We start from the raw sequence: 109,043 nt of genomic DNA on the forward strand, positions 1-109,043 counted from the left end.
CATCACTGGTGTCAGTATGAAGTGATGGGAAATAATTATTCTTCTTTTAAGTCATGGAACTGCAGTACAAGCGAGTCAGTGCTGCCCGACTCATTATTCTGGCGCTGATACACCAGAATCAGTGACTCGCTGAAACTGTTGCCCAGGTTTAACTTATCTGCAGCGGTAGCTGGCCCTCAAGGACACTACATGCATTCCACTGTGTGCTCATGGCAGGCTTACTAAATATTAATATTAACATTAATGTGACGATGCAATGATTTGTTATTTTTATTTTATTTATTTAGTTTTGAGTATGTTATTATTTGTTGACTTTGACACTGACAATGTTGAGTTCTGAGACACTGAAACTGTCAATAATTTAGTTTAGTTAGTTTTTCCGGGAAACAATAAATAAACCTTTTGAAACACAAAGGATGAAGACTCAGGAACTGTATCAAATCATTGGCCGGTAGCATTTAACCTTTTTAAGGTAGTGTGTTGGTAGCAAATGATGCAAAAGTTGAAAAAAATTATGTGTCAGTATCAAAGAAAATGTGATGACAAATAACAATAAACTATGTACTTCAACTGTTGGTTTGAGGGACTCATTAGTTTGAGTTCTTTAGTGGTCGCTGATCTTACTGTTACCAGACTGCATCCAAGCTGCTAGCTTTCTCTAAATGAGCTTCGCAATTGAGGGATTTAAGCGTTTTACTTACAGCTTGGCTTTGAGGTAGTGTTTTGCGTTGTGTGTGTGTGCATCTGTGTGTGTGTGTCAGTTGGTGGGCATTGATTGGGAGGCGAGAGTCTATCTGTACTTGTTCTTTTATCTTTGGTTGCATGTAAATGAACTTTACCAAACTCGCAATGGGGAAAGTTTCAGTTACTGTGTCATCAGATCAGGCTCGACTCCACCGTTTGGCTGGGGAATGGCCTGATGTTGACAGGTGGCTACTTTCACTTGTTTCCATGTTAACTAGGAAACATTTGGCTTCATCACAGCACCACATGACCAAGTTTAATAAACATGTACCAAGAACCAAGTACACAAGTACCAAGAATAGCATACATTCTTGCTATTCTTGCTAAGTGAACCATGATATGCAATATCTAAGCCAGCAGTTTACATTCATGAATATATTCACAAAGACACTGAATTAACGTGAATCAATTGAACCTACTAATGTGATTTTTTTTTGTCTTTATCAATCTGTATTGTTTATTGTTTTTATTTAAAATGTATGCAAATGTGTTCATGATTTGGATGAGGAGCTTGTGCGAGGATATTGTTTTTTATGAGCATAATTGAACTGTGACTTAGACATAGATAGATAGATAGATAGATAGACAGACAGACAGCTAGATAGATGATAGACGGACGGACGGACGGACAGACAGACAGACAGACAGACAGACAGACAGACAGACAGACAGGCAGATAGATAGATAGATAGATAGATAGATAGACAGACAGACAGACAGACAGACAGATAGATAGATAGATAGATAGATAGATAGATAGATAGATAGATAGATAGATAGATAGATAGATAGACAGACAGACAGCTAGATAGATGATAGACGGACGGACGGACGGACAGACAGACAGACAGACAGACAGACAGACAGACAGACAGACAGACAGACAGACAGACAGATAGATAGATAGATAGATAGATAGATAGATAGAAAAATAGATAGATAGACAGACAGACAGACAGATAGATAGATAGATAGATAGATAGATAGATAGATAGATAGATAGACAGACAGACAGACAGACAGGCAGATAGATGATAGATAGACAGACAGACAGCTAGATAGATGATAGACAGACAGACAGATAGATAGATAGATAGATAGATAGATAGATAGATAGACAGACAGACAGACAGACAGACAGACAGATAGACAGATAGATAGATAGATAGATAGATAGATAGATAGATAGATAGATAGATAGATAGATAGATAGATAGATAGATAGATAGATAGATAGATAGATAGATAGATAGATAGATAGATAGACAGCTGACATTCACGGTCCATGGACGCTTCAAGACAGATCTTTACCGTCATCTTGTGGCAGGAAATGTCACTGCCCTGGATTTTGTTCGTCATTTCATCATTGGGGTAAGCTTTGTCCCCAAACTTCTCTTCTCTAAAGTCCCATGAAGCGTTCCTTTTTCTCTTACCATCAGTTGTTCCCATGTTATGCTCCGTAAATGTCATCAATTTCATTCGTTCTGAAAATATTACTAAAATATTTGAGAAATTAAAAAAGATGTTGTTGAAGCTGGTACTACCGCTACTGCTACTACTAAGAAGATCAAAAATAACTATAATCGAGAAGACACAAGGTCAGACTTTTAAGAGTAATCACGTTTTTAATGTCATTTCTTTTTAGCTCAACCTTTCTAACCGAGAGCCGCGTATTCTGCGCGGGGCTGTGCGCTTTGAAAAGGCCCGCAGGTGGCAGCAGCGACAAACCCTGCTCGTTCATTCTTACGCGGGTCAGAGGGTCTGAACGAGTTGTGGACGACTTTGTTTCCCACAGATGTCACTGACTTGTCAGTATTAGCACGGTGCTGCCCGGAATCCTTTTGGTTGCAGCTCGTACGCTACAGCCGAAGTGAGCGGATGACCTTCTGCCTGAGACATGCGACAGGCTGATGCGAAGCCCGACCTGCCCTGACAAGCCCGTCATCGCTCTCAAGTTCATTGTCTTCCTTGTGTGCCTTTATCATAGCCTGAGGTGCAGGAATTCCACTCCCCGCTCCGCCTGCACTTGCTCCATGGGTGCGGTTCCTGCTGCGCAAGCACGAGCGTCAGACTGTGCATAATGAACGCGGGGTGTAAACACAAAGCTCTCGGCCTCAGTTTGATATTCAATGAAATGCACTAGCTGCAAATACTGCATGAACTCGTTAGCAGAGTAGCTCAGTACTTTAATGCATGCAGCTGCAAGCACGAACGCCCGACCCAGATCACTCCAGGAATATGATCACAGCGTCAGGCCGATCCATAATTCATGGGCAAGTGCTGTCTGCTTATTCAAATACAAGAAATGTAAAGTGCATCTGGAGCTAAGTTATGTTTTGTCTTTTTACCAAGTTGAGAAGGGGAAAACTCGGGGTGCCGTTTCAGAACAGACAAGATGTAGCGTCCTGGTGACGGCTGACATGAAACGCAGTTGAAGTCATTCTGATGTTTTTGAACACAGGTTCGTGGGTCAGGTCGAGGGTCAGGTCGCCAACCCATGAGCAGATGTCACAGGATGTCATGAGGCAAATTCATACGCTGATGGTGCATTAAAGTGTGAGATGACATTTCAGACACTGCTGTCATGGGTGTGTATCATGGGCCTTTCTGAGAAGTCTACGATCAGAAGAAGCCTAACACACTTGAAACGTGTTAATTTAATCCCATCCATTCTTGGTTATCATCACTCACTTGGGAGCAACACTGACAATGTCATAGCCCAGTGAGATGCTAGGTCCTGGAGGCTTCATGATCCAAGTGTCTGTCACATTCCTGACTCGTCCCAACTGGACAAGTAAGAGGGGTAGGTCATGTTCTTACAAAATATTTTGGCTTCTGAAATTACCTTTTTCTTTTGGAGACAACGGGTGTCCCAGCAGAGTGTGGTCCAGAGACCTAGCCTGGTTTTGCTCTGAGATATTGGTCCAGTTGTTGTCATATTGTCATATTGGCCCTGACTCTGGGGTAGACACATGTGCCACATTTTAATCACATGACACAGATGTGGCAAACTGGGTGTCCAGGCTAGTGTGGATGAATCGATGGTTCAATTCCATATTAAAGCAGCAGTCCTCCCTGTGCTTTCCAGGGTTTCCTCTTTGCCCTTTCTCAAAACAAAGGTTAATCGTCTGCAGGTGTGAATGGTCACCAGTTAAGGGTGTCCCTCACCTGTCACCCTGGGTAGCTGGGAGAGACTCTACCAACATGATCCTAAAAGGGGATCAAATGAAGCACGTAAGATGCGTTCTGTCAATCAGTCGGTCAAAATAAGCCTTATGAGGAGTGACGTTTATTACTGTTTTCTGAAGACAAATCTTCCTCCCTCTCTCGTGTGGGGGCCAGGACGCCCCTTTCCTGGGCCATTCCAGCCAGCTCTGCGGTGTGTGAAGACAAAAAGAGTCAAGTGATACAACAGCCGCCAAGTAAAATAATATTTATTTAGCTTGTTAAACAAAATGTAACCAGGCAGAGGAATCGTACTTGAGACGTGGGAAACTTTGCAGGATGTACTAACTAACACTGTCAGATAGGTAAATAACATAAATTTTACGGTAGGGATGTTGAGGCCAATGAATAACTTTGGAATTAAAACTTTTCTGGCCAAAATTGGACCCAATACGTTGATTTAGGAGATGATAAAAAAGCTGCAGAAAGAAAGGGAAAATGATACATAGGACCCTTGTGGTCACTGGCAGGATGAATGTGTAGACACACAACTCAGAGATGAAGATATTAAGCTTGTTTGAGTGTGTCATTGGGTTACAACAGAAAGGAGTACATCAGAGTCATGTGGGGAAGTTTGGAGACAGACTTTGGGAGGACTGATGTTTTGGAAATGTAGTGGTTAGAATGCTGCAAGTTGATTTGGTTCACGGATGTGGTGATGAGGACGTAAAGAGGTTCGTTGTGAGGTTGAAGTGTAGAAGGCAACACTGGATTCTAGTGCTCATCTGTTCTCTAATTCATGATGCCACCCTGAGCAACTCCTCTCATTCAGTAATGGAAGTGAACAGTCACACTGTGTTGTAAGGTTTTCTTCTTCTACGTCACATTCTGTCGTAATCTGTCAGGACGCGTGGTTTATTGAGATTGGTTTGAGATTATGTTGAGAAAATTCAGCGTGTGGCGGATAAAAGGACTATGAATTAGTTGGAGGTTCTGATTTATTTTAAGTGGTCGACTTGAACTGAAACACGCCCATGCTCTTGTTGACAGATCTGCGTTTCTAATTCCTGCCGCTGGGAGTCGCTGTTGCACCGAAGCGCGGCTCAGTGTAGTGAGAGTGCCTTCCAGCTCAGTAACGTACGTGGTGAACCCAGAGAAAAGCAACCAGCAACGGACCGAGACGCCTATTTCCACCGCACCAATGTTTGTGTGTCGTAGATCTCCCGCTCCCACACTCACGGAACCATCTTACGGACCCGACCGTTTTTCGGAAATGTGGGAATAATCGCAGAAGACACACGGCGAGGCTCGTCGGTAGCTAACGTTTTGTTGAAGTGGGGAGCACAGCTGCCGAAACGAAAATGTCGGGCAAAATAGAGAGCAAGCAAGGTAAGCCCCGAACCGCTATTCACGGCAAACACAACCCCGTTAAATATCACAAGCCTCCCCGTTTCTTGATCCGTCTCATGTACCGACTGAAAACGCTCGAAGGCGGTGATTCTATTCGCCGTTTACGCTGCTCTCATTGGGCCTCCTGGCTGCTCTTTTCTCGGCTCCAGTCAAAATAAAGCGACACCGTTAGCCGTGTGGAGCTAATGCTAGTCTGTGATTTAAAAGATGGAAAGTTGACACCGTTGGAGGAATTCTGCGAGACAGATGTCGGCGGCTAGCTAGCGGTGGCAGATCCGTTTACACCAAGTCTGAGGCTTTTACATTCGCCGGCGTTTCGCTGGAGTAAAACGTCACGGTTTTGGGTGTGTGGAGTCGTCAACGTATTAAGTATGTTTTTTTCTTGAATCAGTCTCCATGTGTCAGCGTCGGGGAGACTTCGAGACCTCGCGTCTTGCTCAGATGGAGCATATGTTTGTGTCATGGCATTTTATAAAGCATCACACATGAAGTCTGAGGGGAGACAGGGTGGTCCCCCATACTGCTTTTTGACTGGAAACTCAACACCCCGCAGCTACTTTTGCATCCCACTCCCCCAGCTGTCCCTGTAGTTTATACCCCTACACACACACACACACACACCTGTCTACTGGGGCGTTCACGATAAAAACACAGCAGAAGATGCTTTCATACATTGAAACACACACATAGTAACAGACTCGACACAAAATCAGTGATCCCTTCTTTTAAAGTTTCATTACAGCATAGTTTAGTAGTAGTAGTTTTTGGAGTCAGATATATTTTGATTGTCAAATGTAATGCATCCAAAATATTTTTTCACTCGGACCTTGAACACCGCCCAGATGTGATCTTGGATGCGCCTGATGTGAAAAGACTCACCTATGTAGCCTGTGAAAGCTGACAGTAAAATAAAGCAGTGATGAAAAAATTCAGGTATTTAGGTTGATTATTAAACTTTGTTCAACATATTTTTATACAAGAAATGGTCTTGGTTTTATGAGTCAGTGGTCCAGGTGAATGTTCAGAATTGTTGTCAAACTTTATTCCATGCAGCAGCAAACTCATGATAGATAGCTGGAGGGATCGATGGTCCAGTCTTTCGCGTCATTCTTATCTGAACTAGTGTCATATATTTTGTGTATTACATTAATTATCTGTCGCTCCAAGTCATTGATTCACCAGCACACACACTCGCCACCAAATATGTACACTTTCACTCTGAGTCAATGAAATGTTACTAATATAACTACTGTGCACAGGTCGAGAACGTCTGTTTCCATCATCCTAGTACTTAAACACAAACACATGCTCTCTTTAATTTAAATCAGAAGTTATGGAGTATTAGCCCACTCAAAACTGTGACCTCATACAAATGTGAACTTGGTGTGGTCACTGAAGACACACGTCTAAATAGTTGTGGTCCTCGAATATTGAAGAAAGAGTATTAATGTGACCATGTCTTAAGGGGACTTTAGTTTTCACTCAAACACGCACACACACACAGAAGTGATATGAATTGATGCTTTCATGGCACACGCTCACAGTGCTGTACCCATAGGTGCTCCATGAAATGCATGAACCAACAGGAACAGTCACACAGCGGACTTGTGTAGAAAAACGTTCCCTGATGAGTGATGCAGAAACACACTGGCTAGTGGCGTGTTCATGCATGCCCGCTCACCAAGATACCTTACTCTGACTGTGTGTGGACACAATCCAGTCCGGTGATGCCTTCCCTCCTGCACAAAATACAAATATACCTTCACATTCTTTCATGCACACATCATCGGACGCAAGCACTTGTTCATTCAGTTGAACCAAACCGACACTAGAGAGATAGATGCTCCACAGAGACGAAAAGGCACGCCAATAAAAAGCAATACACACAGTAACCAGACAGTCAGGGTGGGAGTGTCGACCACCACAGGCTTCAGTCCTTCTTTAGTGGCGCAGAAGTTTCCGATTCATTTGATGTCATGCAGACAGATGACTACATATGGTATTGCGGCTCAATAAAAACACGCAGTGTGCTTTTGTGTAGGATGCAGGTCCAAACACTGACACTTACTAATAAGTTGTTTTGTCATAGACTGTAGTGAGCTAACATTTTTAAATGTGATCAGGGCAGCTCTGGCTGAAGCCTCTGCTAGTTTGATAATTGGAGTCCACCAGTTGGTAAACAGGGTCGTTACAGAGAGTGAGTTGTTATGCGTTCCATCAATCAACTCCCTCTTGCATCATTTCTCACATGCGGCCCGGCTGCCCCAGGCAACCTTGTTGTGTTTATTGGGTCACTTGTTGGCCTGTGGTCTCGGTTCTCTCCCAGTGTGCCCATCGATCCCAAATATGTTCCCCAGAGGATGCCATGCGGGACAAAGTGATCTGGAAAAAGTGGACTGAGTGGGGATGTTCAATGGTATCACACTTTGTGTTCTTGGCTACGTGAAGTTTTGAAGAAAAGTAAGATGTGTGTCACAAGCTAGTCTACCTACTTTGTGACCCTTCTATGTGGAGGTCAAAAGTCACTGTTTTGTCATCAGTTCCTGTTCCGACATCCAGTCACAATCTTCTGCATGCACACCCTCTTGACTTCATCACTCAAAACTGTAATCTGCGAACAAATTGCATGCCATTGGGGATGCTGGACTGGACTTATTTGGCGAATAACTTGAATTGGGCGGAGGTGTTTCATATTTTTCATAGTGTTGTATTCACAGAGGTTAATGGACAGATTAAAAGTGAAGGATGGAACTATTATGTATGTGAGATTTGATTTTGTGTCCAGTGTTTTTGAGCTGATGCTCAAATAGTTTTTCCAAACACCTATACTGTATGACAGTAAGTAGATGTACCTTTACTGAAGATTAATGTGTACATCAGTACTAACAATTTTATTTTCATATCCCAATATCTTGACTACTACAATATATTTGTGGTACACTGTACATTATTTAATTTTTTTTTCATGGTAGTCTATATTTGTAGGGAAAAAAAAATAAAAATAAATTCTTCTAGTCAAGCATAGTAGTTTAGTAACAGTATGTTGCTTAAATATTGAAGTCCAAAATGAAGAACCACATGAGTCAGTTTGTATTTTAAACTTTGTTACTAGTCCTCCCAAGTACAGCTTTTTCAAAATCCCAACTGAATATATAACTCTGTCCTAACTGTCCCGGAATTACACTGTAGGAGAGCCTGGAAGAAAATACATAAAAATGAGGGTACAAGCAGTGAGGAAAGCTGTCCTCTGACTGCTTTAATTCTTATTTCTAACTGTTTTTGTGTTTCATTTCTATCACAAGAATCAAAATTATGAACTTGAGTGGACTGCTGATATGGTTCAACATGTATTGTACTATTAACCCCACATTATTCCTAATGGGAAAATGGTTTGAGTCTTGAGCTCTTATTTGAACGACTTCTGCAACAAATTAAATTACTGTTTCAAGGCTCTGCTGTAACTCATTCATTGTCGAAGGAATTGCTAACTTATGGTGAGCAATCCCTCCGACAATCTCCATATGATGATGGGAACCTACACCATGTACTGTTTCCAATGTTCCTCCCACAGGTATAATATAAGTGATTTAAATTGTGGTCTCTTTATAAGTATTCAGCTTTTATTTCACTGTAAAATGTCTGGCTTTCTCAGCACTACCCTGGCGTGTCCTCTGCTCCGTGCATAGGTGTGGTTTGTGACACAATAGGTTGTCACGTCAGTTTTATAATTATCCTGGTCTCTGACTGGGCAGTCAACAGAATTAAGCAACGTACGTGGGATGACTCTTTTTTTAGACTCAGCACCTACATGCTGTGGAAATCTGTGTCTGTTTGTTTTTGGAACGCATTTGCTCTGGAGCATTCCTGGTCTTAACACTGAAGTGTAAGTCATTCTGATGGCCATCTGTTTGCTGAGAACATCCCTCCAGACTCAACCAACTGCGCTTCAGCTAGTGTGAAAGAGTTTTCAAGAGAAGTTGGACGTGCTTAAATTGCATTTTCACAGAAGACAAAAGAGGCATTTGGAAATACTGGTCCTTTGTACCCGCTGGACTGACCAGTTGTCTAATTCCAGGCGGAAGTGATGCAGATTTGATGGTGCATCGGTTCAAACCAGAAGGGCTGATGATAGAGATTGGTTACAGATGTCCAGTTCAAACCATCACTGGCCTTATAAGCTCACTGATATCATGCGAGGACACTTGTGTTAGCTGTCACAGTGGGGCTGTAGCATGAGCGAACTATTATGCTGCAGTCTTGAGGTTTCATGCTGCCAGCGTTTCACCCTCTTGGTCCGGCAGAATGAGAGGCCTGCTGTTCTCATGCAGCTTTTTTGCAGCGTTGTAATTATTTTTGTGCGTGGACGGAGCGCTGAGAGGGAGGGAACAAGGCTTAGAGGGAAAGAGGGCGGATAAAGGTAGTGCATCGATGGGAACCCAGTGGCTGCACAGAATGAGAATCAGTTGGAGAAGTGGATGGATTACATGTGGGGTAATGACTGCAGCGGACGCATCGATGAGATGGCAATTAAGCCCTTGCAACATTTCCAAGCCGACCCGCGTCTTCAAAAGAGAGAGGATCACATGGGGCTGGGGGAGATTTGAGGTGGTGGGCCTCAGTCTACAGGTCCTGTCAGGTACTGCTGGTTTTGGTTTCAGGAATCATTCAGATTCCAACCCTGTGATCTTGGCCTGATTTCCTGTGAGGGATTACTACTCTTCCACTGAGGCTTCTGAGAGGAATTATTTGATAAACAATCGGCTTGGCTCCAGCACTCCCTGCCACAATGCCTCCTCTCAGTGTTGCTATTTGTGGACATAAACGTGTCTGAGTCAAGTGAGAACGGTCATGAGGAGAAGTTAGCCTGTGACTAACACTCAGCTGGGCTGCCAACATCACCCGCCTGACCACCAAACCACCGGGGCACAAAAGCTCAGACCATCACCTGGATTTTTTGTCCTGAAAAGATCGTTGAATGGGGAATATCAGTTGGAGGAGCCAACATGGCTCCTCTGAGGACACAGACTCTTCTCTTCCAGGCGATCTTGATGAGGACTCAGGTGAATATTGGGATTGATATTTGGGAATGCTTCTCTAAACATGGTGCATGAAAGGAAAAGTAATGACTTAGTATTCATATATCCCTTTTTGCTTTGGCAGTTCTGTGTTGAAGTTGCTCCAGAACTTTTCTGCATCCCATTTGTTCATGTTAAATCTATAAATGTTTTCTCTGACCGTGTGCTTTCTTTGTTCGTGATTGCTGCTTCCAGTTTTGGAGCTTTCATGTAAATTCAGCACGCTGGCAGAATGAAACGCATGGGGACATTCCTTGTTGGGATTTTTGAGTCGTGTGGCTTTATGGAAGGTGGTCATTTGCACAGAGGAAGTCTTGGGTGGACCCAGGCTCGAGAGGCGATCTGCTGCATCGCCAATAAAATGTAGGGGCAGAATGCGGGTATGACAGTGTGAGGATGTGTTGACTGCCTGAACTGCAGCTCAGTGTCACAATAGCGCCATGGTTAACCTGTTAATCCCACCGGTCCCCTTCCCTACAGTGTAAATGAAGATAAAAAATGCAGTTATCTACATTATCGTTAGATTCAGTGTCATGTTTTTGTGCACACAGATTCATCTTATGGACCGACAGGCCCATAGTTGAGTCTATCTTTGGGCAGTTACACAGAAGGACGGTTATGATGGTATGATGGTTTATTGTGATTGTGTTGTGGTGAACCTGATAAATCTTGGCGTTTGACCCAGCAAACCATGAAAATCTGTTTTCTCTCTCTCTCACTCGCATAGTCAGCATTCAAAGTAAGCAAGGCACATCGTGGTGGTTATGCTGGTTTTACGCTTGACATTTGCCTCATTGTTGATGTTTCAATTGAAACACAAGTAGTGCATTTAGTTCATTTGTATGTAGCACAGACTTGTCTGTAGGCCACATTGATATTAAATGATTCAATAAAAGCAATTAATGAAAAGGTGAAAGTTATCCTTCACGGTGCTCCACTCCATGACGGAGGTCTGAAGGTTTGAGTTGTTGGTTGTGCAAGAAACACCTGGTGCTGCTGTACTTAGTCCAAAATTGTAGGGCATGAAGGTATTTTGAATGAGATGGAACATCAGTCAGTAAATGTCCTGCCATTGTCGCAATTAGAATTAGAAGCCTATGCCCATTTTCTAAATTGACAAATGGAATACTGTAAATAACATGTAAATAAGGGCTGATCGGTAGGGATGCACCGATCCTGGTATCGGGTATCGACCGGATAGTGACTCCACGAAATTTAATACCGGAGTCAAGCCCGCACCATCATGTGTCATTTCAAAGTAAAAGCCTTTTGAAAATCCTGCTTATTGAATATGGATGTGTACATATTTATAATGATATTTTGGATAATTCCTTAGGTTGACCAATAGTCCACTGGTCTAGACTCGAACCAGAGCATCTCTGGAAGCCTCCAAGGAAGTTTGAGGAAGAATTTATCAATGCATTTCAGTGAGCATTCGCTGTTGTAATGTCCAGATGTTTAGCTACTTGAGTTTTTGTTCAATGCAGGGAAATCTTAACTTAATTGTCAATTTTATTTTTTTGTTATCACATACGGAGCTTGACATTCTCAGGGTTGTTTGCACTATGGTTCTTTATTATCACTGTTTACAGCTTGTGTTGCACATACTTTCTCTGTTTTTTGCAAATGTTATATTATATTTTATATTCATTTTGAATAGTTTTCAAGGGTTGTTTGTTTTAACCAAAATTCTAGTAAATGTTTAAAAACTTCATTGTTGAAATAAATACCAATGTTGGAATTCTATGCATTGTCATTTTTGCATGACCAGTCCCATTGTATGGCACGAGGTCAATATTTGGTATCCGATCTTCATTGGTATCGGCGCATAGGTGCATCCGTACTGATTGATATGTACAGAAATTCATATCTCGATAGTTTATGCCAGATATTTCGATATTGGTACCAGACGACTTAAGTAAAAAACAAAATTGTTTCAGCAATTGACAGCCTGTCTGTATCAGAGACTTCAGAAGCAATAGACAATGTAGTTGAGTTGGATGACCAATATCCAACTAGTTTCTCTGCAGTTCTACACAACAATTAAAAGAGGAAATATAAATATATTAAACCTAAATTGAACCTTCAGTTTTGTTATCAATGAATTCCCAAATATCCATAAGAATATTAAAGACAGAGACAAAGTTGTTTATGTGCCATAACAAGTTGCAAGAACAACTTTTGACAGCAAATCCTTTTGGTTGAATTGCTAGGGGCATGATCAAGTTCTTGCAGTGAAAGTTTGGGTTTAAATTGTTTCAGTGATTGTGAGCCATGGAATAAAACGATCAGGATCTGGACATCTTGAATTTTGCGTTGTTATCTTGTATTCCCACATTTAAATTGTGCCGGTCACATTAGATAGACATCGAACCCTATTTGAGCTATCGTAGGGACAATGTGACTCACTTCAGACTGCAGCCTGAAGTGACCCAAATCAGATTCTATGCGACCTGTATTTTTTAATGGCTCACCCTTCTCTGTATAAACATTGTTGCCACTGCCCGGCAAACCGTCATGGCTGAAAACCTGGCTGTTTTCTATCTTACTCACTTTTATAGATTGCAGTTATATGATACCCTGCTACCATAATTCTCGCTCAATGAAGACCTAGCTATCCACCTTTGTGGCCGAGCAAGTACAGTACAAACATTCTGGCTGTAAAGCACTTTGTGAACAGTGTTCTAAAAAGTGCTATATAATCAATGTTTTATTATTATGACAACATTAATAATTCTTCGTCCAACACGCTCTCCTCTCCATGTCTCCAAACAGCCAGAATCTACTAATTCATAGTTAGATGATCAGCCCAAAGATGCTCACGCTGATGACATCACACTCTTTTTTGTGACTGTTTTATCTCTTTATCTCTGCTCGTCATATTGTACATTTTAGTACAGTTTCCAGTTTGACATGTTCCTTATATATGAATAAGTTAAATGAGTCCTTAAATAAAGCCAACTTCATTTCAGTCAATATAGTTTAGGGCAATTCTTGTTTCATTGATCAGATAATGTACACTTTGGTTTGAATAAAGTGGTTTAAACCAGTCCATTTCTTCTGCTTAAAGTGAGCAGCAAGGAAAGATGAGAAAGTGCAGAGTAACCTTGGAAACACAGACGGATAATAAAATCTGATCTGCGTTTTGTGTGAAGTCGTGCTGGTGTGTGTGTTCCTGTGCGAGAGTGTGGAATCTTTCACAGCCTGTGGTGGCATGTCTGGGTCACTGCACGCAATAAATGTGATGTCACATGGCTCCTGCCCGTTTCCGATGCCAGTCTAAATCAGGAACGGACAAAGAAATCAACTCGCGTTGTCATCATACTCGCCAGGATGGAAACGTGTTGGTTTGGTTGGTGTATGAATTGCTGGTGCCATTGACCGATCCCCAAGATTTACTCGAATTAGTCACAACGGGCTCCATTAAGAGACTTTTGAAGTGAAAGCGGGACTTATGGCCACTGCACACAATGGTCCTTACTTACTATTCTAGTTGTACGAGTGTCAAGCAAAATGAGTGAGATTGTGACGTCCTCAGGTTGTATTGAGGCAGCTGGTTAGTTCGGTGATTGATGCGGTGCACTGCCTAGCAGCACAAAGGTCTGCACAAAGACAGCACCAGAAACATTGTCCTTTGACACTCTCATCCTGGACACACTGTATTCCAGAACATTTAAGTTGAGGACATTTGTTTCCGAATGAAAAGAAATGCAGTTTTTGTTTTTGTAAGGCTTTTAATTTTGCACAAAAACAAACCACGTGTCAACTGTCGTCCAACATGATGGAGTCAAGTTAGGTGAGCTGGGGTCAAATTGAACGCCATTGATCTCTGCATTATGAACAGGATGATAATTCTTGATGTCTTGTGCCTGATGAAACAAAAGCTGCCTCTACATAGTTATTCTTATGGTCAAGAGAGGCAGAAGAGCTACATTTCTTTACCCAAATCTATCCTTCATTAAAATGTGAAACACAATTTAAAAACAAAAGTTAAACCAAATTTCTGTGTGAAACTTAAATGCTATTTGTGGCTGTATTTGGAATACTAATAATGAAGTGTGATGGGATTTTGATGATTTTATTGCTTTACTCCAGGCATTTACTTAATACGATCTATATTAAAATGTGAGAAAACACACGTACCAAGATGTCTTTTCGTATTCTTTTGCTGAATTACAGCAAATTACTTTGGCCTTACCTGATGCAGGCTTGGCCTTTCAAATCTTGTTTGTGATTTCAACAGCCAGGACTTTAAGGGAAGGTTGTGCAGGTTAGGTTTTGTAACAGCCGACTTGAGGTTTGTGATGTTTCATAAGGATGGTGACGGTGACGTGTGCTTAATTGGTGACCTTCACTCAGTGTCTTCTAGGTTGGATTGAAGCTTGCTATAAATTTGATGGCAAGAACCCCAGACTAATTTAATAGTGTGTGGTTGCATTGCTACATTTTAAAAGCTTTGCGATGTTTACCGTTTCCCTTGGGGCAGCGTTTGAGTTTGAATGTAGTTCCCTGACCCACTTCCTGTTTGTGTTTTAACCATCACTGAAAGGAGGAAGTCCGAAAAATAAAAAGGAGCTTCAAATATTATTCTAAGCAGAAGTAAACCTCTATCAGAGGAACGGGACTTGCCGATGACCAGCGTTTTCTCGGCATTCCGTAGATGGTTTGTGACCGAATCATCTCACTGCTTTGACTCTTCAATATTTTGATCTGTGGAGGCTGAATATTCGTGAATATAATATCAAACAATATCACACAAATGACACGTAAAATCTTCCAGTATTTCTGTTGAAGTGGCATGATATGTATCTTTGTTGACATGATGGATTGTGCGACCTGCTAATTCCCACGCTATCCAAAAGTGTTCACTACAACCGCTGGCGATGGAAAAGTGCTCTACTGTATGTCCATATGATGCGTCATGGCCTCTGACAGTAACCATAGTAACCCTATAAGTCCGCTGGTTTCCTTTATAAGTGGTCACGAACTCTTCTTGGCTAGAATTATGTCTGTCATCACTTTGTATTTTAGCACAATTCCCTACTTCCAATAGAATGCACTGTTGATTAGAACATCTGTCATTCTGCTGGGCCTTTTTTTAAGATCCGGAGAAACAGTCAGCTGCTGATTTGCATTTGAACTGCATGATGAGGTGTATAATTTAGCATCTGTCTTTCTTGTTTTAAGCACTGGCTGTCAGAAAGTGTCCCTGAATATAATAGAGGATCTTTGTGAGGCTCTCTTCACACGGGGAGAGTGGCACCGCTCCTCGCTGCTCCGGGCTTTTCACTCTCAAGAATGCTGCTGCCTCACTGTCTCCCCGTGTCTGTCTCCGTCGAAAGCATTCAAGTGATTGGTGCTCTTGTGTCTGCCTGGAATCAGTCTCTCTATCTGGAGTGTTTTATTGAGCCTGTTATCCTCCCGCCAAGTAGCTGTCGTTCACCGAGAATTTCAACAGATCACAAGGTTTTTTTTTTTGTTTTTTTTTTAGCTGTCGCTGTGTCTGTGTACTTGTGCTGCTTGATGTTAGAGACACTGAGAAGTTGTGTATTTTTAGACCGTTGTGGTTCTTCAGTATATTGGTTTCACCCAAGGCGAACCTGCTGTCTGCCCAGACTGTTTGTTCTCGCTCCGCTTAGATCGGAAAGCAGGCTCTATATCTAGTGTATTAGAGTTCATGAAACCTCAGCTGCTGAGAGGTCAGATGTTTCAGTGTTCGCCTCTGCTGCTGATCAGTCCAGTCTGAGTGGAGAGAGAGCGGTTCTGCTGAAGGAGACGAGGGACAGGAAGTAGTACCAATGGCCTTGGCGTCAGGGGGGAAGGAACAGGGAGGGGTACTGCTCGGTGCTTGTATGTGTGTTATTTCCCACATTTTCGTCACCACATCGCGCGGTCCCACCCTGCTTCGTGTCTCTTTTCGATTAATTTGTTCACTGTACTATTGATGGGTGACTTCGCAATGATAATATGATTATATTTACTTGATGGAGAAATGTAATTCCTTTTGCCACTTTCCTTTTTTTGGCCGCCTTTCCATTTATTGGTTTAAAATGGCAAAAATGATCGCATTACTTAGACCTGGATGATGTTTTGGGTCATTAAGTTCTCATTATATGGTATTACTTTGTGACTTATTTACGCCCAGTGATACCTACCTAGTATGACATACAACCAAATAGCAAAATAATGCGAAGGGCTGTGATGGTGGGAATGCTAATAAAATGATAGAAGCTGAATCCACAAGCTGTAACATAACAATTGTGTATCACTGTGTTAGTTGTAGTGGATGTTAAGGAGAGAGCCCGGGGTCCTCCCTGCTGGTTAGCATTACTTTGTGGTTGAGTGGTTCACAAGGGCTTTTTTGTGTGTCGTTTGTGTCTTTGGGGGAAGTGGACACACATGCTCTGTGTGTTTGCGTGAGCTCCCGTCAGGACAATTGAGTGACCCAGTCCCTAGGGGTCTCTTTTTGGCTTTCAGTGCATCCCCACTTAGCTGCTGTGTCAGGCCATTCCTTCGAGCTCACTCGATATGCAACAGCTTTCTGACAGTCGAACAGTATTGAAACAACTTAAAAATAGAAGGACAATTATCCATTCAGGCGAACAAAAGTCAATTTGCCAAAACAGCCAATGATCTTCCCGGCCCAGCCCTCACCAGCCATCACCTGTGATGGCTGCATCTCTGTATGGTCTCGAATTGTTAGAACATTGTTTTCTTGATGAACCATTAAACATAAGCTTCAAGTTCATTTGTCCGGCTTTTTGTTTATTTTTCTGTATTTATTTCATCATTTATTCCTTACTCATAACTCTTTACTTCTGAAAAAATAAGCCAACTTTCTTTAGTTGCAAGACAAAAGAATTCATACTTTTATTGGGGGAGCATTCCAGTTTCATAGTTTTTCTAGAGGTTAAGAAATCTCGGCAAACACAAAGTGGAATCAAGACATTTAATGAATACTTAAAATAAAACATTTTGACCAACCTGTATTTATTTCTTTTTTATAATGATGGACCATATATCTCTATGGCTGTTATTATTGTATACTTTATAGTATATATTGGAAGTTGTGTCTTACATAGTGGTGAGGAACTGACTGTTACAATAAGATGCAGCAAGTTCAGTCGTCTCTGGTTTCATACCATCAAAAGCCTTTGAGGGCCAGTGGTCTTGTTTGCGGTGAGAACTTAAAAACCTGATGGCTGCATGTTTCTCTTCCACTAAATTAAAGTTAAGTGATGCATGCTATACAGCTGCACATTTTGCATAAGCAATGCAGGCATCACCTTCATCACACACTAGTAAGTAGGAAATGAGTTGGCAATTCACTGACTATTGATGTCAGTAAGAGCAAATCGCATTCAAAAAGCCACATGAATTCAGGGGGCCAAAAAGGAGGTGTCAAGTCTGGCCCAGGGAGATTGGTTGGCCTACTAGTTAAACAGAAGAAGTATTGAGGCGCAGGCTAGGCTTGTAAATGTTTATGTCGGTGCACAATACACAGGCCTAATGGTCGCACCCTCTATCACAACACAACCTTACTGCCTTCCCTTGAGGACATAAACTACACTTGTTACTTGTTTACAATGTGGTGCTGGCCACTGGACTTACTCCATGAGATTCCCTAAAACTTCCTTTCATTGATTCAACCTCTCAGCTATTACAGTTTTGTTTTTTACTTGTAAAAACACACCCATTAGGTTACATGCATGCATGTGCAAAATCATGCCACACAATACCATTCATATTGTGATACATTGGTCAGGATGTGCACCTTTTGGGTTTGGATAGGAAATAGTATATAGGATAGTGAATACATGGGTCATATGATGAACCACACCCTAGACACGATAAGATAAACACTTTGCTACATTGTTTGTGTGACTCATTGTCATGATAAGATTTGCACCAGCGAGGAATAGCACACCATAATACAGAAGTAACGATAGGATACATTTCTTGATAGATGAGTCACTTACTGCTGCAGCATCAGATGTTGATTTTAAAAACGCAAAATCTTAAGTAATTCTTCAATCACTGGCATGAAGCAACATATCTCAGGGCACTCAGGCATGCTCTCGTTGTCACTGACATTTCACACTTACACAGTCAACCCCTAAACTAAAACGGACAGAACACAGTCACAGACTAAAAAACACAACAAGGTTCTGCACCCACCTCTTCTGTCGTCACACTCCTGGCTTTAATATTTCCGAAATCGTTGTTTGCCAATTTGTTAATGTGGGAGGATCCGGCTTTATCTTCTTTTGTGTTTTAGATTTTTTTTTTTGCCTGCTACCAGTAAGATTTGCATTCGTTTTAGAGCCTTGTGTGTCTGTAGCATGAGCATTTGACCTAAATTTGGTGATGAGAAACCATGTGGTTTTGAGCATTTTAAACTACTCAATATTTTAAAAACCACAAAAGAAAGCTTTTCTTCATTTTACCATTAGTTTTGTGTTTGTGTTGTTGTCTCCTTGTGGAATTGCTTTAGTAGAAATGATAATAATAATAATAGTAATAATAATAATAACAACAGAGTTTTTTGGTTACTATAAAACTGTGTTGCACCGCCATGGGAAATTAAAAGCCTTTTTCCTCAGATGTTACAAATGTAAATTGTACTGTATTGTTAATATAAATATGAAGTAACATAATATCTGTCCACAGTAAGAGCTTACAATTGTAGTTACCAAATGATATCGCTCTGCAAATATTTCAGTTTGAAAAATGTGCGCCGACTAAACAATGACTAAAATCCTGGTGAACCCCTCTGTAATGTCCAATAATAAAGATGACACCATTTGATACAAAAATGTGCTATAGTTTGACTACTTGCTTAGTAGAATTCAGGCATTAAGATTTTTTTGGATGATTGGCATTACATTGAATTTAAGCATAAACAGCTTTCTTGGGTTTAGTGATTGGAATTTTCCTGACAATCTGTAGAAATGAGAGCAGAGCTAATGTAACAGACAAGCTTAAGGTGAATTAAAGTTGTGTTTGGAAGACATAGGAAAGTTTCAGAACTTTGTCGCGCCAACTTTATTCATTCGCGGGCTGCCTAATGACACATTGAAATTGGTGTCAATCTCACCCAGCAGGATTTCCCCTCTACACGCACCATATTAATCAGCAGCCACTTTGTGTGAAGCCCCACTTCCGCTGCTGAAATGTCAAACTTGTTCTTCACTTCTCTCTGCCTTTCTTGTATTGTGACCACTGATGGACAAATGCTTTTGCTGTGAGCGGTTGTGGAGTTCATTAACTGTTTTCCGATCATGGATCGGGGTTATAGATCGCATGTGATGTGCAGCCACCCTCTGTTAGCCAGCAGGCACTTTGTTGCGTGGGAACAGAGCATTTCCATCAACGCATAGATGTTTGTCCCCGGTCACTGACCTGTGCCTGATGGAGCTGCTTCACTGGTCAATGGCAGGCTGGAGAACATGTTTGTGTAAATAATGCTCAACAAACCTGAGGATTAGGAGTTAAGATGAACTTTTTTTTCTCTTCATAAAAAATTATAATTGGACACTGATGGATATGCATATAATGTTTGTATTCATTGCACAATCACACAAAAACGATATATTTTTATAATTTTCCACCTTTGTGCAACTTTGAAATTCACTGTTGTTGCATCAAATAAAGCCTCGATATGTCACTTTTTGTGTACTCCGTTTGAGTGGTGACATTTCCAGGTCATCTCAGGTCTCTTTAGATTAGAATGTGTTTTCTGAAAAGCCATGCTCAGCATCAGACCTGAATGTTGTGTGCACATTTTAATTTCTTGATGTCCAATAAGTTGAACAGATGGTCAACACATTCACATTGCTATTGCTATTTCTGCTTAATGTGAGCACTGATGCCATTGTGTCAGAATTGAACGGCTCATCAAATTGTACTTTTGAAAGTGGTAACTTCTTAAGTCTTAAGCCATAGTTGGACTGTGCACTGTTATCTTTCTCCTGCTAACTATCTTCTGTTGAATTAAACATCATTTCAGCTGCCTAGGCGCTTGGCGTCTACCATATCTCATGCTTGGAGAGAGTTAGTGAGGACCCCCTCCTCTTTTTCCTGTGGCTTGCTCCTCGACAGTATATTTAAACAGCACAGCTGGAAAACAATAAAAGCCACCACTGGATGTCTTCCTCCATTACTTCTCAAATCAACCATTAACCAGGGCCACAGTTCACTGCAAAGCTCTCTCCCCTCCCTGCTCAGACTGTAGTTAGGCTTATTGATAACTGACTGAGGTCATAAAGAAGTTTGCTATTGAGCAAGGTAAGCAGGAAGGACCATACTACTATAATAGAGAGAATAAATAATTCACAGAGCACTTAACCACTTCCTGTTGAGTTTGTTTCTTTACTTTCCATGTTTCACTGTGCTGTTATCGCTCTGTATTCCTCTCGCTTTTTTGCCTGCAGGGTAGCGATACTCAATTCCTCTTCCCTTCTTTCTTCCGTTTTTGGTTTTCTGCCTTACAGACAATAACCCGCTGCTGTGTTGTCATTTTTGTCCAGCAAAACAAGCCAATATAACTGTCGCAAACAAGATGGCTTGTGTCCAGAATTCTGGCATATGCTGTTACAATTTTTTTTGTTTATTTTCTCGGTCAAAATTACTTGACAAAGAAGACAAGTGTCATCAAGCAACCATATTTGTGTTTACATACTATCTTTCTATCTGTTTTTGGATGTGTGCAGACGATGTGTGGGTGTAATGTTGTTGTAAGGCAATCTGCTTTCAGGAATATTGTAAGTGGTGTTTGGGTGTCTCATTTCTGAATTTATTCCTTTTGAAAGTAACACACACAATACAATTGTGTGTTAATATTATTCTACTTTTATTTATTTATAACTTATACAGTATTATTTATTAGTTTTCTGACTGAACAACCAGGAATTCCTTCAGTTTAATTCTGGACACAAGGAATTTGACTCCTGGTTAAATACACTATCTCAACAAATTCAATTGACACGACTGCAAATAGGACATTAGTGGACAGAGCAACTTTATCCACCAAAATAATTCCATGTGAATGTTTCAAACGGTAGACATTGAAAACCGGAACATTTGACAGAGCTCAAAGGAAACATGTGACTGTTTCTCCCGCACACATAATGGATCAAAGCTGAGACACATTAGACTCTCCAGCACTTAGACAAGGCTTTTTTTCTTCGTGCCCTGTCACCGTCTTTTCTAAACAGCTGGTCACTGTGACCCCTTTGACTTTTCTTCAAGTCTTGGCGTCTCCGTCGCACACACACTTTCACTGTGCAGCTTTTACTTTAGGAGTTCAGCAGGAGGTGACAGCTGTGTGCGTAACCTTAAGCAAGACCCCCACACTAGTATGCTACTATCATGTCCTCTTTCAAGGATGTGAGTTCAGTCGAGTGGACCACCAGCTGTCTGCCGGAGATCACACCTGTACTGAACAAGATCTGACTCAACAGCTTGTTGACCTTTCTGTCAGATTGAGCTCATATGTCACTGGTCAGAGGTCTCATTGTTTGCAGGCTCCCAAACTGATATAAAAAGAAGAAGTGGAATACGACCAGTGAGGTTATAGGTGCAGTAAATGTGGATGTGAAGAGGTGAGGGGTGACTGGAGAATATGGTAGTTGTCAGTGACAAGGCTATTGAAATATGCTATATGAAACATATATATCGTCCACAAAGTTGTTCTGTTGAATCACAGTGCAACAATGTAAAACCGAATTCATATTCAATGCAGTGTTGCACGAAAGAAACATGCCTGAATGATGTCACAACAGTAAGTTCCTCTTGACACATCCATTAGGTGCAGGTAAACAAACTCTTCTGCTTTAGTATCAGAGAACATATGCCACACCGTTGCATGGTGGTTGGATGTTCTAATCATGCCAGTGAACATGTAAGCCCCCAAGAGCTGGAAAGCATCATAAGAAATGGATGAAGCAGCCATTGGTGTCATCTGTACTCTCCAGTGATCAGTTCGCTGCTGTGCAGGATCAATTTGGCCTGAAACGGGTCTGAACCCACGGTTTCCAAACCTAACAAAAAGCAACATATCAGAGCAATGGAGAGAACCAGCCATGGCAAAATTCACTCCCATTGCCTCAAATAATGGAGCTCATATTATTTTCTCAAAAGATTTCAGTCTTGTTTCTAAAACCCCAAATACATGTGAATTTAGGCTTGTTGTGGATATGTGTTCCTCTGAAGTTCCATGTCGAGTGATCTCTCCTACAGGAGTCCCCCAAATCAAAAACCAAATCAAAGCAGCAGGTTGCGCTCCTCAAATGTGCCATTTAGCTCAATAAATCAGTCAAAATTGATAGAATTGACTGTGAGTATTGTTTGCTATTGGATTATTTAATGCAGCTCCTTCCATTTTGAAGGATCAAATATGGAGAAGTGAGCGTGTATGTGTGTGTGTAGGGTCTCAAAGTGGAAGGACTGCTGGACAGGTGTGGGTACAAGGAGCAGCTTAAATGCAGCATCACTGTGATAAATCAGTGAAATATATGTTGTTGAAACAACAAAAACGTTACCTCTGTTGATTAACATTCAAACAAACCAGCACGTCTTTAAGACAGTTACTCTTTAACGTCTTTTCATTAACAAATACGAACCTCGTGTGGTTTCCTGATGTTACACAGATCACAACAGATACTTTTCTAACATTCTGTAGTCGTGTTACATGCTGTTCTTTGTTGTAAACATTAGCATCATACTTGACTCAAATGCCCACCATATGTTTATATTCGATTGTGTTATTCTTAAATCTATATTCTATTTGCAAAACCATATATACCTTATTTATTTGGAAGCTAGGAAAGGGCTACTAGTGTGATTTATTTGATTGGTCTGCATTATTTGAGTTCAACTAAACACCTGCACATTATTTTCATTGAAAAAACATTTCATTCCGTTGCATCCCTAAAACAGTTTTTCTTCTTTATAATTATGTCTTTTGGGACTTATGTCATTGTTTTATTCTTTGAACGGTAAGAATTGTCTATTGATTTTGTTACACCTGTAATCCAATTCATGCTTACATTTGTCTTTAAAGGGTATAATGTGACCTACGATGCTTAATATCAAGACATAGTTTCCTTGAATAATGTTTTCACTGTAAGCATTGTGTCAAACCCACCTGAGAACGATTACTTGAAAACAAATTTATCTTGTGAATAAGCAGTTCTATTTCCTCTCAACAGTTTACTTACTCAGGCAGGTTTACTGCTGCACAATTCTGCAATTATTCACTTTCATAAAAGTGTTTTCCAACTCTTCTCCTTACTCTCAAACTGAACCTCACATTTGCAACTGTACTTTCACTTTCACTTTTAATGGTCTAAAATCTCATGCTTCATCTTGATTGCATCCCTGAGTGGACACCCAACTATTTTATTCAATGTTACTTAAATCCTTAAATAATGAGAATTTAATATATGATATAAATAGCTTGTGACTGTGGGCCACGTTTGCAGCGAAAAATCTGGCTGAACAAACTCACAGAGATAAGGAGAATATATATATAATGCACATTTAATGTAACTTTTTTTGCCGGTAGTCTCATGAATTGTTTATGAAGTGCTTTATGAAAGCAAGTTAAACTCTCAGGACCCTCTGGAACTACAGTGTGGTGTGAGATTTCTCAGACATCGTTGAAGCACTCTTCCAAATGCAGTGTTTTTCATTTTCCCCAAGGTTTTTTTTTAGCACCGCAGCATGAGCAACAATTAAATTACTTGTAGTGTTTTTCAGTCAGTTCATGGCTATGTATTTGTATGCGTATGCAATGATTTGATACTAAAGTATAGATGGCTGTATTTTGGCTGTTTTGTCATGACGTTTTACTGAAGTTATAGTTGCACAAACTGTGGGAGCATTTCAAGTTTAACTCTGGCAGGTGATGGTGAAATTAAAAAGTGAGAACACGCAGCTTGTCATCAAATGGTCTGCAGGTCAAGGTGCAGTGTCAATCGTTATCATAGAGTTGTTGAAGACTTAACTGTCAAACTCCTGTTATTTTGTTCTGCTGAGCTTCCTCTTTGTATTAATTTTTTAACTTCTCTTTTCTAAAATTGCCTTGAAGCCGTGACAGTTGTGTCTTCTGAGGTGTTTCAACAATTGAGCAAGTGTTTGGGCTGGATAAGAAGCGGTGGAAGTGTGACGAAATCTTGACCTTTCTTTTACTCTATCATTAATTTCAGGCACAAACTGTTGACATTCGCCTCAGTTATGGACTTTTATGAAATTTTATGACTTCATGATTTGCCCATACTTTATTGAATTCCTGTCAGTACATTTTTGGCATTTCTGTGGTTGAAGCTTTCATTTATGAACAGCTTCTTGGATTTCTCATGTGATTCAAGTTACATGACTTTCGTGAATTTCGTGGCAATAAATACAGTCATGGCTTACTTGGTGATTTCATCATTGCTCTTTGCTTTCCATCGAACTGGGCGGAGGGAACTTGTTTGTTTTTTGCCTACCCGGAATGGACTTGGCTTGGTGTCAATAAAACGTCTCTGATTTTTTAATCTAGCATTTTTGCCATGATTTGGTCGATTGATGCCCCATGGCTCTTCACCGTCAGTCACTTTCTCCCTTGTTTTGAATTAGCCCTCTGTAACGTGAATGAAATCATACTGTTTACCTCTCCCATGAAAAACGTTTCATTGTGTTACAACACTGTCCGTCTGTTTAAATCCAAATAAGAAATGGACTGTGTTTCTTTGGTCGCACCCAGCACTTAAAAACCGCTGTGGAACATCCACATGAATGTTTGGACCACTTCAAGCGTTCCAGATTGAAGTTTCTTTCACTTCTCAGGCATGCCCGATTTCATGTAAGAGACATTACGGCCAGTGACATCATCACCTCTTAACCCTGCGCAGCAGCTATGAAGCTTCTCTGGCGGGGAAGTAGTTGAAGAGTGAGAGGCCAGCGTGGCTCCAACAGAGCACTTCACTGTGCTCACAGGCTCACTCTCTTCTTCTGTGGCTAGCTTGCCCCTTTTCACCCTGTTAATGTCTTTCTGTTGATGATGTCATTTCCCTAGTGAGATGATCTCTTACTTGAGAAAAAGACGTGCAGAAGAGGCCAGATAAAGTAAACACAGGATCAGACAAGACAGGCTTGGACGCACTGATACTGATCACACGTTTATTTTTTAGTATAGTATTTAGTTTAGTTTTTTATATAGTATTGTCTCATGCTATTTTCTATTTGCTCAACAAAAGTTTTCTTATATCTGTCTTTTCCCCCCTCAAATTCTATATCTTCTCTTCCTGTGTGACAGGAGGGATGAAGGAAATCGAGTATATAAATAAGTTGAATGAAGAAAAATCAACATGTATAATGAGAGTGACACCTATCAATAGAGACTGTTGCAAAATATGATGTTTGATTTTGGAAACCCATGTTGTCATGCTGCCTCCACTCTCACTAGTTTATGATAAACAGCTGTGGCGATGAGTTCTGGGGACCACTGAATGGTGGGGGGTGAGTCATTGTACTGATGTCAAACTCAGCACCAGCTTTGGGTTTCGTGCATGGCCTTTGGTCTGGCGTATTTTATGTGGGCAACAGCCCTTGTGCTCTCGCCAGTAATACAGAGCCAGGGGGGATCAAACAGATGGGATTATCTTGGGCTAAATTCGTGTTGGGGGCTGCTGTGCAATCGAAAGCATATGCTCAGCTCCACACATTGCCTCGACATCTGCCCAGCAGTCAAACAAGCCAGCACAGGTATGCTCAGCCTCAGGGCACAAAAAATTCCTGAAATGTCAATCCTGGCAATGTAATTCCTTTTGCTCTGGAAGACAAACGGCACCGCCTGTAGCTAAGATCTTATTGTGTCAGAGTTGTTGACATGCTGTCTAGATAGACCCAAATTTATTTCTGAAGCCACTTTCTGAACTTCTTTTTATCTCTGCTCACTGCTGGTTTGAACACACATGCTGGTCTCTTCTCTGAAGAGAAATATTTAGGTCGAGTCTACATTATTGCATGTATTTTATTGTTCTTTAATTTTTTTTTTTTTATTATTATTCACAAAAACTACTACACCGTGACCACCCGTGGAGCCAATCTCATTGAATATTGGAAAATGCAATACAATCAGAAATATTAGAGATCATCAAATAATAAATATTATAATAATAATAAGCTAAACACCGGACTACAATTAATAGAAATGCATTTGGAAACATATAAAACAAAAATAACTATATAAATTGATGGGAGTGAATATGCATAGAGATGTTAGTACTCATGCTCCAATGTTGGAGGAAATTCCTTATATGCACATATTACCTGAAGTTATTCAGATATTTTGTGTGTTTCAGAGATAAAAATGGAGGGATGATTTATTTTGGTTTTGGATAGTATTCGTTTTGGTCAGATGCGGAAGAAGATGGACAGTGTGCAATTGTGTAGATCATCCTGGACCTTAGAAAGACCGTATACTTACATATGTTTTTCTATATGTGGTCGTCATTATGCATGAATATTATGTAGCACTAAGTTAACCATGTTTATCCGTAAATGTTTAATCACATTAGACCAATTTAAGTGTCAATAAAATTCATCTGATCGTATTCTACAAGCGGTCATGACTTGTTGAGACAAAACTCTTGTAACTTCTGAGAAGAGGAGAATGGTGTTAATCCCCCAGCAAGAGATCCCTAACTCATTGTCTGTCATCTCTTCCCCCTTTATCTTGTCGCCAGTCTGGATCAGGAGATAAACACAAATAAGTGCTGTGGCAGCCAACCGGAAGTGTGGGCCTTTATCAGCGACTGAATTACACCTCTATCTGCGGTAATCTCCCGCAATGACAGCACGATCTGGCATTCCGCTGCCATCAGCGCAAAAACATTGGATGCTGAATCGCAATCAGCGTCAGGAAACACGGTTTTCATCTGGCCCGTCAGTACACATGCCATGCACAGTTTCACCCTGGTGTGTTTGTGCCGCTCCTTTAATCCACATCATCCCCAATGTTGAGCCGAAGCCAGGGACGACTCTGGCTCTTGTTAAAAATGCTGTCGTAGACTTTGCTGCCGGTGCACTAGATGTGATGATGGTGACACATCTTATGACGCTCTGATTTACACTGTCGGTAAAAATATCCAACAGAGACAATAACGGCATTCTGTTGGGAACGTAGCAGATTTAGTACGCTGCTGTGTTGAAGGGCATCCCATGATCGTTGTGCCACCTTTAATCTGCGTGTGACCCAGTTAATGACATCCAAACAGGTCGAATATGACACGCCAAGCAGAAATTATTTTCCAATATGAAAGCTTTTGCAAAACATGATAATGCCCTGATATTTGAAGCCAGAGGAAACAAATATGGAGGTCTGTTTAAAAGCCAGGTTGCAGTGTTTTCTTCAAGTCGTAGATATTTTGCCACTAAAGAAGTCTATGTTTAAGCTTTAAAGGGACCAAGTGTAAGATCTTTTGATTGAGCCCGTCTTGTACATGAGTGAGGGACCGGTGGTGTGTGAGTTCAGATTGGCACAGTCATGACTGTCTGTCTGTCTGTCGTGGCAAAGTCCGAGCTGAGCCAAAAGAGACAGATTGATCTATATTCATACTCTCACCCTTTGTTCAACTGGGACAAGCTTGGGCAGGTCCTTGTCATGTTGGAGAGACTCGTGTGTTGGCTTGAGAACTGGAGAAGGGAAGTCAGGCCCCCGTTGCTGCAGCTGCTGCCCCCACAACCCAGGGCCAAGCGGTAGAAAGCATGATACATCTTTAACTTGGACCTCGGAAATGTGCTCAGCGTGTAATTTATTGTGTTTACTCAAATAGTTTAGATATACATTGTTACATATTTGGTAGACATGACTGTATGGAGACCTAACACTATATACATGCTGTGCATGTGAAAGACGGTATTTCTTTTGCAGAGGAGGATTCAATTTAGTCATACGTCCTTTAGACATTTTAACAAGTCATTAATTGACCATTGTCTTTCTTTTTCCAGACTCGCAGCGGTCACATCTGTCCTCGTTCACCAAACTGATGGACAAGTTCCATTCTCCCAAAATCAGACGAACTCCATCCAAGAAGGGCAAACAACTGCAGCCTGAGCCGGCAGCCAAGAACACAGAGAAACCTGCTAATAAGGTGTGTGTGTGTATATGTATTTATGTGTGTGTGTGTGGGAAATGAACCTCTCTCCCGCCTCTTCTGCACCTTTGCCTATTTGTGTACCGATTGTTTTCCAGTTGTATATCACACGTTTCTATAATCCATTGTGTCTGTGTAGTCGAGTTCCTCTGCTGGTTCCCACCGTTCCCTCACATACTCTGATACAGCAGGTGTGTGAGCTTTTAAGAGCTGAATAGAGAACTAAATGGTTTCCTGAATGAGCTGCTCAGGTCCCCTCAGGATTCTGGTGTAATAAACATATTCCCCCAGTGCAAACAAAAATAGCTGGATGCCGTTCAATGGCTCCGAGCCACATCAGTTGCTCCAGCATGCATTAGGAAGAATAAGCATTGTTGTCATGCTTGGATTACACAGAAGAATTATACTTAATGTAATAATGCAGAACATTAATGGTAGCGTTGGAATGATGAAGACTGTTATTGATTGATTATTAGATGACCGTACGAAATTATTGAAGTACAAGATTTCTGCCAGGATTTTTTTGAAATTGTGGCTTCTCTCTAGTTTATATGTGGTAGATATAATTTAAGTTTTAAAGCTGGCAAGTCCATAGTCTGGTTTGTGGGTCACTTGCATTGTTTATCTACTAACTGCAAGCGCTTCAACGCTGTGTTCAATACAGTGAGGTATCTGCAATCCGGGTTTTCATACAGACTTGCTTTGACTTACTGTGGTGGTCTATACATGTGTTTATTAAAAATACAAAATTAACAGCATTAAGCTCCTTTATTATTCAACTGCAAGTCATGGTTTTAAATGGGAAATGTTTGTGAAAAAGAGCCCTTTCACGATGAGTGTGCTTAGTTGACATGCGCAAACTCGCAACGGCAGCGTTTACACACCGACAATTCTGCCATTGTTTTAGAAATTCCCCATTTAGGACCCTGTTTTCAAAAGTTGTCAGACTGACGTGGGGACGTCGACTTTAAATAAACGCTTCATCTGACACACGAAGGTGGGGGATTTGGTTGTTTCTGTCTTTGCGTAAACATCAGAGAGCCACATCTGGCTCACCAGCCGTAGGTTCCCGACCCCTGCCCTGTAAGTAGGGATGGATGCTAAGTACAGACAAAGCTGTAAAGATTCCAACTTCTGAGCCAATAATAATGACGAGAATATTTGCACAAAATAGCCCAAGCATCAAAGTATCACATAGCATGACTTGCATTGCTTGCACCGGTTGGTGATCACATGTCTTTGCAAAGGAGTAAAAAAAGACCACAGTCATGATGGATTGTGGGTGTCAGTCAGACTGACACGAGTGACGAGAGATTTACTGAGATGTTGATCTTTCTCCTTCTAGAAGGTCAGCCGGCTGGAGGAGCACGAGAAGGAGGTGGTCAGTGCGCTGCGCTACTTCAAGACGATAGTAGACAAAATGGTGGTGGAGAAGAAAGTTCTGGAGATGCTACCAGGCTCTGCCAGCAAGGTCCTTGAAGCTATTCTCCCTCTGGTTCAGGTGGAGGCGCGGATACAGCACAGGTGCGGCCATCACTCTCATGCTATTCTAACACGTCTCAGTGGTTCTGTGTGTCAGGGAAGTGGTATCCTGGAGTCACCAGCTCTAATAATGTTTAATAAGGAGCCTCAGTGGGGCGACTCCTGCTCTGAGAACACATTTTGAAACGTACAACAGCGTCAATGACATTAAAAGCTTCTGCAAATAGCATCGATATCAGTGATGAAAATCCTCTGCCACCCTCACAAAAGGTCCCAGATTTAATGTGCTCATGTGGCTCGCTTCAACATCCTCTGGCAAGTAAAGGCTCTTAAGACTCAACCATTTATCTCATTTTTTGTCTTTCCTGACTCACCACGTCATCTTAGAAGGAGCAGGTATGCTTGCCAAACATGTCAGGACTGGACTGAGAGTCTTCCGGCAAAGTATTGTTGACATTCTTCACTACATCCTGGAAGCACTGAAACACCTCCTGTTTTCCAAATCACTGCCAGCCAGGCAGGTAATCACAGATAACCACCATTAAATAACGTCAAGATGACGCCACGCTCTGTCTGCCTTTCCTTTGGGTCGATGTTCTGTGAAACCCCCATCGGATTCAGTTCTGTTGACCACACCAGAGCATGTTAAAATGCTTTCCGACTCCCCATCCATCAGTGCAGATGATGGAAGAGGGGTCAGAGGTGAAGGATTTTGAGTCTCATGGCGGGCTGTTTAGAAGCGAGTGATGTATTGTCACTTCTCTGCCAAGAAGTCTCTGGGAATTCAACTCTAAATAGATGAGGGATTGGGGTGCAACACCAAAGTCATACTTTTCTGTCTCTACTCAATAGATGCCCCCAAACTGAACTGAATTTAAAATAAAATCAGAATAACTTCTGCAGTCATGACTGGTTGAAAAATAAAAAGATTGATGAAGCTCGAGACACAGAAGGGCATTCAAAAGCTGAATGTAGCGAGCAAAAAGTAACCTACAAAACTGTATTTATTAAGAAATGGTTTACTTATTTCATTATTAAGAAATGAATGAAATAACTGAAAAGAAAAAAAGTACGAGGCTGCAAGAAAAATGGATACAATCATTAGAGTCAGTGCTTGCAACTGTCGATTAAGTTAGTCACGTGAAAAGTTTGAATCATTTTGGTTCTCTGTGTGGAGAGGTCGAGGCCTTAAAATCAGTAAACCTAATATTTCCAGGAAATTCTGGGGATTATTTGATTGAATTTGTTTAAATGATGCTGGCGGACTTCCACTTTCTTATATTCTTTGTGGATGAGTTTTCAAACATCCAACCAATCCTCCCCACAGACCCATGTTCCAAATTCCCCTCTGTGTAATGGCGTTAGATGGATATTCTGCTGAGACACCACAGCGTGTTGGTGCAGGCCTCGGCTACTCTGTCACCGCTGAGAGCAACGCCACCCTGCTTCCTGCATTCTTCAGTCAAAATTGCAATTGTATAACTGAAATGTCTCACTTAACCATCTCATCAAATTGTTTTTGGCAAACATTCTTCCCCGCAGTTCGGCTCTCTCGTCCTGTCACAGCCGGGTCTACCAGAGTCTGGCGAACCTCATCCGCTGGGCAGATCAGGTGATGCTGGATGGCATCGATCTGGAGGACAAGGAGAATGTGGCTTTCGTCACCAGTGTCATCAAAGCTGTGCTTGATGGAGTGAAGGTGAGACCCTCACTGAAACAAGTATGAAACCAGTAGGCAGTATGTTCTTAGATGTAAGTGCGTTCCATTTGCCTTCGAGCAGGAATTGGTGAAGCTGACCATCGAGAAGCAGGAGCAGCCATCACCCACCACTCCTAGCAAACCAGCCCCACCAGTTACCACAACAGTGAGGTGAGTCACTGCCATAAACACACACCCTGTCTCAGGTTGTAGTTCTGTAGCCTCACTGCCAGGAGAATGAAGGGACTCAAATTGGTGCTTGTGTTGCAGCGTTTCTCCTGAGATTCCTCGAATAGACAGAGAGCCAGAGGTTCTGAGCAAGTCTCCTGCTTCAACTCCAGCTGAGGCTACATCTGAAACGACAGATGAGGAAGTGGCGCCTCCAAAACCACCCCTACCTGAAGCCAAAATGGCGGAACTCAGGTAGGGAAGCTACTTTGATGCATTTATATATACTCCTAATGATGTTTTTAATGCCTCTCACATGTACAAGGCAACCAGGAACACCACATTATATATCAATATAATGCCATAACCAAAACACACATGTTGAATATGTAAAATAAATATCATTGCAGATGGCATTCAGGAAGCATCCTCATTATTGGAATGATGAGCAAGGGAGACTTTGCCTGTAAATGATTGTAACTTAAAATGTGTAATAACAAGACTTTAACAGTGCTTTTGTCAATGGAATGCTGCGTATCGGGTTTTCATACTGTACAGACTTGCTCTGGTCTGTTGTAGTGTTTTATACTTGTATTTATTGAAACAAAAAAATCATAACCATTGTTCACTCTTTATTTAAATAAAAGTTGAAAAATAGATGTTCTAAAAACTTAGGAATGAAATGAATGACAAAAGTGCCCTTTCTAACAGAGGTTGGGAAAGATATGACAAAGACCCTGTTGCAGTACTTCAATACAGTTTTATTGCTTCCTGTTTGAGCGTTAAGATGAATGCTGCGCAGACATGGAGAATTAATGCCTAGTAGATATGAAGGAATTCAGTAGTGTAAATTATGGAATTATGGATAACTGCCGTTCAGTGTTGCGTTCTCTGTCCATTGCCCAAATGACGTTTAAAAAAGTGCCAGCATCATTGCAGGATAAGCGCTCTTCATGAAACTCGACGGACTCCTGTAGTGACTGAGTTCACATCAAAAGAAAGTTGAACTTGCCATTCAGAATCTCCATCTTGGCTTGCACGCCACCGTGACATACTACATACTACAGGAGGGGCAGAGGGTCATACAACATGTACACATGGAGAAGCAAAGGACAAACTGATGTGTAAACCGCACCCCACTTGCATTTCAATCTGCCGGGGAGGGGCACTGACCACTTTGGGTACCTCTTGAATAAATGATCTCTAATGTGGTGTTAGTTTTTCATGTTGCTTGTGGTAGGATTCTTCTGGATTATTTGGCGTATGGATTAGTATTGTCAAAGGCTTTAAATAGACGGAAGGATATCCTGAGAAGCTGTTTTGGCCCGATTTGAAACCTTGAGCTCAGTAGTGAACGGGACATGGTAATTTGAGTTTAAACATAAAAAGCCCTGTAAGTTCCTGAAACGCTTAATTTCCACAGCCCTGAATAATCACTGTGGTGCTGGTAAATTATACACCTCATGAATGGGTTTATATGTGAGGTGATCATTTGCCAGGGCAGTCTCGAAACACTTTGTTTTCGTTGGTTAGTCTTTCTGTGTGGATCACTTTTCTGTTCTTCTCTTACTTTTCTGCTGTTTCTCTTTATTTTTTTCCCATCTTTGGTGTTTCTTTGGACTCTGGGTCCAGAGCACAGTTGAGTGCTGACGCTGGCCAAAGGAGACCGGGTCTGAAGGAGAAGTATGTTCTTGGTCCGCAGGATCATCTGTGTCCATCATAACACCCTCTGTTAGAGTTTCTCTTAAGGCTTCTGGATTGGATGAGAGTGTTGTTGATGTGCATGGTTTCATTGTCTCATCTCGGGCTTACCCTGCAGTTATCATCCAATCAGAAGATTCTAGTGCATGAGAGTGTGCTACTGACCCGAGCCTCCATGTCATGGTCCGCCATGTTCTCCTTTATTGCATTTGACATCTTAATTTGAAAAAATGGACAAGTCCATGTCATAGCTGATGAAAGCTTACATGATCCTCCCTCACTGTCTTCTGGCTGTCCAGGAGGCCATAACGTCTGTTCATGGATTCATACATGGATTTATGTGTGTGCATTTGCTTGAGGAGTTTTGTCAGTTTTTTTCCTCCATCATTCATATCCAAATATTGACGTCTATTTCTCTGCATACAGTCCACCTCCAGCCCTTCCCCCGAAGAAGCGCCAATCTGCACCTTCGCCCACAAGGGTGGCCGTGGTTGCCCCCATGAGCCGAGGCTCCAGCCTGCCCTGTAGTGTCCACAGACAGGCAAGTGTGGATTCACTGGATGTTGACTGCTCTCTGTCTGACAAATCATCGAGTTGAGGATGAGCTATTCATATGTTTCCTCTGTGTGCAGCAGCAGGACTATGAGCAAGAGTTGCTGCAGAGGCGGTTCTCGGGGGGCAGCCAGTCGTACGGCGGCGACTCCCCACGACTGTCTCCCTGCAGCAGCATGGGCAAGTTGAGCAAGTCTGATGAGCAGCTGTCGTCCATGGAGCAGGACAGCGGTCAGTGTTCCCGAAACACCAGCTGTGAGACCCTTGGTATGACTTGAAAATTAAGGTGTATAAATCATAAAGCTTGCACATGAATCAAATGGATGATGTGGTTGTCTTTTCAGACAATACAGAAGCCTACGACCCCGATTATGACTTCCTTCATCAGGACCTGTCAGTCGGGGAAAACCTTCCTCCAATACCAGTGGGAGGATGCCTCAGCCCACTACCTGAGTCTCATAGCGAGTCTTCCTCTCCGATCCCTGGACAGCATCCTTCGCATCCCCGCTTCAGTGCCCCCCCACCCCAACAGCAGCCAGAATACTGGACGCCGCAGCCCGGTCATACCAACCCTCTGTCCCGCATCAGTGCCCCCCCTGCGCTACCTCAGAAAAAGCGACGCAGCACTCAGAACTCTGGCATCCTGGACTACGGGTCGAAGGTGCTGTACGAGCGCTACCCCTCCCAGTATGACAACCTGTCCGAAGAGGAGATGCACCCGACGCCACCATTCCCGCTCTTCACGCCAATCTCGCCCATGCCGCAGACGAACGGAGGCGTGTTTGTCTCGCAGTACATGGCATGTGAAAACGCAGACGTGCCCTCCAGTCCACCGCCGCTGCCAGAAAAGAAAAGCCGGCACAGTAAGTGGCACTTGCTCAGGATAGGTTTATTAATAGAGGCAGTTCATAGACTGTGAGAAGTCGTTTAATCAAGGTCTTAGTGGATGGAAATAATGTCCCCACAGGAAGTGAATAGGAGGAAGTGTTACAATGACTTCTGAAACTCACTGGGCAAGTTCTGTTCACTTCCTGACTTGCCTACCACATCACTTCCTGTTCTTCAGAGTTTGTTAAATATAGTTTTGTAGTGTGTCTCAGGAACAAGTGTGTAACAAACATGAGTCAATGCAGAGTTTATAAGACACAAATGAACAGGGGTGGGGTACAACACAAGTATATTAACCTGTTGTACTTGTGTACGTGACACAGCTTTGATCTCATTCACTGAATGCTAATGTTATTAAATAGCAAATTCCAGCATCTGTAAATTCATGAACTAAGCGACTTCTGTCATCATCCTCTTTTCCTTGCAGTCCTGCAGTACATGCAGTTTGTGGAAGACTACTCGGAGCCACAGCCGTCTGTCTTCTACCAGATGCCTCAGAGCGAGAGCATCTACGAGCAGAGGAACAAGCGCTTCCAGGAAGTCTACGGCTTCAACGACTCCTTCAGCAGCACAGATTCGGTCCACGAGCCTGTTCTGCCTCCTGCGTTACCCCCTAAACAAAGACAACTGGTTAGTATAGTATGATGTGGGGACTGTTTCGACTGGCTGCATTTTCTCATTAGAATCCCGAGCCTCACAGTCCTAAAAAAATGAGCAGTGAAGAATCTTTGGGACAAACGTGCGTTTCAGCGCTTATCTTGTAATCTTTAACCTCTCCAGCTCCTCCCTCTTCTTTATCTCTCCTCCCTACTATTTTTCTTAACCCAAAGATGTTTATTTCCAACCACCTTTTATCAGTGGCACATCAGATCCAGTCTCCTTATCTAAATCTGTGTCCGGGTTAATTGAGACGGCGCTAGGACAGTGAGAGTGTGCAGAGGGGACGGAGAGAGCTAATTGGATTGCTTTCGGAGGCACTGCAGGGAATTGGTAGAAACAATTAGTGGCTAGTACACAGAAAACTGATCCAGAGAGAAGCACAAATGCTTCCACATCAAAGTTGTTTGGCTCCTGTTTTCAAGATGCTGCCATCATAATACCATTAGTATAGTAAAATGAAGACACACATATTAGGATCAATTTGCTCAGAATAGAATAGAATCTACATTGTCAAAATAGAAACAAAAAAACGGTTGAGCGCCATTAAAATTTATTACAAGGTGTAGAAGGAAATGGTGGTGGATATAAGAATATATTCACTCTGCTAGCGTATTTATATTGTTGTCATGTATTCACTTTCTATTATATATTACTAACTGTAAGTATTATGAAAACATCAGCCTGTTGGCAGCCATTTTTACTAGCGGGAGGAGGAGAGCTAGTCAGTTCCCACCTCAGCTGCGAAGGAGCTCAGTCATTCCCGACATACTGAGTTGAGCTGCTACAATTTGTGAGGGTGCCACTTGAGCACATATTCAGACGTGTTCATATACTGTAGTAAAGGACATGGGAGTACAGCGCCATTCTGACAATGGAATCTCGCGTCGTTCTTGACTCTTGACCAAGGGGCCGATAGTTAACTCTAATATCCCACATTAGATATTTTATTTATGAAAGAACACATACATAAAAAATAATATTTACTTGAACAGGTCCAATAAATTACAGGAAAATGTGCAAAATGGAAATATACAAGAAATGGAAATATCATGGAATCACACATGCATCTTACTGATGGCTATATTTATCTCAATGAAATTCATATTTTAGCGAATGGTTCTGATAATGTACGTCAGATCTGTGGCTTTTTTTTTTAAGCAATGGCAGTGTTGGTGCTCAGCAGAGAAACAAGACAGTGGCTCAGATGCCACCTCAGAGAGCAATGGTATCTGTTCTCTTTATTCTCCGTCCCCTTTCTGCCACCACAGCCATGCGGTTTTAGCCGCTGACAGATTTTATTTTTATCATTCTTTTGTCTGAGCATGCAGTCAAATACTACGCTCATCTCTACTGCCTTAAATCCTAATCTGGCTTCGTGTATTTGGACCTGATGTGCCCGTGGCCCACTAGAATAAGCCTGTTTGCCCTCTTCCCTAAGCCCATGTTCCAAGCTTAACGCGCTTATGCGACTTTACGCAGATTAGTGAAAAAAAAGTAATTTCAGCTGCTATGTAGTGCGAATGAATGAGAAAAGGGTGCAGGTCATTTTGGCCTCGCCTGGAAAGTGTTATAGTTGGCCTGGTTTGAATAAAACCTAATAAGTAGAAGGAATTAGAAGAGTGCACATATATAACCTGTGGGTCTCGTGGTCCTCTGGATCCTCTGGACTGTTTTTTAGAGGGAACATCAAGATATGAATGTTTCAACCCAGAATTCATCAGGCTTCCCCGACTCAAACGTTATCACATCTGCTCTACTTCACCCTTGCTGACTAGTTTAATCAACTTTTCTTCTTTTCTCCCTCCTAACCAATCACCCACTCCTATTTTCTATCTTTTCCCCTTTTTTCTATTCAGGCCTCCCATTCCTCCTCTCCTTCTTCCTCCTCCTCTTCCTCTCTCTCCTGCCACCTCCAGCCGTCCGCGGCGGCTCTGGAGGAGGTGGGCACTGGGCTGGGCCTCAGTATGTCCATCTCTAACTCCTACCTGATTGGCCAAGCAGCCTTGACCACACCCACGGTGAGTCCCCCTGCTCACCCCCTGATCGCCACCTCCCCATCTTTCTCATACTCCACTGGCATGGGTGCTGTGTGGTTCCAGAGGTGTCTCGACCCGTGTGTGCGCTCCATATGTCATACAGTGTGCTCATAGTGCCCTTCCTGCTCCCCTGAGGTCACGACTGGCCTCTTTCTGGGTCAGCGACTTTACTGCTGTGTGGTCCTTATCGTCTCCCGCCGTCTCATCCGTGTGTGTTTTGGGTTTGACAATGATTTTGTTGTTGTGTTTTGAACGGAAGCATTCAATCGTGTGTGAGCTTTTGTGTTCATGAGTGAGTGCACTTCCTGATGTGTGTGTTTTGTGGAAGTGGTATGGCAGTTAAAAAGCAGAACAAAACTGTTCTGATCAGTCAGGACTGGCATCTTCATGCAGTGATGTTTCTATGTAATACACAATGTCTTGCTTGTCTAACTCGAGCTGTTCTAAAATCAATGAGCGATTCTCCTGATATCGCCCAGCTAGCAAGTATATCATTCAGTTTCAGTCTTTATCACATTTATTCACATTTGAACAAAACAAACAAAAGTTTTCACAGTTTCCCTAATATAATGTTATTCAGTGGCATGGCAAGGTTAAAAACAAACGACCATAAGTGCTTGAGATCTTGGCTCCTGCAAGTGAGTGATGTCATCTACATGTCACTTTAAGGGCTAATATCTTTGTCATACACAAACTGTAAGCTGAGCATAGTTTTATACGGGATATTATACTTGCATTTTTAAAAGCATGTGACTTTGTATTAAGGGCATAATTTAAAAAATGAAAATAGTTCAACAAACTACAATTTTGAATTCACATGTTGGGTGTTCGATGCAAGACTTTCCACACATGGCGAACTTATTCAAAAGTGACTGACGTGTGGGATTTATATTGAGAAATGCATGTAGCCTAAGTCGGTCTTCTGGATGGTTCATAGGACCTAAGCTCATAAAGAAATAGATAAAAGATATATATATATATATATATATATATATATATATATATATATATATATATATATATATATATATAGACAGAAAATATTCCAGTTGTAGAGCTGCTGTTTTTAAATTCCAGTCCAAAACACCAAAAAACAAAAACAATGAACCTTCAATGCTGGTAATGTATTGGATATGTATTTTTAAAAGCTAAACAAAAAAGATGAATTTTCAGTATAATGTTCGTTTCTAAATATTATTCTTGTGGTCGATCAATCTTCATCATTGACCCGTGGATGGTCAAGGTTTTTTCCGGGGTGCGGTTGACCCTTGGTGACCTGCCAGTGAGCAAGGCGTGCGAAACAGGGCCAGATCATGAGGGTGTATCAGCAGTGGAATGCTGCAGCAGATGGATGTGATGGAAAACACATTCCTCCTGCTCCTCTTCCTTCCTCCATTCTCTCCTTCGTCCTTGTCCCCGTCTGGTCCTCCTTGCGCTGTGGTGTCATCAACCTCCCCCAAAACTGTCATTGTGCTCCCGAATCTCCCGTTTGTCTGTTTCTGTGGAATTTGTACATTCCTCAGCTCCTTGGGGCATGATGGTCTTTTTTCACTCGGGTGAGTGAAGACGTGCCGGCAGCTTCTTGACGGAAGTGGAGGGAATTGGGTAGCTTGTGTGGGAGGCTTTCTGGGACAGACAGGATTTCCTAAATTCTACTGTCTGACAGATTAATATTAATTAGCATTAGTCCTGCTTGTGTGGACGTGTTTGTGTGTCAAGTGTGTGTTTGTAAATGACCGTCGTGTGAGAGGTGGTGTGTGGAAACAGAGCTGGTATTTGCAGCGTGTTTGGACAGGTTAGCAAGATCCTACACACTCACACACAAGCACAAATACGCACAGTTAGGCAATATCACAAAGTGACAGTCAATGAGACCCACACACACACACACACACACACACACACACACTACACTTGCAGACACCCTCTCATGCATGCAGGAATACATACAAAGATGCACAAATGGGCACATTGAACCCTGCATATGCAGAGACGCACAGAGACACAAATGCATTCATGTGGACTATCCCACATGAGAAGAGACAAATGGAATGACAGACACAGAGGGACACAAATGTGCACACATCGGCAGGCACTGATAGCACTATACCAAAGGACAGACAAACAGGAGAAAGACACAAAAGGAATGACAGTCTGACACAGCGGCCAAACAAATGCACAAAGAAAAGTAGCTACAAACCCACACACAGGAGCACAAGTAGACTTCCACACATTGCATTACATTCACTTTACAATCACACACACACACACTTGCGGCTCTATCTATGTGGGGACATTTCATCAGCTTCCCACCTGAAACCTAGCCATCCAAAACAAATGGCTAACCTAAACCACGACCGTGAACCAAACTTAAACCCAATTATAATGACAGTTATTTTCAAGTTTTAATCTGCAAATTGAGACTTCATCTTGTGGGGACCAGCAAAAAATGTCCCCACAAAGCAAAATGTTCTCACAAGTACTGCTAACCCAGGTACACACACTGAGGTGTGTACTGGAACAGACTCAAAGATGAGTGATTTTACACTTCAACATTTCACTTGTGTGTTTGAGATCTCTGCTTATTCCTGCATTTCTTCACCGTTTCGTGTTCAAACACATCTCCACTTCCATAGTTCGGGTGTTCGCGATTGCCCCCTCCACCTTGTCCTCATCTTCCTCAGCTGCTTCTTTTTACTGATCTTCATAGCTCTGTATCTCTTTTCTTTCTCTCTGTCTTGCTTTGTTTCCACCCTGCTGCTCCGATGGCAGAGTTTGGACCAGGTTCCACTGACCAATGCCACCATGCTGGATGGCAGTGTGGGCGGGTCCAACGGTTCCCCGGCTGGCTCGGGGGGCTCTTTGGCTGTTTGTCTTCCCTCTGAGTCGCTCAGTGAATCGCTCCACACCTCAGCGGTGAGCTTCCCGATGAAGGCAGAGTCCTACATTGTTGGTTTAGGTCATTTTCTTTCCACAGAAGCAGTGACTCAGGCTGTTCGTTGTCAATACTGATGCCGGCATACTTTTCTGCTAAGTAATTATTGGTCTATCTGTCTGTCCTGGTGAAGCTGGAGGTGGAATTTGCCAGCTCCAAATGGTCATGGTGATAATGACACTCTTCATTGACTGAATTGCAATTATTATGTACATTTTCTTCCCAGATGGAGAGATACTGCCAATTTTAACAAAGTGAAAAATAATTATATTGAAGTGTTTATTTGATAGTAAACTGTCTAAAATAACAATAATAATTATTCATTATTATTATTAAATAAAATAAATACATTTAAACTAAATGTATTAGTCAAATCTGAATGTATTGCATTTAAGAAAAGACAAATTTAAATGAAGGTAAAGTTACATTAATTTTCACATAAATGTATCAAAAACGACTCACGATCTAGATAATATTAAATGAATGCAGAAACTTCATCTATCAGAGTTGTCTTAATATCACATATTGTTTCAACCTGAAAGTGCACATTTGATGCATTTTGTCGTTGTTGCTTCTTGAATCCTCTCAAGTAATCTTGGTTGCTCTGTAACCTGTACGTACAGTTGAATGTTTTGACTCCCAGCCTGCTGCACTGCATGTTGTTTCCCTACGACTTCATGAAATGACACACCACAGCGCCACCTGCCGGTGACTTGCAGCTGTACAGTACCACACCTCTGCTACCTGCTCTCTGTCCACACTGGAGACTGACTCTGTGCCCCTCTCCGCTCCCTCACGCCTGGCTCTGTGTCCCCTCCTCTCTTCCTGTAGAGCGAGAGTGCAAATGACGAGGGCGGGGAGGGGGAGTACGTCAACTTGTACTCGTCCAGCCAGGCCAATGGGGAGCTGCCGCACTCCCTCAGAGTAAGTAGCTTGGAGTTCCATTGGCCGTCACTTCGGGATGTGAATCAATTTGCAAGGCGCTGATATTCCCAACGTAGTGGCACGACGAATGAGGCGGCTTTCGCTCGTCGCCCTATTGATTCATTTCTTAAAGTGACGGTGCCGAAATGGAGTGTGACTGCAGCCAAACCCGAATGACATCAGCTTCATCGGTTTGCCTGCGACGGTCTGGTGCTGAAACCTTGTCTGTGCGAATGTCTCTCTCTTTGGCTGCAACCAGCACGTAACCCTGCTCCAGTCTAACACCCCAGTCTCTGCGAAAACTTGCCTGTAGACGCTTTTCTGCTTCTGTGCATGTTAGAAAAGGTGTGTGAGGATTTTCTCATCGTGAGTGTGTAAGTGGGCTGATTATTGAAATGGTTCCTGTTCAGCACTCTTTTTGTGACGTAATAATCTACTTGTCTAACCCTGCAGTATCAGCGACGCTCACTCAAAGTGTAATGTTGCATAGTTCCGATTGACATACCAGATGCTGCTCAAGAACTCTCCGATATTTTGCTTTAGTAGTGCCATTTCTACGATAGAGTTACTGGCCGACGTTTTTTAATACACTCAAACTGGCTCAAAATCATTTCTCTATATCGCATGGTTTTGACCAACAATGAAAAGAAGCGAAAACATTGATGTGCGCTCCTTATTACGCAGAAGGGTAGTCATTTGTTTCATATACTGTTGGTGTATTGTCCGGGGTTATCAGTCATTTTCCGTGTCCCGACAAAGCTTATGATTAAATGAAGGGATTGTCAACATAAATCGAGAAACAGAAACAAGGGAATTTGATGGCGAATGTATTTGTTGCTTGCACTTCATGGACATAAACTTTTTTTTATCTTTTCGGTTAAGAAGCTCAAATGCTACCATGAATTTCTGGATTTTGATGCTCAGGAAAGTGGCACATTTATATGCCGCATATAGCCACCAAAAAGGCTGCTATGGTGTACACTCATAAAATATAATATACAAAAAATAAGTTAAAATAATGTAATTATCATGCAGTAGGATGCAGAAACTCATTTGTTCTTGTTATCCCTAAAATATGTGAGGTGTTTATGAATCTGCCTGAGCATTTTAAGATTTCAATCAAATCCAGTGCATGAGCTTTTCATTTGAAGCACCTTGGCCAGAATCACCAAAGTCACTTCAACTGGAAGCCAAAGATGAGACTGATTTGGTCATAATATTCTGGCTGACTATAATAATAATTATTATATTTGCATCACTAAAAATACGTGAACTTTAGTTTTCAACTGTGTTGAAGTCATTTATTTCCACTGAGCAGCCCTGAATGAAAGAGTGTGTATTGTTTTCTGTCTATGTGGTGGCTGTAAAATAAATGGGTGACGCAGGTGGTGTGAAAGTTTGGTACAGCTTGGTGTTCCATCTCAACCTGGCGGCTGTTTCCTTCCTCCATCTTGAGAAAAAAGCGACGTCATCAGCCCTGTGAAACAGTTGACACCCATCACAGTCATCTTCACCTAGTCCAAACATCCATCTGTCTCTGTGCATGGGGTCTCCTCCGGGCTCACCTGTTGCTAACCTTGTCTGGAATTTCTCCTCAAATGCCTCCCATTTTGACAGCTTCTCCTCTGTCAATCAGGAAACGATAGCAGCGGACGACGTTCTCCAGGACTCCGCCCCTCAGCTGCCCTCCTCCAACTGTAAAGAGAGCATGAATGCAGAGCGGTGAGTGTGTGCTAAGTGAGAGGATCCTCTTTGTCTGAAAGGGTCAGTTGTACCTCTGACAAATCGATTGCCTTTGGCATGATACCTTCCTGTTTCCAGGAAGGCAGCTGTAGAAAGTGAACCTTCCTGAGTATTCAACAAATCAAAAACTTGCGCTTCATTGTTGATTTTTAACTAGTACGATTCTTCAGACTTGTCAGTGTTGTTGTCAAAGCGCGTCAACTTGAAATGCTGATGAGGTGTGTGGTCTGATTCAGGAGGCAGAAGTCGACGGAGTCGGGCGGGAGCGACGAGGAGGACGTGGACGAGCTCTCGCTGGTCGACCACAAGGAGATCATGAACCGGATAACACTAAAACAAGAAGTATGTCTGCCCCCGGCTCTGCTGTTCTGTTTTTAGAAAGTTGCTGCTGTGACAGAGTCGTGCTGCAGCCGCATACCAAGCACATTTCATCTTATTAGTCTGGACCTCAGTAAAGGTCACTGCATGTCACTCTGATCCAAAATCAGATCATGAGAAGCAGCCTCTGAGGGTCAAGGCTGCCCTCTGGCGGTCACTGAAGGACACAACACGTCTTTTGTCCAGTGTGCTGCAGTGTAGATGGACAGATGAGTGACACTGCTCCTTTGATGCGTTTGACATGAAGGAACATTAACATGGAGCATGTGTGGAGAGAACTTTGTATAATGTTCTATATTTCGCCAGACGTTGGCATCAAGAGTTATTTTTACCTTTAAAGCCAGGAGTGCTCTGGTGCAGGAGAGAGAGGGGGCTGTGTTCAGCACACAAACTGGCAGATGGATGCAGGATACGTTTGGATCACACTGCAACACTGCTTACTCATCTCCTTATCACACACCCATTCAACATGCCTGTCGTCTTCCCTGCCTTCAGAATGACGATGGTCCTGACGTCCGTGCCGGATCGGGAGACATTTTACTAGTCCACGCCACAGAGACGGACCGCAAAGGTAAATGAAGGATCATGTTGAAACAATGTTCATCTGCGTGATGCCACTGCCGGTTTATTTGCATTGCAACCTGGGGTTTACACGTCTCGTGGATATGGATCGTGTGTTCTAGATGTTAACCCCCTCTTTCTTCTGCACAGATCTCGTTTTGTACTGTGAAGCTTTCCTGACCACATACAGGACTTTTATAACCCCGGAGGACCTCATTAAGAAGCTGCACTACAGATATCCTTTTCACACGACTGAGCCTCTCGCTCTGAGCTCCGCCGTTGAAAACTGAAGAAGGTGACCTCTGTTGTATTTCATAAGGATCCAGCTGCCATACAGTATAAAGAGGTGCGGACTTACTCCTGCACCGAGTATTGCATGTAATAATGCTAAAATCAATATGTGGAAATGAATTTCAGTGACTTGCTTTATGGCTTGCCAAAAATGTTATTTTTGAGTGCTAGGCTCAAAAATAACTTTTTTTTTATTACATTTTTTTTTTCATTTTTACTCATGTTCATTGGACTGACAGGATTTGGGGTGACCTCAATGGCTTAAAGCTTTCCGCAGCTTCTCACACTCAACAATCCAAAACAAATACATTTAACCAGGACTCTGAAACAAACTCAAATGTAAATTGTTATTATCTTGTTGTTTTGAAGTCTTCATTCTCAAATTGAGGCTTAACCTGTGGGGTGCAGCATGAAGGCCCAACAAGGAGGTGTTTTCCCCAAAATTGGTCCTCACGGGGATAGATAAGCTTAAGCACGCACGCATGTTTGTATCTCTATCTTTGTGAGGACCTCTCATTGACAAAACCCTTTCCCCAGTCTCTCACCCTAAACCTAACCATCCGTAACACATGGCTGACCTTAACCAAACTTGCGCAACATCACAGCAGCAGAATCCTGACACTGAATCCTGAGTCTGTCTCCGTTGTTGTTGTTGAGTCCCCTCTGGGGACCAAGCCTCGAGTGCTACTGTGCAGTTTTTGAAAAGAAGAAAATAAGCTTTCCGGTGATGGATGGTATTCAGTTGCATATTGACAGCTGCCGAGATGAGCTTTGTGAGAGGGAGCGAGGTGAGGAGAGTGCTGTTCGAAACCAAGTGGCAGCACCAGTTGAGTGTGATTTTATTTTAGCTATCAAGCTAGTCGTTTTACTTCTGAGTCTCTCTCAAAACCATGCAGACTGCAACATTTGTTTCTGTTTAAGAACTGTTTAAAAGTCAAACTAAGTGAGGGAAAAATATAGTTGAAATTTTTCGTCCCAATTTTGCTGACATCGTCATATATATTCCTTGACCACCCTGCACATACACCAGCTTCTGCCACAGTCCCGACACCTTCAAGAAGCGGGTCAGCAAGAACACCTTCTTTGTGTTGGTTCGGGTGGTGGATGAGCTTTGGTGAGACTCAAATTTTTTTTTTTTAACTGGCCATGAGACTGGTGAGTTTCTCACCTGTCATGGTGCACGTCTCCCTCCAGCCTGGTGGAGCTGACCGAGGACATCCTGAAGCAGCTGATGGACCTGGTCTTCACGCTGGTGTGCAACGGAGAGCTCAGCCTGGCCCGAGTCCTCCGCAAGAACATTCTGGACAAAGTGGAGCAGAAAAAGCTGCTGCGCTACACCAACTCGCTCAAGCCCCTGGCTGCCAGAGGGGTCTCTGCCAGGTAGAGTCCCTGTGGCTGGAGTGGTTCTGCGTCCCATATAGTCTCGCTGTGAGGAGGCCTGGACTAGGATGTAAATATACTGAATTATGGACTGCACTATTGAGGTGTTTTATTTACTTCCAGTGCAGACCAGTGGCTTTACTCTCACATGGGCCAATGAGATCAGACCTAAGGGTCACATGACTGCCTAACATAAATCAGAAATTACTCTCGCAAATATAATGTAGTGTAATGTATGTATGCCTTTGCATGACAGTTTCCCACGACTGCTCGAGACATTTCCTGAGTGCATGAGAAATCAAATCTATAATGTTGTGTATTTCCTTTTTGCTTTCTGTTAAATACATAGAATAATGTCTGGTGGTCTGTATTTTAATAGTGGCTTTTGATCATAGTCTAAAATCAATTGGTAAATGTTATTGTTCCGTCTGTTTTCATACCCCTTTTCTGTTGATTTAAATTGTATGTAAGTAATAATTGTAATATATTTTTTGCTGAAGATCATTTTTCCCATAAATGTATTTCTAACTGTTTATTATTTAGGTTTTCACATATAGTAGCTGTAATTCACATCACACAATAACCTTTTTTTAAATAGGTTAAAATATTTCAATGTGCTCTCCTGTATAATGCTTCATTGCTCCACACATTTTCTTGCACCTTTTCAAACTATAATCCAAAGTTTTCCATCATGCTTTGGCTCCCCTGTTACTCACTGTTACTTCTTTTTCCCAAATTTATTACAGCATTATAGATTTTGTTTTACTGTTTTTAATTTTCCCATATCATTGTTAATGGCTGGAAGTTAATCATTTTTTTGTATTTTCCCCCAAATATTTTTTGTAGAGCCAATGTATTAATGTTAAATTATGGTCTTACAGACCAGGGACGCTGCACGACTTCCGCAGTCACGAAGTCGCGGATCAGCTGACTCTACTTGACGCAGAACTCTTCTACAAAATTGAGGTTTGTCAAGAGATTCCTGACGTTACAACTGTTTCTTCACCTTACCTTGATGTCTCTCCTCAGATTCCGGAGGTCCTACTCTGGGCAAAGGAGCAGAACGAGGAGAAGAGTCCGAACCTGACTCAGTTCACAGAGCACTTTAATAACATGAGCTACTGGTGAGAGGCGTCATGTAAAAAAAAAACATTTTCCAACCGCTCACTGTGATACGTTTCCTCTTCATGTCCTGCAGGGTGCGCTCGCTGATAATCCAGCAGGAGAAAGCCCAGGACCGGGAGAAGCTGCTTCTCAAGTTCATCAAGATAATGAAGGTCGGTTTTTTTAAGTTTTTGAAGAACATTTGGATGTGCATTTTCCGTGAACGTCGACTTGATGGTTACAGCACTTACGGAAACTGAATAACTTCAACTCCTACTTGGCAATTTTGTCGGCACTGGACTCGGCTCCGATCCGGAGGCTGGAGTGGCAGAAACAGACCTCAGAGGTGAGCTGAAGAGTGGGGACCAGATCATTGTCTGTGCTCTGCTGTGTTGCCTGTCTGACCAGCTGACTCTCTGCACTCAGGGTTTGGAGGAATATTGCACATTAATTGACAGCTCGTCATCTTTCCGAGCGTACCGAGCTGCTCTGGCTGAAGTGGAACCTCCGTGCATCCCTTACCTGTGAGTGACGGGAAATCATAGATCCGAAAAGAAAGGAATAAAAACATGTATCATTCTTGCAGCAGAAATAAGAGAATAAATGTACTTCTTTTTTTGTCATTTCAGGGGTCTCATTCTCCAAGACTTGACCTTCGTTCACCTTGGCAACCCTGACCTTATTGAAGGGAAAGTCAACTTCTCCAAACGCTGGCAGCAGTTCAACATTCTGGACAGCATGCGGCGCTTCCAGCAAGTGTACGTTTTCAATTTCCTGTCACCAATTGTCACACTGCTCAGCTCACCTGCATCGTGTTATAGACCAGGGGTTCTTAACCTTTCTGATCTTGGGGCTCACATTTCCCAGAACCAATTGGCCCAGGGCCCATTCAAGTAATAGAACTGATTCATTACTGTTGATTTCATTTGTGATCAACAACCATATTTAATCTAGTTATATGTAAACAAACCAAAACCTTGTGAAATGACATGAAACCATGTGATCATCGCAAAGATATTTATTTGTCATCGAAAAGTCCAACCAGCAGCAGAACCAGGTGCAAGTCATATTCATCAAATGTACTAAAGAAAAGAGAAAATAATATACAGTGGTACCTCAGTTTTCGAACGTCCTGGAATTCGAACAAATCGGAGTTCGAACAAAAATGTCGAGACTTTTTTGCTTCGGATTTCGAACGGAAATCCAGAACTTGAAAGCCCCCGAAAAAAGCCGGAAAAAACATAACGTGCACGGACCGATCAGCTGACCCAAGACGCGCTTTGTTATTGTGTATAACGCAGCCTCTGTATGCAGACATGTCCCGCTAGCTACATTTACTGAGTGTTTTTTCTTCATATTGCGGTGTAAAACCTTTCCTGTCTCCACACTGGACCGTGGTGGAGTGTCACAGGGGAGGTGCTCGCTCTCCACACCTCCGAGGCTGGAGCACACACTCCAGGGTTTGATGTTCTGTTGTGGGCTGGAGCTGGGACAGGGATGAGGCGAGTCTGGGACAGAGCGTGACTTGGTTTATGACTTTGTCACAGCCAAACTGCACAGAAGCGCACATTCAGAGCTGGACACGCACCGGGCACCTCTTCACTTCTGGAGAGACGTCACTCACTCGGCAACCCCTCCCACATGCAGCGGCCACACACATAGAGGAACAGCGCACCTGCAGCAGACACTCTACATTCACTTCTACAAAAGAGTATTTTAAGGCTTGGAAAGCATTATTTCTTTTTCCATTAATTGTAATGGGAAAAGTTGATTCAGATTTCCAATCGCTTCTCGAGCGGCCGTCTGGTCGAGAACCGAGGTACCACTGTACTTGATGCCAACTGTTGAGAAAATTGGAAAAACTGAATAAAATTCTGAATAAAATTAATTTAATAAAACCTTGTCTAAATATCATAAAATAAAAATAATATGTTTTATTTAAACTCCAAATAAAATACAAGTAGATGAAAGTATTGCCTCACAAAGTTTTAATTAATTTTCAAAACTGCTTCAACAGGTGCTTTCATGAAATGTTTTTACTGTTGGGGGCGGCATCACTTTCTTTTCCATTTTTTTCTTTCCAAGAACTCCTCCATAGTTGTTAACTATCGCAGATTTGCCACTGTCAAGCCAATTCAGTGACACACTACTGCCACCATATGTGGCAAGTGTATTAAAACTGAGCATCTCACGGCTCAAAGGTGTTAAACAAAACCATGGGCCCTGGCCCTATGGTTAAGAATCACAGTTATAGATGATCAATCTCTTGTTTTTTTTTTTGTTCTTGAGACAGTAAGGTGTTATTTTCTCCAAAATTTGCCTCGCAACCACCCACTCAATTCTCCTATGTAATCATAAATAAAAACTTACTAACTGGTTAAGTTAGTAATGGAAGTAGACAGGAACAAAGAGCAAGAGGTAAACAGAGACACTAGAGAAACTGTGGTTCACTGTCTGTCAATAATGAGTAGGAGTCCTGCAGTACTGAAGATGGCAAGGAGATGAAATCGGAACCCACTAACTTCTGTGAGTGTATAAGGAAGAAAGTGAGAGGGGAGCTGTGTCAGACAAATGCTAACTGTGTACGCACCTCGAAACTGACATGGCGCCGTCACACAGTTGAACTGAGGAGGAAATCCACGAGAGCGTACGCCTGTGGTGGAAACCAGGTGCAAATGATACAAAGTCAGTGCTGGAGGCTGTTGTATTTGATAATGTGTCAATGGATGTTGTGCCCGACACAAATTTGGTTCAGACCAGAGTCGCATAAAGGACTAAAATAATAATAATCACATTTAGTGATTCGTGATCTACATGCATTGTCTCCAGATTTGCTCGTGAAATGCTAACATTTTAACACAAGCCTTGAAATGTTTCTGGGGTCAGAGAGTGGGATGGCTTTGTTTACTGATGGTTTTGTTACTGATGTTTTTCCTCCTCAGTCATTATGAGTTGAAGCGGAATGAAGACATAGTCTCCTTCTTCAACGACTTCAGCGACCACCTGGCGGAGGAGGCGCTGTGGGAGCTCTCGCTGAAGATCAAGCCCCGAAACATCACCAGACGCAAGACAGACCGCGAGGAGAAGACCTAGAGATGTGGCGGAGCCCCGAGGCTCTGAGACCGACCTCCAACTGTGCTTCACGACACTATCTCCACTTTACTACAGACTGAACTCACACAAGCAGAGCAGGACTAGAGGCCGGCCGGGAAGGTCCGGGTGCAGGCTCGGCTCCGCAAGCTGGGAAAATTCAATTTGGGATTGCCGCGGCTCCAGATGGGAGAGGAACTGAAATGGGACGGAGTCCGGTGCCGAGGCGTGGGGTGAGGACTCGCAAAGTCTCAGTCGTGGCGCTGCAGCGTGAAATCAAAACCATCCATCGAATCTTCGTGCCATTCGCCTGTCGCCTCCTCCGAGCTGCTGTGAACTGACACGCAGGCCAGAATCAGCCAAGGAGACCTGGTGATTTTTTTTTTGTTTTGTTTTTTTTTTTTGGAAAAGATTTTGTGTAAGAATCATGTGTGGTTATTATGTATTATATACACTGCTCCTTTTGTTCTTAAAAAGGATGTTTATGCTTCTGAGAAGAGCCGAGCTTCTCCCAAGTGCCGTACATATGTGCACTCAAAAAAGCAAAAACATGAAAAAGATAAAGATGCTGTGATCTATGTACGTCACCTTCATCATCCCACTCTTCATCAGCGTGTGCTGTGCTCAAGTGTACAAAGGAAAGCCCATCAGGTCATCACAATCATGTGTGCGAGTGCGCGTGTGTTTGTGACTGAAGTCCTCAGCGTGTTTGTCATTTCAAAATGTGCCGTAGTAAATCATTCACCCCCTTTTTTTTGGATACTGGTCAAAACCAACACATCACACTGTGCTCTCAAACTCCAATAAAACATACAGCTGTTTCTATATAGACTCCTTTCATCTTTGTCACCTAACTCTTTCGGAAGTCAGTGGAAATGGTTGGCCATAAAGACACTCTTGATGTGGACCTGTTGGCTTACATCTTCCATTCCTAAACTCTGATTAAGGGCAACAGTTTTAAACTCTCATCTGATCCTTTTTTTTTCAGGAAGTTCTGTTGAGCCCATGACCTTGTCCTGTTAGTGACAACCCAAATTCAGGAAGAGTAGAAAATGCTTTGGCTTCTTATCTGGCAGGTGTGTTCATCCCTGTTGGTTGACAGCAGTGAGATGACGTCACAATGGAGGCGGAGCCTTTGGAAGGAAGTCTTTCCTGGAAGTGCAGAGATGAGCAGATACAAGAGGACGCCATCCACTTCTGTGGCTTGGAGAACAAGAGGATGAACACAGCTGTGGAGGAGGTTCCCGAGACTCATGAAAAACTTGTGTCTGCATTAAAGGTCTACCATTTAGTTTGCCTCAGTTACTATTCGACTCCTGATGTGACTCTGTTTCAATCCAGGGAGAGCTGAAGGTTGGGTACTTGATACAAAAAAAAGGAATTTACAGAAGAAACTTCGAGATCCCATCTGTGACACCTAACTGTTAAGTTGCTGGCATTTGTCGGCTCAGAATGTGCCACACCTCGGAGCCAAACCCACATCCCCGTGACTCTTAAATGCAAACGCTGATACTTCATTTTAAAAAAGTTCAAATAAACATTTATTTAGTTGCAAAAACACAGAAGATTAATATCCAAATATATTAATTTAGAATGGAAAAACATAACATTCATTAAGTGACTAGTCTTACATTTATAAACGAGGAGAAAGACTCCCGATAACCTCTGCTGAGTTGTGTCGACTGAATTCAGGGATGACGGAGTCTGTGGAGGGGTGAGACCAGACGTGGTTGCCAGCAGGCTCATGTCCGGCACCCGCTCAGTGTGGTCGGCTGCTTGGTTCCAGCTGCACCCTTTTTCCAGGAGGGTTCAGGTTCTGCAAGTCGCACTGCTCGGTGATGACCCGCTTCATGCTCCGCCCCTGACCGTTGAGCGACCCCTGCTGCCACCTGCAGATGTCTCCGTTCAGAATGTCTTGGATGTGCTGCACGATGAGGTTGATGGCCACTAGAGGAACAGGGAGGGTTGACGTTTCTCAGTATTCAGTGGAGAATGAAAGAGTTATGTCTGGATATGTTCTTCTGCATGTGCAGTTTTTTGGTGTCATTGTGAAGAGGGAGCTGAGTCACAAGACGAAGCTCTGGACCAATCGATCTACGTTCCCACCCTCACCTATGGTCACGAGCTTTGGGTCATGACCGAAAGGATGAGATCGCAGATACAAGCGGCTGGGATGAGTTTCCTCTGCCGAGTGGCTGGGCGCACCCTTAGAGATAGGGTGAGGAGTTCGGTCATCCGGGAGGAGCTTGGGGTGGAGCCGCTGCTCCTCCACATCGAGAGGAACCATCTGATCCGGATGCCCCTGGACGCCTCCCTGGGGAGGTGTTCCGGGCATGTCCTACCGGGAGGAGACCCCGGGGAAGACCCAGGACTCGCTGGAGAGATTATGTCTCTGGTCTGGCCTGGGAACGCCTCGGGATCCCCCGGGAGGAGCTGGAGGAGGTTTGTGCGGACCGGGAAGTTTGGGCTTCCCTGCTCCGAATGCTGCCTCCGCTACCCGACCCCGGATAAGCGGCAGAAGAAGGTGAAGGTGAAGGTGACTTTGCTCCGGTCTGGTGGTCTTTTGGGCGCACTCTACATGTTTGTTAGCTTGGGGTGGGAGCCCATTTTGTGCCTCCACGCATATTAAACTCACACCGTTTCATGTATTCATTGTTTGCGTGTCACTGATGGATTTATATTTTGGCATAGAACTGACATTTAATCAAAGCTGACTTAAACTACAACGATAATGTCTATTTTTAACCATCAATTTTTTATATTTTAGCGTTGCTGGTGAGTAATCCTCCAGATATACAACATTTTTGTCACAATATAATTTCAATGACACTAAACTGAAACCTACCCATATTGTCAACTCCTCTAGGAATGATAACATCGGCATACTTCTTCGTCTGGAAGACAGAAAGCAGACCTTATGATCAATTCTTAAAACATATCAGAGAAATCAGTTCTCATATGAGTGAAAGCAGACTCAACCTTCGCTTGTTTTCAGTAACTGCAGGTGTCAGACTTACAGGCAAACAGAACTCCTCAAACGCTGGCTTGACAAACGTCGTGTACTGAGTGAGAATCTGCTCCAGGTCCCTCCCTCGGCTCATGTCTCGAAGCACTGGAGAAAACAGGCTGTTGAAATAGGACATCTGGCGCTGCAGGTGCGTTTCGTCACGTACCTCTGCGAGACAGTCGCACATCTGAATCCGTGTCCACGAACAGCTTCATTTGAAACATGTCGCGCACCTTCTGTGGGTAGAAGACAAGAATCCCCTCGAACAGGACCACGTCTGCCGGGTACACTGTGGCCGTCTCTTGAAGTCTGGACCCACAAACAATCTCATTAAAACAATCTCAGGGGTCGCACGGAGAAGGGAAGGGCGGGTTTTCCTACCTGGAATGGTTGACAAAGTCGTACATGGGCACCTCCACCGCCGCTCCTCCTGCAATGTCCTGCAAGGTCTTGTGCATGAAGTCGGTGTCAAAGGCCTCTGCACGACGGGCACAATAGATTGTCAATTTCTCAGGCTGTTTGACAGCGTCAAATAAGGCATATCAACTATTATATCAAAATATACCATGACACTCACATGAATGGCTTTTGACTTACTCTTGACCTTCACAGTTAAAGTTTAAGTTTAGTTTTGTCTGATCAATGCGATTCACCTGGATGGTCAAAGTTGTACTGCCCCTTCAGAGCCTTGGCCTTCTGCTCCGGAGTCAGGACTCTGTAGAAACTGTCCTGGCTCACGATGGCCACTTTCCTCTGGCGGTGATCCACTTTGTTTTGCCCCAACAGCTCCATGATCTTTGCGCAAACTGTTGACTAAAGGGCAAGCAAATACAATGGAGAATTTGAAAGTACTTTCCACAGATTTTGCAACGCATGCAAATGCAGCAAAAAACTAGATGACACTAAAGTTAGTCAATAAGAGACAGCTGAGGTCATAGTTAGCTGGTAACTATATAAAGTGATAGTTAATGTTGGAAAGATAGGGATGTAATGAGAAAACTCATAAAGATGATACCTAAAATGGTCTGGAATTGTGTTACACTTTGTTATGTGTGATGAAAAATAACAGCCAATAATCTCCAGTACCGTTTACATGAGTCAAGTCGAGGACTACAGAACTTGATCTGGAGAATGATCTGTAGTGTTTAGATGGCTGCATTGACTGAAGTCATTTATACAAGTGTATGAGTTCACAATACGGCGAACAAACCAGTCGTTTGTCTCGCTGATCGTACTCGGTAATGTTTATTAGCTGACTGGAGGCTCATTTGTATTCAGTTACCAATAATGTTTAGGAGGTGACATGGCTCGATGTTCGAACACGAGCGGACTCGACTTTTTGTTGATGGGAATGACACAGGACCTAAATCAGGAGGCGTGTCGACCGATTTGACAGGTCGCTGATCGCTAACGGAACTTAGCAAACAAAGCTAAAGTACGCAATTCGGCGATCTTCACGATCAGACACGAGACACCCACCTTGCCGCTAGCTGTTCCCCCACTCACGCCTATTAAGAACGGGCGATTTGTTGGCTTCTCTGCGCTGTCCGGGTCCGCCATCGCGTCCATGCTCGTCCAAATATTAGGGCGACAGATGTCGATAGCTTATCGGGATGCTGTTAGCAATGCTATCGCTGAAGCGGCTAGTCGGACAAGTTCTCGCGAGAACTGGTACTTAGTTCGCCTATGAACCGACGTCCTGAATCCATGTCAGTTGTGACGTACGGTCCTGAACCTTTCAGGACCACTTTGATGTCTGAGAATAGAATAGAATAAATTACAACAAAAAGAGAATTCTGTTTTTTTTTTTTTTTTACATTTTAACAATGCGTAACACTAAATTAAACGTATCATGTAGTCAACCAAACATTGACTCTAAATGTACATTAGACTAAAACATAAAATTCAGACCAGTTGAGCCTTGTATTTGACATAAAAGAAAAGACGGAAGAAGAATTAAGAGGCAGAGGGAGACGGAACCAGGTCAGAAAAGGTGGAGATTCCGCTGCCATGTTGAAGAGAATCATTGCTTGTGCAAGATACCTACTCCAAATAGAGTAAGGCCAGGATTTAGTTCAAGGTCGTAGGTCATTTGTGGGCAGAGAAAGAAAAGGTGAAGGCTTACGTTTGAAGGAAGACCATGTGAACCATGTTGTGGAGCACAGATGGAGTCTGACGCCAAACATTAAAGGACTCATGAGGAATGTAAAAATATATTCCTTTTTAAGCTGCCAACATGTTTTAGCATTAAACACATCCTCAACGCTCTTATTTATCAAAGTCTGTTTATTGTTCTTCTTTCCATCAAGCAGTTTTTTTCCCTGATTCGTCCAGAACTATTTCCAAAGCATCACTCCCTTCTATTCGCTTCACTTTCTCTCCTTTGGCTGCAAGAATTTCTTCAATGTTTCTGAAACAGAAGATCACAAGGCGACAAAAGCATCACTAGTTATTTGGGTCAATTTTTTGTCTTTCCTACAGAAGAATCTATTTAAACTAATCAAAGGCGTCAAACGTCATTTATAAATAGTATAGTTTTTTTAATAATATATATATTTTCTTTTTCAGTAACCCTCCCACCTCTTGCCCTCTAGATCAGAGAACCAGCCCAGGTTGTCAGCGATGATGTGATGATTCTTGCATCCCTGGCAGGTGACGATCACAACACCTTTCTGGTACGAGTGCTTGGAGATCCTCTGTGTGGACCTGGTGGAACACACCTGTGAAACACACATCAGATTAGACAATACACGAAAATCCAACTTTATTTATTCAGCATTTTCTTCAGTTCATTGCGGGGAACAGAGAGACAAACAACCATTCATGCACACACTCCACCAAAAACAGCTTTAAAAAGCAACAACATTAAGTTCCAAAAATATGACTGGAATCTTATTTTTGGAGCCTTAACGCCGTGAGCAGATGGGAAAAGGCACCTTGCAGGTGTAGACCAGATGATAATGAGTAGACTCGATCTGTCCCAAACTCTCGCTTCTATTGGTCGGACTAGTCGAGAAGAACCTGTGAAAGCAAAAACAATTCTTCTCTCGAGGCTTTGGAATCTGTGGATGAAGCTTGTTTCGTTGACTTGTGGCGTGAAGTGCAGGTCGGTGACTGCGTGACGCGGTGGACACACTGAAGAGACAGGGACGAACCCGCAGCACGCGAATTACAGACGTCATAACAATCCGAGCAACTATGGCGGATATTATAGAGCTTCCTCCCGCAACATAAAAACGAAACAACAAGACATCCCACCTCCAATATCATAAAAAAACTCAACGGAACAGTGGCATGGCGCAACGCAGCCGGATGTTGACTAACATTTGACCTAGCGCAGACACCATAGCCCTTTGAAATACGCTGACGCAAGTAGACTTCGCGCATGCGTAATGCCGGTCATTTAGTCAAATCTCGGTCCTGATCTGGTGACGCGCACTTGTGGAGGCTTCATGGCAAACATGGACTTTATGACGGATCATCATGTGCAAAAGGTGGTAAAACATTCATTTTTAACTTTTCATTGCTGCACGTTTATTTTGCAAATGCGAATGTCCACATATTTACGGCTGTTCTGCATGTTTCATTTTAACTTAAAATGTGTTGCTGTTGCACAATGTGGTTACCCTTTAACACAAGCCTCTCTCAGCAAATGTTCTCGAATTGCGATGGAAAATTGAGGGCAAACGAGTCGTCAGCTATGTCCCAGTAGGCCCTCCTATTTTATTAACTTGTTATTTTTCATGGAAAGCTGTTTCCGTTATAAACTCGTAGTGTATTGATTATCTATACATGTCAACTGTTTTGTGTTCATGTCTAAACTGAATTGATTCATGTCCATATTTAATCTTGAGAGCTACAATTGTAATAATTACACTCAAAATGTAATTGTTGTCAACTCACGATTTCATAAAAGTGTGGCATAACCATTTGCACAAAGGAACAGGAAGAGTTGGACAGTTGACAGCAGACACCCGTTATTCAATTTTCATTCTGAACACACCTATATATTTTTGTGCCTAGTTTCTGGACTACTGCATCTACAGTATCGTTGAGTTCTGTTCATAAGAATTCTCCCCTCACAGTACCTGAAGGATGGGTACGTGGTCCTGGAGGGACTTCTGACCCCTCAAGAGTGTGATGGACTGAAGCAGAGGATGGCTGAGCTTGTGGAGGTTATGGACATCCCCGAACACTGTCGCATCACTTTCTCCACCGACCAGGAGGAGCAGCTCAAATCGCAGGTGAGACTGAGCCTTCAAGGTGATCCGGGAAATGGCTGCTCTTAAGTTACACTTCAATAGAGTATGGCAGCTTTTATCCTGCGATTGACTTGTTTTGTTATCGAAATTGTTTTTTTCAACTCTGAAAAACAATATATCTTTCCTACAATAATATGAACACTGAAATAAATTGGAAATTTGACATCGATTTTTGGTTTTGTCCTATTTTCCTTCTACTTCCCTTCCATCCTTTTTTATCTTTTATAACGATTTTTAAAGTTATTCTTCACCTACAGTTTTATATTAAATACATTTTTTTAATTACTTCATGTTTCTACTTTGGATTCATTTTCCAAAAGCTATCTTATACTTTGCAGAGAATTTTGGTATTCATTTAAACATTCCATGCATAGATCTTTAGATGACATATGTGATTGCTAACTTGAATCCATCATATTTCTTTCACACGCATCATATTCATCCAAAGATGCAGGTAAGACTGTTGAACTTGTGTCTCCCTCCCCTGAAGTGTCTGGTGACATTCCTGAATCAGAATCAGAAAAACTCCAGAGGGAAATTTTGCTCATAACTTAACATGCTCTGTAGAAATATAAATGTAAGAAAGAGGCAAATGTAGGAAAGAGGCAAAGAAGGCTATGCACATAGTGCACATAAAGACGGACAAGGAATCAGGTGACTGATGTTGATCTCTTGATCTTCAGGGCAGCGCTGACTACTTCATGACAAGCGGCGATAAGATCCGTTTCTTTTTTGAGAAAGGGGTTTTCGACGAAAAAGGTAAAATGTGATTATTTAGTGAACAAAAAAACGTGTGATGTTAAAATGCCACTCATGCTCGCAGGAGAGTTTCTGGTCCCAAAAGAGCGGTCGGTGAATAAAGTTGGACATGGTAAGTGCTTTCCTCCTCACAACTGAGGAGAACGTAACTAATGATTATGTTTCTTTCAGCTCTGCATGCATATGAACCCTTGTTTAAAAAGGTTACACATTCACCCAAAGTTCAGGTGAGCGCAGTTGCTGCTGGATGTTTGGATGATGCAACAAGTCAGTGATTGACCCGAGGTTACTCCACAGGGAGTAGCAAAGAAGCTGGGGATGGCTCAGCCTGTCGTTGTGCAGAGCATGTACATATTCAAGGTGGAACTTCTAACAGATATAAGAGTGATGGAATTAGTAAATGGAATATATGTCTGACGTTGTTTCTCTCTACAGCAACCTGGCATTGGTGGCGAAGGTGAGATATTAGATATATTGCAGTACAGGGGCCACAAAGTAGTTGAAACAATATACCATAAATTCTGGACAATAGAGCACATCGGAATTCTAGCCACACCCACTAGATTTAAGAAGGAAAATAGATCTTGTTCATTCATAAGCCGGAGCGGTCTATAAGCCGCGGTTGCTGTCTGTGCCATAGAAAGGTCAGTGGTGCACCAGGCTAAAAAATCCATGAGGATCACTTCTAAACTAGTTTTGAAAACGGGGTCCAGCATGGAGACTGACTCACGAAACAAACTCAGCCATGTTCTGAACTTGAATCATGAACTCCTCATATCTTTAATTGGCGTTAAAGCACTCAAACTCCGGTCCTCCAGGAGATCGGCTCTAAAATTGAGGAGCTGCGGACACACGGGTGAAAACGTAGCATTTTTCATTTCACTGGTTTGATGTGATGAGGATCAATATTTGGCATGGCGTTTTTTAGCTTGTAAAGTCCATATATTAGCCATGCTGTTGTATAAGCCATAGGGTACAGACCATGAGAAAAAAGTAGCAGCTTATAGTCTGGAAATTACGGTACTTTTCTGTAGTAGTATAAAGGAGTCACTTGAATGCTTGGCTCCCTTCTCTTTACATTTCTGCCTGTGTCTCAGTGACGCCGCACCAGGACGCCACGTTCTTGTACACGGAGCCTCTGGGCCGAGTGATGGGTCTGTGGATCGCACTGGAGGACGCCACCATGGAGAACGGCTGTCTGTGGTTCATGCCTGGATCACAAGAGAGTAAGAAGAAAAACCCTTCCCTTCAGTAGGACTCCCTGACTTCACCTTATTTCCCTGCATCTGTACTAGTTTGCCATATATGCAAAGTGTAAAACTCGCATTGAAAGTAACTGTCAAAGGTTCCGGGAGCTTATTGAGTAGAAATAATTCCATGCGAAGTTGCGGCACCTGGTGTGAAGTGGTTCAGCCTTTCTGAAGCTACTGCTGCTGACTGTGCTGGATGCTAGCAAGCATGCTTTATTTCTTCCCTCTCCAGTCGGTGTTTCTCGGAGAATGGTCCGTACTCCGAAGGGAACGTACCCGATGACCAACTTTCTTGGGCAAGAGAAGGAATATGACGACGATAAATTTGTCCCAGTGGAAGTGAAAAAAGGTATTTTATTATTGAATAGCTCCTGTTTTTTTTTTCAATTTAAGGTTAACATGTGCATTGCGCATATTAAATTGAAAAAAAAAAAGGAGCCTCCTCAGATGTGACTTTAGTGTAGCCTGTGTAAATGTTGAAGCTGATATTCTGACACCCACCTGACCAGGCGGTGTGGTTCTGATCCACGGTGAAGCTGTGCATCGAAGCGCTGAAAACAAATCAGAGAATTCCCGCCACGTTTACACTTTTCACATCATGGAGTCCCAGGACACCAAGTGGAGTCCTGACAACTGGTGAGAGGAGGTTTGCTTAATAAAGCTTGTTTAGCGTCATTTTATGTAAAACATAGTTTCTTGTTAAATGTTCTTCTTGTTCCATAAATATACTGTATAGTGGTGGAAAAGGTTTTCAGACACCCCTTGCAACTACTACTGTGATTCTGTCAATGGTGACTACTGACTTATTGAAACTCTGTTTAGGTTTTTCTTATAAAAAAAAAACAAAAAAAAAACATGTAATTTCTATCTGTGCCTGTATAATACAGCTACACAGAGATTTTCCCACAAATATTTCATGATAATGTTTGTTTGTGGAAATGTGATCCATTTGCAGGAAAGTGTCCCCAGAGCTGGCAGATTTATCCCCTTTGCTTCTCTTTTCAAAGGTTGCAGCCAACCGAAGAGTTACCCTTCCCTCTTCTCTACACAAAATGATGAACTGAGCCGAAGGACATGGGGTTTGCTGTTGGATCACGTGACAATCACTTGAGACTGAAAACACTTATTTCAAGGGTCCACATACTGTAGAAGCTGTTTTTTCAATCCGATTTCAGACTTTGAATTTTGTTACCAAACAGTTGGTCTATGAAAACAATTTTTTTAAACACGAAATGAAGTATTCAGACTCTTGTCTGAAGGTGTATCACATTTTTAATCTTCCAATTTGCACTCACCATGCCTTTAATATTATGTCTTTTCCAAGTGGAGAGATAACAATTGCACTGTGGTTTCATGCCGACAAATCATAACAACAAAAAACATTTTTCTGGATAAACATGATTCAAGGGCTCGCATACATGCTGAAATAAAGCTCCTGCAGCAGCAAAACAATTTTATGAACTAAATCATTTCATAGCGATGTTTTTGTTTTTCAAGATTTTGTTGGAAACACATTTTATAATAACAGGAAATCTACATTTAATCAATGGAACAAGTGGAGCAATAAAATACAAATAGGAAATACAAATGATGCAGCCTTATCAAGTACTGTTGAAATGTTGAATTCATAACTGTGTGTGAACGTCATTGTAAAGTCATTTTGGAAAATGCATTAAAGGTTTTTTTACCTACTGAAACTAAAGAGCTCCATTTGTGCTTCAAACCTGTATAGTTGAGCCATTGGGATCAGGAGGAGAACAGTCAACCAATGGAGCTTGACCATGGAATGTGTTCGTACTGTATGTGTCATGTGTTCAGCAGATATATTCGTATTATTCCTGCCCCGTCATGCTTTCTTGGACAGATGAATCCTCTCTTTTTTTACATGATATGTTTATGTTAATCATTGATGAACCAAATTGGAATTGTAATCTGAATGTTATTCTTCTGAATAATTATAAAGTAATCCATATGGAATTCAAGAATACTGAAACACCAAAGTATTTTTGAATAGTTTTTGCTTTTCAATCAGTTCTTGTCATAACTGTAAAAAAAGAAATCTGATCTTTGGTTTCCACCCAGAGGTTGAATGACGTCACACTCCAGTGAAATTCTCAGAGTTCAAACAGTCAAAAGGTGACCAAGAACAAGGGTTTAAACCCCAAATATGATAAAAATCATCCAAACCAAGTATCACGTACAGCAGTTATTATGAATAGCGCCACTAAAACAGCAACCAGACTGTGCCACATCATGAGTTTCACATTAGTGTCATGCAGAGACGTCACAGGATCCTGCTGCAGCCACAATTCAAAGCAGCCCTTTTAAAAGAGTTTGCGTCGGCAGCCATGCTTTCATCGACCATCTACAAATATGTGGTAGTAAAAAAACTTCTTAAGGCAAATACTGTCAGCAGAGGGTCCTTCATATTGCTATCTAGGCAGAGACGACTATGGAAGTACAGAAATAAGAAATGATGAAATAATGTTCTTCATAGGCAATACAAACGTCAATGAAATAAATGAAACAAAACTTGGTTAGGTGAGTCAAGCCAAGTCACTGAGAAGCGTCTGTTGCTTATCTGCATGTTTCCAGAACAGTTTTGGCTGAACTCGATCTCCTGTTGCATAATACAAGAACACACCGGTGGCTCGGATGGGAGCACATGTCGTAACCCAACTGCTCTGATGTCACCTCCCTCCTGATTCATCAATATTTCATGTTAAAATGTTACATTTTTTTAATATTAAAAAAACATTTTACACAGGTTTTAACAAGATTTGGTGGAGATTTTTGACTGCTTAAATGCAAATGTTTTAACTGTTTTTAACTGAGTTTTTGATGTTGCTAATCTGCTTTTTTGTTTTCCTGAGAAAGCAACTGCTTGATTAAATCGTTCAGCGGTTTCAACTTGAGTTCTCAAGTCTTCACTTGCATTATTCTTTAACGGTATCACGGAATAAATATTGTTTGCACATAGAAACGTTCTGTGGACGTCAAAACAAACGCATCTAGTGTCTTTGTTAACATGTTCACCCAGCTTCTTGTGCCATTAAAAGTCTTGGTCAGAAATTAAATAGTCATTCCAACATTAAAATGGACATGTGTGGGGTTTGATCAGAGCAGCAGGAGGATGAGGAGGTAGAGCGGGAGGAGGAGGTTGTCTATTTGGGACGTGTAAGCCTCCAGCATGGCTACCAGTGTGATGGAGCCCACGATCCACGAGTAGGTGGCGTTTAAGTTGATGCTGCTGTCAAAGATGAGGAACATGGCCACCGCGATGATCTGGGCGAACACTGAAGTGGCTGTTCCCTCCATCGTTTTTTTAGTTCCTGGCCATCGGATCTCTCCCATCGTGCTCCCGAACACAGACGCTACCGTGTCGCCGACGCCCACCGCCAGCACGCCGGCGTACGGCACCAGCCCGCCCGCACCAGGCAGCACCCCCTTTGGAGCGCAGGGTCCAGGGAAGAGCCAGATGGGCAGAGACATGCCCAGCAGCAGGTAGATGTGGGTGAGTATGAGCGGCCCCGAGTCCCTCTCGTCTAAGAAGAGCGTGAGCAGCTGCCTGAGAAGCTGTCCCAGCGGCCGGATTCGAAAATACCGCACGTATTCCAAGAACAAGAAGACAGCCAGGCAGCCCACCGAGGCCACGTGCAGCAGCTGCCTGTCGTAAATGAGGCCGGGCACGAACGTGGCCACCACAATCAGGTGGAAGTACTTCCTGACCACGGTGGAGGCCTGGTGCTTCTTGGATCCTGCCTGCCGCTGATAGTTCTGGTGCAGCACCACGCAGGTGGCCACCACGCACAGAAAGGCCCAGTAGCTCAGCAGGCACAGCCTTTTGTCGTTGAGCGTCACAAAGTCAAACAGCCACATGATGGGATGGCGGCCGATGAAGAGGGAGAGCCAGGGCATGAGGATGCCCAGAGCCAGGACGGCTGACATGATGTGGAAAAAGAGGGAGGACACCCAGGTCTCTGACTCCATGAAGCAGAAAAGCAGGGCGAAGACCACGCCCAGCAGCAGAGAGCCCACCACCACCACGGGCAGGAAGTAGTTCACTGGATCACCTTTGACCTCAGCTAGGTTGAGAGAGCGTTTGATGAGCTGGTTGATGATGAAGCTGATCCCACCGACGATAAGAAGCGCCTCGCCGGGTGTGAAGCAGCGCGGCATTAAGTAAAGCACAATCAGACTCAGATAGACGAAGATCAAGAGAACCTCCAGCACCTCGATGACCTCTGACACCGTCAGCGTTTGCTTTGTGGTGTAGAGGATGGCGCTGCCTGCCATGCCTGCGATGACACACGTGTTGGTTGGAACAGGCCTGGTGATTCCCAGCGCGATCAGGGAGAGGAATAAGGCCAGCATCATGCCGGTGATGGTGACCACCATGGAGAAGCGCTCAAAGTAGACGTTCCCAGAGGCGGAGCACCGCTCTCGCAGCACCAGGCCCAACAGCGGCATCACCATGGAGGCCGGGACGATGCCGCTGTTCGCAGACGGACGGAACTGGAACACGGCTGCGCCTGATCGCAGAAGACGATCCCACTTGTGCTGCACGTAAAAAGCCTGGATGACCAGAGCGATGCTGCACCAGGAGTGCTGGTTCCACACCGCCATGTGGACGCACAGCACCACGGCCAGAACCACGGCGGACTCCACGATCACAGCGTTCATCTGCATGGCTGCGGGAAGGCGGGACGCGCAGCAGTGTGGGGCAGTTCAACTCTTCAGTCACTTCCCTGGTCTGACACACATCATCACTGTGGAGATCTGGACACAGGAAACATGTAAAACATCAATATGAATCTATCAACGTGAATATGAAAGGGATTAAATCCCTCTGTTGTACGTGTCATGTCACAAATTAAGTATATCTACCTTGTCGACTGAAAAAAATGCAACTTAAAAAAAGGGTTCATTACGATAATCAATCGAGATCCAAGATACCATGATCTCTTGAATACAATTATGTTCAAGAAAAGTTAGACTTTTGATAGACGATTCTTTGAAGGACAGCTTAAATAATGTTTTCTTCAAACCTGACTTATCAGAGCCCAAAATCAGAGTTGGTACCTCAAACTAGCTATTTGCCTTACTCAAACAAAAAATACATCTAGCAGGAATGGTTTGAGAATAATATATATATATATATATATATATATATATATATATATATATATATATATATATATACACACAAGAAGACGTTTCCACTCTTCAGTCACTTATCTGGCTCGAGCTCCAACATGGAACCTTGGTCAGACTACGGGCTTGTCTGTGACAAGGAAGAATAGAAAAGGCACAACTGACCGTATCTATTTTGAAATCGCGACAAAACCTCACCCTTTGTCCCCGTGGGGGTCGAAGACTCAGCTGTGGCAAAGCAAGCCACTGAGCGAGCGTTTTCACCGTATTTGTCCGCATTAAAACACCACTTTGCGGGACGCTGGTAACATAAACATTGGACTTATTGAATGAGCAGCGTCCGATCTCTTGGTGCTACATCAAGATGCTGCAACCTCGAACGACACCGGGCGAACATAGAAACCAACTACAGATCGCGGAGAAACGGTGCATCAAGATAAGATAAATATGCGCAGTACTTACCACATATGCGTCCGATGAACTGAAGGGACGATGTATTTAAAAACGACCGTCATCCGCAGCGATAGACGGATTTCTCCTTTGTCAGCTGTCGCTTCTTTCACACCCAGTAGGAGGTGGCCATGTTTGACAGCTGGGTCACGTGACACATCGGCATTCGTCATTTAAAGGGGCAGTAGTGCGATCGTAATTCGAGTACGGAGAATTGCAAAATAATAATAATGTATAAGTTATGTTATAGAAATAATTGTTGTTGTTGTTGTTGTCTGTAAATTGCTTAATTCCTATTTTATATATAAAGAACTGTTCCGTCTTAGTCCAGCTGGTGGCGGTAATGCGTTAGTCGGCTCGCGTGTCGACAACCAATGACGAGCAAGAGCAAGATGTTAACAGACCCCCTACGTCACCGGTGACGACACAGCTGACGGCCAATCTGATGACAGGAGCGAAGATGGCGGCCTCCGACACAAGCGCCAGGTACCGATCGAACTTAGGCACATGTCACTGTTACTGTCACTGTTTGGAGAAAAGTAGCAGTTCAGTAACACTTTAAGATAACGTTTAATTTTGCAAAATGACGCCTGTGTCGGTACCGAGGTTTCTCTGTTTTTCTCTAAGCAGTTGGCACCAAGCGAGTTTAGCTTAGCATGTGTTAGCATTCTTTTATTTAAACGGACTCGGTGGCGCGGCGCATGTCAGCAAAGCCGCAACGGATATGGGATGCAAATTCGAATTTACCAATACAATGCTCCAGCCTGATCAAACTTGCCTGGAATGTGCTTCAATTCGATACCGTTACAAAATATAACTGCGCTTGGTGACATTTGCTAAAGCTCACGTTGACGCTTCATAGCATGTTCATAACGCCTATTGTCAACGTGTGTTGTCACCATCTGTAGATCACATGTTGCATCTTGCCAGTGCATTTTACTTTCATTCCCGTTTGGTGCAATATGTATATCTATAATACACGATTTAATCACCGTAGTGCCCCCATGTTTTCGGATTGGGTTTCCGCATCTGACTGTTTCATCTATTCAACTAACATCTTGAAATAAATAAATGCATGACGGATCGTACATCAGTGCATTGTTCAGATGGAACTTGTTACTTTGTAAAGAAAAGACGAATAATAATCCACATATATCTGAAAGGTTGTGGAAAGTATTACACACTTATCGAAACGCATCCCTTTTCAACTAATAATAAACATCGTATCAATCGCAATGAATATAAATCTTATCTTTTTAATGTTATTTCATGGTTTATAAAATCAACTATTAAAATGAATATTCAAAATAAATTGTATCTCTTATGTCTTAAGACTGTGTAAATGTGCTTAAAGTGTATAACAATGTTTAGTTCCATAAGTTCAGACGGTGTTATCTATATTTTGATTTGTTTGTTGTTGGGTTTTTTTAATCAGTGTATTAAGCAGTTTAATTTAGTTCACTCTTTGCGAAATCCCAAGTAAGAACGTACTAAGTAAATCTTTAAATTAAACTTTTGTTTTTGCTGGGTTCTGTTCATGGTTCTAGGAGCTCCCGAGAATTATGGACCATATTGCTCGGAAGAACAGCTTTGCGAGAGCCGGTATGTTTGTTTTTGTGCATCTGACTAAAATGTTCGTAAAAGGAGTTCATCAGTCGACATTAGTATCAAAATGGTGGCATACATTTTCTTGGAAATAATACCTTTCACACCTTCAGGCTCAGATTGAAGCAGAACTTGACAAACATTGGGATCGACTGCATCAGGGACTCAGCTATTACAAACCTTCCAGGTGAGGAATGTTTTAGTTTGAGTTTGTGCATACACTATGTAGCTGGTCGATAATCATCTGCGTCTTGTCTTGTAGTTCTGCTTCTGCAGACAAGGTGAAGGCCAACAAAGATGTTGCACAATCGTTGAAGGATTTTGGGCTGAGGATCAGTAAGCTACTAGTGAGTGTTTCATTTGAAGTTTTCCACAACAGATTTGGTTGCACTAACAACTGTTTTTGTGAAAGGGTCTGGATGAGCAACAAAGCGTGCAACTTTTACAGTTGTATCTTCAAGAGGACTACAGAGGAACCAGAGATTCCCTAAAGGTGCCAAAAACATATAATTTATATGAAGCTGTGAAGCTCTGCAAGTTATGTCTCACCGCGTGTTTTTAATAGGTTGTAATTAAAGATGAACGACAAAGCCAAGCTCTTCTTTTGAAGGTGTGTGTAACATTTTCCACTTCACATAATGCATTTCTTTTTCGACGCTGCTGGATTGATTTCCTTTGACATACACAGATTGCTGACTATTACTACGATGAGCGCATGTGTCTGCTCAGATGTGTTCTGCTCCTGCTGACGTACTTTCAAGATGAGCGGCATCCCTTCAGGGTAGGAATGAAGTGCACCAGATGCAGAGCAAACTTACATTTATCTGCCGTTATTTGACATTCGTGTGTTTCAAGGCGGAATACGCAAACTGCGTGAATAAGCTAGAGAAGGATCTGATCGGCAACTACCAGTCGCAGTTTGAGAAGCTCTTCAAAGCTGAAGCACCAACATGGGAAACACACGGCAACCTCATGGTCAGTCTTGTTGAGATTTTACGGTGCTGTGCATAACCATCAGTTGAGTTTTGTCATGGCTGTTTGAGTTAATAAAATTGTGTTCCTCTCCAGACGGAACGACAGGTGTCCCGGTGGTTTCTGCAGTGTCTGCGGGAACAGTCACTGCTGTTGGAGATCATCTTCCTCTATCACGCCTACTTTGAGATGACTCCCACTGACATGCTCAACTTCACCAAGATGTTCAAGGAGCAGGGTTTTGGTTTGCGGCAGACCAACAGGCACCTCGTAGACAAGAGCATGGATGCGCTTGTCGATCGAATTGGGTGAGTTCCTTGGCTGTTCTTCACCAGCTATTGTTGAGATTGAAATTCGGTCTCTTGCTTGAGAGAAAGCTTGTGCTTGCTAATGTGTTTCTTCATACTTCTGTAGGTACTTAAGTTCTCTCATCCTGGTTGAAGGAATGGACATCGACTTTTTGCAAAAATGTGCCTTAGAAGACTGTACTGATCAGCATCAGTTCTCCAGTGTTCCTGATATTGTCAAGGTATTTATCCTGAAGTGAAAAATGTTGCAAATGTATTCCTCATTACCGTTTGTCATGCAGGAGATGGACCAGCTGCTTCTGACTTTTGGGGACATCCCTCATCACGGGCCTGTGCTGCTGGCCTGGGTCCTGCTGAGACACACGCTTAGACCAGATGAGTCAAACCCGGTGGTCAGGAGGATTGGTAACACCGCCCTGCAGCTGGGGGTTTTTAAATACCTCTCGGCGATGTTGAAAGGCCTCAGCGCTTCTGGGAACAACGTAGGCAAACTTGATCAACGCCTGTCTGAAAGTTCACTTTGCTGACTGACACTTTGTTCTGCTCCCCCAGTGCACGCCAAGCACAGCAAAGATGTGCATCTATGGCCTCTTATCATTCGTCATCACCTCTTTTGAGGCAGAAAGCCTTCAGGTTGGCAGGAGAAGTTCATCCAAGCGTTGCTTCAATTTTTCTCGCTGTTGACAGTTCTCTGCTGTCGACTTACAGACGGCTGATGCCAACACGCAGGGTTCCCATCTGGTGGATGTAGCCTGTGAGGTTCTCTCTGCTCCAAACTTGGCTGAAGTCTTTTGGGAAATGGTAAGAAGCTGAACAGTTTTTCTGTTTAATCATAGACTAGATCAGGGGTTCTTACTTAATCTACTTACACGTAAACAAAGCCAACCCTTGCGAAATGAAACCGTGTGATCATTGCAAAGATATTTATTTGTAATTGAGAAGTCTATCTAGCAGCAACCAGGTGCAAGTCATGTTCATCAAATTTACTAAAGGAAAAAAAATACACTTGCATACTTGGATTCTAACTGTTGAGAAAATTGGAAAAACTGAATAAAATTCTGAGTGTAATATAATAAAACCTTATCTAAACATCATAAAATAATAAAAACAATATATTTTATGCTTCAAAGAAGATATAAGTAAAGTGTAAATGAAAGTATTGCCATAAAATGTTCCAATTAATTTTCAAAACTGCTTCTACAGGTGCTTTCATGAACAGTTTTTACTTTCTTCATCATTTTTTCTTTTCAAAAGAACTTCTCCATAGTTCTTTAACTATCAGATATTTGCACTACTGCCACCATATGTGGAAACTGAGCGTCTCATGGCCCAGAGGTGTAAAACAAAAAAGTTTTCCCGGCCCTCTAGGAGGCGCTCGCGGCCCAACCATGGGTCCCGGCCCTATGGTTAAGAATCACTGGACTAGATAACACTTCAAATGTACTCAACTCAACTCTGGTGCAACAAAATAAACGCTCATGGACAACACTGTTCTATAAAATGACCATGCGTGGAAATAATTCTCAGAACAAAGGAATGAGAAATAATTCTTGACAAAATGTTGTGAATGAGGGCATGAAGCAGATGTGTGACTCGAGAGAATGGTCAGGAAGTGTTATGGTAGAGGACTTGCTATGCCTAAAGCCAAATGTCATCCATCCTTGCTAACACAAAGCTCACGAGACACACATGTGCCAAATTGATATAATTGTTAAATGTCACCCAAATTAAGCCTTAGTTATTGCAAATGTTACTTGCAGTTAAAAGTAGTCATTTCTTTTCATCATATAACTATGAGCAATAAAACATTTGGATCAAGCAATGGTTAATAGTGTGCAATTGGAGAATGTAATTGAGATTGTTTTTATGCAGAGAAAATGTGTGAATGTGTTTTCCAGAAGCCAAACATGGGCCTGGGAATCATCCTGGACAGTGCTGTCGGCATGTTCCCTCACAAGATTGGACCTTTGCTGCAGCTCCTCACGGCCCTTCTGTCCAACAAATCAACTGTTAAAAAGGTATACAGGCCTGGAAGCATGTAGTCAGCCTGTTAAACCTGCAGCTCTCTAATATTTGTGCTCCAGGTGTATAACTTTTTGGATAAGATGTCGTTCTACACTCAAGCTTACAAGCAGAAGCCCAGTGATATTATATTCAAGGACGATGAGACATTGTGGAAGAGGCAAACGCCTAAACTTCTCTATCCTTTGGGTTAGTTTGCCTCATTGTTCTTTCAGACGTCAGTGACCCGACACTTGGTCACACATATGCACTTATCACGTGTATGTTGCCAGGGTCAGGCCAGACAAACTTGTGGATGCCCCAAGGTGTTCTGGGTCAGGTGATGGTTGCAGGTGACCAGGGTTACGTTGTGCGCTGGGACTACTCCTACAGCGCCTGGACTCTCTTTACATGTGAGGTGGAGATGCTTCTGCACGTGGTTTCAACTGCAGGTACTGATTCTTAGCTTTCGCTTCTCATGCTTTGCCGACTTTTGAGACTCTGTGAAACTCTGATTTGTTCCCACTAACGACCCGCTCTAGATGTTATCGCCCAGTGTGTGCGTGTAAAGCCCATCCTGGATCTGGTGCACAAGATCATCAGCACCGACTGGACAGTGTCCGATTGTTTGTTGCCTCTCACCTCACGCATCTACATGTTGCTGCAGAGGTAAGTGACCCAACTGTTTTTGTCCTTCATTTCTCATCATTAATGAGGAAAAAAAATCATTTGAAACTGTGTTCAGGTTGACATCAGTGATCAACCCTCCTGTGGATGTGATCGCCTCCTGCGTCAACTGCCTCTCTGTTTTGGCTGCCAGGATGCCTGGGAAGGTGATTGCTTTCTTTTTAGAGAAGAGATATTGGTTCATATGATGTTATATGGAAGGCTCAGCTCTGAGCCCCTTATTGTTTGCCATGGTGATGGACAGGTTGACAGATGAGGTTAGACAAGAAGCCCCTTGGACAATGATGTTTGCAGGTGACATTGTGATCTGTGGTGAGAGCAGGGAGCTAGTGGAAGATAATCTAGAGAGGTGGTGGTTTGCCTTAGAAAGGAGAGGAATGAAGGTTAGCGGCAGTAAGACGGAATACATGTGTGTGGATGAGAGGGAGCCAAGTGGACAGGTGAAGTTAAAGGATGCAGAGATAAAGAAGGTGGAGGATTTGAAGTACTGAGGCTCAACTGTCCAGGGCCATGGAGAGTGTGGGAAAGAGGTGAAGAAGCGGGTGCAGGCAGGATGGAATCATTGGAGAACAGTGTCAGGTGTGAGTGTCGGCAAGGATGAAAGGGAAAGTGTCCATAAGGGTGGTGAGGCCAGCTATGTTGTGTGGTTTGGAAACAGTGGCACTGAGGAAAAGACAGGAGGCAGAGCTGGAGGTAGCAGAGATGAAGATGCTGAGGTTCTCTCTGGGAGTGAGCAGGATGGATAGGATCAGGAAGCAGTAGATCAGAAGGACAGCACATGTGCTCAGGTGTTTAGGAGACAAAGTCAGAGAGGCTAGATGGAGATGGTTTGGACATGTACAGAGGAGAGAGAGCCAGTACATTGGTAGGAAGATGTTGAGGTTGGAACTGCCAGGCAGAAGGTGGAGAGGAAGGCCAAAGAGGAGATTGATGGAGGTGGTGAAGGAGGACATGAGGTTTGTAGGTTTGAGAGAAGAGGACCCTGGAAGGGAGAAACCCAAAGAAAAAGAAGTTGTTATATGTGAAACTAATAGTAAAAACACTAAATCCGTTTTCACTCCTGGTATCCAGTCAGAGCATCATGTTTCTGTTTTTGAAATCTGACAAACGATGTCATCCTCTCCTCCAAGGTTTGGTCCAGCCTGCACCACACTGGCTTCCTACCTTTCTCCTCCAACCCTCTCACCAACATGGCCCAGTGTGTCAGGTAGATGCGAAACCATGATTTCCTTTTTTACTTGGTTACATGTTTTTAGTTGGGTGTTAAATGAATGAATTTTTTTTTAGTGCTGATGGGATGAAAGCCGGTAACTATGGCAACCTGCTGGTCCAGAATGAGCAGCCGAGAGGGGAGTATAGTGTCACCATCGCCTTCCTCCGACTCATCACAACTCTGGTCAAGGTGGCTGAAAAACACACTTCTTGCCTTTGGCTGTTACAGTCACCAGACGTTTGACAACCGTTTGTTCTGTGATTCAGGGCCAACTGGGCAGCACTCAAAACAAAGGCTTGATCCCCTGCGTGCTACTGGTGCTGAAGGAGATGCTTCCCACCTACCACAAGTGGCGTTACAACACCTATGGAGTCAGAGAGCGAATAGGTGAATAATCTGTCTGCAGCCATCTTGAAGAGAACAGGAAATAAAGTGCATGTTCTCACAGGCTGTTTAATACTGGAGCTCATCCACGCCATCCTCAATCTGAGCCCTGAGGGAGAAGATCAGAGCAGGTAAGCATTTTACAATGTGGTTCATGTTTGTGTTTGTCTGTTGTTGTTTGACTCATCCTCCCCCTGTGTGCAGCAGCCCCACCCTGCAGTCCCTGTGCATCTACAGCCTGACCAACACTGAAGCTGGGCAGGCCGTCGTCAACATCATGGGAGTCGGCGTGGACACGATAGATGTGGTTCTGGCTGCACAGCCCAGCAGGTGAAAAGACAGGGTCATCTAGAGGCTTCATATTTGGAGCTGGCAGTCAACTTGTCGATGCAAACATAATGAGGTTCTCATTGAGAGTGTGACAAGACGGGAGAAGAGAGAATAGAAATACATGTATCGGAGGGATGTTGACGAGGGGCACCGGTACCTGTTGACTGGGTCTTGGGGGCTAGTAGCAGTTATCAGGGCAGAACAGAGAGCTGGGAATGAGTCTGTGAGCAGGTGTGCTGGAGATACCAGCACGCAGGTGTTGAAGCCTCCTCTTGTCTCTGTGCAGCACTGGCTCCGAGAGCCCCGGTCAGGTCCTCATCCAGACAGTCAAACTCTCCTTTTCTGTCACCAACAACGTGATCCGTCTCAAGCCGCCGTCCGATGTGGTGTCCCCGCTTGAGCAGGCGCTGACTCAGCACGGTGGTCACGGCAACAACCTCATAGTTGTCCTGGCCAAATACATTTACCACAAGCACGACCCGGCGCTGCCCCGCCTGGCCATCCAGCTCCTCAAGAGGCTTGCCACGGTGAGGACCATTCATCCTGCTGTGCTGTCATTCCCTGTTCCCATTCCTGTGAGCGTGACCTAGCATCGCTTTCAGGTCGCTCCCATGTCGGTGTACGCCTGCCTGGGCAACGACGCCGCCGCCATCCGGGATGCCTTTTTAATCCGACTGCAGAGCAAGACGGAAGACATGAGGATCAAAGTCATGATCTTAGAGTTTCTCACCGTTGCCGTGGAGACGCAGCCCGGACTGATCGAGCTCTTCCTTAATCTGGAAGTCAAAGATGGAAATGAAGGGTCGAAGGTGAGGATGTGAAGAAGAAGAAAAAGGTTGCCATTTCTCATGTGTTTGTGACCCTCAGGAGTTTCTCCTGGGTGAATGGAGCTGCCTACATGTCGTATTGGACCTGATCGACTCCAAGCAGCAAGGAAAGTACTGGTGCCCGCCGCTGCTCCACCGCGCTGCTCTGGCCTTTCTGCTGGCGCTGTGGCAGGACCGCCGGGACAGCGCCATCTCCGTGCTGCGGGCCAAGTAAGCAAAATGACGTGTGGAGATGAAGATCACCTCACCTTCACGTGCTCAATTCAAGTCCTCAAGCGTGGTTCTGCTAACTTGAACGTGAGAGTTGAAGGATTTGTGTTTGTACTTCCAGAGACAGGTTTTGGGAGAACTTGACGACTCCGCTCTTCGCTACACTGACCCCCCCTTCAGACACCACAGAGGTACTGACACAGGATCTGACCGCTCAGTGATGATGATGCTAAAGTCTGTTTGTGCCCAGCCTTGTGTCCTGGAGACTTGTGCTTTCCTCATGAAAATTATCGGCTTGGAGATCTACTACGTGGTCAGGTGAGTGCCATGGCTGGACACTCCTCTCTCTCTCTCTGTTTTTTCATTCCTGCTGGTGTTGAGGTGTGAACTAGAGTGGAAGATTCATTTAGCATCAAAATAGTGTGGACAATAATATCGTGCATCAGCAATAATGGCGGAATTATATTGTCGTAGAGGTCCAAGAGTGCAGCCCTGAGGAACAGCTCCGTGTGTAACATTGGCTCCTCTCTTTGGTGGCAGCGGCTCTTTGGAGCAGGCTCTCAGAGACGGGCTTCAGAAGTTCTCCAACGCGCGGCGGTACGAGTACTGGTCCCAGTACGTGAAGTCGGTGGTCTGCCACGTGGCCGAGATGCAGGAGGACGGCGTGTGCTACTTTGCCGAGGCCCAGATGCTGATCTCCGCCTGGCGCATGCTGCTGATCCTCTCCACCAGCCACGTCAGTGCCTCCCTGTTGCTGCTCGGGCAGTCGGAGACCCAGGTCTGATGGTTGTGCTTTCAGGCAGAGGTCATGCACCTGACGGAGGACTCCACCAAGCTGAAGCTCTTCATGGACGTGCTGAACGCCACCAAAGCCGCCGTGAGTTGGCGTCTACTCTGAATCGTCACGTGCTTTTTTTCTGTTGGTTCATATTTCCTCTCTTGCGCAGCTGACGACGACCTCGTCTGCGTCATGTCTTCGTCTTGGGTCCATGATGGCGACTCTGCTGGTGGTCCTCCTCAAACAGTGGAGAAGGTACCTGCTGGCAGGAGGAACATCTCTCTGTGAACCTCCTCTAAAACGCTGAAAATTCCCTTCCAGCGTGGTGGCCACCGCTCCTGACATCCTGCCGCCGCTCTCTCTCATCCTGGAGAGTGTCCTGCAAGCCGACCAGCAGGTGATGGAGAAGACCAAAGCCAAGATCCTGTCGGCGCTCATTTCTGTGCTGCAGATCCAGGGACTCAACGGTGAGAAGTCTGATCCTGAGATGCCTCCTCTGCCGTCGCTGACCCGCTCTTCTTGTGCGACAGGTGGGGAGATTTCCCAGCTGCCACAGCTGCTGCTCTCTGTGTGCGAGACGGTGAAGGAAGAGTCCCTGATCCTGATCGACAACACGCGTCACACTCAGCAGGCGGGGGACGCCACTGAGGACGAGGACTGCATGGAGACAGACTCTCCTCGCGGCCCCCAGAAGGACCAGAGAGACGGGGTGAGCGCAGCTCTGCAGGATGGACACTTGCGTCGCTCGCACTTCCATGGTTGCTCACATGATGTCGGAGACACGCCCCAAACAAGGGCGAAAATCTGCGACTCATTTGTCAGGCACAAACGGATCAGGATCTCAAGTCATCTGAGCAAAGCAAGCAGTTTAGAAACTCCTCAGGCTTTTTGGTTTACCATGGGACATCGCCACATTTCATCACACAGCCAGTTCACCCCGGAGTAATGCTGACACAGCTTTTTTTAAACATCACTTTTATATTGCCAAGACTGTGATGGAAGTCCAGCGAGTTTCACTAGATTCACGCACAATATCAGGTCCTGCATTTCAGGAGGGTAGGGGTTTAATACCGGCTCCGCTGTGTGCAGGTGTGTGTTCTGGCGCTGCACCTGGCCAAAGAGCTGTGCCGCACTGACGAAGACGGGGAGCACTGGGTCTCCGTGATGAGGAAGGTGCCCGTCCTCCCGTCGGTGCTGAGCGCTGTGGAGCTCAGTCTGAGGTCCAAACAGAACCTCTACTTCACTGAGGCGGCGCTGCACCTGCTGCTCACTCTGGCACGGACACCTCAGGTACCTCCACAAGCTATGTGTGAGCAGAGGCTGCGGTTAAAGCATCCGGAAAACGTGCAAACATGTTGGGTTCTCCTTCTGTCCTGCAGGGGGCAGCAGCTGTTGCTGGGGCCGGGGTCATCCAGACCATCTGTCTCCCTCTGCTGAGTGTCTACGAAGGCTCGCCCAATGGAAGCTCTCAGGTCAGAAGAGCGTTTGCTCCGTCACACGAGCCGCTCCCTTTCCACCAGACTCTGATCCTGTCTGGTCTTTTCCAGAGCTTCTCCAGGAGGTCGCAGGACTCGGCCTGCTGGCCCGGAGTCTACCGCCTCTGCATGTCCCTGATGGAGAGTCTGCTGAAGACGCTGCGCTACAACTTCATCAATGAAGCTCTGGACTTTGTGGGCGTGCACCAGGAGCGGATCCTGCAGGTGAGGAAGAAGCTGGAGTCTCAGGTTTGTGTGAGAGGATACTGACAGACCCATGGATTCCTCCCTCAGTGTCTGAATGCGGTGCGGACGGTCCAGAGTCTGGCGTGTCTGGACGAGGCCGACCACACGGTGGGCTTCCTGCTGCAGCTCTCAAACTTCTGCAAGGAGTGGCACTTCCACCTGCCCAAGCTGCTGCGGGACGTGCAGGTGGGTCCAGCAGAGGTCGCCGCTGAGCCACAGCTGTCGTGACTTACTCTCGATCGCCCACGCAGGTGAACCTGTGTTACCTGTGCCAGACGTGCACGTACCTGCTGCACAGCAAGAAGATGCTGCACCACTACCTGCAGGTGAGACAGCAAGCTCAGCCCTGACACTCACAACTCGGACGGCAGGAGTCTGACTTTGTGTTTCCCTCGGGTCAAGGCCAAGAACGGGGAGGCGCTGCCCCCCGGGCCCCTCCCCAGACCTCAGCGCACGCCGCAGACGCCATCTAGGGAGACAGCGGGAGCAGCAGGGGGCGACAGAGAGGAGGTGGAGCAGAAGGCTCTGCTGGCAGTGCAGTGTAGCCTGCTCAAGATCCTCAGTAAAACTCTGGCCAGCCTGCAGCACTTCACCCCAGACTGCTGCCAAATCCTGCTGGACCAGGTGAGTCCTCCCACCCCAGACCTCACCGAGAACCTGACCCGCCCGTGTTTCAGTGCATGGACCTGGCCGAGTACCGGACGCTGTTCGTGCTCAGCTTCACCACGCCGGCCTTCGACCCTGATGTGGCACCTTCATTCGGAACTCTGCTGGCCACCATCAACGTGGCACTGAGCATGTTGGGAGAGGTGAGGAGCCCCCCACACACACACCCGTAGGTTCCAGCCGTGACAAGGTGCCTTTGGTTCCTCAGGTGGAGAAGAAGAAGGAGCCAGCGTCTCTGAGCATCGTTGCTTTGGCCTCTTCAGATGAAGTCCAAGCTCTCAAGTGAGTCCTCTTCTCTTCCCCAAGACTTTACAGGGCAAATGACTCCATCTAGTGGCGTAGTAGAACTACATAAAGGATGTTTGAAGCACTGAAGACCCAGAAGCCTCATTCGCCCTGCTGGCACAGATTTAAATGTCGAACTTTGTTGGCTGGTGATGTGTGACACTCCACTGACCCTCAGGTCGCTGCTGATGTTCACGATGGAGAACTGCTTCTACGTGCTGATCTCACAGGCGGTTCGCTGCCTCAAAGACTCTGCCATTGTGCCGCGAGACAAGCAGAGACTCAAGCAGGAGCTCAGCTCCGAACTGGTGAGAAACTCTTCTTGGGTCCCATCAGCCTCCCTCTTCATGAACCTCCTTGTGGATCATTCTTGGCTCATGGAGAACATCCCGTCTTCTCTGCAGAGCACACTGCTGTCCTCACTGTCCAGACACTTCCGGAAAGGCTCGCCATCGTCCCCAGCTAGTGGGGTCCTTCCCAAACCTTCCACGCCGGGTTCAAAAGGCAGCCATGAAGGTCAGGAGCCAGTCATCCAGCTGGTCCAGGCTTTCGTCAGACTGGTGCAGAGATGAACACCTCGTCCTGGTTCCTCAGGCCTAGTTTTATAGGTCGCCATGACGACGCAGCCGCCGCCAAAAGACCTTTTGTAATTCTTTTGATATTCGTTTATACCGAAGCACGTCAATCTAATAAAGGGACTGAAGACAGTTTCACAGACTTTACTGCGTCTTGTTTCTGAATAAAAACTCCAGTTTGGTAATAAAATATTCTCCTTACAAACAATATTTACGAACTCAAAGTACCAAAATAAATCTTAACAGGCCATGTGTGCAATTTAAAAGTGTGAAGTCAGCAGGACGGAAGCACATTTACACTCTGTGAAGGCTGGAGGCTCCTGCAGCGACCTCTACTGGCCGTTCACTGGCACTTCCTGTAACAGAGAGCAAATAGATGAATGAGAAACTTCATCCCTGACATCCCCACACCCAACTGAATCCTCTTAAATCCCTGCATGTTCCCAGACTGTTCTCTTCACATGTAGCTGAAACTCCAAACATGCACGACAAGAGCAAGAGACACCACACGCATCGAGGCCGGCACACGCTGTCTCGTGTTTCTGAAACACACTGAACCTGAGATGTTCCAGCGCCAGAGAGGAGTCGCAATCTCTCATGACACTAACTCTCAGAGCAGACAGGGGGATCGTCTCTTTAGAGCAACACCTGGACTAGTTGGGGCCTCCATGAGCACATGCACAAACATGCCACCTCTCCTGACCAGTGTCTCCTGCACACGCCCATGCAGTCACTACACTATCACTCCGAGGAGCATCTTATTGGTCATTCCGTGCCGTCAGACACATGCACTGGGACCTTCATGCATGGACCTCACTGACCTCGCTCTGAAGTGTCAGTCGGGCCTCTGGGGCCGACCAGCGCACAGAAGTTAGTCTAGCGTGGTTTGACATAAGAAGACACAGGTGAGCGACTGATCTCACAGCTGGTGCGGACCAGCTGCTGTGGCGACTCACCTCCAGGTTTCCCCGGGCCTTCTTCAGCACTCCGTGCGTGAGGGACACTGCAGGGCGAGAAGATGGTGAGATGTTGTGTGGAGAGTGTGGACTGTCCCTTGAGAGACGTACGCTGGTCGATGATGACTCGCTCCATCCCCTCCTTCAGCTGGTTGGTGGTCCGCAGACGTTTGACGGCACCGCTCAGCATCTTCTCCTGCTGCGACAGCCGGCTCTTCAGCCTGGAGATCTCCTCCATCAGCTGCTGGTCCTGCTGCTGCAGATTAGCGTGTTAGGATGGAGGTGATGAGATGAGCGCCAGAGGGTGTCGCAGACCTGCTGGTTGTTGTTGCTGCTGCCATCTCCTGCCGAGTGACCAGCCGGTAGAGAAACTCTCCAGACCAGTTTGAGGAGCCGAGAAGCTTCTCCGAGAACCTGCTGCATGGAGCTGACGCTGCTGGAGAAGCCCTTCACCTGCTGCTGCTCCACAGCCTGATGAGAGACAGCTGTTACTGAACTGTTGTCCCACTCCAGGCTTCTGAAGGTGGACGTACCTTCTGCTCGCTGCTCTGCCGCCCCAGCGTGTGAAGCTGCGTCCCCATGCTGCGCGACAGCTTCCGGCCCTCTGAGATCTGCTTGCGGAGAGCGTTGAAGTCTTCGATCAGCGCTAGCACGTGCCGCCCGTTGCGATCGGCCCACATCCTGTGACCTGGCACCAGGCGGTAGGGGGCGTCACTGAGGCCGTCGCCAGAGCTGCTGCTGAGGCTGGAGCGAGAGTCCAGGTCTGGTGGGACAAGGCACGGCGTCAGCAGGAGGATGGACCACAAGCTACACGTCCTCACCTCTGACGTCGTACTCCTGATGGTTCTGACTCGTGACAGCGTGACTGAGGTCGTGACCCTCTTGTACCGGAGACCTCCCCCCCTCATCTGAAAGACACGCGCGGTGAGTGTCCGGCTCCGATGTGCCTGGGCCTCGAGTCCCACCTGGTGACAGCAGGTAGTTGATGTTGATGGTGTCGGAGCGAGCGGTGCCTCTCAGCAGCTGCTCCTCCAGCTTCTGTCTCAGAGCCGTGTTGGTCTGGATGCTTCTCTCCAGCTGCAGGCGCAGTCGTCGGATCTCAGACAGCAGCTCGCTCAGGTCCACTGGGCCGGCAGCCAGAACGCTCTCTGGAGCTGCGCCGCTGGCCTCTGATCCGCACAGGGAGACACGTATGATGGATCCGCTCGGCCATCTGACGGTACCACATCTCTCTACCTCTGTGCTTCTGAGCCTCGCCCTTCATCTTCTCAAACACCTGTAGTTCCACCCGCAGAGACTGCAGGAGGCGCTGAGAGTCGGTCAGCTGCTGCCGCTGGAGCTTCACCTCCACCTGCAACCTGGAGAACCCAAAGGCAAGTCATGTGACCATGGAACAAACCAGAGAGCCACGACGGCCGTCTCCGTCAGGTGTTTGAGAAGCAAAGTCAAGGCTTCATTCCATAAGCTTCGTCTTAAGAGGGAAGTTACGGGACTATAGTGACGCTGGTGCAACAACAGGAGGAAAAGGGAGAGGAGATGTGATCCCACCACAGACTGGACAGAAGGTTTTGGGTTTCAGGCTCAGTGGTGGACAACAGGTCAGGAAACATCATCCTCGATTCAGAGACGCTAATGGTGCGGAGCCAGTTGCCAGGGCCTCGGCACCTGTGTGGGCTTGTTTATGCTGCCTCTTGGGGACCAATTCCTGACAACATACTATCCTTGTGGGGACCTTTTGCCGGTCCCCACAGGTCCAAACCATAACTAGGTCATTATAATTGGGTTTCAGTTTGGTTCAGAGTCCTGGTTAAGGTGAGCCATTTGTTTTGGATGGTGAGGTTTAAGGTGCGAGGCTGGGGAAAGGGTTATGGCAATGAGAAACCTCCCAATGTCAGGGAGACAGCAATACGAGCATGTGTGTGTGTGTGTGTGTGTGTGTGTGTGTGTGCGTACCTGCTGAGCTCCTGGGTGCTGCAGTGGAGAGAGTCCCGAAGCTGAGTGTTCTCCTGGGAGCTGATCTCCAGCCGCTCCTGCAGCTGCTGCCTCTCCTGCCTCAGAGCATCACACTCCGCTCGGCTCTGCTCCAGCTTGGAGGTTCGCCGAGTCAGCGTGTCGCGCAGCTTGTCGACCTCCCGCTGTTTATCTGAGGACACACCAACGTGAGGCGGCTTGCTGAGTCTTCCAGTGTGTGGCTGTGGGTGTGTGCGCTGCTCACCTCTGGAGACCTGGTGCATCTGCTCCTTCAGGGACTGGTTCTGGTCCCACAGCAGTCGCAGCTCGCTGGCCAGCTTCTCCTCGCTGCCGTGGATGAAGATGTTGGTGGCTGCAGGCGAGTCACATGCAAAGATCAAAAGTGTTGGGTCATTTCTCGTCAGCTCTCGGGGTCACGAGACAGGACACGACTGCGACCTGTCTCCAAGTCTCAGTCAGTGACTCTATGCTGGACAGGAAACCTCTGGAGCCATAAGTGGACCGGACTTGCTCACACTGTTGACCAGGTGTGACTCGAGCCTCAACAAACTGATGTGACTGAGCACCAACACCAGCCGAGTGATGCTTGCAGAGAGAGTTGAATGACGATTTCAACTGGTGTGGAATTGTGTTAAGGATCTTCAAGGGTTAGTTGACCATCTGTGGTGGAAATGTTTTACCTTGACCAAAAGTCAGTGTCATGGCTCTGTGCTGCAGAGCGAGTGTTTGTACCTGAGTCCTTCTCCACCTCAGCGAGTCTCTTCTCCAGCTGCTCCCTCAGTCGGTCGTTGGTGCAGATGCTCTCCTCCAGACGCTGACGCAGCGCTCGGATCTCCTGCAGGTGCTCGGCCAACAGATCTGACACACAAACATCCAGTCAGAGAAAACAGCCACCGTTGTTGAGGTCCACTCTCAGAACACCTGGCAGAGCTGCTGTTGGGACATGACTGACTGACAGACTTCAGTGCTCTTCAGAGACAAAGTCAAGGGTCAAACCTGCACTGATGGACTGAGGCGATGCATCTGTGTGCACGCTAATGTTCCCGGCGTCATGGGGTTCTCCGCTCTGAGACTGGTCCAGGCCCTGCTGCTGGCGGTTCTGGGCCATGATAGAGCGGTGCAGGTCCAGTTCACAGCGCAGGGTGGCGTTGAGCTCCTCGCTGCTCCTCAGCCGCTCCTGCAGTCGCCCGTTCTCCCTCTGCAGCTGGACGTCGCCTGACTCCGCCCCTCCCTCCTGGTGTCGCCGTCCTGAGGAGACCGGTTGGACCCAAGAGTCAGAGTTGCGAGGAGAAATAGACAGAGTGGCTCCGCTGCCTCTGAGCTTTCACTGTCTGGGACGGAAGGAGGCGCAGCGCTGCTTGAACCCGATCACGCTGCTTAATAATGCAGACTGAAAGCCAACACTTCTCGTCCTGCCTGACGCCTGACTGCAGCTGAAAAGATGAGGGCAGGAAATGCGTGTCACCACAAGGACTCTGAGAGGCGCAGAGAAGCGGCCAAGAGTTGAGAATGGAGCCACAAAATGAACCAGGGTTCAGATTTCAGCACCTGCTTCATGGCTCGTACCTACACGCAGGAGAGGAGTTCAGAAGACAGAAGCCCTGGGGAACTTCCACCATCCACTCATGTCCTGAATGACGTCAGTTAGGTTTAAACAAGAGATCCAACCTTTTTTTCAGGTCAGGTTTTGTCAGGGACGTCCAGGAAGTGAACTCTCTGAACACTGAAACATCACAGGAGCGACTCGGGTACTTACGGGGAGCGTGGCGGTCTGATGCACTCGGGCTGCTGCGGCTGGAAGACGAGGTTCTGTCCGAGCACTGGTCCGAGTGGGAGCTGCGGTGGCTGCTGGGACTTTGACTTCTGACCTGGCTCTGCAGGCCCTGGATGAGTCGGTTCTTCTCCTGCAGCTCGACGGCCAGCCTGGCAGGAGGAACAGGACAGGTGAGGCTGGGGGACAAGGATGTGGCACCACGGAAGTGGAACACGCTACAGGCCGCGGCCGAGAGCTAGTGAGGAGAGGAAGAGTCCACTGCAAACGCCACGCTGGACAAATCCACTCACAGGTCCAGCTGCTGTCGGGCACACTCGGCCAAGGTCACATTCTGCTGGACCAGGAAGGCCACGTGCTGCTGCAGCAGCTCTCTGTCGCCCTCTAGCTCCACACGCAGGTTATCCAGCTCCTGCTGGATCCTGACCGTGCTGTCGGGAGGGCCGCTCCAGCCGTGGGCCGACCGGAGGGGCTCCACAACACTGAACGTTGAGGATAAACATTAATGTCTGAGCCACTTCAGGTGACGTTCAACACAGCGGGAAGAAAAGACCGGCAACAGCCATCCTTTACAGACGCCGAATCTATGTGTTTCAGGGACAGAAGCTGAAGTGGGGCTTATATGAGGTCAGAAGGGGGCGTTTGAAAGACATTTAAATTAATTTCACCATTAAACCAAGAATAATTCCAATACATAAAAGACAAACGCCCCAAAAGTTAAACACACAGAGGAATCCCACCGCCCCTGAACACACCAGCGTTCAGACTCAAGGACGTCAGGTCATATGGTTCCTATGACGATGGAAGTGAGAAGTCGGAGCTGGGAGTGACAGCATGTTCCAGTTATCCGAGTGGGAAAACAAGATAGTTACGTCCACAAAACGTCTCTATACGTACGCACTAACTTTGCAGCTAGGGAACCAGTCAGGTGCGGAGGAAACACACATTCACAGAATGAGTCTGTCTCTGTCAGCATATTTAACTGACTCAAACTTCCTGTTTAGGTCCAGGTGAACCACGTTGGATTTTGTACTCAAGAGTGGACAGAATTGTCCGACTTGGAAATCCTACATCGTAACCGACGTAAGTGGGAATTTCTACTGGCTGGCTGTAAGTCAGAGGACATTTTGTGCCTGAAAACATATGTTAAACACAAACATGATCACAGCTGGAATCGTTTCGGGGCCAGAATGGGCCATAAGGAATCGTATTAACATTAATAATGTGGATGGAATCATCTGTGTTTATTTGCACTGTCCTTCTGGTAACACATAAAAATCTTCAAACTTGCCGTGTATGTTTAGAAGAGTGTCAAAGCTCAGCGAATAAACAAGCAATTTCCCTTGATATGTTCCCACTACTGCCTGCTGCAGTCTGAAACATACTGACCCACTTCATGACAAAGTGACCCCTGTGACTGGGTGGACAGACAGACTAAATTAGGTCAGCAGCAGGAGGCAGACCAGCCTGGGGCCACTCAGCCAGAGGGAGGGGTGAGCAGTGTTTGACAGGGGTCGTGCGACAGCTATTACATTAGAAGACCATCATCTCACTTGGGAGCACATGACAAAACAAAAGAAATATTCAGGATTTCAGTAAGAAACAATCACTCATTCATGCGTCAAGTGACTGGACGTCACAGGAACGTTTCAAGTGATGTTCAGAGTCAGATAAGAGCAGGTTTAAATGATTCTCCAGTTTGTCTTCTTCATGCCACACTTGAGTTCAAACAAGTGCAAGACATTATTAAAACAAATGTTGATTTCATTTTGAACTTCATGTTAATAACAATGTCATTAGCTTGGTCTACAGAAGGTCAAGCTGTACCTGCGCGACAGTTCCAGTGCTGCCCTCTCTTGGTTGTCTGGATGAGAATCTCCTACAAGAGCCAGAGTCAGAACGGTCTGTCAGTGAACTGCTTCAGGTGCTCCATCATGACCAAGTCAGCTGTCACCTTTGTCCAGCCGTCCTTCAAGTCTGTCCAGGATGATCATGCTCTTGTCCAGCTGGCCCTTCACCACCTCCCCCATGTGGCGGTCCACCTCGCAGGCCTGCAGGAGCTCCTGGAAAGCTTTGCTCAGCTCCGGCAGCTGGCGGCGCAGCAGACACCCGAGCCGGCGGCTCTCCTTGATCTGCTGCCGGAGCTGTGAGAGCTCCCGGGCTTGAGACTGAACCAGAGAGTCCAACCTGCAGCAGAGGACACCATGAGTGGAGCTGCTCTCAGACTGAGATGAGTGCAGCCATCGAGACCTGGCAGGAGAGGTGGAGCGGCTGCGAGTCTGCTGCTCACTGAAGCTCCTGTTAGGAGACTTCTCCTGCTTAGTTCCAGATGTTTGACCATTCACTGCCTGGTTCTCCACCTCTTCTCTCAGCATGCTTTCTGGATTCCTGCTGCCTGCTAGGTGACATCTGCTCGGACTGAGATCACCAGACTTGTTTTCTCGATGGGCCTTCATCACCCTGGCTGAGTCCTCTGAAACCCCAGAGTCCTCATATACCTGAGGGCTTTTCAGACTGGCCTGGTCAACAGAAGACAGAACCATAATCAAACTGGCGATCCATTCTCTGGACACTTCAGTTTATACACAATACACAGGAGTAGCAGTCCAATCCTTCATGACTTTCAAACATCAGACAACTGAATTTCATGGGGGGCATTACCTTGGCTGAGCTGAGCGCAGGAGAACTTGGGTACGGAGTGCTGGATGAGGAATCCAGGTTTTCCGTTGAGGAGAAAGTCACCTGCTCCTGTTTCAACAGCGACGGCAGACTTGAATTACTGCAGCCTGGTTTGACGCCAACCTCCAGGTCTGGGTACACGTGAGCACAAGCAGAGTAAAACAGAAGGCAGGGAAGAGTTTCCAGTGAAGGTTCTGAGTCAGAAAAGGAGGGAAGTGTTAAGTGCCCAGAAAGTCATGCTTCAGTGCAGGAAAACCAAATAGTGTGCGGTTATAAGACCCAAACAGAAAGCACTGAGACCATGTTACGGTTCCACATGTCCACTCCACATGCAGAAGAATACACCACGTCAGAGATTAGTATCCAGTCAGCCGACAGACATGCTGCGTCTGTCCGGGGGCAGTCTACCTGTGCTACTGCTCTCCTCCCTATCGTTCTCACTCTTGCCACTGGTTTCGTAACCCAGGTCCTGAAAATCCACCTGCACGCTCTTGTCATCCTGCTCCAGCGTGGGCACTGGAGGCAATACATGTCATGTTAGGAAGAGGGTCTGGGCTGCACCCCAAACTCTCTTGTCGATTTACATAGACGAATAATAAAAAGAACAACTGAGTGCAACAAAGCTAGGCCTAACATTAACATATAAACATGTGCATCTTGAAAAAAACGCCCTTAATATCAGTGAAAATTGTCTGTCTGTCTGAGGCACCAACTCAAAACTGGTAAAGACATTCCAAAGGAAAAAAGATAATACTAAAACATCTGACTTAAAACAAGGAAAACAACCTTGTGCCTGTGCAAGAATCAATAGCAATCTCCCGCTTTCTCTTGTTTTTGGTTAAATACAGCTTGAAAACAGCTGTAAAACATACCATTCTGAATATACAGCAGTTTTGATTAATTACAGAGACAAAATATGATGAATTGACATGAACAGATTAGTATAAACGTTCTTCATGAACACCAGTGCACCAAATCAAGGGGCGCGACATTACACAATGCGATGTCATAACCAAAGCATCCATGATGTTGGAGTGTGCTGTTGGATGGAAAATGAAAGTTTAAAAAACTTCAGAATCAGGATAGAAGACCTTTGTGCTGCGGAGTTGACACATCATTCTGTTATCACACACTAAAATGTAACGAATCAAGATGAATTAATTGTAAAATCTCTTTTTGTATGAAGTACCACAGCATCTATTAACTAGGATTGAAAATGTGTAAATGTCTCCAAACAAGCTTCTTAAACATGCTTAGATTCTAGTTTTTCAATGTGGTATGACAATGGTTTCAAACCCTTCTCTAAGTACATTAAATTAATAGTTTGATAAAGTTGTTTGGCAAAAAAATGCAACTAATGACAAAAATGTGTTGTATAAATTGACACACATGATCATTTGAACAATGGTAAGCTACAGTCCGGACACACAAGGGCATTAAGCGCACTACAGTTTGACCCTAAGGTCAATGTAAGACTTGGAAAAAAGAGGTTGTCTTCAAAAATCATGAAATATGAATGACTGTTATCATGACTGTTAAGAAGGTATGCACTTACCCAAGTGTGGTGGGGCAGAGGCCTCGGCCATGTTACTCTGAGCTGAGGCCAGTCTCTCCTCCAGACTTTTACAGGCTTTTTTCTTTTCCCTTAGTGCCTTATGGAGTGTCTCCAGCTGCAGCTGGACACTGGGCGGGAGGCCTTTAGCTTCCACAGTGGTGGAGTGGGCATTGCCCTCTTCTCTACATATCCTCTCTTGTAATGAAACTTGCAGCTCAGAGATCTTCTGTGTATCGTCGCTGAAGCGCTTACACAGGACACAGAGGTTCTGATGTAGTGAAGGTTCTCCAAGTTTCTCAAGCTCTTGTCTCTCTTTCAAACTCATCTGGAGTTGGTCCAAGTGCTGCTGCAGGTCTGGATTGGTACCAGAAGTGTCCACAAGTGAAGTGACGGCAGACTCAGCTGACTCAAGACAGCGTGTCAGAACTTTGTTGATCCGTTTTAATGTTTTCATATCCGTTTCATCTTCACCTCGAATGTGCTCACCCAACCCTGTTTGTGTTTGCCTTGAACTGGTGCACAACCCTGTCCCACCATGTTGTGCTGTCTCATGTGCTGTCCTTAGTCCTTCCTGCAGCTCTGCACTCAGTCTGTTCTGCCCCAAAAGTGATGCTTGTAAGCTCCTGATGGAATCCTTGTTTCCTTCTCTTGTATTCTGATTGTTTGAAGAAGCATCATGTTGCTCCAATACAGTCTCGATTTTCAAACAAAGGTCTCTCACTTCTGGATGACTTTCCATGCGGTCCAGAGCTGAGAGGGCTTGCTTTGCAATATTCAGCAGATCCAAGTGCTGGGCAATGAGTTCCTCTTTGTCCTGCAAGGCTTTGTGGAGTTCTTCACATTTGCTTTGAAGGGAACCATCAGAAACAATGGCAGTGGGTTGTGATCCAAGCCCATTCTGGCTGTCCAAGGTGCAAGCAGTAAGGTAAGCGATGGTGTTTTTCTGAGCTTGTAGTTCTTCAGCATATCTGCAGTTGAGCTGCTCCTTCTCCTGCAGCTGAGCATGGAGGTCCTCCCTCTCCCCCAGCTGCTCCCTCAGATCCTGGATCAATGAGTCCTTCCCCTGGCAGTCCTGAAGCAGAAGCTCCAGCTGCGAAGAGGAGCCAGGATTGATCTGACATTGATCCTCTGCAGTGTCTGAACTGTGATCTGTCACCACTGAACTGATGCCTGGACTGTCATCTCTGCTCTGCTGGTATCGAGCATCAGGGTTTGTACTGAGAACTGAACTGTCCTCCTGATCGGGCCGTTGGTGTGGTGGTGTCAACACTCTCAGCCTCACTGGGACAGGCAGACGTGACTTGAATTCAGTCTACCAGAAGAATGAAAGCAACATGTATTCAACAAGAACAAAGGTAAAGATTAAAACACCTAAGATAAGAACAAGTCTCACCCGTGACTTGGATGCCTGCGGCTTCGCAACAGATTGCTGTTGGGCTTGTAGATTCTTCTTTTCTTCAGCTTTAACTTTTGTTCTCTTTTCAGATCTCGCTTTGGAGGTCTTCTGTCCCCTCACTGCGGCTAGACTCTTAACCTTCTCCTGCATCATATCACTGCTTTTTCCCCACTCCGGCCGGCCGTCACTACTGCTGGCTGACACGTCCGCGCTCTCCTTCTCTTTGTGCTCAGAAGAGTTCTGCTCCTTCAGCAAACCTTGCAGCGCCGTGTTTTCTGATCGAAGTTTGAGCAGCTCCGCCCTGAGAGAACACATCATCTCATGAACTGCAGTTATAACTGTTGTTGGACACAACACAGGCAACTCTTTCTACAGTCAGGGTATAAAACAAAAAAAACACTAAAAAGTGGCAGAAATTATAAGATCTAATCTTCTCTCCGTTCCCTTTTGATTCCCTAAATACTTTGAAATTGAAGAGTTGTATGTGTGATCTTACAATGAAAACCAACCTGAACAGTGACAGTGACGTCACACCAAAATCCGCCATCAAAGAATCCAGTTCCAGTATATCGGTCCTGTGCCTGGACTCTCCAGAGACCCAGGTGCTACAGCCAGAGTGAGCGTGCTCTCTACTCTGGCTGAGGCCGCTATCCACGCTCTCATCAGTCAGCACCTTATCGGAGACGGTCTGACAAAATACAAGTGGATGATGTGAGAGAAGTACAAGAAGTTCAAGTCACTCATTATATTCATGTATGATGAAGCACACCAGTTTCAAAGGCAAAAATCACAGATTAACAATTAACTGGCTGTAACTTTATGAATCTAACACCCATGTATACACTTAAATGTACAACTTATAACTTCTCATTTGAAATTGAAAAAAAAAAGTGGTCTTGAACATCATACCTGCCGCGGTTTATTGTCCTGGTGGCTGGTTCTGGGGACCAACGGCTCCTCTAGATGCTAGAGTAATGGGATGGGAGGCGAGTATGACAAACATGACTCGATAAAAGAAAACCGAATGAGGAAACAGAATCCAGAACACACTGCACAACAACAGCAGAATGGCATGATGTGTCTAATGTGGTGTGGCGAAGGTCATTTCACACAGAGATAAGAGACAAACACAAGGACAGGTTAGGAAAGGTGAAGGACGGAGGAAGAGGAGCTTCTCTACTACAGAGCTGAGGCACACTTGTTAGAGAAATACAACCAAAGAGACAATAGCAGGAAAAGAAGATTAAAGGTCAAGATAAGGTCGGAGAGGAACTACCAACAATGAATGCTTTATTACATGTTCCACTAAAAGTTATCTAAATGGCGACACATGTTACAGAGAGTTCAATATTCCCACTAACCTCATAGGTCTGGTTTTCTTTTCCTATGTGATGGTCATGGGACGGTTGGTTCTGATGATCATTATTTGAGGACTGGAGTCGTATGATGTTCTGTCTTAGTTCCAAAACCTGAACCAAAGTGGGGCTGAATTTAACATGTGCATGGACAGATTTTTGTGCTTTCAAATGATTCCACGCACAACTTCTATCATGTCACGTGTCACTCAGAAACTCAATAATTTGTTAAAACTGGAGGAATTCTTTTGAACTTTGCTCGTACATTTAATTTAAAAGTCAAAATCATATTAACACTCATGATAATAATGTTGGCACCACCACTTTGAGAATCTCACGAGCAGCACTTCTGTACCATTTTTTTAAGCTCCTGTGTAGACAGCGAAGACAAGCTGTCATCCAGGTCCTCCCCCAAACAAATGCTCATGTAGGACGTCTGATCACCAATGAAGCTCATTGAATCACCTAAAGAAAAAAAAGGAAATGGACTTGTGATGAAAGTCTTAGGTCATAAAAGAAATGTACTGACTCTATTCCTTAATACCGGTATCATTGGCTCCTCCAACTCCTCCATCCCGGTTCTGGATGGCTCCCAGGCGGGCCTGCAGGGAGGCGTTCCAGCGATGGGCGTCTTCCAGCTGATGCCTCAAACGCTCCAGCTCTTTAAGATCTGGACCTGAAAGTGACATCAGAAGGGACAGGGTGAATAAAAGAAACAATTGTAAATGACTGAGAATGAAGAGAGATGGACCAAAACAGGAAACTTATCAGGAAATATGTTGAGCCCATTTCCGCCAGGTAAAAAAAAAAAAAAACTTGGAGAAGCAAAAAATTATTATTATTATTATTTTTTTTTTTTTGCTTGGTGATTTTTCTTTTCTCCCACATTGCAAGAATGGGCTTCAAGTGGTGATTAAAAAAAAAGAGGTACTGTGGTGAAAAACGTACTCCCTATTAGTAAAACATTCATTACTGTCACTTGTATATTGATATTAATGTCAAATTACTCCAAACATTTGTGTGATAAACAAAATATAAAATATGTATGTAAATTTCACCTGAAATCCAGTGAATTGCAACCAGAAAACAAGAACAAGACTATCAACGAAAAGAAATGCACATTTCCGTGAAGGCATCGCAGATGCACAGAGCACAACTGTTGTCAACAGTTACGGTGATACAGACCACTTACATTGAAATGGATACCTAAGGTGAATAAAAATGCTTCATGTTAACATGTCTAGGGGAATTAAACACCTTGTTTCTATTCCTGGTGACCAGGAGCAGCAAGCTTTGCGCCCGAGGTGTGTTCAAGGAACACAGCATTTTATTCGCTTTGGCAGTTTTGGTATAATTATCTGGTGGCCATCGGGTGAAATCGATATCATTTTCCATAGTTTACAAATCACATAGATTTGTCGAGTGCTTTGACACCATTGACAATATGTAAGTAACAGCAATGAACAATTTTTCCCACAGCAACTGAATGCACCTTTTTTTTTTTTTTTTTTTGTCACCTGGTGGATCAGGCGCATGAAATGTGGAAGAAAAAAAAAAAGATTGCGTTCAAAAGCGGGTCTGATATAAAAACAACAGGCTGACATCATCAAATGGAAGATGGAACACGGATGGCGTGTGTGTGTGTGTGCACTTTGGATTGTTACAGCTGACCTATTTTCACACCTGACTCTACAGTCCACAGTCAACTGCTTTACAAACACCCTCACACACAGCCAATCAATACATATGTTTAGTGAAACATCCCACTACAACCCTGGACGATAGCAACATTAAATCTAGTGCTGTTTGATGACAAATTAAAACCGTTTGGCCGGATGTAATCTTCTTTGTGAAACCCATCTCTTAATGTCATTATATAATGGGATTCGTATGTGATTAATTCACGTGACAGATGGTTGGATTAGGACAGAATGTCTGTGTGACTGAAGAGACAAACAGAAACGTTTTAATAGCACATGCAGACAGCAAGCAAAGAGTGAGGAACAAAAAAGACAAACATGTATTCAGTAGCTTTATTAACAGGACAGACAAGTGGAGACAGGTCAGATGACTCAACATGCAGATGGAAATTTGATGATAGAAAGGGGGAACAAAAGGAACAGAGAAATGAGCAGTTGATGTTGGTGAGAGATGTGAACACAGGGAAAAGGAAAAAAAGCTGCGTTTGTGTTTCCACTGAGATCTGTTTCTCTTTCCAGGTCATCCAAGTAAAAAACTGGACAATTATGCTGTTTCAGTCAAAAAGTGTGTGATGCGGATTTGCTGCTTCAACTGCACAGACTTGTGTGCTACAATGGCACGTGAGGAAGAAAGAAAAGATGAGAAGTAACAAACATACAGCACGTTTGCTTCAAATCAATTATGATGCTTATGCACATTGAATCCCACAACTGGGCTGCTGCTTGACTGCAGTAGATTTGGACTGGATAAGAAAACAGGCGATTACCTAACCCGAGAACAGAACTGCAGATGATGAACTATAAAGAGTTTACTTCTGTGTGTGTCCAAGTATGCTTTAACATATTGACTTCCTGAAAACTGGCTTATTTTACATACAGCTAGAGTGAATGTACTGCACCTTCTCTGAGCTTCACTCTGTTTATCTCGTTCTCCAAGTCGTCCCTCAGTTCCTCATTAATCTTGATGCTCTCCTCCAGCTGCTGGCGCAGGAGTTGCACCGCTGTCAGCTCCAGCTGCAGTGTGTGGAGGCGCTGGACGCTGCAACACATTCAAAGAAGCAAAATAAAATTGCTGACAATTGTAGGTCAGAGCAGACTTACAGAGAATGCTCACCTGTCCTGCTCCTTCACCGCTCGGACCAGGTTGCTGTAGAGGTGCTGTTCTGCCCTCAGGGCTTTGTTCAGGGCAGCGTGTTCCTGTTGCAAGGCTATAAGGTTGGGTGAAGCCTGCGGGATAGAAAAATGACATTCATTTTCATTTCATTTTTTATCATCTAGGGGTCAGACAGATCCTGAAGTTCTTCATTGCAAGAGTGTATTCACAAGCATTTCTCAATAATCTTTACTTTGTTTTGGCTGAAGTAGAATTCTATTAGGTTTTTTTGTCAATCAAAATAACTATCATTGGTATTAAGAATAACAAAGTCTTACATGTGCTTGGCTGTCTCCACCAATTGTGGTGTTCTCTCTCTGAGGTAGAGAACGAAGTGAACCTTCCTTGCTGCTGCCGGGGGCCTCCTCAATGATGTCCCCTCTCTGACCAAGGCGTTGATAGAGATCCTGCTCAGAGGCACAACATCTTCATTTGAGTAGAAGTTCAACAATGTTGTGAACTCTCATTTATGAATCTCACATTAATGATCTCATCCTTGGTCTTCAAAGTACCAGTCAGAGACTCAACATTGGCGGTATGGGCTTGATTTTGACCCTCCAGCTCAGACAGCAGTGACTGTAGCTCCGCCAAGGATATCTAAACAGGAAACACTGAATATCAAAATCACGAAAACACTTTTCTGACACGTTGTCACTGACTGATCAGACCTTCAGTTCACTCTCTCTCTTCAGCGCTTTATTAAGTTCCTCAGTTTTCTGCTCCAGCTCCGTCTTCAGAAGAACGACTGTCTTGTTTTGAAGAGATACATTCTGCACATGGTCGCCACTGATCCACCTGGACAGCTCAGCTGAAGTGCAAAGAAGAGATGAATATCTTTCAGAGATTTGCTTCAAGATATATTGTCTTCAGTTCTCACCTTCACTGTGCTCCAACCTCTCCTGCATGATCTGGATGGTCCGCCTCAACTCCAACACTTTCTCAGACTCATCCAGCTGTTTCATCTCTGCCAAATACTGGTCCCTCTCCTGGCCACACTCTAGAAGCTTCTGCAAAAATATTGAACCTAATTACTGAGGATTACCAACCTAGAGTGAAAGAGCAACCTCTCAGCCCCATTGAGCATGGTTCTCAGGTGAAACTCAGCTGACTGGGTTTGTACTCACATTGATGAGGCCGTCTTTTTCATTAAGCATGGCTTTCAGCTGTGCCGTTTCCAAACATCCCTCCTGAACTACATCAGAGTTTTGTCTCTCGGCTGCGAGGAGCCGTTGTTGTGTTTCAGACAGCTGTCTCCTCAAATCCTGGATCTCTAGCGAGCGTTCGGACAACATTCGGTTGTAGTGCTCCGCTGACTCCTTTAAATGTACAGAGGGATTGTTCAGGTAGTTTATCGCAAAACAAGACATGCATGCTAACAATTTCAAAATTTGGCTGTTTCTAAACAGGTCGTTACGTATACTCCATGTTAATATATTAAAAAAAACAGACTTGATAAAGTAAATGAAGATTTCTAAATAGTTTTAATTACTTTAGTTGGTTCTGTGCATTTTCTAGTAAAAATAAGAGACACCTTAAGCAGTTGGTCCTTGCTGCTAATCGTGGCCAGCAGGTCTTCCACAGCGCTCTCATTGTCAGAGACCAGCCTTTCTCTGGCCTTCACTGCCTCAGTCAACATGGCCTCTGTGACCTTTAACCTGTGGCCCATCTGCTCGGCCACGTCACGGGTTTGACTTTGCGTCTGGCTGAGCATTGATTCAGACAATTCCTGACAAATGTTGACAGAACAAGTCTTCAACCATTCATATTTATCAAAATTCCCTGTGTGAACCACAAACCTCCAGATCTTTTGTCTTTCCATTCAGCGATTGTTGCAACTGGCTGATGATGGAATCTTTCTCTCTCAGGGCTCTGTTCAGGTTCTCTTCTACATCGTGCTTGGCCCTTTGCAGGTTTTTCAGTGTGTTTGTGAGGTGCTGCAGCTCCACATCCTTCTCCTTGATCATGCTGTCAAAGCTCTGACAGAAGAGAGTAGTAAGTAGTAAGTACGTGTTTTGCTGATATCAATAAAAGTTGACTCACATTGATCGTTTCCTCGTTGTGCGACAGAATGTTATTGAGACGCTCGAGATCTCGTTCTTTTTCTCGGAGGGAGAGCTGGAGCTGATGAATTTCGTTGTCTTTCTCCTCAACGGCGGCAAACTTTTCATCCAGCGCTTCCTGGAACAGAAAGGAATACATTGTTGACCAATGACCCTCTGACTTGTTTCTCCATATGAATCATAAGATCGCCTTGGAGATTCAAGGAAGCAGTATCTTAAAAAAACATCTTCCAGACAACACACATCGTCCAGAGAGGTATTTTAATCTGTGTTAACATCAAAATATGTTTAAGGAATGTCTTTAATCACTGCTTTTTTCTATGTTGTACTGTCTTCACAATGAGAACACCCACCTCCAGGGCTTTCTCCTTCTCCTTCAGCCTTTGTCGCAGCTTGGAGATTATGTTATCATTTCCAGCAGGGCTTTTGCTTTTCTCGAAGTCCTGCACCATGTTGATGTACTCCTGGTGACCACAGACAGAAAGAGGGCACCAGTGTTTCAAAATATGAAAAACACACAGCTTTCAATTCTGTCTGTACAGGTTGTGGTTACCTGGAGCTGCTGCTCTTTCTCAGCCAAGGTGGCTGTAAGCCGCTGAATGGTCACCTCATGGGCCTGTACTTTTCTTTTAGTTTGGTCCAACAGCTCCTGGTAATGAAACTCCAGAGAAGACTCCCTCTCCCCGATCTCACTGCTCAGCTTCTTCAGCTGATTGTTCAAATCCTGAGGACAAAACGATACCGGTTGTAGAAACAGCTTACATTGCACCACGGAAATCTTACATTCACAGCCTTGTCTCCCTTCTTCTTCTGTTGCAGCAAGTCCTCCAGTTCCTCCTCGAGCTGCTCCTTTGCCTGTTGCATGTCTGATAGCTCCTGCTCCCTCCTGTCCAGGGCACGCTGCAGCTTTTGGGCTTCCAGCACCTTGGAGTGGTGATCCCCTTGAAGCTGGGCCAGCTCTGTTTGTGTTGCCATGAGCAAATTTTGGTGCTCCTCCACTCCCTGAAGGAAACCCAAATATATTTGTCTTTACAAAGAAGCAAATCCACCACCACGTATCCCTGTTACAACTTTGAAAGATATAAAACACTATCACACTCATTTTGATGCCTCTGGTATTAAAAAAAGAAAGCCGGTATGGGAAAAGGAAAGGTGTTCATCAGCATTGCTTGCCTGGTATTTCTGAAGTTGGGCTTTGTGGGCCGACTCCCTTGCTTTGGTCAGAGCATCATCCCGGTCTTCAATCTCATGACATAACTCTGCCATCTACATGAAAAAAAGACAAAGGTTCAAGCCTAGAAGACAGCAAGAGCGCAGAAGCACATGACTTGAATGCGTCTTACCTCTTTTTCCTTTTCTCGGAGGACCTGAGTGAGACCCTGGATTGTTTTGTCTCGCTTCAAAGCGTTCTTCTTCTCAGAGTTCAGCTCATTCTCCTTTTCTTCCAACCTCCCAGACAGATTCTGCTCACATTAGGTACTACATTAGAATCCAAACAGATCAAGGAGCAAAATAGTCTATTTGAAGTTACCTTCTGTGTCTCCTCAAGTGTTCTGGTCAGGTCCTCAACGGTGCGTTTCGTCTGGTTCAGCTCTTCATTCAACATCTTATTCACCATTTCTAAGTGATGAAAATCACTTTGCTTCTGAAAAGACAGAAAACATGACATTACAAATCCTCCTCACACTTTGAGGTTGCTGCTTCGACTACCTCCAATTTAACAGTGGCATATTGGTCATCAAATTCCTCTGACAGGTCATGCAGATGTTTCAGTTCTGCCTCTTCAGACCTGCGTTTGTTCCAAAGGTTCAGCTGACCAGCAGCAAACTCTTTCAAAACTGGAATACGGCTTCCAGGAGGGGCAGACAGTCGCTGCTTGGAGATGCAGTGCAGGATCTGGACCAAGTCAGAGAGCACTGAAGGCTGAGTCGAGGAACGTCGGAGCAGCGATCTGGCAAGAGCTTTACCTCCTGGGTCCCGAGTGGCACCATATCGAGTTGATAACACCTTAGCATCCCTGATTATCAGTTTGGGTGAACGACCTTGAGGCGATTCACAGGTTAGGTCTCTATTTAGAGACTGAAGTGATGTAGAGCGACCTTTGAGTCCATGTCTTGGCAATGTGCCCCTACGATGTACAAGATCAAGGTACAGGCTTTGTGAACGGTGACGTGAGCCGTGGAGGCCGAAGCTTTTCAGAGAGGAATCGAAGCCTGCATATGAACCAGACCTGCTTCCCTTTAAGCCTGGACGTCCTATCAAAACCCCTTTGCCAGCAATTCTGTCCAGGCTTACACACCGTCTCATTCGACCCTTGCTATGGCTATCAGTTTCACTGAAACACGGTTCATCCAAACCCAGCTCATCCAGACTGCCCATCACTGAGGACCGGAGAAAACCCTTCGGCCGCGTGGACTCTGCTGCACTCCTCATCAATCTTGGGTTGTTTTTGTGGTAGACATGGATGATGCACTGAATCAAACGTTCTTTCTCTGCTTGTAGCTTCTGAATCATATTACTGTGTTCATCCTGCAACTGACGGATGTTGACGTCACACTGGACCACCTTCTCCAACTGGAACACGCACTTCCCGCAGAGGAACTCCCCACGACCGTCACGAGTTACCTCACAGCCAAGCACATGTGACAGAATGACTTGTAGCTTCCGCTTTGCAGATGAGCTGAAAATCCAGCGACAGTGACTCCCCACCAGACGACCGCCGCAGACACGACATGGATCCTTCATGGTTCCGTCGATCCTCACACCATTCCCACAAGCTCCTTAGAGGCACGCTTCCTTAACCGTATCCTGTTTGCCAATATTCGCAGCGCAATCTATCATTTTCACCCACTGCGTCACAGAGAAAACTACTGAAGAGAATGAATGATTATAGAGCACTGTAAGCCTTAAGCCTTTAATAATCCCAGCTCCCGCCTATCGTCCACTCTCCCCCTCCCATTCCATCAGATCAAATCCTTGAGTACAGATGCCGTAATGTCTGTGATAGCTTTTGCCAAACCATCAGCGGAAAACATCCGCTGCAAACTGCAAAATGTGTCAAAAGCTAATTCTACTTTGAGATTAGAGGAACTGAGTTCCCGTACTTCAGCCAATCATGAAGAGTCAGGACATTTGATGAAGACATCATGAAGCCCATTAATAAGTATAAATAGAAAAATACCCAATATAGATGCCTGCACTTCATCACAACACAACGATACTAAACTGTAAAAGCACTCTATTTTTATCAACGCTGGCAGCCATGAATAAGTGAACTTTCTCCAGACCGACTGGTAATCCAGTCTTAACTGTGACCTGAGAGAAGGCGCCAGAAGCAGATAAGTATGCAAGCAGCTCCACAGCACACTATCACCTCAACATCTGACATGTTTCATGAGGATGGAGTGAAGTGGATTCATCATCTGATCCAACTCAAAAACAGAATATTAACAACAAATTACAACAAACCTCTTGAACAGAAAAGCCTGGATGGAAAGCAACAGCACAACAGTGGAGGTCAGTTCTCACAACACAGCTGTCATAAAGAATATGATTTTGTCAAACATGACAGGATCCGCAGCTTGTAAATTACAGCGTTGTTAAAACAGTCACAATGGAACTAATGTCTAAAATGCGCAAGATACCACCGGCAGCATTTTAAGTAAACACAGTCTGTTCTTAAAAGTGTATGGACTGAACAGAAGCATCTAAACGCAGCAAGAGAAAGCTGGAATAGACTGGTAGACTAAATGAACGCAGAGGCACCAATAATAAAGGAACACACCCATCTGTTCGTGAAAAAGCTTCCATTCGGGCCAACAAGGCTTGTGTGTTTTTACCTCCAGGATGAGCGCTAATTCCCCAAAAACATTCAACTACGGCAGGGAAGCAATTATCATGATCCCCAGAGGTGGAAACATGCAGACAAATCAATCTGCATGTTTATGCAGCTTGGTGTTTCACTACGAGTAGGAGACAAATCTACAACCCAGTGTCCAGTCCCCGGAGCCGCCGTTAGAACATTGTTAAACACATAAAAGCAAAAAGCTGTGTAAAACTGAAGAACCACTCCCCTTAAACAAAGGCAAAGAAAATGAAAACAGCAGGAGGGCTGGAAGAGCAAGGAAGTTGTGAAAAGCAAGTCAGCACTATGAGGGTCTACTGGGCAATTCGGGTGTTGTAAAGTAATATATTTAAACCTAATGTTTGAAGAATAATTTCAGAAGAGAAATGTTTTATTTTACTTATAACCATATGCGACAGCCATGGCTGAATTATTTGTTTACACATTTTAAGCACAAATTTGGACTCATATTTGGAGATGGTAGATGGACACAATGCGATGATCAATGAGTATAAAAGGAAGGACAGAAGTTCACAATGTGAAGACCATGAATACTTGAATGGTACTGACCTGAAGCGCTGGTTGAATGGCTTCCCTTTCTCTTCTCAATGTGTCCCTTAATTCCTGAAAACAGGATCAAAACTAGATTAAAAAGATCTTCTTTTTTTTCAATTCATGTCTAACAATGAAAGTCGTACCTCAAGTTCCTGATCCTTCTTGGTGATAAGCTCTGACAGCTGTTGCAGACCAATTGATGGTGGAGCCCCCATCCCCTGCACTCCACTGTTCTTCTCTTGGATCAGTGCGTCCTGATTCTTTAAAGTGATTTTTAGCTGCTCGATATAACTAGAGAGGGAGGATACCTGAACATGAGCACCATCTTTGTTACATACATTTCAGTCTCATCCATACTTGTCTTTCTCCTGCAGAGCCAGCTGCAGGTCCAGGACAGGATTTTGGTGGATGGAGCCAGGCAGACGCAGGACTTGGAGCTCCTTCTCCATATTGATATTTTTCAGCTTTTCCTGCTCAGCAATAGCTGCCATCTTCTCGACCTCATCATTCGCAGCACGTAAGCCCTGATGAAATGTTTAACAAGAACAATTAAGACATTACCCTAAAATGCTAATAGTCACGAATTATGATATAAAGGTAGTTTGGGGGTCACAATGTAGCCTCTTTCCAAGCAGCGTTTTGTTATCATAAACATTTTCTGAGGCCAACAAAACGAATAATCTTCAAAGCCCGTGGTCACTTCAAACAGATGTTGAGGCCTAATGATCACTGCTGCTGGAGTAACGTGTTGTTTTTATCCACATCCACTGGCAATTGGTTTCACCTGAGACACAGCTATAAAGTGAGACTCTCAATTAAGAAACACAAGCCTCATTTGTGTCCAACACACGTTAGTTACTGCTATTTTGTTGTTTCTGAGTGTGTCTACCCAGTATAGCTATACATGTGAGGATGAATTCTTGGAAACACAAATGGGGGCATGTTTGCCATATGGTTACGGTTAACCATTTATTTTTGATGGCTAGGTTTAGGGTGAAAGTATAAAAGTTAATAAAAATGTCCCCACAAAGACTGCAATAGGTGTGTGAGTGTGTGACCGTCCGTATGAATGATGAAATCAAGCAAAGCAAGTTGTACAAATGGGCCTTTTCTCACTTTCACAAATGTAAAACATCTTAACAGCATTCATCCTAAATTCATGCACGTCATGCACAGTATTTTCACACACCTGTTCCAAATCCATGATCCTCTTGTTAAAGGCCTCTCGAAGGGCATCCATTTCTCTCTGAGCCTGCTCCCTGATTTGGTTGGGTTCTCCGAGGTCCCGAGTAGCCAAGCTCTCCAATGCTTTGCTGATATTTTCAATAAAGTGTAGAGAGGATCATTTTAATCAAAGTTAACTCTGTGACAAATTCTTACTGTCAGAACAACAATCGCATAGCACACTAAACAACTACACCACTTCACTCATCAGAGGTCTAAGAACACTGGGCCAGAAAGGGGAATACTTACGAAGCTGAAACGAGGAGCTCTTGTTTTTCCGCCAAGTCCCTTTTCATCGACTCCAACTCCACCTTCAACTCGATATTCTGTGATCATATAAGACAAGCATGAAAATCATGCTGCTTCACTGTCACAACAAACCAAGACATGTTTAATCATTACATCCATTTGAAATGAAAATAAAAATATAAATAGACAATACATTTGTTTGTAAATACCAGAAAAAAACATGAAATGACACATTATCCAGTATAAAAACATTGCAATAACCCTGTCCAGGCCTAGCTATGTGTGGTGAGAGGTGGTCAGTCCATCACATTAACAGATGTGCATTTTGGACTGGGAGACCATGGTGCCAAAAGAAAACCCCACACACACTAACACCACAGAAATGAATCTACAAACACACACAGGACAATCAGTAATCAGACGATCAAATAAACACCGTTTTAAAGATATCCTCGGTCGAGTCGTCACATTTCTGCTGCATGCGCTCCTCCATGAAGTAAATGCGGAGCTTCAGGTTGAAGTTTTCCTTCTTCAGGGCAGTGATTTGCTGTGGAAGAGTGAAACACAAACATATCAAAGACAACACAGCCCCGACCTTCAAATCGAGCTAAAATATGGAACCTACACAAATGTGGGTCAAATCATTCAAATGGGTAAGAAAACATGCATGGTACTGATTAAAGTGAAAGAAGGCCATTATGCAGTGTGTTTATGCGTTTCAGTGACTGTGTGTGAAGTAGACTGTGCATCATTGTGCTCCAGGCTCCGAACAGCATACATCTGGTAATGGGGGGTTGGGTAGACGGTCAGAGGGAGGAGGACAGAGTCTGCAAAACCTTCTAATCTTCAGTCAGCCAAAACTCTGAGCGAGCATTCCTGTCAGATGCTGACATGTGGACTTGAGCCTACCTCAGACCTCTAACATGCAGACTAGTTGGACTGACTTCCATAAAAGGCCAAAATGCTATTGTTATTCTGACGGGTAGAAATTCATTAATCACTTGTTTTGGCTGGATGGCTTCATTATAAGAACATCTGTCTTTAACTATCAGCAATAAACAGCATGGAAACCAATGACAGACTATCAAGAAAGCTTTTTTTTTTAAATTTGTCATTTTTCACTTCTCAATAAAATGCAATGTAAGAGAAAGATAGAGTCTCCTAACAATGACTCTAAATAAAAAAAATCTAAACAAACTAACTATGTTACAGTGCAAAGAGGCAGGCGTCTCACGTGATGTTTAACAAACAATGCCAGCTGTTCAGTAAATAATGATTCTTTATTTAATAGAAATATATAATTATCTTAAGTCATGACCAAATATTTTTTCTCTGTAGACTAGCATGCACATTTATTCGCAGATTTATAATTTTACATATATTACTTATAAAGCATGTATTTTACAAACTTCCCCCCGAACAGTACTGCACATTGAATTGACCCTACTTTGATGAAAATGTGACATTAAATTTCTTACGGAAACCCTCATATTGTTTCCGACAGAGCAACACACTGTTACAGAATTTGGAGGCATTAATTGCTGATCCGTGCCTTAGAGATTACCAGAGGTTTTAGATGGACGTCACACTGTGAAGAACTTAAAATAAGTTTAAGTTCCAAGACAAACTAAATAGATTGACCTTAAGTAAAACGGTTGATTAACTTTTGACTCAATGTATTCCCATCAGACACTACTGCAATGTAGCAAGTATCACGTAACCTACTATCTAACCTAACCTATCATATCGAGTGGTTTAAGAGATTATAATCCCACATTCATGTTGTTATCAGTACTCACATTTTCATAGTCCTTCATGGTCATGGCCTTGCTGGGAGACATCTTGCCAGGGAAGGATGAAGCTGCAGAACAACAACTGTTTACTTTATTTATGCACATGGACAAAGCACTCTTTCACAAGGCACATCTTTGCAGCTAGAAGCAACCAACGTTCACTCAGAACCCTTGTCTGCCCGCGGTCTGTTTCTTTTACACATAAACAGGAGTCGTCGTGTGTCTAACCACAGAAGAATTTAAGGATGAGGCTGCTTCTGGAGTGGCGCCCTGCTAAGCAGCTGATCATGTAACACGGGTCAACAACCATTTCACAACACTGAAGCTCCAAACGACAGGGTGACCCGGAGCACTTTTTACTCCAATGACAACACATCATTTTGCATGGGAACACATAAAATGGTTACTATTTTCCTCCATCTACTACTATATTATGCAGCAGCTGTGGTCAATTATATTTTATAGCAAACATGACATATAGAAAACATGGTGTCCATCAACTTGGCACAGAGTTTGTAATTACCATTTTGAGATACAAAAAGCCACACAATAAACTCTAATACATTTCAGTACTAAGAGGAGAAAGTATCTATACTTATATAAGAGTCAAAGCAAAGACTTATTGAAAGCTGGCATGTAATTATTCTTATTTTCTTAGATACAAGTTTGATCTGAATGATAGCTAAAAAGAATGGAAAATTAAACTTTTAAATAGTGGAAGAGTCCAAAAACTTAGTTTTTGTGTTCATGTTTTTAAAAGAGGACATCTGACATGAAGCTGAAGCTTGTTTTTTAATAACAAAAATACTAAACAAATGACATGTTTTACATTATTGGGTAAAAGTTGATACATCTTTTTGACAGAGCATTTCAAAGCACTGACAGACAATTTTCCTTTATGAAGCAAACATCGATATAAATGATATCTGTCTCCTGTCAGCTAAATTTGTCTCTCAACTCAGGATGAAGATCTTGTGGAGATGTTTCAAAAGCATGCACTGAGTATCTTAGCATGACTGTTGTGCTGTGATCAGTGGTCCAAGTGGACCTCAGTTCTTGTGGTTGACTACTTCCAACATCAAAGCAGACCATCAATACTTTGGCTTGACTTAGGGTACTGAGCAGACAAACTCCACTGTCACTGCTGATTGGGGGAAACCTGTCACATGACAGTTCCACAACATAAACAAAGACTCTGAGCAACTATGACATTAAGAGCTTCGCTTTTCAGGAGTCAAGTGTTTTAATTAGAATCTAAAATTTTACCAAATCAAACTACATGTATTTTAATACAAATTCAATTACAAATGACCAACACAATGCACCAGTCTTATAATAATAAGTATAATAAATAAATAAATAAAAGAGTGCACTGTCTGAGATATACTCAAGGAAGGTGGTACAAACAAAACATGGAAGCACACGATAAAATGATTAAGGCAGCCCATTGTAGTGTGTCAAACCTAGCATTTCCAGTATTGTGCACAACCTTTCATGTTTGCACACAGCAGAAGCCTGACAGCTAATTATAAAGGGGATTAGCTCATAAGCATCGTCCCTGGCTACAGAGTCTCCGCTGAGAGAGGTCACGACAACCAGTCAACTTGGATTTAATTAATACTCAAGAGAAACAGGCATGTTTGGAAAATGACAAGTGCACGTACCTGTCATGCTGTCAGTAGAAAAGTCTATTGCACCAATGGAGTCAGGAAGCCCGCAGCTGCAGAGACAAGCATTTCGTTTAGAGGCATACTGATTCTCATAATGCTTTAGAAAACACAGCCTACAAATCATCACAGTCACAAACTCTGCTCTCCATCTCAGCCTGACAAAGCTCAACGTACATGCTTTGATTGTTATGGCTTGTGAAAACTCAGATGCGCTGCGTTTCTGCATTACTCACGCTGGCCAGTTCCACGGAGCCCTTAGGACGATCCATAAATAGCTTAAAATGACTCTGCTTCATTTACATCCTCTCAGTTTGTGTGTGTGTGTGTGAGAGGAAGAGGGAGAGAGACCATGTGCCAGTGGCAGCCTCGCTCTCAAGTTCACACTGACAAGGGGGGGGGAGAAAAACAAACCCGAGGGGATGGGGGAGGCTTTGACAAATGCTGTACTGTGGTTCTGGGGAGACAGTGCCATCACTCACAAATGCACAACAACCCGGCAGGCCTGGATCATCATGATGTTAAAATCTACCCAAATCTATTTATATGTGGAAACAGCTTGCTGGGAAGTTCAAGAATTTTGGTTCCGTGGTCATGGCAGTCAACCTCCACTGACCTTTGTGTCCAGTTTCAAGCCTTGAATAACTTGCCTGAATTCAGTCTCTGAAACTACAACATGGCCACGATCCTCTGTGACCTTCACTTATGATCGGTTTAACTACCCAAAATATTGTGATATGTATTATTATAGTTCACTATTTCAAATATTTTGATGCAATATATATCATTTTATGTCATAAAACATACATTTACCTGTGTTCAAAACCAGTCTAAAAAAAAACAAGACTCAGACCTGGACAAGCTGCACGCACGTTTACCGAAACATTTTAGCAGAGAGTTCAGTCTAGAGAAGATGTGTTTCCATTGAATATGAAATGTTACAAGCCGCTACCAAGGTGATATGGGCACATGGTTTGAAGCATTTAGTGTTTTCTTTCTATATGGGTTTGGTTCATAACATGACTGTTTTACTTGCATATGGTTAATTTAGTTTCATGGAATGGTCAACCGGGAAAAAATGTATTGCACTTTGTGCACTAATGAATAGTTTGAAATACAGTCATTGACTTTAAGAGACCCCTCTTTTTCCTTTTTTGTTGTTTAGCTCTTATGCAATTAGTTTAGAATATATATCCTTTATTTTTAAGAACCGTCAATCAGCCTGTGTTGTGACACCCGCTCACGAATTTGGAAGGATCTACATTCAGAAGCTGGAGAAACTGCAATGGAGAAAGGCAAAGAAGAGATGGAACCTTGTCGTACTGGTCGTCAATGGAATACAACAGACAATATGCTTGCATTTCAGAGAGAAGGGGCTCACAAAAAGGAGAAAAGGTTCATGGAATTCAATGGAGGACGGAAGCATGCAAGACCAGAGAAACATTGAAGTCAAATACAGGGGTTGGACAAAATAATAAAAACCTTAAAGCTTTTTTCTTAAAGGTGTTTCCATTATTTTGTCTAACCCCTGTACATCTAAAAGGCATATTGGAACTTATTGTAAAAATGATCTCAATTATATTTATGTGGAAATCAGAGCACACCAGTGAGGCAAGTCATCGTGATGATAGTTGAGAACCAGTGACAAGAGACATCAAGAAGATTTGCTGAGAGGATAGTTGATATTGATGGAGAGTTTGACAGGGAGCCAGTAAACAAATGCCTCTGTGAGACTTTGCATGCTCAAGCTATGGCTCCATTGTGTCATGCAAAAGCCACTCTCAGTGAAATGAGACTAAAATGTCATAGTCCTGTCATGGACATTCACATCTTCTGATTAACTGTGTTGGGGCCTTTTTATCCCTGAGATTACGATTTGCATTTTTAATACTTGCTAACTGAACTTTATTTGTACTTTTTTTCTTTCCTCACCATTTGATATTGATAGTTTTTTTCTGTGAATCTTCATGGAAATATATAAATAAAAAATATTACATTGTCTTCTTCCAGTTTTTTTCATCGATTGCATACTTTTTTTGTTTTAATGCTTCCCTGCTGTCTTTTTTTTTTTTTTTTTTTTTTTTACAAATAATGAAGTGAGCTTTATAAGACGCATGTGTAAACATATTCATTTGCCTGCTAAAATTAAGTGGAAGCTTATGTCATTATGTCGTCACCAATTCACAGAAAGTTTGAAAACATGCATTTCATTGATTTATATTGGTAAACCAAGTGGAAAAACATACTTCAGTTATAATGTTTGACCTTGCGAGTTCACAAAACCAGAATCAGAACACAGAACTTGTTATTCTATTTGTAACTGAGACCAGGCTGGTTTTCACTGCAATATGAAACCAGAACGGCCAACAGATAAAACTGCATATGACTCAAAGAAGAAATCCAATGTTTTTTTCCAACACTGCAAGACTTTGGAAATTAAAGCTTGTGAATGAAGCAATAGCTAAAAGTCACATTTCACAAGTTAAGAAACGGTTGGCAATGTAGCTGTGAAGAACAGGAACCATTAAAGCCCAAGAGCTATTGCATCACTGAGTTTGCACATGAAGAGCAGAACTTCCTGTGCAAATGGGGGAGGAAAAACTCACGAGGATGAAAAAGACAAGAAAAATATTTTTCCTCTCTTCACAGCTGAAATGCGTCATAGCACTGATATAAACACATCAAATTGAACATGGCCGATCATCGTCAGTGCTGCGGCGGTTGTAGTATTAACCTTTCAGGGCTCAAGGAAACAATGCAAAGCGTGTATAAACAGTGACTTCCTCTTCTGAGCAGCTGCTCCTCACAAACATGTCAGCAAATGACACAATAATTGGATCAACAACGGGACGTGGAAAGTCATATTTTGGTTAACGGATCAGGTTTCATGATAATAATTAATTCACACCCCAGATATCAGCTAACGTCTTGGATTACAGAGGAATGCTAACCACCTGGATGATCCCCCCCCGCGCGAAAACACACTTCACAGTGGGGCTTGCCTATGAAAACAGTCAACACAGAGGTGCTGGAGCTACGAGCGGAGCAGGGAACTACACATGCAGTAATGCTTCAGGGAAACACCACCATACGGTATGAGGAATAATGCATGAATCACCTACCACAGTCACTCTGCACGCTCATCTCCACGGCCAGCGAAAACACAAATGTATAGAATCAATATCCACACCCCCCAGAACATGCCGCCACTGCTGCTGCAGTCGTCTAGATAGGTGTCAGATCATTTCCGCTTTCTTTCACTCTCCCAATGACAGGTCAACAAGCGCATCTAACCAATCAGCAGCCTGCAGTGAGCAGCATATGATTTTTGACAGTTGCAACTACACTCAGCTCAACCAAATTGCCACAGCCAGTTTAATCCTTGAAGATTTACCCATTTAAATCACAAAAAGGGTCATTATTTCAATTACCGTTCTATATTTTAGGGTATTTCTGACAGTGCTTTAGTATCGAATATTATTATGCTAGAGCTTCTAATAAATAAAAGGTGAGACAACATAACCAAAAATATTAGCTAGTATTTACACAGTAACAGCTTCAATAAACTTCAATAACATGTCATTGCACCAAAAATATATATATACATGATTAACAACAATTGATACACATATTTACAAGTTGGCTACAAAATTGTAATGTGCAAAATGATACACAATTATAAGTGAAGTTCCACACAATATGACAATAATTACATAGTTGATTGCATATTGAGAGTAAATATAGGTAAGAGATTGGATAACGTGTTTGCTGATGATGTAGTGTTCTGCAGGGAAAATAAACTGAGATGAGTGTGATGAAAGTTATAATAGAATGTTGACTGATAATGGCAGGATAAAGAGGAACGATGCATGGAGGAGAGGTGAAGAAAACAGTACAGTTGTACAAATATTGAAGGTTTCATCATGGAAATAATGGAGAGAGATGAAACGAGGTGGAGATGACAAGATAATGGATGGAGACGACTAACAGGATTGGTCTGTGACAGCGAAGGGGATTGAAACCTTTATAGAACCTGTATCGAACAGTATGGGTCAGTATTGCAATGTATCGTTTAATTTGAGGCTGGGAGTGACAAGTGGACAAGTTCGGAGACTGAATTATGGAAGCCAAGTAAATCAATATAAATTTAAACAATTGGTGAACATAGCAAATAAAATCAGTGAGTTAAAAAAAACAAAGTAGTTTGACAAACTAAAACGTTGATCAATACACAGTATTGTTGGGCGTGATAAAAGTTCTTGGAAAACGCATGGTTGGATGCAAGATAATTGGAAGCGACAGTAATGCAAAATGTCTATTTTGAGTCACGATTGAAGGGGAAACTTGTTGGTGCAATACATGACAGCGTGAACATCTGCATCCAGGCAATAGCCGGGCCCGTGCGGTAGTTACTCCTTAAGGATTAGCTTTAGCCTGCTAGCCATCCTTCGTTGTTGTTACCTTCCGTTCATGTCGACTGGAAGCGTCACGTCGTCTCCCACGACGGAATCCATGACGAAAGATTTCCGGGAACACGTTTTATCCGTAACAGAACAACATTTCACGAAAAACAAAACCGTTACTTAATTTCAAAAAGCGGGACGGAATTCAAAATAGTCCGAGCTGCCGCCATCACGAACTGTAAACGTCACCATTGTGCACGTTGGAAAGCAGTGCTGCTTTCAGGTTACATAGGAATTTTTGCAAACGTACATTAAGGAAAAAAATATGAAGCGTTAACGTTAACACATTTGCCATTTATTTTTAAATTGTGGAACAGTAATGAAAACGCTATGGATCAAAAATCATATTGAAGACCACTTTTTAGATTTACCGCATTTTCTTGTGTACGAACATTGTGCTAAATAAAAATCTACTGACATTTTTAAATGCAGCACGGTACTGGGTGGAAACTTGAACGCATCATTGGCCAAAACAAACTCTCGGGCGGTTCCTCAGACGCTCAAAAATAAAAACCAGGAGAGTTTGGAGTTTAACCATGTGATGTTCGATCAGGACTGACTTGCGCCAACTATGACATGGAAGTGGAGCCAAAAAGGTGATTGGTGGGGAAGAGTAGGGGAATTCATCTATTTATTCATGTATTTATTCATTCCAAGAGGGTTTCATGTCATTGTCATTGCATTATTTTGGGCACTTTCACGACAAAATGCTCATTGGAAAGACTAAGGCAGCATGAAAATCAGCTCCTCTAAATCGGAGACCCTGGTTCACTGGGTGGCATGCAAGGCTGAGATCCTTCCCTAAGGAGGAGGCGTCTTGTGGTGTCGTCACATTCTCACCTTGTTATAGTTTATTAACTAGTGTATATAGGACATCATGAATGTGTCATCCATGTAACCAATAGGTTAAATTTCCTCATAATTATTATGTTTATTCTTGCATCTTATTTTAGGTAAAAGTAGCGCTAATAAGGTTTAACGGAATTGAATAAATGCATCTATATTTTAATGACTTGGACGTGACACAGAAAAGCGGAAGCAAGTTGCTATTGATGTCCCTTAGAAAGATAAATTGGTGT

At 43.8% G+C, this 109,043-nt stretch overlaps 7 protein-coding genes across 30 annotated transcripts; 3 read left to right on the forward strand and 4 right to left on the reverse strand.

Moving 5' to 3' along the window:
- Positions 1-5,003: 5,003 nt before the first annotated feature.
- Positions 5,004-51,084, forward strand: rapgef1b (Rap guanine nucleotide exchange factor (GEF) 1b). Of its 11 annotated transcripts, none has more exons than XM_053854791.1 (27): positions 5,004-5,298; positions 28,392-28,534; positions 29,883-30,061; positions 31,562-31,718; positions 31,801-31,889; positions 31,989-32,141; positions 33,519-33,569; positions 34,014-34,128; positions 34,220-34,406; positions 34,484-35,002; positions 35,455-35,657; positions 37,544-37,705; positions 40,496-40,639; positions 41,490-41,582; positions 43,219-43,304; positions 43,562-43,667; positions 44,199-44,274; positions 44,415-44,499; positions 45,577-45,669; positions 45,750-45,935; positions 46,817-46,901; positions 46,965-47,059; positions 47,134-47,212; positions 47,284-47,385; positions 47,466-47,563; positions 47,669-47,797; positions 49,982-51,083. In XM_053854791.1, exons 1-27 carry the CDS (start codon positions 5,271-5,273, stop codon positions 50,130-50,132), a joined length of 3,594 nt encoding a protein of 1,197 aa, XP_053710766.1. In that variant the 5' UTR covers positions 5,004-5,270; the 3' UTR covers positions 50,133-51,083. The 11 variants fall into 11 exon arrangements, with proteins under 11 accessions (XP_053710766.1, XP_053710764.1, XP_053710763.1 ...); XM_053854789.1 differs by lacking the exon at positions 5,004-5,298 and adding an exon at positions 9,588-10,379 and having other exon boundaries at positions 34,223-34,406; positions 49,982-51,084; XM_053854788.1 differs by lacking the exon at positions 5,004-5,298 and adding an exon at positions 9,589-10,379 and having other exon boundaries at positions 49,982-51,084.
- A 562-nt stretch (positions 51,085-51,646) lies between these two features.
- uck1 (uridine-cytidine kinase 1) lies at positions 51,647-54,817 on the reverse strand. Its single transcript, XM_053854804.1, has 7 exons — positions 54,616-54,817; positions 53,790-53,949; positions 53,518-53,614; positions 53,303-53,445; positions 53,147-53,241; positions 52,975-53,023; positions 51,647-52,076 (listed from the first exon to the last, which is right to left on the reverse strand). Exons 1-7 carry the CDS (start codon positions 54,703-54,705, stop codon positions 51,889-51,891), a joined length of 822 nt encoding a protein of 273 aa, XP_053710779.1. The 5' UTR covers positions 54,706-54,817; the 3' UTR covers positions 51,647-51,888.
- A 575-nt stretch (positions 54,818-55,392) lies between these two features.
- On the reverse strand, positions 55,393-56,494 carry dnlz (DNL-type zinc finger). Its single transcript, XM_053854805.1, has 3 exons — positions 56,073-56,494; positions 55,717-55,856; positions 55,393-55,546 (listed from the first exon to the last, which is right to left on the reverse strand). The coding sequence occupies exons 1-3, from the start codon at positions 56,316-56,318 to the stop codon at positions 55,441-55,443; spliced, it is 492 nt and encodes a 163-aa protein (XP_053710780.1). The 5' UTR covers positions 56,319-56,494; the 3' UTR covers positions 55,393-55,440.
- phyhd1 (phytanoyl-CoA dioxygenase domain containing 1) lies at positions 56,440-61,321 on the forward strand. 2 transcript variants are annotated; one of them, XM_053854801.1, is made up of 11 exons: positions 56,455-56,630; positions 57,222-57,380; positions 58,082-58,157; positions 58,222-58,269; positions 58,329-58,384; positions 58,455-58,517; positions 58,593-58,614; positions 59,255-59,383; positions 59,640-59,756; positions 59,917-60,043; positions 60,415-61,310. In XM_053854801.1, exons 1-11 carry the CDS (start codon positions 56,589-56,591, stop codon positions 60,461-60,463), a joined length of 888 nt encoding a protein of 295 aa, XP_053710776.1. In that variant the 5' UTR covers positions 56,455-56,588; the 3' UTR covers positions 60,464-61,310. The 2 variants fall into 2 exon arrangements, with proteins under 2 accessions (XP_053710778.1, XP_053710776.1); XM_053854803.1 differs by lacking the exon at positions 59,917-60,043 and having other exon boundaries at positions 56,440-56,630; positions 60,415-61,321.
- dolk (dolichol kinase) lies at positions 60,578-65,155 on the reverse strand. Its single transcript, XM_053854800.1, has 2 exons — positions 65,024-65,155; positions 60,578-64,186 (listed from the first exon to the last, which is right to left on the reverse strand). The coding sequence occupies exon 2, from the start codon at positions 64,094-64,096 to the stop codon at positions 62,525-62,527; it is 1,572 nt and encodes a 523-aa protein (XP_053710775.1). The 5' UTR covers positions 64,097-64,186; positions 65,024-65,155; the 3' UTR covers positions 60,578-62,524.
- A 244-nt stretch (positions 65,156-65,399) lies between these two features.
- On the forward strand, positions 65,400-77,706 carry nup188 (nucleoporin 188). Of its 2 annotated transcripts, none has more exons than XM_053858686.1 (43): positions 65,400-65,497; positions 66,559-66,613; positions 66,730-66,803; positions 66,879-66,963; positions 67,029-67,109; positions 67,182-67,226; positions 67,305-67,397; positions 67,472-67,591; positions 67,685-67,896; positions 68,003-68,117; positions 68,178-68,378; positions 68,449-68,529; positions 68,605-68,697; positions 69,795-69,914; positions 69,981-70,107; positions 70,191-70,349; positions 70,440-70,566; positions 70,643-70,730; positions 71,715-71,791; positions 71,872-71,986; positions 72,064-72,184; positions 72,246-72,312; positions 72,386-72,511; positions 72,798-73,038; positions 73,114-73,320; positions 73,379-73,548; positions 73,670-73,739; positions 73,799-73,866; positions 74,089-74,284; positions 74,348-74,425; positions 74,496-74,581; positions 74,648-74,793; positions 74,857-75,035; positions 75,416-75,616; positions 75,706-75,798; positions 75,874-76,026; positions 76,096-76,233; positions 76,299-76,373; positions 76,450-76,671; positions 76,725-76,856; positions 76,922-76,995; positions 77,177-77,306; positions 77,403-77,706. In XM_053858686.1, exons 1-43 carry the CDS (start codon positions 65,457-65,459, stop codon positions 77,568-77,570), a joined length of 5,250 nt encoding a protein of 1,749 aa, XP_053714661.1. In that variant the 5' UTR covers positions 65,400-65,456; the 3' UTR covers positions 77,571-77,706. The 2 variants fall into 2 exon arrangements, with proteins under 2 accessions (XP_053714661.1, XP_053714669.1); XM_053858694.1 differs by having other exon boundaries at positions 72,389-72,511.
- On the reverse strand, positions 77,703-108,149 carry cdk5rap2 (CDK5 regulatory subunit associated protein 2). Of its 12 annotated transcripts, none has more exons than XM_053858634.1 (52): positions 107,963-108,101; positions 106,624-106,645; positions 103,499-103,554; positions 101,841-101,902; positions 100,478-100,588; positions 100,042-100,118; positions 99,758-99,881; positions 98,926-99,092; positions 98,712-98,859; positions 98,584-98,637; positions 95,701-95,814; positions 95,513-95,632; positions 95,343-95,435; positions 94,953-95,171; positions 94,723-94,893; positions 94,523-94,633; positions 94,150-94,287; positions 93,906-94,085; positions 93,641-93,835; positions 93,234-93,425; positions 92,987-93,116; positions 92,778-92,917; positions 92,590-92,706; positions 92,388-92,516; positions 92,071-92,183; positions 91,856-91,995; positions 89,801-89,932; positions 89,612-89,721; positions 89,263-89,370; positions 88,811-88,867; positions 88,411-88,589; positions 87,899-88,202; positions 86,506-87,817; positions 85,359-85,466; positions 84,933-85,081; positions 84,522-84,790; positions 84,226-84,458; positions 84,099-84,150; positions 82,257-82,423; positions 81,497-81,748; positions 81,233-81,358; positions 80,745-80,852; positions 80,483-80,672; positions 79,766-79,887; positions 79,495-79,698; positions 79,351-79,437; positions 79,063-79,292; positions 78,845-79,000; positions 78,641-78,785; positions 78,530-78,576; positions 78,395-78,449; positions 77,703-77,929 (listed from the first exon to the last, which is right to left on the reverse strand). In XM_053858634.1, the coding sequence occupies exons 3-52, from the start codon at positions 103,503-103,505 to the stop codon at positions 77,868-77,870; spliced, it is 8,016 nt and encodes a 2,671-aa protein (XP_053714609.1). In that variant the 5' UTR covers positions 103,506-103,554; positions 106,624-106,645; positions 107,963-108,101; the 3' UTR covers positions 77,703-77,867. The 12 variants fall into 12 exon arrangements, with proteins under 12 accessions (XP_053714609.1, XP_053714619.1, XP_053714590.1 ...); XM_053858644.1 differs by having other exon boundaries at positions 106,624-106,653; positions 107,962-107,999; XM_053858615.1 differs by lacking the exon at positions 106,624-106,645 and having other exon boundaries at positions 95,701-95,811; positions 107,963-108,149.
- Between the last annotated feature and the right edge of the window lie 894 nt (positions 108,150-109,043).

This window comes from Synchiropus splendidus, chromosome 1 (assembly GCF_027744825.2).
Source record: "Synchiropus splendidus isolate RoL2022-P1 chromosome 1, RoL_Sspl_1.0, whole genome shotgun sequence".
Classification (NCBI taxonomy): Eukaryota; Metazoa; Chordata; class Actinopteri; order Syngnathiformes; family Callionymidae; genus Synchiropus; species Synchiropus splendidus.

Excerpts from the sequence above, each read along its gene's own strand:
- rapgef1b (XM_053854788.1), top strand. The coding sequence starts at position 10,295 with ATGGGGAATATCAGTTGGAGGAGCCAACATGGCTCCTCTGAGGACACA. Across the intron at positions 31,890-31,988 it reads CCAGTTACCACAACAGTGAG|CGTTTCTCCTGAGATTCCTC; the intron begins GTGAGTCACTGC and ends CTTGTGTTGCAG. Across the intron at positions 37,706-40,495 it reads CAGCCTTGACCACACCCACG|AGTTTGGACCAGGTTCCACT; the intron begins GTGAGTCCCCCT and ends CTCCGATGGCAG.
- uck1 (XM_053854804.1), bottom strand. The coding sequence starts at position 54,705 with ATGGACGCGATGGCGGACCCGGACAGCGCAGAGAAGCCAACAAATCGC. Across the intron at positions 53,446-53,517 it reads GACTTTGTCAACCATTCCAG|ACTTCAAGAGACGGCCACAG; the intron begins GTAGGAAAACCC and ends TTGTGGGTCCAG. Across the intron at positions 53,242-53,302 it reads TGTGCGACTGTCTCGCAGAG|TGCTTCGAGACATGAGCCGA; the intron begins GTACGTGACGAA and ends TGTTTTCTCCAG.
- dnlz (XM_053854805.1), bottom strand. The coding sequence starts at position 56,318 with ATGACGTCTGTAATTCGCGTGCTGCGGGTTCGTCCCTGTCTCTTCAGT. Across the intron at positions 55,857-56,072 it reads ATCTGGTCTACACCTGCAAG|GTGTGTTCCACCAGGTCCAC; the intron begins GTGCCTTTTCCC and ends TGTGTTTCACAG. Across the intron at positions 55,547-55,716 it reads TCTGATCTAGAGGGCAAGAG|AAACATTGAAGAAATTCTTG; the intron begins GTGGGAGGGTTA and ends CTTCTGTTTCAG.
- phyhd1 (XM_053854801.1), top strand. The coding sequence starts at position 56,589 with ATGGCAAACATGGACTTTATGACGGATCATCATGTGCAAAAG. Across the intron at positions 58,518-58,592 it reads AGAGCATGTACATATTCAAG|CAACCTGGCATTGGTGGCGA; the intron begins GTGGAACTTCTA and ends TTCTCTCTACAG. Across the intron at positions 59,384-59,639 it reads CATGCCTGGATCACAAGAGA|TCGGTGTTTCTCGGAGAATG; the intron begins GTAAGAAGAAAA and ends TTCCCTCTCCAG.
- dolk (XM_053854800.1), bottom strand. The coding sequence starts at position 64,096 with ATGCAGATGAACGCTGTGATCGTGGAGTCCGCCGTGGTTCTGGCCGTG.
- nup188 (XM_053858686.1), top strand. The coding sequence starts at position 65,457 with ATGACAGGAGCGAAGATGGCGGCCTCCGACACAAGCGCCAG. Across the intron at positions 69,915-69,980 it reads ACAAATCAACTGTTAAAAAG|GTGTATAACTTTTTGGATAA; the intron begins GTATACAGGCCT and ends TTTGTGCTCCAG. Across the intron at positions 77,307-77,402 it reads AGGAGCTCAGCTCCGAACTG|AGCACACTGCTGTCCTCACT; the intron begins GTGAGAAACTCT and ends TCTTCTCTGCAG.
- cdk5rap2 (XM_053858571.1), bottom strand. The coding sequence starts at position 96,914 with ATGAAGGATCCATGTCGTGTCTGCGGCGGTCGTCTGGTGGGGAGTCAC. Across the intron at positions 95,436-95,512 it reads TCCGAGAAAAGGAAAAAGAG|ATGGCAGAGTTATGTCATGA; the intron begins GTAAGACGCATT and ends TTTTTCATGTAG. Across the intron at positions 92,184-92,387 it reads GTGGAGACAGCCAAGCACAT|GCTTCACCCAACCTTATAGC; the intron begins GTAAGACTTTGT and ends TCTATCCCGCAG.